The 138,258-nt window shown below is 54.2% G+C and overlaps 6 protein-coding genes across 10 annotated transcripts; 4 read left to right on the top strand and 2 right to left on the bottom strand.

Annotated features, from left to right (window-relative positions):
• Positions 1-37,517: 37,517 nt before the first annotated feature.
• Positions 37,518-45,183, top strand: HOMER3 (homer scaffold protein 3). Of its 3 annotated transcripts, none has more exons than XM_027586890.2 (10): positions 37,518-37,688; positions 39,417-39,498; positions 39,578-39,734; positions 39,981-40,112; positions 41,203-41,310; positions 42,085-42,206; positions 42,671-42,827; positions 43,158-43,268; positions 43,364-43,450; positions 44,712-45,183. In XM_027586890.2, the coding sequence occupies exons 2-10, from the start codon at positions 39,485-39,487 to the stop codon at positions 44,901-44,903; spliced, it is 1,080 nt and encodes a 359-aa protein (XP_027442691.1). In that variant the 5' UTR covers positions 37,518-37,688; positions 39,417-39,484; the 3' UTR covers positions 44,904-45,183. The 3 variants fall into 3 exon arrangements, with proteins under 3 accessions (XP_027442691.1, XP_035579656.1, XP_027442693.1); XM_035723763.1 differs by lacking the exon at positions 37,518-37,688 and adding an exon at positions 37,717-37,735; XM_027586892.2 differs by lacking the exon at positions 37,518-37,688 and adding an exon at positions 38,203-38,355.
• A 617-nt stretch (positions 45,184-45,800) lies between these two features.
• DDX49 (DEAD-box helicase 49) lies at positions 45,801-53,784 on the bottom strand. Its single transcript, XM_027586889.1, has 13 exons — positions 53,547-53,784; positions 51,916-52,039; positions 50,627-50,712; positions 50,416-50,537; positions 49,923-50,110; positions 49,638-49,778; positions 48,839-48,914; positions 48,483-48,559; positions 48,204-48,301; positions 47,413-47,487; positions 46,575-46,663; positions 46,423-46,494; positions 45,801-46,330 (listed from the first exon to the last, which is right to left on the bottom strand). Exons 1-13 carry the CDS (start codon positions 53,659-53,661, stop codon positions 46,142-46,144), a joined length of 1,452 nt encoding a protein of 483 aa, XP_027442690.1. The 5' UTR covers positions 53,662-53,784; the 3' UTR covers positions 45,801-46,141.
• A 203-nt stretch (positions 53,785-53,987) lies between these two features.
• On the top strand, positions 53,988-69,486 carry COPE (COPI coat complex subunit epsilon). Its single transcript, XM_035728753.1, has 10 exons — positions 53,988-54,160; positions 59,404-59,466; positions 60,783-60,883; positions 63,239-63,391; positions 64,605-64,658; positions 64,890-64,971; positions 65,920-66,075; positions 67,921-67,989; positions 69,050-69,124; positions 69,269-69,486. Exons 1-10 carry the CDS (start codon positions 54,035-54,037, stop codon positions 69,314-69,316), a joined length of 927 nt encoding a protein of 308 aa, XP_035584646.1. The 5' UTR covers positions 53,988-54,034; the 3' UTR covers positions 69,317-69,486.
• A 3,375-nt stretch (positions 69,487-72,861) lies between these two features.
• On the top strand, positions 72,862-90,140 carry CERS1 (ceramide synthase 1). The gene is made up of 7 exons (XM_027585152.2): positions 72,862-73,141; positions 75,514-75,673; positions 79,589-79,769; positions 81,372-81,533; positions 81,870-82,017; positions 82,234-82,343; positions 89,789-90,140. The coding sequence occupies exons 1-7, from the start codon at positions 72,893-72,895 to the stop codon at positions 89,829-89,831; spliced, it is 1,053 nt and encodes a 350-aa protein (XP_027440953.1). The 5' UTR covers positions 72,862-72,892; the 3' UTR covers positions 89,832-90,140.
• Positions 90,134-92,031, top strand: GDF1 (growth differentiation factor 1). Its single transcript, XM_027585151.2, has 2 exons — positions 90,134-90,494; positions 91,140-92,031. The coding sequence occupies exons 1-2, from the start codon at positions 90,170-90,172 to the stop codon at positions 91,931-91,933; spliced, it is 1,119 nt and encodes a 372-aa protein (XP_027440952.1). The 5' UTR covers positions 90,134-90,169; the 3' UTR covers positions 91,934-92,031.
• A 274-nt stretch (positions 92,032-92,305) lies between these two features.
• On the bottom strand, positions 92,306-129,620 carry UPF1 (UPF1 RNA helicase and ATPase). 3 transcript variants are annotated; one of them, XM_027583922.1, is made up of 24 exons: positions 129,140-129,620; positions 115,189-115,331; positions 113,462-113,551; positions 111,042-111,209; positions 110,497-110,677; positions 108,646-108,807; positions 107,872-107,989; positions 107,622-107,720; positions 107,029-107,137; positions 106,718-106,877; positions 106,486-106,604; positions 105,835-105,999; positions 105,619-105,733; positions 104,990-105,133; positions 104,129-104,342; positions 100,583-100,700; positions 100,050-100,206; positions 99,232-99,374; positions 97,684-97,858; positions 97,171-97,252; positions 95,620-95,781; positions 95,270-95,487; positions 94,818-94,940; positions 92,306-94,218 (listed from the first exon to the last, which is right to left on the bottom strand). In XM_027583922.1, exons 1-23 carry the CDS (start codon positions 129,368-129,370, stop codon positions 94,821-94,823), a joined length of 3,393 nt encoding a protein of 1,130 aa, XP_027439723.1. In that variant the 5' UTR covers positions 129,371-129,620; the 3' UTR covers positions 92,306-94,218; positions 94,818-94,820. The 3 variants fall into 3 exon arrangements, with proteins under 3 accessions (XP_027439723.1, XP_027439724.1, XP_027439725.1); XM_027583923.1 differs by having other exon boundaries at positions 107,905-107,989; positions 129,140-129,370; XM_027583924.1 differs by lacking the exon at positions 113,462-113,551.
• Between the last annotated feature and the right edge of the window lie 8,638 nt (positions 129,621-138,258).

Raw genomic sequence — 138,258 nt, 5'->3', positions numbered from 1 at the left:
GGTTTTGAAGCTCCCCCCCAACACACACACACGTGCCCATATGCACAGCTGCATATGCACACGTGCATGCACATACCCAAAGACACGTGTGTGCTTGTGCAAGCCAAAGACGTGCACTTATGCAGACATGGGCAGACGTGCACACAGGCACATGTGTACACACCATTTCTATTTCCCACCAAGCCCACGCTCAGGGCCCTGGGAACTTGGACATTCCCAGCAACTGCAGCTCTGCTCTGAACCCGGCACCAGCCACTTCCCTCAGACCCCAGGAGGGGGACCTCATGAGCTGAGCTTTGCTTTGCTCCAGTTTTCTCCAGAGATTTCTCAGGTCGGGTTTGTGGGAGTGCCGCCCTCAGTTCCTGGAGTACCTAGTCTGGTTGTGAGCAGTGAGGTTTCCGCTTCGAGATTTCAACATCTCGGTGACTTGCTTTTTTGCCCGGAGGTAGCTCAGAGCAAAGCGGAACTTGAGATTTGGAATACTCTGTCTTAACATGTCCTCACTGTACTGTGTGACCTGTGGGGAGTGACCCGCCCCTCTGAGCCTCAGTCTCCCCGTTTATAAAATGGGAAAATAGTAGTATCTGCTGCCAGGGCTCTGAGAACCCATGGCAGGACGCTGCGAAGCTCACAGTTGTCAGCTGCACAGGAGGATTGTCCTGAGTCACTGTGGACCTGTCACTGAGCTTTACCATCGGCTCGCTCCTCCTGCTACAGATAAAGGTCCCAAGCCTCTACCTAAACCCTGTGATCTGCTGGAAGGGCCAGAATGGGGGACCTTGGAAAAGTCCCTTCACCCCTTAGTGCCTCAATTTCTTCATTTGTAGAATAAGGATATTCCTCCCATCCTGAGCATCAGCCGAGAAGAGTTTCTGTGTGAAGGATTCAGAGGACAGCAATGCAGGCAGCCAGTCAGTGCCCGAGAAGAAGTGCCCTCCTGCTGACCACAAGCCCAGCTAAATGTTAGAATTGCTAACACCCAGTGCTTGCCTGTGTTGGTGAGGACGACCCCCCCCTCCCTGCTGGCTTCTGTGGGCATCACCCCAATTTTTTGGTTTCTAACTCATGTAAACATAACAAAATTAACCATTTTATTTTATTTTTTAAATTAACCATTTTAAAGGGAACAATTCAGTGGCGGGTAGTACATTCCCCATGTTATGCAACCAGCAGCACTGTCCAGTTCCAGAACATTCCCATCACCCCAAAAGGACACCCTGTGCCCATTACCGTCACTGCCTATTTCTCCTAACCTCTCCAGCCCCTGGCAACCACTAATCTCCTTCCTAAATCTGTGGATTTGCCTGCTCTGGATATTTCATATAGATAGAATCACACACCATGTGGGTTTTTTGTGTCTGGCTTCTTTGAGCATAATGTTTTCAAGGTTTATCCACGTTGTAGTGTGTGTCCGAGTTTCATTCCTTTCTATGGCTGAATAATATTCCACTTCATGGATGGACCACATGTTGTTTATCCACTCATCCATTGATGGACATGTGGGCAGTTTCTACCTTTTGGCGATTGTGAACAGTGCGGCTGTGAACACAGGGTACAAGGATTTGTGTGAACATCTGTTTTCCCTTCTTTGGGGTCTATACCTAGGAGTGGAATTGCTGGATCATGAGGTACCTCTACATTCTGAGCAGGTGCCAAGCTGTTTTCCACAGCAGTGGTACCCTACTCCAGCCAACCCATCTGAGCCGGTGTCTTGAAAAGCTTCGTTCTCCCTCACGAGGGCAAACCCACTGAGGTCAGCCCGGGGCATGAGGCCTATCCACAGAGCTTCCAGGAGCCTTGTTTGGGCTGACGGAATCCTAGGGACAAAGCAAACAGAGGGAAGGAAGGAAAAATGAAGGGAACTTCAGGTGTGAAATGGGATGGAGCATTTAACTGAAAACAGTTAGACCCTGGGAGAGAAAATCCCATTATAAAGTGTGATGTGATTTTTGTAGAAATTTTGCACAATGTGGACAGATCCCCCATATACAAGGAGGCTCAGCTGTGTTTGAGCACAGAGAAGATCAGAACACCGGCCTTCCAACCTGGGAAAATGGGTGAGGGTGGGGCAGGGTCTCTTACTGCTCCCACCCCGACTCCCCTGTCATGCCTGTGCGGTTTGGGAAGAAAATCCATGGAAGAATATTCAAAGGAAGTAAAAATGACGAAGCACGCACTGGCGGTAATTGTGGGTCTTTTTTGTGGAGACAGCTGTGCTTTTCTGAGGAAGAAAAGCACCAGATTTGGATGGAGACAGTCTCTTTCCATGTCAACTGGGTGATAAAGCGTCACTTCCTTTTAGGATCTCTGTCTGCAGGCTGCCATGAACGTCTCTCCAGCTTCTCCCTGGCAGAGTCTCTCCGTTGCCTTCCTCCATCTATCTGTTGATTCACTCATTCATTCATTCATTTGCCACATGTTTGAGGAACACCTAACTGGTGGAACTTTCTACCTAACATCTAAAACCACAATGAAATGACCAACTACAGTCAGTAATTTGAAAGAAACATCCAAGGTACAAAGAAAGGGTAGTAATGGGGCCCAGTCTGGGAGGTGACATTTCATGAGAGATCTGAAGGATGAATAAGAGCATGCTGGGCAGAGGGAATGGCGTGTGCAAAGGCCCTGAGGTATAAATGAGCCTGGCTGTGGGAAGAGGAGGGAGAGGCAGGAGAGAGCCAAGGTTGGGGGTTTTGGGGGTGGGAGACAAGTATATATTTTGTTTTGAGGCAATGGGAAGCCATGGGAGGCTTCAGAACACAGCAGGGGTGGAGCCCTATTTATACTTTTTTTATTGTGGTAAAATTCACATAACGTTAACATTAACCATTCTAAAGTGAACAATCCCATGGCATTTAGGACATTCACAATATTGTACAATCATCACCTCTATGTAGTTCCTGCCCAACATTTTTATCACCCCCAAAGGAACCCCTGTGCCCATGAGCGATAGCTCATCCCTCCTTCCCCAGCCCCTGGCAACCACTAATCTGCCTTCTGTCTCTATGGATTCACCTGTTCTGGATATTTCAGATCAATAGGATCACACACTATGTGACCTTTTGTGTCTGGCTTCCTCAGTTTATACTTTTAAAAGAACAACTTGGAAGGGCAGGAATGGAAGCGGGCACTGTGCTGCCCCATCCCCACTTAACAACAGCCCAGGGAACTCCACTGGATGCGTGGATGCACCCCCTTTCTTAGTCTCCCCTCCCTCCACCGACTTCATAAACTCCCCCCCCCCCGCCCCCGCCCCGCAGTCTGCCTGGGAGTTCTCTTTAGAAATCACTCACCCACACATCCTCTCTCATGCTCTGTGTGAATGGGTGGGAGGGTTGCCCTAGGCTGGAATTGACATCCCCAGGGCAGCCCTGGCCAGTTGGTGTGGGGGTATGAATACCCCAGCTGCCTTCCCCTCAAGCAGGAAGCATTTCCAGACCACCCAGCAGGACAGAGCGGAAGGAACTCCACTGGATGCACCACCTTACTTAGTCTCCCCTCTCTCCACGACTTCACAAACTCCCCGCCCCTGTCTGCCTGGGAGCTTTCTTTCAAAATCACTCACCTGCAAATCCTCTCTCAGGTTCTGCTCCAGGGGCAGGCCACAGGTGCTGGGGGCCAGGGTGGAGGGTGTCATGTCCTCCAGTCCCATGTACAACCACTCCTGCCCCAAAGTGGGCCAAGAGAAACAGAGCCGCAGACCCTGTGTACCGGACAGTTGCTTGGCAAAATGAGCTGGTGCGTTCACCACGAAGGATTTTCCAAGCAGTTCCGTCGGTGCATTGATGCCTCTGTCTCAATGAAGCTGTGTCAGAACAGCCATTGTGTGACCATTGTCCCAGAGCCCAGACCTGAGATGTCCACTCACTCCGTCCTTCTGGTCTTCAGCGTTCTTGGTGGATTATTGCAGTGGGCGGGGATGGCTGGGCTCAACTGTGTCCCTCAGAAAACTTTCCCGTGTCTGAATGAACAGGAGCCTAGTTGAGCTGGGAGTGTTGTTGATGCCATCGGGTGTTTTATAACATCAGGCACAGCACAGGGCGCTCACCACACGTGCTCCTTTCATCTTAGACAATAATAACCTGTTTTACAGATGAGGAAACTGGGGCCCAGAGCGGTTGTTTAACAATCTTTATCACACCACTAATAAGGGTTATATCCATGGGAACTCTTGGCTGCATAAAACCGACAGGGAACTAACTGGTTAATGGAATTGAAAATGATGGCTTCAGGCTCAGCTGGATCAAGGGACTTAACCAACCTCACGGGGCAGCATCTCTCTCCATCTCTTGGCTCTGCTGTCCTTGTGTCAGCTCCATTCACAGGTGAGATGGCAGCCAGCAACTCTGAATTGACCCTTATCCACTCAAGCAACATTGCAAAAGCTCTGTTGTCTGATAGCTTTTGTGGGAGCACCAGGATTACATCTTTTTGACCCAGCCTATGGCATATGACTGTCTCTGAACCGATCACAGTGACCAAAGGGCCACAGTAGGCTGATTGGCAGGGCCTGGGTGACCTAGCTGAGAAGGGAGAAGCCTATACACGCTAACATGTTGACCCCAGAGGGAACAGAACATCCCCTGCGAGTGGGTAGAGCCAGGATCCAAACCCAGGACTTCATTCCTGACAGAGAGTCATCTCAGTTGCTTTTGTCCTGGCACATTCACCCTTGCACACGCGTCCAGCTTCAAAATTGTCATCATCAGGCCTGGGGAGGACCCCGGGACTCCCCCAACACCGAACCCCACTACCAGCTCTCCCCCCTCCTCAGTTTCCTCATCTGCAAAATGGGTCATAGGGAGGAAGCATCTTGCACTCAGTGAACGGTCAAAGGCCACCCTGAGGTTGCAGAAAGCAAAACCCACTTTGAGAGTGCAAGGAAAGGGCTTCTTGGAGTGAGGACAGGATCCACGCTGGGAGAGGTGTCAGGTCCAGGGGTCAGGACTCAGCAGGAAAGCTACAGTTGGGTACCAGGCGCTTGGGAGCAGAGGCGGAGCACGTGGCTGTCGGCTCAGCCCTGGGAGTCCAGCCTCTGAAGGCTGCATTCATCTTCCCGGGAAAGGCACAATTCTTTCTTTCCCCTCGGCCCCTCCCAGCCCCCTCCTCCGCCCTACTTTCTTGTTTACCCATTCAGAGCCACGATTTATTTTCGGACCAGAACGTCTGTCCTCCTCACTGTCTGTGGCCACCTGCCAGAGCCATGCACTGGCCACACCAGGAGAAAGGAGGCCAGAAAGAATCTAGCCTACGCTGAGAGGACGCAGGGTCTTAGGGAAGGTTCTAGGTCAGGCCTGCCTTTGACCTTCTGTTTATCCTCATAGACAGCAAGTAAGCGTGTGGGTGGCCCCAAATTTCTGATTTCGTCACACTCCTAATGAAGGAAGAGATTGAAATGCTGTTTACAGCACTGTCTTTGTGGTGGACATGAAAAACAACATCGGGAATTGGCCTGGATGAGTGAGGGGTGGTTCAGGATGAGTATCAAAATGTCTCAATATATGTACTCCTTCAGTTCGTGTAGACGAATGTGGATGCCCTCATTTTTATTTTCATTGTTTCAATTATATTATTTTATTATCTTTATTAGGTTTGATAAAGCTGAGTTCATGATCAGCCCCCAGCTTCAACTTGGCAAACTCCTATTCATCCTTCAAAACCCAACACACACGTGCCCTCCTCCATCCTTCACATGTCCACACAAATGCTCCATCTTTCCCCTCTCTATGCTGTAAGAGAAGAACTCCCCCCAGCACTGTGGTCATCTGTTTATGACTCTCCCCATCTGAGCCCTTTTCTAGCCCCCAATTCAGTGCCTGGTATAGAGTGGATACTCAGTAAATGTGGGGATTTGGGAGAACATTTTTAAAAACAGCTTCAATGAGATATAATTCATATACCATTCAATTCATCCATTAAAGTATACAATTCAATGGTTTTTAAGCTATTCACAGATTCGATCAACCGCCACCACAGTCAATTTTAGAAAACTAAATTATCCCCGAGACAAACCCTGCCCCTATTAGTGGTCACTTCCCATCTCCCCCCTCCCCCTCCCCCACCCCCTGCCCCTGGCAATCACTAATTTACTTTCTGTCTCCATGGATTTGCCTGTTCTGGGCCTGTCACAGAAATGGGATCCTCCAACAGGGGGCCTCTTGTGTCTGGCTTCTCTCACTCAGCACGATGTTTTCAAGGTTCATCCACAAGGTGGCGTGTGTCCGGGCTTTGTTCCTTTTCACGACCATGTAATATTCCACGCATGGATGGGCCACACTGTGTTCATCTATTCATCTGTTGGTGGACGCTTGGGTTAATTTTCTGGCTATTGTGAATAGTGCTGCTATGACCATGTATGTCCAGGTGTTTGCGGGGGTATTTATTTTCACTCATCTCGGGTGTGGACTGAGATCAGTAAATGTTTACTAGTTATTTTGAACCCTGTTAAACTGTACTCAATTGTCACCTGGGTTGGGTAGAGGAGAGATCCAACCTTGCAGGCTTAGAAATCAGCAAAGTGGGCTGGAATCTGCTCCCACTGATTCATCTGTGAAGGGGACCACGTGGGCCCGAGATTACACCAATCGTAAGGGGCCCGAGGACCCCCTGAGCAGAAAGTTGTCAGCTGCTATAATCACTTCCTCTTGTCTGGATCTCCCCAGAATGAAATTTTTGTTCTTCTAAGTCAATTGGTCTAAGTTTCAGGCCTTTTGGGGTCACAGATGGCCCTTTCCATGGGGCCAGTAATAGCTAGATCTGCAACCCAGATCAGGCCATGGGGTTTTGGGGACGGCTGATCTAAGCACCTTCCCCGGGGTTTATTTTGGTCGAGGGTGGCGGGCTGGGTCAGCACCCTGGGGGCGGCCTCTGCCCGGGACTGTGAAACCTGAGGCCTCTAATGGGTGTCCTTGGCCTGCAGGTGTCTTGGGTAGCATCCGAGGCTGAAAGCCTGGTCTGCGTCCAGCCGGGGAAAGGTCAAGGTAAGCGGCTGAGGTCTGCCTCTGGACGCTCTCAGTTTGTCAGGTGAATCCTGTCTCTGAAAAGCAAGCCCTACCTCCCCCCAGTGCCAGGCACCTGGGTGTCTCCATCAGTCAGGGCTCTCCAGAGTAATGGAATCAACATGATATATGTATATCATACATATGAAGAGGTTCGTTTTAAGGAATTGGTTCATGTGATTGTGGGAGCTAATAAATCTGAAATCTATTTCCAATAAACTGGAAACTCGGGGAGGATTTCTATGTTGCAGTCTTGAAGAGAATGCCTTTTTCCCTAGGAAACCTCCGCTTTTGCTCTTGTGTCCTTCAACTGATTAGATAAGGCCCACCCAGAGTGTGGCGGATAACTTCCTTTCCTTAAGGTCAATTGATCAGATACATTAACTACATCTAGTAAATGTTTTCACAGTAACATCTAGACTAGTGTTTGACCGAACTACTTGGCACCATAGCCTGACCTAGTTGACACATAAATTTTAACCATCAATATGCTGCTCCCCTGTTCCCCACCCCTACACACCTAGAATGCCGTCTCCACTGTGAAGCCTTCTGTGATGTGCCCCACCACAAAGGGGAGAACACGGAGGTGTGTGACTGGGGGCATCTGGGCAGAGGGGGCCAGAAGGAGAGCGGGCAGGGCCGGCATGAGGGATGCCCGTGAGGGAGCAGGGGAAATTTCAGCAGAGGCAAGAGCTCCAAGGCCAGCCAGGGAGCTCAGGTGATGGGGAGCCCTTGCAGGCATCGGTGCAGGGCAGGGGTATAGTTAGAGACACTCACTATCGCAAGACGTTTCACCGGCTATTAGGGGTCTGTTAGCATCCCGAGTTGGGGGTGGGGGAGAGCAGGGGTCAGGGCACCAGTCCAGGCAGGAAATGGCAAGGCCTGGGCCAAGGGCTGTGGGGGGGCAGATTCAAGAGGTTCTGGGGGTAGACTGAGTCAGCCTGGGACGTACTAATACAAGTTGCTAAACCATTATTCTGAGCCCTGAGCTGTGGGCGCAGTGCCCCAAGAAATACCTCCTTGGGCTGCACAAGGTCAAGGACCTGACCCTGAATGTCTGCAGCAGATGCCCCTTGGGCCCTACACTGCAGTACAGTATGCCATCTTTTTCTATAAGGCTTTCTTACATTTCTACTTGGACAAGAGAGTGCAAATTTTTCACCTGCTGCTGCCAAGCACATCCTTCCCTTTTCCAGTGGAAACTAGATTCAAGGTGTTTCCAGATTCTTCTAGGAGTTGTGATTCTTCTCCAGTTTTGTTTGTTTGTTTGTTGCAATTTGTCAACTCTCCCCTAAGGAATGGGAAAAAGCTTAAAAGTCCCACATGGGTGAAGGAGGAGCAACGGGTCGTGTCTTAGACAGTTCAGTCCCTCTTAGGAATGTTCTGCCTTTATGATATTTAGTTGCTCTGTAAGCCTGACGAAAATAGGAAAACCACACCTTCTCGCGAGAGGTTGGACTGATTTAATGGAAGGATCTTGCCTAAGGTGTTGTGCTCCTGAGCCTCTGAGCAGCCTCACTGGGCGCTCATCTTACAGATGAGAAGTTGGAGACTCTGGGAGGCCAGGGGACAACTCGGACACCTCATGATGCTCCCATGAGAGGCATCCTAGCCTGGACTGCCCGGACCCACTGTAGGACACAGGACGTCACTGAGCCTCGCATTTGTCACCTGAGTAAAGGGGACCGTGCTCCCACTTGGTAACAAGATGCCTTGGGAGGTCCGCATCAGGTAGCAAGCAGCGCGCTAGTATTGTGACTACCTTTTAAATTTAAATTTTTTATTTTCTTTATTACTTTTTTCAGGTTTTTGTTTGGTGCTAAAATATACATAGAACATAAAATTCACCACCTTAACCACGTTTAAGTGTACATTTCAGTGGTATTAAGTATGTTCGTGTGGTTGTACAAACCATCACCACCATTCATCCCCAGAACTTTTTTTTAAAGATTTTGTTTATTTGAGAGAGAGAACAAGTGAGAGGCAGAGGGAGAGGGAGAGGGAGAAGCAAACTACTCCCCAAGTAGGGAGCCCAATGAAAGGCTCAATCCCAGGACTGTGGGATCATGACCTGAGCCGAAGGCAGGTGCTTAATTGACTGAGCCACCCAAGCACCCCGCCCCCCGCAAGAACTTTTCCATCTTCCCAAACTGAAACTCTGTTCCCATTGAACACTAACTCCCATTTTCCACCCCCCAGGCCCTGGCACCCACTGTTCCACTTTCTGTCTCTATGAATCTGACCAGTCCAAGGACCTCATATAAGTGGGATCATACAGTATTTGTCCTTTTGTGACTGGTTTATTTCACTCAGCCTAATGTCCTCAAGGGTCATCCATGTTGATTCATCCAAATCAAAAACTTTATTCCTTTCCAAGGCTGATATTCTACTGTATATACACACCACATTTTGTTTATCCATTCATCCATAAATGAACACTTGGGTTGCCTTTACCTTTTGTCTGTTGTAAATAATGCTGCCATGAGCCCAGAGTACAAATCTCTCTTTAAGTCCCTGTTGTCAGTTCGTTTGGGGATACACCCAGAAATGGAGTTGCTGGATCATGCAGCGATTCTACATTTAATTCTTCCAGTAAGCACCAGACAGTTTTCCAGAGCAGCTGCATCATTGTACATTTCACATTCCCACCAGCAGCGCCCGAGGGTTCTGATTTCTCCACATCCTCACTAACGCTTGTTTTCCCTTTGGTTTCATGATAACCATCCTAATGAGTGTGAAGTGATATTTTACTGTGGTTTTGATTTGCATCTCCCCAATGACTAATGATGTGGTGCATCTTTTCTTGGGCTTATTGGCCATTTGTATATCTGCTTTGACAAAGGTGTCTTTGCCCATTTAAAAATTAGGCTGTTTGGGGCGCCTGGGTGGCTCAGTCGGTTGAGCGACTGCCTTCGGCTTGGGTCATGATCCTGGAGTCCCGGGATCGAGTCCCACATCGGTCTTCCTGCTCAGCAGGGAGTCTGCTTCTCCCTCTGACCCTCTTCCCTCTCGTGCTCTCTGTCTCTCATTCTCTCTTTCTCAAATAAATAAATAAAATCTTTAAAAAAAATGGACTGTTTGTCTTGTTTGTTGTTGAATTGTAAGAGTTCTTATATATTCTGGATATTAATCCCTCATCAGATATATAATTGACAAATATTCTCTCTCGTTCTGTGGGTTGCCTTTTTATGCATGATTGTTTCCTATGATGGAAAAAAGGTCTTAGTTTAGGGGTGCCTGGGTGGCTCAGTCGGTTATGCATCTGCCTTCACCTTGGGTCATGATCCCAGGGTCCTTGCTTAGCAGGAAGCCTGCTTCTCCCTCTGCCTGCCGCTCCCCCTGCTTGGGCACACGCTTTCTCTGTGTCAAATGAATAAATAAAATCTTTAAAAAAAAACAAAAAAGGTCTTAGTTTTGATAAATTCCATATATTTATATATACATATATATATATATTTCTTTTATTGTCTGTGCTTTTGGTGTTCATATCCAATGAACCATTGCCAATTCAAAGTTGTGAAGATTTTGCCCTATGTTTTCTGATTTTTATCTCTTATGTTCAGGTCTCTGATCCATTTTGAGTTCATTTTTTTTTCATTTCAAGTTAATTTTTGAACATGGTGTGAGGTAAGGGTTCAACTCCTTCTCCTCCTCCTCCTCCTCCTCCTCCTCCTCCTCCTCCTTCTTCTTCTTCGGTGGGCAGCAAAGTTTATTGAGCCATAATACAAAGCTTCCAAAGAGGGAGGGGAGGGTTGCCCTCTTTTTTTTTTTTTTTTTTTTTTTGCGTGTGGGGATCCAGTTTTCCCAGCACCATTTGTTGGAAAGACTTTTTTCCCCTGAACTGTACAGTCTTGGTATCTCTATCAAAAGTCATTTGAATATATATTTGAAGGTTTATTTCTGGGCTCTCTATTCTAGTCTACCGGTCTACATACCTGTTCTTACGTCAGTACCATACTGTTTTGATTACTAAAACTTTGTAGTAAGTTTTTTTATTTTATTTAAAGATTTTATTTATTTATTTGACAGAGAGACACAGCGAGAGCAGGAACACAAGCAGTGGGAGTGGGAGAGGGAGAAGCAGGCTCCAGCTGAACAGGGAGCCCGACGTGGGACTCGATCCCAGGACCCGGGGACCATGACCTGAGCTGAAGGCAGATGCTTAACGACTGAGCCACCCAGGCGCCCCCCTGTAGTAAGTTTTTAAAAAGATTTTATCAGGGGCGCCTGGGTGGTACAGTTGTTAAGCGTCTGCCTTCGGCTCAGGTCATGATCCTGGGGTCCTGGGATTGAGCCCCGCGTCAGGCTCCCTGCTCCGCGGGGAGTCTGCTTCTCCCTCTCCCTCTCCTCCTGCTTGTGTTCCCTCTCTTGCTGAGTCTCTCTCTGTCAAATAAATAAATAAAATCTTAAAAAAATAAAAGATTTTATTTATTTGACAGAGAGAGAGCATGAACCGGGGTGGGGGGATGAGGGGGGGGAGGGGGAGCGTCAGGCAGAGGGAGACTCCCCGTGGAGCAGGGAGCCCTATGCGGGGCTCAGTCCCAGGACCCGGGGATCATGACCTGAACTGAAGGCAGACGTTTAATGACTGAGCCACCCAGGCGCCCCCCTGTAGTAAGTTTTGAAATCAGGAAGTTTGAGTCCTCCAACTTTGTTCTTCTTTTTGAGTGTTTTGATTATGCAAGGCTCCTTGAGATATATTCCGTATAAGTTTTAGAATGAGTTTTTCTATTTCTGCAAAAAACAAAAATGTCATTTCGATTTTGATAGGGGCGGCATTGAATCTGTAGATCCCTTTGGGTAATATTATCATCTTAATGATATTAAATTTTCCAATCTATGAACTTGGGAGGTCTTTCCATCTATTTATGTCTTCTTTAATTTCTTTCCACAACATTTTGTAGTTTCCAGTGTAGTCTTTCACCTCTGAGGTTCATTCCTAAGTATTTGATTCTTTTGAGGCTATTATAAATAGAATTAGTTTCTTAATTTCCTTTCTGGATTGCCATTGTTAGTGTATAGAAATGCAACTGATTGTTACATGTTGATCTTGTATCCTGCTACTTTGCTGATTCTGTTTATTGGCTCTCCCAGGGTTTTTTGTGGTGAAATCTTTGGAGGTTTCTACATTAAGAGCATGCCATCTGCAAACAGATAATTTTTCTTCTTTTCCAACTCGGATGCCTTTTATTTCTTTTTCTAGCCTAATTGCTCTGGAGAAGCCTTCTAGAACTAAGTTGAATAGAATTGTGGAAAGTGGACAATCTTGTTCTAGACTGAGTGTGTCCCCCCAAAATTCATATGTTGAAATCCTAACCCCCAATAGGACAGTATGAGAAGTTGAGGGCTTTGGGAGATGATGTGGTCATGAGGGTGGGGCCCCAAAGGAGGCTTATAAAAGAGTCCCAGAAGGCTCTCTTGCCCTCTTTCTACCATGTGAGTATATAACGAGAAGGTGGCCGTCCACAGCCCAGAAGAGGGTTGTCACCAGCGCCTGACCGTGCTGGTACCCTGATCTCAGAATTCCAACCTCCAGAACTACCTTTTTTTTTTTTTTCGGGAGAAGTTCAGAACATTCATTTGTTCCAGGCTCAATTTGGAGCCCCGGTGGCTCTTCATTTTGGAGCCCAAGGGGAAAGATTTGAAGGAGAATCAGCCTGCAGACACCGTGCGTGCAGGACTGGCTGTTGGCGACTGCCCCAAGGGAAGGCCAGATGGCGGGGGCATCAAATACCCTCCAACCCCCTGACGCTGTCGTTCTGAGAGAGGCTGCTGAAGCTCTGGATCAGCACTGCCCAGCTCGGCAAAATTTCTAGGACTGAGGGCAACTGGGAGCAGACCCCAACCCCAGCCCAAAGGGCCTGTTTAAGTGAATGTCTCCACGACGGTGACATAGCAAGGGGAGAGTGGGAATCCAAACAGTCCTCACGCAGGGCGCCTGGGTGACTCAGTCGTTAGGTGTCTGCCTTCCGCTCAGGTCATGAGAAATAAATTTCTGGTTTTTATAAGGCACCTAGTCTATGCTACTTTATTTTGCAGCCTGAATGGACTAAGACACTTGTCTTGCTCCTGATCTTAGAGGAAAAGTTTTCTGTCTTTCATCACTGAGTATGATGTGACTTGTGAGTTTTGCCTTGTAGCTTTATCATATTGAGGAAGTCCCCTTCTCTTACTTGTCGATTTTTTTTTTTTTTTACTCTGAATGGGCGTTGGATTTTGTCAAGCACTTTTTCTGCATCAGTTGTGCAATCATGCGATGTTTATCCTTCCTTCTGTTAAGGTGGTGTATCACATTGATTGTTGTACGTGGATTAGTTTGGCCTGGGGTAGAATCTCACATAAGTGGGAGTAGCTTTGAGGCATAATGACCGTGAGGTCCTTCCACATGACTGCGGGCTGGCAGCCAGCTCTTTTCCTGGCTGTGTAGTATCTCACGGCATGCCTGGAGCACAGTATCTCCATCCTCCCGTGGAGGGGTATTTTGGGGGGTCTCTGGTTGGGGTGACTAGTGGTGGTACTGTGGGGCACATTGGTGTCGCATTTCTGGGGGGCATGTCCCAGCAGTGGGGTTGCTGGTGTGGGCATGGCCTCCTATGCATGAGGACTGTTTTTTTTTTTTTTTTTTAAGATTTTATTTATTTATTTGACAGAGTGAGACACAGCGAGAGAGGGAACACAAGCAGGGGGAGTGGGAGAGGGAGAAGCAGGCTCCCTGCCAAGCAGGGAGTCCGATGCGGGGCTTGATCCCAGGACCCCGGGATCATGACCTGAGCGGAAGACAGACACCTAACGACTGAGTCACCCAGGCGCCCTGTGTGAGGACTGTTTGGATTCCCTCTCTCCCCTTGCTATGTCACCGTCGTGGAGACATTCACTTAAACAGGCCCTTTGGGCTGGGGTTGGGGTCTGCTCCCAGTTGTCCTCAGTCCTAGAAATTTTGCCGAGCTGGGCAGTGCTGATCCAGAGCTTCAGCAGCCTCTCCCAGAACGACAGCGTCGGGGGGTCGGGGGGGTATTTGATGCCCCCGCCATCTGGCCTTCCCTTGGGGCAGTCGCCAACAGCCAGTCCTGCACGCACGGTGTCTGCAGGCTGATTCCCCTTCAAATCTTTCCCCTTGGGCTCCAAAATGAAGAGCCACCGGGGCTCCAAATTGAGCCTGGAACAAATGAATGTTCTGAACTTCTCCCGAAAAAAAAAAAAAAAAAGGTAGTTCCGGGGGCACCTGGGTGGTTTAGTCTGCTAAGCGTCTGCCTTCAGCCTGGGTCATGGTCTCTGGGTCCTGGAATGGAGCCCTGTGCAGGGCTCCCTGCTCAGCCCAAAGTCTGCTTCTCCCTCTCCCTCTGCCCCTCCCCTTCCCCCTTGCCTTCCCCTTCCCCCTCCCCTGCCCCACTCTTGCACGCATGCTCTCTCTCTCTCTCTCTCTTTCTCTCAAATAAATAAAATCTTTTAAAAATTAAAAAAAAAGATGGGATGAAGAGGGGCGCCTGGCTGGCTTAGTGGGTGGAGCCTGTCCCTGGATCTCCAGGTTGTGAGTTCAAGCCCCATGTTGGGTGTAGAGATTGCTTAAAAATAGACTCTTAAAAAAATAATACTAAAAAAATGGGATGGGGCGCCTGGGTGGCTCAGTCGTTAAGCAACTGCCTTCGGCTCAGGTTGTGATCCCAAGGTCCTGGGATCAAGTCCCGCATCAGACTCCCTGCTGGACAGGGAAGCCTGCTTCTCCCTCTCCCGCTCCCCCTGCTGTGTTCCCTCTCTCACTGCGTCTCTGTCAAAGAAATAAAACCTTTAAAAAATAATAAAAAAGAAAAAAGAAAAGAAAAGGTAGTTCCAGGAACTGGTGCCACTATGCTCATGTTCACATCATTTGTTTACAAATATTACGGATGCCTCTGCTCTGTGCATGGCCCCAGGGCCCAGTGATTCTGGACCCATGAAAGGCTTCAGTCTTGAAGATTCCCCCCTGGCTGAAGAGCAGAACCAAACCCAGATACTCCCAGCCCCACAGGGTCAGGGCTAGGCTAGAGGGAGGAATTGAGGCTGGGGGATCCCCAGAGTAGGGGGCTGGGCCCTGCCTGGGGGGTTAGACAGGGCTTCCTGGGAAAAAGGTACTGGGTATTAAGGGATGAATAGGAGGTCGGCAGGTGGCAAGGTAGTGGGGGTGACCCTGACAGAGGAAATCTGCAAGAGCATGAGGGCAGGAACATTGAGCAAACATGGGAAGCCATGAGCAGGTGCGCACACCGAGGCCAGGGACGCCGCTCAGGGATCCCTGGTTGCAGAGCAACCTTGGGGGTGGGGGGGGGAGCGGCTCCTGCAGAAACAGTGGCCATGTCTTCCTTGAGGTCTGCCTCTTCTGCTTCATCCTGAGACCAGTTCCCACTTCAATGTCCTGCAAGAGAGAAACTTGCTCTTCCCAGGATCCTTATGCTGCAGCGGTAAGTGGGCACCATCTCTGTGCCTCTGGAGAGCAATAATGTGACACCCACTGCATGCTGGCCACATGTCAGCCTCTTGTTGTCAGAGGCTAAAACAGCCATTCAGGGAGGTTCTTGGTTTTGGATTTGAACCCCAGCCTGCAGGGAGGGGTAACTCTGACCTGCTCCCTGGACCAAGTGGAGACATCCCTCTCCTGGATCCTGCATCACTTCATTTCGTCACCCCAACGCAGGGAGGCGGTGGCGACAAAGAGTCTGATCTCCATGTAGTGAGCCTCCAAAAGAGCATTCCTGCTCCAGGATCCACAGTGCAATTCCAAGGCATTGCAGTGCCTGTGACCCCCGCTTGCACTCATCCGCTCTCAGGAGCTCAAACTGGGCATGGGACCAAGACCCACCCTCAAGACCGGTCCCTGCAAGAGGGTGCACCCAGGGTAACTGCCCCACCCCAGTGACCATTTTCCCCTGATTATAAAAATGTTGGGCAATTTCCTGATAGAGAATCAAAGAAGCAGAAAAGAAAACAAACGAAAAAAGTCACAACCTCTCCCATGATCGCTCAGCACAGAGATAATCTCTGTTGGTATTTTCGTGCACTGCCTTCCAGCCTCTAAAAAATGGTCTCATTATTTTGTTGTCGTTGTTATCCAAGTAATGTGACTCTACTGCAGAAAAAGCAACCGATGAGATAAGCAGAAAGAAAAAATAAACTGAAATTACCTATCATTTCCAAGGCAAGAATTGCTAATACTTTCAAGTATTTATTTTTCTTTGTAGGCAACCCTTCACATCTACTGCAGACGATTTAGGAAATGCAGAATAACCAAAAGCAGAGCAGTTGCTTTTTCATTCCTCCACCCAGAGACAAGTCCAGTTAAACTCTAGTTAGATGGTTTTCCAGACTATGAATGCTCCTGAGATGAAGGATAGCAAGCGGTTTTGAGCAAAGACTCTTGGACCCAGACAGCTCAGGTTCAGATCCCAGCTCCTCCCCCTGGCTGTGTGAGTTTGGACAAGTAGCTTCACCTCTCTGAGCCCTAGTTTCCTTGTCTGTACACCAGGAAGGATGATAATCATGCTGACTGCCTCCAAGGGCACAGTGAAAATTGAGATCATGCAGCCGCTGTACCTAAGACATTTTTTAAAAACTTAATTTTTATAATTCTTTCCTCTGCTTACAAAAATAAGACATGCGTACCACACCCACAATACCTGATGTAGGAAGGGCAAGACTGGTAGTCCCATGCAGCAGAGCCCAGCCTGATCCTAGATGGAGCCAAGGAGCAGGAATAGCCCCCCAAAGTTTGTGTAGCCTTGAGGCGAGGAGCTGGGCTAGTATATCCAAATCTGCCTTCCCAGGGTCTATTATTTCTCTCCATTTTACAGAAGAGGAAACTGAGGCCCAGAAAGGGGTAGGTGACTTGTCCAAGGTCCAGATTTGATCCATGATGTGGATGAAAGAATCAAGTTATAAGGAAAAAAGGTAATTCTTTTTTTAATTAATTAGCTTTATTTATTTGAGAGAGAGAACGAGAGAGAAAGCACCACTAGCAGGGAGAGGGAAAGGGAGAAGGAGACTCCCCGCTGAGCAGGGAGCCCGATGAAGGGCTTGATCCCAGGACCCAGGGATCATGACCTGAGCTGAAGGCAGGTGCTTAACCAACTGAGCCACCCAGATGCCACAAAAGGTAATTCTTCAAACGAAGCTTCCTTTTGTTATTTTATTCTAAATACAAAAATGGGGGGTGGGCAACATGGGTGAAAGTAGTCAAAAAGCATAAACTTCCAGTTATAAATAAAGAAATCCTGGGATGGAATGTCCAGCATGGTGACTAGCGTTAACAACACTGTATTTATTGTATACTTGAAAGTTGCTAAGAGAGTAGATCTTAAGGTTTCTCATCACAAGTAAAAATACTTTGTAACTCTGTGTGGTCATGGATGTTAACTAGACTTGTTAGGGTGATCATTTCACAATATACACAAATATTAAATCATGTGTACATCTGAAACTAATGTAATGTTACATGTCAATTTCATCTCAATAAAAAATGATATATACTCAGTGTGAAAAATTCAAATTTACTGAGTTCTGTGGAATAAAGAGAAAACCTCGACTATGCTCTTTGGAGAGCAGTTTGACATGTATCCTGCCAGGAATAAATACACAGATGCAGAAATGGGTGTGTGTGTATAATTTTAATTTCACCAAAATGTTATTCTACTCTACATATTATCTGCAAATTGTTTGACTCACCAACTCTGTGTCGTGAATGTATGTGCACATCTATCCTCATGGATCTACCTCATTTTTTTCCCTTAAAGGGACCACATAAGCCCCCATTTGCATTTTTTGTAATATTTTTTCAAATTTGTTGTGAAATGCAAATTTATATTTTTCATCTTTTCTCTATTATTACGGTAGGATGTATACCCAGGAACATGCATAAGGTACACTAATCTTAGGTGTGGAGTTTGGTTAATTTTTTATATGGGCACATGTGGGTAACTACCACCCAGGTCAACCTAGAAGTTTCCCTTGGTCCCCTCCCATACATCATCCTGTTTCAAATAGCCGTTTGTGTTCTACTATTTTCACAAAGGTTGTCTCCCACTTTACAAAATAATATTTATTGTTTTCTGTTCTTTTTGATAGGGGATCTTAATCCCTCAGCATTGCAAGTTTTTGCTTGTTTGTTTGTTTGTTTGTTTGTTTTTTGTCTGTCTGTTTGTTTTTGTTTTTTAAGTAAGCTCTATACCCAACATGGGGCTTGAACTCACGACCATGAGATCAAGAGTCTCATGCTCTACCGGCTGAGCCAGCCAGACACATCTCTTTTTTTCCCTTTCATTAAACTTTTTTTTTAAATTAACTTTTATTTTATTTTTTAAGATTTTTTATTTATTTTTTGACAGAGAGAGACACAGTGAGAGCGGGAACACAAGCAGGGGGAGTGGGAGAGGGAGAAGCAGACTTCCCGCCGAGCAGGGAGCCCGATGCAGGGCTCCATCCCAGGACCCTGGGATCATGACCCGAGCCGAAGGCAGACGCTTAACGACTGAGCCACCCAGGTGCCCTTTCATTAAACTTTTTATTTTGAAATAATTCTAGATTCATGTGTAGTTGTAAAAAGTAAGAGAGAGAATTGAAAGCATGTGCTCACATAAAAACTTATAGATGAATATTCATAGTAGTGTTATTTAGAATAGTCAAAAGTAGAAACCATCCAGGGCGCCTGGGTGGCTCAGTTGGTTGCGCGACTGCCTTCGGCTCAGGTCATGATCCTGGAGTCCCGGGATCGAGTCCCACATCGGGCTCCCCGCTCAGCAGGGAGTCTGCTTCTCCCTCTGACCCTCTTCCCTCTCGTGCTCTCTATCTCTCATTGTCTCTCTCTCAAATAAATAAAATCTTAAAAAAAAAAGTAGAAACCATCCAAATGTCTACCAATTGATGAATGGACGCATAAAATGTGAACTCTCTATGCAGCGAAATATTACTCAGCCACAAAAAAGGAATGAAATATTGAAACGTGCTAAACGTGGAGGAATCTTAAACATGACGCCGAGTGAAAGAAGCCAGACATAAAAGACCACATATTATATGAGTCCCTTTCTATGAAAGGTCCAAAATAGACAAATCTATAGAGACAAAAAGTAGATTAGTGGCTAGCATGAGGTGGGGGGGGAGGGGAGAATGAGAAGCGACAGCTAATGGGCATGGAGTTTCTGTGGGTGATGAAAATATTCTGGAATTAGACAGTGGTGATGGTGGTGTAACTTTGTGAATATACTACAAAAAACACTGAATTGAACCCTTTAAAAGAGTGAATTTTATGGTATGTGAGTCATATCTCAATAAAGCTATTTAAAAAAATAAAAAGAAAGAATACAAAGAGGTCTGGGTTACCTTTCACGTCACTTCCCCCGATGCTAACATCCTGCGTGATTCGTATATTATCACAACCAGGAAGTTGATATTCATACAATCAAGAGACCTTATTCAGATTTCTCTTGTTTTATATGTACTCATGTGTGCCTTGTAGAATTTTAAAGAAATAATTAATAATAATAATAATAATAATGGCAGTGGTTGCTTGAGTTCCAACCACACAACAGGCCTACTGGATCCAAGAGCACAACAGCTTTGCAAGGTGGGGACCATCTCCCAGAGGAGACTAAGGTTTGTTTTTTTTTTTTAAAGATTTTATTTATTTATTTGACAGAGAGAGACACAGCGAGAGAGGGAACACAAGCAGGGGGAGTGGGAGAGGGAGAAGCAGGCTCCCCGCGAAGCAGGGAGCCGGATGTGGGGCTCGATCCCAGGACCCCGGGATCATGACCTGAGCCAAAGGCAGACGCTCAACCAGCTGAGCCACCCAGGCACCCCAGGGCTTTGCCTAAGGTTGAAATTTTGTATACGGCACGAGGTAGGGATTGAGGTCTGATTTGTCCCACATGGATATCTGGTTGACCCAGAACAATTTTTTGAAAAGGCCATCCGTGTCTAAGCTCGCACAGGTAACCAGGGAAGGAACAGGGATTCCAAGCCACATCCGTCTGACTCAACGCTCAACTCCACTCTGGAACAGTCTCCGCATTCCCTGGGGGCCTGTCTTAACAGCCAGCAGCTGAGCAAGCTTTGCCCTGTCAGCAAAACGCAATGACTTTCTAGAGCATTGACAAAGGATGCAGGGTGGGGAGGCACAGGCCAGCTCTAACTCGCTTCCTTCCTGCAGGGACGATGAAACATCTCACTCGGCCTCCTGCCTGCTCTGACCCCACCTATTTTTATTTTTTCCCTTTTCCTGCCTTCTTCCAAGGGGAAAGGTGCATGTCTTGGCTGTGTGACCATGCCCCGTGTAGGAGATCCAGCATGTCTTCACCAAGGGGATGTTTAAGATCATGCCCATGTCCAACACCTTCCTTCGTCCATTGGGATTTGTGGATGTGAGGCTCCCAGGCCACCCTCAAACCTGCCCAGTGCCCCCCAAGTCTCCCCAAATCAAGGACAGTCTTCGTCAAACACCCAGACATCCAGGAGTCTCCCTAGACTCCTCTCCTCCCTCACCCTGCTGAACATTCCCCATCCTGGCCAACTTCTCAGGATCGCTCCCTGATCCCCCCCACCCCCCAGGCAGGCTGTCTCTCCCACAGAGGCTGCTCCAGTTCATCTTTGGTCTGGGGATGGTCAGGGAGCCAGGAGGCCAGGGGCCACAGTTGGTGCCAAATCAATGCTGAATGGAACCATAGTTACACTTTATGCCTCCTGCCACCACCCAGTTCCTTCTCCCTACAGCAGGCACAGGGAGCTTTTCAGAACTTGAAGAACACACCGTTACCCCTTAAAAGTCGCCTGTGGCTCCCATCATCCTAGAATGGAACCCCCCTATTCCCTGCAGCCCTGCCAGGAGGCCCAGTCCCTGCCCATCTCCCTGGTCTTCTCTCCCTCCTTCTCCCCCTTGCTCACCCTCCTCCAGCCTCAGCACCCTCCTTGATGCTCCTCAAACACACCCAGCTCTTTTCCTCAAATATGCCCAACTCCTTTCCACCTCAGGACCTTTGCATGTGCTGTCCCTCCAGCTGGGATGCCCTTCCCCCCCATCTCAATGTGTCTGACTCTTTCCCCTCTTTCAGATCTCAGCTCAAAGGTCACTTCCTCAGAACACCCCCCACCATGCTCTCCAGGCCATCTCCCATTTCCTGTGTGATTCCCTTCTCAGTACATAGTGCCATGTGACCTCTCCTTGTTTATATATTTGCCTTTTATGTTTATTATATCCCCACACTCAGCCCAGAACCTGTGACGTAAAGATGCCTTGATACATGTTTGTAGAATGGAAGAGTGAATGGAGGGACAGATACAGTTAAGGGACCAGAAATGACAAGAATCCCCTTCGGAGGCCCAGCTACAGGGTGGACGGCTTATACCTTCCCCAGTTTGGAGATGGGTACCTGGGGAAGCAGCAGGTAGGGGTGGAGGGTGAGGGTGCAGCCCAGAGCCCGCCCCCTCCCCCCCCAACACCCGCCGCTGGATTTAGCCTTGCGCTCACCTGGCGTGGTGCCCTGGGGCAACGCCAGCCGTTCTGAGCCTCAGTTTCCTTCTTGGAAAAACAGGCATAGTAATCACTGTGACCTGTCCCGCCCTCCTCCCTCCTCCTGGTTTGGGCCAGGGCAGGGTCCAGGCACATCAGCTGCTGTCATCAACTGGGATGGTGGGGGGAGCTGGGAGGCCTGGGAGCCATGGTTGGTGCCTAATCAATGCTGAGGGGAGTCATAGTTATACTCCATGCCTCCTTTTGGGTCTTAGTTTGCCGAGCTCCTAGTGCTTCTCTCTGCCTCTCCTCCCCCTGCCCCGGGGCGGGGGGAAGGGAATGCGTGCACGCTGCAGGACGACAGCAAAAGCCACCAAACACTCCTGCTTCCAAATGCTGATGACTGCCAGGCACACACGGGCCCAGGCTGTAGAAACGTGAGATGATTCTGAATATCTCCCATCAGACACCCAGGAAATCCCTCCTTCCCTCCCTGTCTTGTTCCCTCCCTCCCTCCCTCCTTCCTCTAAGCATCCCCCCGAACTCATGGATTTTTATCACATCTGATGTGCTTCAGTCCTAAGGGTCCTTATCTTATTCCTGTTTACTCATCCCGTGGTCAGCTTGCAGGCGCCCGTCAGTGTTTGCTTCTTTGGCAGGACCTTGATGATCTTTAGAAGCTTCCTTGCTTTCTGGTCTCACAATATACTCCTGGCTCTTCTGGCCCTTCTTCCAGGAGCCCTGGCTTCTTTTGTGGGAAGCGAGACCAGAGTGGGCATGAAGGGGCTCATTGCTACAGGTCCGGTTTTTGCTTCCAGGCCTTTTCAGTGGACTGAGCCAAAGCATGCTTTTTCTTTTTAGAAGATAATACATTCTGTGTTCCTACTGATTTTCCCATTCAGTTATCTAGGATAGCAGAATTTTATTTAACTTCCTTGCTTTTATATGTGTACATCTTTCCTGTATCATTGAAAGCCTTGGTTGCTGACATTCACAAAATTACTTATTTGCTTTATCAAAAAAATATAATAGTTTCAGAATAGCAACACCAGTATTATTACTAACACTACGATTGTCAAAAACAGTTTAAACTTTCTTAGTGATTCTGTTTGTCCTTGGAGTAAAGCCCACCAGGGAATGTACTGTGTTCAGATGACTGCATTTTAAAGTCATCTGAAGTAATTCCTATTTGTGGCATTAAACCACCAACTCAAAACCAGAGTTAGTTTCATTTGTCTCATTTTGATTTCAGGGTTTTGTTTTGTTGTTTTTTTTTTTTTCTTTCTCTCTCTCATTTAATTTTTTTTTAAGATTTTACTTATTTATTTGACAGAGAGAGACACAGCGAGAGAGGGAACACAAGCAGGGGGAGTGGGAGAGGGAGAAGCAGACTCCCCGCTGAGCAGGGAGCCCGATGCGGGACTCGATCCCAGGACCCCGGGATCATGACCTGAGCCGAAGGCAAATGATTAACCGACTGAGCCACCCAGGCGCCCTTAATTTTGTTTTATAACCATACAAAACATTGACATGATCCCAAAATTGCATTTAGAAAACAAGGTAAACTCAGAAAAAGCAGATTTTAGACTGTCCCTTTCATCCTGTTTCTTACTCTTAAATTTTGAGGATTAATGAAATCCTCATTTATTTCATTAAATGAATTAATGAATGAAATGAATTAAATAAAAATGGATTTTCCATTTAAAATATAAGCAATAAATGACAGCATATTCTGTGCACTTTTCCCTACTTTGCTCTTTGCACTTTATAACATACTGAATGTTTACTCTGGTTGCTTACAGTTGTGTGTTCCACTGGGTGGACGTATGGGTCGTTCACCCCACCATCCCCTCTAAATTGTTTACAGTCTCTGTTATTACTAAGCATTTCATGTACGTCTCTTTGGGAAAGATCCCTAGAAGTAGAGTTGCTAGTTCAAAGGGTAAATGAACGTGTAGATTTGTTACATACGTTCACATTCCCCTCCATCACCATGCCATTATACTATTTTACATTCCTACCAGCAATGAACGAAAGTACCTGTTTCTCTGCAGCCTCACCAAGGTTGTAGGGTCATACTTCTAACTCCATGTATTTTTCTTCCCCCAAACAAAATGGAAATTTAATTTCTTTCTTGTAAAAATTTAGAAGTAGATGGTCCAGGGCAGGCCTGGCGACTGTTCCACAAAGTCCTCTGAGATTCAGGATCCATCCATCTTGACCTCCATGCCCAATGTCTCTTGGCTCAAGGTGGCTGCTTCAGCTCCAGCCATCATTTGCATTCCAGGTAGCAGGAAGGAGGAGTGGATAGAGAAGTTGCAAAGAAGTGCCCTCCGTGTAATTTTAATTTGCATTTCTCATTAGAGCATGTTTTCAAGGCAATTGCATTTATTTACTGTGATTTCTTGCCCATTTTTTTGATATAGTATAATTGATTTTCTTATTTGTTTTTGGAAAATATATATTAGGAATATTAACTCTTTGTAATATAAGTTGCAAGTATTTTTCCTACTTCATCGTCTATTATATTACATTGATAATGACGTATGGTGACATACAAAACTTTTGTTCTGTTTTACATATTCCTAACACATACATCCTTTCCCTTATTACTTCTGGGCTCTGAATAACCATTAGGAAAGCTCTCTTCATTCCCAAACAGTAAAGGAGTGCGCACACATTGTCTTCTAGTGTTTGTAGGGTGTATGTTTACAAGTACATCTCTGATCCATTAGGAATTATCCTAGTATACCTGGTGAGGTATGGACCCAATTTTATACATTTTTGTATTACTCTCCAGTTGTCTCAACAACCTTCTTCTTCTCATAGATTTGAAACTGGGAGGAGGGAGCTACTTTGGCCAGGGTGGCAGCATTTGAGCTGAGTGACCTGAAGGAACAGCCAGTCAGGAGGAAGAGCTGAGGGGAGGAGCTGCAGGCAGAGGGACCAGCATGTGCAAAGGTCCTGAGGTGGGAATGTTGTTGCCCTGTGCGAGGACCAACAGGGACGCTTGTGGCTAGAGCGGAGCGAATGAGGAAGAGTGGAGGGAAGAGAAGGTGGAGAGGAGAGTGGTCTGACTATTCTGAAGCCCCCGGGGCGCAGAGAAAGGTCCAGCTCTGGTGCACCAAAGGTTCCGTCTGGCTTGGGTATGGCATGGCGTGCTATTTGTCAGATGCGGAGACAGGCTTAGAGCGGCCAGGGGGAATGGAGGGCCGACAGGCGATGAGGATCGCGACCTCATTTTCCTGAAGAGGAGCTTAGGCCAGCGGCCTCCCCCCTCTCCTAGTGCGTGGATCACGTGGGCCGGCAGCCTCGTCTACACTCGCTCCCTGTAGTTGCCAGAGGGGACACCGCAATTCGTGCGCTGCCTCCCGCGACCGGCTCGCCTAATCTGGCCGCCAGTTCATTCCCAACCGCGTAAACTTCCTCCGCCCCGCCCAGACCCCGCCCACCAGGTACGGCTCCACCTAACCCCGCCCACCAAGGGGTAACCCCTCCCCCAGCCCTGTGGCTCCGCCGACCCGACGCGAGTAGCCCTGCACCGCCGGGCGCAACCTCGCCACCCGCGCCCTGGAAATCCAGACACCAAGCTGCGCGCGGCCTCAGCTTAGGTGCGCCACGTCTAGCCCACAGAACCCGCCAGGCGCGTCTGGGTTCAAGTCCATTCCTCGCTGCCTGCCGCTGTGTGGCCTCCGGCACCCCGCTGATCTCTGTGCTTCCACTCCCCTCCCCTCCATGCAGTGAACACGGGACTAGCCTTGCCCACAAAACTGCCCCTGCACGTTCTTGCTTGTGACCCCAGGTATGTCACTTCAGCTCTCCGAACCTCAGCTTACCCTTCTGTACGATGGGTGTGGGTTGAACTCCCTCTTCAAAACTCTGCCCCTGGTTTCCCAGCCGTTTTCGCTTTGGCAAGCACTTAACTGCTTTTTGCCTCGGGTTACTCACCGATAGTGGGCTGCTGGGAGGGCAAACTTCGGGCCTGCAGGTTGGTCGCTCAAAATAGAGCAGGTACTCAATAAATGTTTGAGTTGTTCACTCAGTTGGTCCAGGAGAGGAGATGCGGAAACAGGCTGTGGTTGGAGGGGGCTGGCTGAGGGAGAAGCCAGCAGATTGAGGTCCCAGGGCAACACTGAACCTCAGTTTCTTTATCTGCAAAATGGGCCTGTGAGGTTGTGGTGAGGTCAAAGGGGATTCACCCTTGGGGGCTTGGTGACAGCTTTAGAAATGAGAGTTTTCCCTCTGGTCGTGTCAGTAACAGCCATCCCCAGCTGGTCTACCCTCATTCTAGAAACATTTCTTGTTGGCCACAGCCTCAGGCAGACCTATGGCACTCCAAAGGCCTGGAGGCGGGCATGTGCTTGGCACTTTCAAGGACAAGATTTCTGAGCCTGGCTGGAGTGGGGAGGAGCTGAGAGGGGCAGGAACTGGGCATCTGAAGCCAAGGAGAATCCATCTCCACTCGGGCTTGAGCTGATGGGAGGGGAGAGTGTGACTGACCTGCGTGCAGTTCAATGGGGCCTGTAGCAGAAGAAGGGGCTGAGAAGCCAACTCCAGGTACTGAGTCCTGGCCTGGAGTCGGCCTGGCTCTCCTCACATCTGCCCCTGCACAGACACCTCACCCCCAACTCACATTCCAAGCCCCACACAACCTGGGCCTTTGGGAGGAGTTGGGAGGATGAGGAGGGTCTGGAGTCAGGCCTGTGTTCGAGCTCCAGTGCTACCCCGGCTCCTCCTCCCCCATGGGCCCAGGGCCTGTGCCCATGGCCATCACAGTCCTTGGGCTCAGGTCCTGCATCTGTGGCATGGGGATGATCATGTGAGCTCGGGAGGTTGCAATACCCCAGAGAAGGGGGGGGTGCTGGCTGTGTGTGTGTGTGTGTGTGTGTGTGTGTGTGTGTGCAGGGGCTGGGGAGGGGGTCCTCTTTAAAGGGCTGTAGAAAAAATGAGCAAATCCAGTGCATGTGGCATTCAATTTGGTCACTGTTATCTTAGTTGGGACTCCCGTAAGCTGACCCCAGGAAGCCATGGTGCAGAGTGGGGACATAAGACAGGGAGGGAGGGGGGGAGCCTTGCAGGTGACACTGGGCAATAGGGGCTCAGTCCCACTGAGGACCTCAGGGACATAGCAGAATGGTCCCACCCTAGGGATGACTTGGCACTTCTGGCCAGCCCCACAGGTGGGCAAAGCGGGCTAAGGCCAGAGCAATGGCATTAGGACCTGGGCAGGTCCTAGGGGGACAGAGGACACCCCACCAGCAGTCTCTCTTCACACCTCATCTCAGTGAATCCTCACCTGCCCCTCGAGCCTGGCATCAATGCCCTCTTGTGTAGCTAAAATAACCGAGGCCCAGAGAGGTGTGCACCTGCCCCCATCACACAGCCAGGACAGGGCAGACCCAAGATCTCCCCAGGGTCTGTGTGGGACAGGCAAAGCCTGGAGCACTAGCCCACCTCTGTGTCCTACCCCCAGACAATGGGGACCTGCACAAGACCCATGGCGACTGCCGTGATGGTCAGCAGGGAAGAGGCCCCAGGATTCCCAGGCCGTCGGTTCCATGGAGCCAACTTCCGGAAGGGAAGACCAGCACTTCCTTGGTCATCAGCGTGACCCATAAAGAGTCTCTCCCTCAGTACAACTTATCCCTTCAGCCCCGAAGACATCCTGACGCCACCTACTTTTACCTGGTGCTGCCCCAGTTTCCTCCCAGAAGCCCCCAGCCCTGCCTCTGACCCAGATTCCCTAATTTTGCCAAAGAGGGCTTCTCCAAATCCTGTGATCCTCCAGCCCGATGGAAACAGAACTCAAACTCCCCACCAAGACCTTGCCCCATCTGGCCCCTCCCAACGCCCCCAGCTGCAAATGAACTCAGGCTACTCTTTGCCTCCCTCTGTTCACACTGCCATGTACATCATTCCCACCGCTGGCCCTTTGCATATGCAATGCCCTCTACAGGAACACTTTCTCCTGTATCTGCCCCTTTCCCTGAGTTCCTCCATCCTTGAGCTGTAGCCACCCCTTTTCCAACTCCCCCAGCCCAGATCTGGGTCCCTGATATAAGCTCTCATAGAACAAATTCTTTTCTTTTTTTTTTTTTTAAGATTTTATTTATTTATTTGACAGAGACGCAGCGAGAGAGGGAACACAAGCATGGGGATCAGGAGAGGGAGAAGCAGGCTTCCTGATGAGCAGGGAGCCCGATGCGGGGCTCGATCCCAGGACCGCAGGATCGTGACCTGAGCCGAAGGCAGACGCTTAACGACTGAGCCACCCAGGAGCCCCAGGACAAATTCTTTTCTTTCCAGATAGCTCTGTTCATACTTAGACATTCATTTCTCTGACTGTATCTTCTGCACTGGATCATTGCTCCATGGGGACAGGCCCAGGTCTCTACCTATTCCCAGTAGCATCCCAGGCTCAGCCCAGGGCTGGCACACAGTAGGACTCAATGAATGCTGAATAAACCCCTGCCATCACCTCCCCATCCCCACCCAGGCCAGGACCTCCCTTCTCCATTCTTGCCTCCGGCAAACAGTTATTGATTGTGTGCCCCATGTGATCTACAGGACTGCAGGCCAGGAAAGGACCCAGCATCTCAGCCCTGAAGTTCCCTGAATGTCCCTCTCTCAGTGCCACGTGTCCCCAAAGTAACCCTGGTCTCAGGCCATCCTCCTCACCTACTCCAGGCCCCTGAGCCTGAAACCAGGGGTGTCCCCGATGCTTCTCACTCCCAAACCCACATTCCTTCAGGTCCCTCGTCCTCAGCTTTTCAGCTCATCCCGTTTGCTGTCCCCATGTCTCCCAGGTTCCCACCCAGACCCCACCTGGACTCCTCCCTAGATCCCAGGTCTGGCTCACCCCAGAGGGTCATGCCTGGCCCCCTCCCCTGCTCATACACCTTCATGGCTCCCCAACACCCTCAGGTGCTAGAAGGAGGGCCCCGTTGCTGCCCTGCCGTCCTGGAGGCCCTGCCCTGGTGTTCAGGGCCCACTGGAGGCCAGGAGCCCTGGGACAAAACCAGAGAAGAGGCTACAGATCCCTGTACTTACCCCTTGCCCACTTCACCCAAAGGCTGCCGGGCCACAGAGGGAGCCTGTTTTTGCAGGTCAGAGGCAGCCTGCCGCTCAGCAGCCCCTCAGCCCGTCCCACAACGGCTCCCACTTACAGCCTCACAGAGTTGAGTAGTGTGGCTTCCGCTAATGGCCTGAGGCCACTGCCCGCTCTGCTTTGACCAAGCCCTGGCCTGAGACCCCGCCCTACCGCTCCTGGGCCCCGCCCCTCACCTGCAGCATCCCCCTGGCCCAGCCCCCTGGACACGCAGCCCAACCCGAGTCCTGGCCAGCCCACGGAGGCGGGGACTGAGGGCATCTCTCACTCCCATTTCATAGGAGAGGGAACCACTCTTGTAGAAACCAACGACGACGGTAACCATAATTGATGTGTGGAGCAGCCCCAAAGCAGGCTCAAAACAGTCCTGTTTCAGGAGCAGGCACCACACTTCACCTTGCCAGAATGCTTTCTCCGGGGTGGGTTTTGCTTTTTCTTGCCTGGCCCTGATCCCGCTGTCTGTGGTGTATCGTGCCGGGCCTTTCTTTCTTTCTTTTTTTAAAGAGTTTATTTATTATTTATTTATTTATTTGTCAGAGAGAGAGAGCACAAGCAGGGGGAGAGGCAGAGGGAGAGAGAGAAGCAGGCTTCCCGCTGAGCAGGGAGCCGAACGCGGGACTCGATCCCAAGACCCCGGGATCATGACCCGAGCTGAAAGCAGATGCTTAACCATCCAGGCGCCCTGTGCCTGGCCTTTCTGGTAGACATGACAGCAATAATTGGGTTGTGACAGTTGTTTCATAAACAATCTTGTGTTCAACAAATCTTTACTGAGGACCTACTGTGCGCCCAGCAAGGCTAGTGAATGAGTGAATGCATATATGAATGAAACAATGCCGGGGAGTGATGGGAGTTATGGAGACAGTACGAAGACAAATGGAAAGTGCTAGAGGATGTATGGTGGGGGATTGGGAGTGGTAATAAGGTGAAGCTTCTAGAGGAGGTGGCATTTGAGCAGAGTTTTGAGGACTTTCTGGAAGCCAGGTTGGGGCCTCTGATTTTTTTTTTTTTTTTAATCACAGAAAATAAAACTGTCAACACAAGAGGGTAGATTGGTGTCCAACAGTGTGGAACGTGGTCCTTGACTGGCAAATCATGTGTATATATAACAAAGGAACCCCCCCACCCCCGCCATGGAGTCCTGGTTGATTCCTCAATGAGCTTTGGGCAGAGATCACTGGTCTTCTCCTCAGTACCCACCTCCCACTGGGGTTGCTGGGCTCCCAAGGAGCCTTAGCCCCAGGCCCTCAAAGAGCCCCCAGTCTGGGGAGGCCAAGTCAGACACATTCACTCTCAGCTCCACTGGGTCAGGCATGAACCAAGTGCTCTGTCTGAAGAGAATGGAGGTCTGCATGGAGGAGGGGACACAGAGTTGGGGCTTGAAGAAGGAGTGTGCTAGACTGAGAATAGCTACACAGATGGAGAAGCTGGGGGTAAATCTTGGACGATTCCTGCATCTGTGGGAGGGCAGGCAGATGGGGGGGATGGGTGGGAGGGTGAATGGGTGGGAGGGTGGGTGGTGAATGGCTGAATGGATGGGTGGGTGGGTGGGCAGGTGGACAAAGAGGTATGGGAGTGGAGAGGAGGCACTTCGCCTTGGGCCTCCACACTCTGTAAGCACCCCAGCACCACCTACCTCCCAGAGACCCCAATGTAAAATGTCACAGTGGTGGCAGTCCACAGCACCGCCTGCCCTGCAGCCCCTTCTCCCACCTGGCCCCCACAGGGGGCTCTTGAAGGGCCAGCCCCTTCACTCACGTGACTCCTGGACACCTGCCCTTGAACCAGCCTGATGTTGCTCAACACCACGGAGACCCAGGCTACGCACTATGACTGCCAGTTGGTGGAGGGCGCTGGCGGGTGTCACCTGCAGGTCTCTGTGGCCAGCTGCACCCTGTTTTGGATGAGGGGCTCCACTGCAGTTTCCCAGCTGGGCTAGAGGTGCCCCCAGGAGACAGGCCAGCCCCCGAGGGCAATCCCTGGGAGTGGCCATTCTCCCAGGTCTGTAGGTGCGCGTTTGCCTTCCTGTCCCTCACCCTCCTCACCTAGAGCCTCGTGGGGGATCAATATGCTCCCAGGCGGCCCAGACCCTTGTAGAAGGCCCCTGATTGTAGCCTGGACATAGTGTCTCCCCGTGTATGCAGTTGGTGCCCAGTGTGTGATCTTTTCTCTTCCCTTCAGTGGTTCCCCTCCCCCAGCCCGGGGGCAGCAGGCTCCTCTGTGACCTCCTATGGGGCCGCTCAGGGAAGCAGGTGTTTCCGTCCAGTTGGAGGCCTGGGATCTCAGTGATAAGTCCAGGGCCAGCATCAGGGCTAATGCATGGGTGAGAAAGGAAGGCTGGACAAGGCGGAAAGAGGGTTATTGAGATGGACTTCCTCCCTGAGGCCCTGGGAGGGATATAAACTCAGAGCCTGTGGGCATCCCCAAAGAAATAATGATAGTGTTAATAACAATGTCATTTGTTTGTCAAGCACAGCCCCAGGATACCTTCTCCATCGTGACAATGGTGGAGGAAAGTTTTAAAATCAGTCCATCTGTTAAAAGCCTCCTGTGGTTCTCCATGAAGTCCATACTCTTTGCTGGGGCCCCCTGTGATGCAGCCTATGGGTCTGCCCACCCCTCACCTGTCCCCCCAACTCACCCTGTTCCAGCCACATCCACTTCCTTGATGCTGCTGCTCCAAGGAGCTGAGCGCATCTCCACCTGAGGGCCTTTGCACATGCTATTCCCCTGAATCACTACCACATCAGAGGTCACTGCTTATTGCTTTGCCTGGTTTTCTTTCCTTTGCAAATTGCTGTCAGAAGTCATCCTACCGGGGCACCTGGGTGGCTCAGTTGGTTAAGCAACTTCAGCTCAGGTCATGATCTCACGGTCCTGGGATCGAGCCCCACATCGGGCTCCCTGCTCGGCCAGAAGCCTGCTTCTCTCTCTCCCACTCCCCCTACTTGTGTTCTCTCTCACGCTGTCTCTCTCTCTATCTCTCTGTCAATTAAATAAATAAATAAAATCTTAAAAAAAAAAAAAAAAAAGAAGTCATCCTACCTAGTCTTCTGTTTGTCTTGTTCACCAGATAGCTGAAGCGCCCTAGGTCAGGGCCTTCTGCAGTGCTGACACATAGTAGGTGCTCAATAAACATGAGTTAACAGATGAACCCCCATCTTACAGAGAAGGAAACCCTCAGGGAGGCCTCCACTGCGTCCATGGAGACAGCTGTCAGATCCCTGGAGGCTGAGTCCAGATTGTACCAAATCTGCCTGCAGGCAAGTGAATGCTCCCTGTCCCCTCCTGTGGGTAAATAAGCCTCCAAAAGCTGCAGAGGACAGGGTCTGGTCTCTCAGACCTAGGTTTGAGGCCAGGCTTTTCCACTTTGCCAGCTTTTAATTTGGGAAATTGGCTTAAGCCTCCTGAGCCTCAGTTTCCTTTTCTATAAAAATGGAGCCTGGGTGGCTTAGTTGGTTAAGCATCCAACTCTTGATTTTGGCTCGGGTCATGAGATCAAGCCCTGTGTCAGGCACTGCGCTGGCCGTGGAGCCTGATTGAGATTCTCCCTCTCCCTCTGCCGCTCCCCTGCTCTCTCTCTCTCTCTCTGGGGGGAAAAAAAAGGAATTAAAGGTAGGGCCAAGGAGGTTCCTCATCCCCTAGGGTCCCTTTGTTCCTCCCTGCACGGGGCAACAATAGGGTCCCTGAGAGGCCTTGCCCTGAGCTGGGACTCCAAGGAGCCCCCAGTCTGCAGTGGGAACAGAGCTGGATACAGACACACCCAATCCTGTGTGGTCAGGGTTGGGGCAGTAGAGGGAGTCTGGGAAGGCTTCCTGGAGGAGAAGGTGTCAGAGCTGGCATTTTAGGCCATAGGTGGGGCTAAGGGCAAGGGTTCAGGGATAGGGTTCAGCTGGTAGGACAATAACAATGAGAAGCCAGATTCTCCAGCCTCCAGCAGAGCTATAGAGGGTACCAGAGGAGGGAAGTGAACAATGCATCCAGTTAAGGGGATCCCTGCAGTGGAGGCTGGAGCTGGTTTGGGGGCTACGCAGAGGGGCACATGCTGATTCTCGCCTGTGCCTACAGACCAGGATTGGCCTCCCCTAGCAGACTGAGGGAGGAGGCTGCAGCATCTGAGTCACCCAGTTCCTGTAAGAACATTCGGCACCCAGTGGCCCCATGTGGGCTGTCACCAAGTGGGAACACGGCCCCCGGAGCCCCTCCATGTTGCTTTCCCCATGGCTTCCCGCTCTCTGTTCCCACAGCTGTTCCTTCAAGGCCACAGAAGGAGAGTAGGAGGGGAGGGCAGGCAGAGAGGAGGCCAAGTAGGAATTTAGGAGCTTGGGGGGAAGGGAGCTTCCCTGGCTGAGGGTCCAGTGTGTCCTGGGGCTGTCTGGGCCTCAGAACTCTGTCTCAGATGGGAAAATGGAGAGGCTCGAAGAAAGGGAAGGTCTGCCCCCATTCTGCACATGTACGGATACCTGATTCCTGATTCTCTCTCAAGAACTGAAACCCTGCCCTGGAACTTGCAATGTAAATCTGATCATGTCCCTCCCTCTCTGTCTTCAAACTCTCCCATGGCTCCCCAGTACCCCTGGGACAAAACTCACACATTGCACCACCACTTATGAGATGTCACCTGGCTCCTGTGACCTTCTTAGCCCTCAGTGACCCCTAGTCTCTTCCCATTCACTCCTCTCTGACTCCCCTGGGCCCCCACTGTTTCTCCAACACACTCAGCCCATCCCCCACTCAGGGCCTTTGCATATGCTGTGCCCTCTGCCCAGAGTACTCTTTGTGAATTGTTATCCCCGTCTGACCCCTCAGGAAAGGTGCAAAGAGAGGAGCTCACATGTTCAGTAACATGCATCAAATTGATGGAAGTCGGGATTTGCACCCAGGCCCATCTGACTATCCACCCAAGCCTTCTCCCACCAGTGGTGCCACATTTAAAACAGGCCTCCAGAGCAGTGCACCTTAGAGCTGGATGATTCTCAGTCCCTCCAGGTCTTGCTGCGTCCAGCTGGGTGCCAAAGACTCTGAGGCCTGGGGCCCAAACCCCCCTGCTCAGGGAGCTCCTGGGCCAACCTGACCCCTAAATCTCCTACTACCTTCCTGATGTGGCCACAGTTTTTCTGCCCCACTTTCTGCCCTTCACGCAGAAGGATGGCGGAGCCTTCAAGGACGACACAGCCAAAAATAATCAGTCCCCGACCTACCTCCCCAAAGTGGGGCAGCCCCGCCCAGCCACCTGGTACCGCAGAGGTAATTAGTGCATGTGGCAAATGAGGGTAATTAGGTCTGTGGGAACCAAACCACAGATCCAGGTTTGGAGTTTGGAGGGGGCTCAAGTGCTGCTTAGCCCCACCCCACACCTATCCCTGCTCCTGGGAGCTCAAGTCTATAACCCAGTGTCACTTGCCCTGCCACCCAGCCCCTTCACGCCTTCCTGGGGACTGCTTGTTTAATGAATTAACCCTGGCCTTGTGCAGAATTTGAGTTGGATCTGAATTTAAGGTGGGGTCTCGCAAGTGATGAAAAATCACCAATATTGAGTCATCAAATTCTCCTATGCCATGACCCCCATGTATCCACTCCATGCTGGGAGATGCCAAGTCCAAGAGAAGCTGCAGCCCAGCCCTTGAGGTGCCTTCAGGCTGGGGGAGTGAGGGCTAGACACAGACGCCCCTAGTCCTTGGGATCATGGTTGGGTCAGAAGGAGGGAGGGTATCAGGGAGAGTCGAGAGGGAGACATGGGAGGGCTTCTCAGAGAAGAGGGCATTGGAGGTGGGACTTTGAGGGATGAATAGGATCTTCTCAGGATGCTAAGGTCTGGTGACTGGCCCAACTGGGCATGTCTGGGGGAACATGGAGAAAGAGGAGGAATGTGGCTAGAGGAGCATATAAGGGTCCCCTAGCTAAAGATTTAGAGGTTATCATGCCAAGTTGGACCTATTTCTGTCCTTGAAAGCTCATGTGTAGTTGGGATCCTTCAACCCCTGAAAGAAAATCTTGAGAATTTGGCTCAGGATCAAAACCATATGCCCAGACAGCCAAGAATAAATATAATGTTTATGGCAACCAGCATTTATTAAGCTCTCAGGGTCATGTTCTTTTCACACAAGGACTTGTTGGATCCTTAAAGGAAACTTCAGAAATGGGTACCATTTTTATGCCCATTTTATAGATGGAGTAACTAAGGCACAGAGAGGGAAAAGGCTTCTTTAAGGTCACGCTGCTAGTAAGAGGCAGGGCTGGGAGTCCCTCCCTGGTCATGTGACTCTGGAGACCACCAAGGACCAAGACTGAGGCTTGGAGATCCTCTCCTTCTTGAAACATTTAAAGAGTTCCTGCTGTAGGTCAGGCTTGCTCTAGGTGCAGACCCATGGAAGAGGTGGACAGTAACCAAATCATGTCATAAACAGATCTAAGTGGCCACTGTCATCCACGCCACAGGGTTGGGCATGTGGCTTTGGGAAAGAGTGACAGACTCCTCCTGATCTGGTGGGACAGGAACCCTCCAGGGAAGAGAGACAATTTAGCTTCAGTCCAGAGGTGGGTCAGCTTTAACTAGGCAGAGGCCAGAGTCTAACGCATAAGAGCCACTCTGCAAATGCAGCTTCCCTAGAGCTAAATAAACTGCTCAAGTCTCTGCTCGGTCCCTTCTGTGACAGGAAGTTCGTTTTCTTATATCCTCTTTGAGGCCCAAGGGAAAGTTATCACTTCTTATCAGCCACTCTGGGGTGGTGGCCTCTGTCCACCCTGTAAGGACATCCCTAGGCAGAAGAGGGCTCAGGCTGGGGTGGAGGTGGCAGCTTGGGGCAGCCCCCTACCTGACTCTACCCAGAGGAGGGTGAAGAGCTGCTCATGTTACCTGGATTCTCCTGCCTCCTCCCTCTATCCCCAGCCCTGCAAGCATCAGCCCATTCTCCAGGTGAAAAAAGTGAAGTCCACACTGACAAAGCCACTCCCTCAATTTGTACTTGAGTAACCCAACTTCAGGTCAGGGCTGCTCAAGGCGAGCCCCATCCCAACTCCTCCTAGAGGCCTGAAGGGGGCCCAGGGAAGTGATTCAACTCCCCACTCTCCCTCATGTTGTTGCCTTCTGCCCACACAAGGAGTAAAGTCAGCCTGGGCCCCTCTCCTGGCCACCCCCACAGAATGGCCGCCTGGCCCTGGCTCTGCAGCCGGCCAGCACTCAGCACACCCTGAGTGGCTTCCAGAAGCCTCGGTCCTGTGGGCACCTTTCCCAGTCACTTTTTTTTTATTTAATTATTTTTTTGGTAATAAGGAAAAGTCACTCTTTGCACAGAACAGACGGTATTTTCTTTGTTCCCCATAATGTTCAAAGCGTTTTGTGGCTTCAGGCCTGAAAGCCAAGCCAAATTCTTTCCTTGTGCAGATGCCTTGTGAAGTTGGAAGCAGCTGGGGAAACTGAGCCTGAACCTCAGTTTCCCCAGCAGGGGTGAGCAGTTCCTCTCATACTGGGGCTTGGGGCGCCAGGATGGGCTAGCCCTCCAAAGAGTGCTCAGACCTGGCCGTGAGGGAAGTAATACACAGATAATACATATCAGGGATCCCAGAGAAAGTGATGGGGGCCCAGTGCAGAACATGGCAAGATCCTTTCCATGCTCCAGGTAGTCAGAGAAGCTTCCAGGCAGAGAGGGGCCAGTGGAGCTGAGCCTGGAAGGACAAGGCAGAATTTACGCCTTGTCTGCAGAAAGGGCTTTCCAGGTGGAGGGAAGAACGTGGGCAAAGGTAACTCCATCTTGGCCTGGGAATAAGTCTCCAGAAACGACATGACCTGGAATTCACCTAAAGGTAATTTGAAGATAGCTCCCAGCCCAGATGTGTGATTCTTGTCAGGGGGAAACAGAAAGAAAATAGGGAAAGGAGATGGGACAGAGGAGACGAGAAGCAAAATCTCTGAGGTGGTCGGAAAATTCAAACATGAGGTTCCGAGCGTTAGGGACCTGCAAGCCTTGGTTCCGGGGAGCTGCAGCGCCTCTGTCCGTGAACCCGATGGCCCTGCGTGACTTTGGAGGAGTCCAGAGAAAGGACAGCCACAGATGGACAAGTGGGTTCCACAGGTAGACTCAGGCCTGTGGAGGCTGATCCTGGCTCATCTGGAGAAGGACCCTCTCTTGGCAAGTGTACAAAGGGCTCTCCCTGACCAGAGATGGCAAACCCAGGCCTGAGGACCTCCAGGGGATTCACTCATTTGGTGGGAACTGGGCCCCAACATTCCGTCTTCCTTAGGTTCTTGGGACCCTATAACAGAGCAATACTGATAATTCCACCATGGTTGGCATCCTCCCCTTCGCTCTCTTGGGAGACAAGGTGGGCAGAAGCCCCTCCCCAACTGGGGATCAGAGCCGGGTGGGAAGTCAGGCAGGAAGGATTCTGAACGGGGCACCGCTGATCAAGCCTTATTTAATACCTACTGTTTGCCTCTCTCAGCCTCTTCTAGCTCTCTCCCAGCCCGTGTCTCTTTCATTTCCTGGTAACACCCACGGAGCACCTACTGTGTGCAGGCACCCACCTCTGTGCGGTAGAGGTGCCCCTGCCCCAAATCCCTGTCAGGTGGAGAGGGACTCCCGTCAAAAGCAGGTCATGACCTCAGGCAGTGAGAGCCCGGGCAGCAGTGACGTGGAGGGTCAGGGCCACCCCTGACAGGACGATGAAGCCACATTCTCCACCTGTCTGTCTCCAGTGTCTCTCCCCGATATCTCTGCCTCTGGGTCGGGGTCTCTGTCCCCATCCTTAAGGGGCCCTTAACGCCCTCCCGCCGGTCCTGTCCCGCCCGCCTCCCGGCTTCCGCCCCTCCCTCTCCCCCTCCCCCCCGCGCCGCGGAGGGCCGGCAGGGGGCGCTGCGGGGCGGCCTCGGCGGCCCCGGGAGGCGGGGCGGGCGGCTGCCGCGTCGGGACCGGCCGCGATGGGACCGGAGGCGGCGCGGGCGGCGGCGGAGGCGCAGACAAAGGCGCGGGCGGTGCGGAGGGCGGCGCGGAGGGCGGCGCGGAGGGCGCGGGCCCCGGAGCCAGCAAGCGAGCGGGGCGCCCGGCTGCGGGGAGTCGGCGCCGCGGGGCAGCACCCGACTCGCGCCCGGACACTCGCGGGGCGCCGAGCTCGCAGGGTGAGCCCGGCTGTCCGAGCCTGCGCCGGGGACGCGGGGGGCCCGAGGTGCCAGGGCCAGGGGGAGGGCGCGGGGGTCCCCGAAATTCCGGACAGGGAGGCTGGGGGCGGCTCGGGGAGCCCCGAAATTCCCGGGCTTGAGAGGGCGCAGGGACCCCGAAGTTCCGGAGTCGGGGTCGGAGAGGGCACAGTGCGAGGGGTTCCCAAAGTTCCGGACCGGGCGTTGGAAGAGGCTGCGGTGTCCCCGACGTTCCGGGCCTGGGGTAGGGAGGCGGCACGAGGGGATCCCGAAATTCTGGACCCGGGGCTGGAGAGGTGGCAGGGAGTCCCCGAAATTTAGGAGTCGGAGGTGGCGCGAGGAATCCCCGAAGTTCTGAACCTGGGGTTGGAGGAGGCGGAGAACGTGTCCCTGAAGTTCTGGACCCGGAGTTGGGTCGGAAGTTCCCGGGTCGAGGGTGGCACTTCCCGAAATCGGGGCGCGTATTGGGCGCCCCGCTTCTGACGCGGATGGGAACTCCTTCCTTACCGAATATCAGGCCCCCCGGACTGGGGCGCATGGGGTGGGGCTTCGCCCCCACAGGCGACTGGGGATCCTGGGCACCGGGCGGGGTCGGGGCCTCCTCCGGGAGCCCCGTGGGTCGGCGGCGTCCGAGGCACATGACTAGTTGGTGAGTAACTTTCCCCAAAGCTGCAAGTCGCGGCAGGACCGTCAGGGCCGGAAGGGCCTGAGTTTCTGGGACCCCTGCACCCTGGAACCCTGCTTTGTGCCCCAGGACCTGCTCCCAACCCAGGACAGAGCGGCCGCCCCTCCCCCACACAGGGGCTCCGGTTTCAGACCCTGTGACCCGGGCAGCAGCTGCCCAGGACAGGGTGGGGGGGCATCCCTCCTCTGACCAAGGAGACCGCTCCGCGGGGGACCTCCCTTCCCCCACTTTGCCACCTCCCTTCCCCGGGCCCCTCCTGGTCCCCTACAGATCTCCCGGATTCAGGTTTTGCCGGCACAGAGGTGAGGGTCAGGAATTCTTCAGGGTAGCCATTCCTGGTTTCTGTGGGGTTGTGTCTAGAGGCACCAAGAGGGGCTGGGGAGCCCCCTCTCGCAATCCTTGATGCCACCCAGCCCTGCATGGTACTGGGATTGAGTGGGTATGGGTGATCAGGTAGTGGGTACCAGGATAAACTTGTCTGGCTACATCTTATCTTTTTAACTAGGCTGGGAGCTCCCTGGGGATTTGGACTCTGACTCCAAGGTGTGCCTCTGCCCTAGAGTGGAAGCTGAGGGGTCCCCCTGTGGGTTCTGGAGGGGACTGGCCTCCCAGTAGGCACCTGGTGCTGCCCCACATTTTGTTGGAGATCCTGGTTTGGGGAGTGATGAGTGAATGTGGCAGAAAATACCAAGCAGGGGTTCACCTTAGCCTTCTCTACCTAGCCCCAAGATTGAGGGGGTGTCACTGGGGGTTCAGTAACCAGCATGCTGAGAAGTTTATGCTGGGATATCAGGGGCCACCTGGCTCCTCTCAAGAGAGCCATTTCCTGCTTGGGGTGTGTGGGGGCTTCCACCAGATGGAGAGGGACAGGGTCTTTTTGCTCTGAGTGATCGATCTGCTGATTCCCTTACCTTTTTGATTGGCATTCTGTGAATGGTGTCCTTGGCGGTAGGTCCTGAGTTTGGATCTGCTTGGTTTCCTTAAACCTGTCCTGAGGGACACTCACAAGCCCCGCCTCCCCACAGAGACTGAGCCGGCAGCTCCTGCTATCCCTCTGGCTGCCTCTTGGAGCCCACCCAGCCCAGCCTGACCAATGTCCACAGCCAGGTGAGCCCCTGCCTCCTCAGCTTGGTCCTGAGTCCCCTGGGGGATGCCCAGCCCCACTGAGAACGCTCTCCCCATGCAGGGAGCAGCCCATCTTCAGCACACGGGCACACGTGTTCCAGATTGACCCGGCCACCAAGCGGAACTGGATCCCCGCGGGCAAGCACGCACTCACTGTCTCCTACTTCTATGATGCCACCCGCAATGTCTACCGAATCATCAGCATTGGGGGTGCCAAGGTCCTGGCAGGGCCTGGGTGGGGTGGCAGACTCCTGGGGTCTCAGAGACAGGCCTGGGTCTGGTCATTACCTTGCTGTGTGCCTGGGGGGCTGGGGGTTGGGAGGAGCCCAGAAGCGGTCTCCCTCCTGAAATGGCTCACACCAGGGACCTCCCAGGAGCTAATACGATGTGACACCCTGGGGGTTTCGGGTTCATTATTATCCGTCTCATCAACAATTGAATTTTGTTCCCCCCCCTCTCCCCAGGCCATCATCAACAGCACTGTCACCCCCAACATGACCTTTACCAAAACCTCCCAGAAGTTCGGGCAGTGGGCAGACAGCCGCGCCAACACTGTCTATGGCCTTGGCTTTGCTTCTGAGCAGCATCTGACCCAGGTGGGCTTGCAGGTGGGAGGGACAGGGCTGGGGCTGGGTCTTCTCCCAGGTACACTGGGGCCCCTGGTCAGGTGCTGCAGAACGGGCCTCAGAATTAGACAACCTTCCTGCTTCCCTGGTTCATGTCTCAGCTCTGCTGGCCACCTACTCCAATTTTGGACACACCCTGCCCTTCTCTGGGCGCCTGGCACCGGCTGGGAGTTCCCTCACACACCCTAGCACTACCTTCATCATTGCCTCGCTCCACCCACTGCTGTCTCCAGACTTCAATATTGTCTCATCCCATTGTTTCCCCCGATGGGTAGTGCTTTCTGATTCCTAATGAGATCATGAGGATTCTCTTCGCTTCTAGAAGCTTTCATTTTCCTTTCAGATTTAGGTCTTGAATCAATTTCTGTTGGTGGTAGAAGGCAGGAGTATTTTTTCCCACTGAGTATTCAGTTGCTCTTGGACCCTTTTTTGAGATGATTTCCTCCCCCCATCCCCAATGAAAGGCACTGGCCCCTTTGCCCCGATCAAGGGACTGTCAGTGTGTAAACATTTTCTTTAAAAAATTATTTTCCAACTAAAGAAATCTATTTTAAAATGAAAAACAGTGTATCCTACCCACCCTAATTGGAAAACCGGTATCAGTGGCAAACATTAATACAGTAGGAATGAGAACAGGGCAATTTACGTTCTCACTGGGTACAGGTGTCCTCTCAGAGGCTCTGAGCCAAAGACCTGTTTTCTCTTTGTTATAAAAAGATAGTCACAAGTGTCCCGGGCATTAAAGACAGCAACCACCTGAGGCTCTCCTTGCTGAAATAAGCCTGACCGAGAGGAAAAGCGAGCCCTTTCTCAAGGTGGTTCCATGTAATACACTTCCGTGAACACCCCACCCCCACCAGGATGCTCAGTCTACTCACCAGGACAACATTTTCCAAGCCTTCTGACCACTCTTCCAGTTCATGAGATGAGAGGATATTCATGGCTCCTAAAGCCCCTTCCAAAGTGACAGGGCTGGTGCTGGGTGGGGGTGACCAAGTGGGGCCCTGGGAGAGGGGGCTGGGTTTTCTTTGATTATTTGTTTTGTCCCCCCTCCCCCCAGTTTGCTGAGAAGTTCCAGGAAGTAAAGGAAGCAGCGAGGCTGGCGAGGGAGAAATCTCAGGATGGGGGGGAGCTCACCAGTCCAGCCCTGGGGCTCACTGCCCACCAGGTCAGTACTCCCTGTCCCATGCCTGCCAGTCCCTCAGTTGATACTGAGGGTTGGTGCTGTGCGGGTGCCTAGGACCAAATGCTCACAGATCATGTAAAACTAGACCTACAGCAGGAGCCTTGGAGGGAGCACTTCCTGGGGTCTGGCCTAGCATTGAATCACAAAAGGCCTGGAAACCAGCTTAGTTGGCAGAGTAAAAACCTGGAGGTTGAAATAGCTAAGTAGGGGCCGGGCGGCAGAGTGAAAAACTGTCCTGGGAGCTTTCCCCCATTAATTTATTCAGCATAATTTACTGCCCACCTACTGTGTGCCAGGCCCAGGGCTGGGAAAGAGGGTTACAGAGATGAAAAAGCAGGCTCCTGGTGCAGGCAGTGAATTCAGTCAGCCTGGTAGAGGGCTTCCTGTCTGAATCTTAAAAGCATGTTGAAATTTGGCCCCAGGGAAGGGCATTGCTATGAGGGGATAGCACAGATGTTTCACAGTGCTCCCCTGACCTTTGCAGATTTTGAATATGTCAGTGGGTTTATTTAGACTAGCCTGCATCAGGTGTGCTCCTGGGGGCTTGGTGAGAGCCCAGGCAGGCAAGGTGGGGGTACAGTTCCCGAAACTCTGGCCCAGGGGTCATGGGGAGCCATAGAGGGTGGATGAGGAGAGGAGGGCCTTCGCTCGCATCCCAGCGCTGGAAAGGACAACAGCCCCGACCCCAACCAGGACCTAACCGGTCCTTGACCGAAGCCACCCCCAGTGTGACCCCGATTTTACCCACACCCTTAGGTGCCCCCAAGTCCTCTCGTCAGCGCCAACGGCCCCGGCGACGAAAAACTGTTCCGTAGCCAGAGTGCGGACGTCCCCGGCCCCGCCGAGCGCGAGCGGCTCAAGAAGATGCTGTCCGAGGGGTGAGGGGGGTAGGGCGGGCACAGGGTGTGGCGGGACGGAAGGCGCCGAGAGGACCTTCTCTGAAGCCGGTGCGGCGCGACGGGCCGCGGGATCTGACTGTGTACCCAAGGCCCGGGAAGGCCAGGGGGCTGACTCGGGTCCTGCCCCTTCTGGAGCGGACCTCGCCCCTCGAACGCCCTCCCCCTTTGACCACGCCTTCTAGGGGCGGACCCTGCCTCGACCGCGCCTCCCCGACAAAATTCAAAACCCACCCGGGCCTCCCGGGCCTCCCAACCCTCACCCGGTTCTGAGCCCGCCCCGATGGGCTGACCCCGCCCCCCGGCAAGACCGCGCTCGTCCGGGACGTCCCCACCCATGGCCCCGCCCCCGGCACCGCCCCACCCCCTAGCTCCGCCCCGCCCTGCCCCTGTCCCCTACCCGGTGCGGCCCGGCCTCGCCCCCGCCAACCCCCGCGTCCCTGCAGCTCGGTGGGCGAGGTGCAGTGGGAGGCCGAGTTCTTCGCGCTGCAGGACAGCAACAACAAGTTGGCGGGCGCCCTGCGAGAAGCCAACGCCGCCGCCGCCCAGTGGAGACAGCAGCTGGAGGCCCAGCGGGCCGAGGCCGAGAGGTTGAGGCAGCGGGTGAGGGGACCCCTTCCAGAGACTCCAAGTGGCCCCGGCAGGCAGCTGGGGAGCCCCTGCCTCCGCATGTCCTCTCCGTCCTGGGTTCACTGCCTGGCTGTGTGATCTCTGCAGGTCGTTTCCCTGAGCCTCAGTTTCTTGTTCTGTATTATGGGTCTGAGAGAATGCCAACCTTTGTCAAACCCTAAAGTCCTACCTGCTGCGAGGTGGTAGCCCCAGTCATAGGGGGTGAGTGCCTTGTCATGGGTGTGACGGAGCAAGGGACAGATTCCCCAGGGGTCAGGAGAGTGCAGGCTGGGGTGTCGGGGGCTGACTTTCCTGTGTGCACAGGTAGCTGAGCTGGAGGCCCAGGCAGCCGCCGAGCCCCCCTCAGTCAGTGAGAAGGAAGGGCCAGGTCAGTCGCTGGAGCAGCTGGAGGCATTGGTGCAAACCAAGGACCAGGTGAGCACTGAACATGTGTCCCTGGGCTTCATCTTCCCTGACCTCCCACAGGGGAGCCAGGACCCCCAGAATAGACCCTGGGAACTCTTCTCTAGGAGATCCAGACGCTGAAGAGCCAGACTGGTGGTCCCCGTGAGGCCGTGGAGGCCACCGAGCGCGAGGAGACGCAGCAGAAAGTGCAGGTGTGTGTTGCTGTCACTGGGTGGGGTGACTGCACAGGGGCAGCCAGTCCCTGCTGTGGGACAGACCCGGGATCTTTCCTTCCTGATGGGTCCCGAGCAGCTGTGTGCCTCTCTGAGCCTCAGTTTCTTCCCCTGTAAGTGGGGTCAGAGATTTACCTAAGGTTGTGAAGGATTGGGAGGACCAGGGGTATGGAAAGTCTGAGTTGCAGCCAGTGTTTTGTAAAGGACAGTTGTTATTAGTACAATGTTTCGTATTTTTTGATGCAACAAGAAATTTTTTTTAAGATTTTATTTGTCAGAGAGAGAGAGGGAGAGAGCACAAGCAGGGAGAGGGGCAGGCAGAGAGAGAGGGAAAAGCAGGCTCCCCGCTGAGCAGGGACCCCCCCCCCCCCGACGAGGGACTTGATCCCAGGATCCCGGGATCATGACCTGAGCCGAAGGCAGAGGCTTAACCAACTGAGCCACCCAGGCGTCCCTCAACAAGAAATTTTTAAAAAGATTGTATTTGACATAGAGCATCAGGGGAGAGGAGGGGCAGAGGGAGAGGGAGAAGCATGCTCCCTGCTGAGCAGGGAGCCCAACATGGAGCTCAATCCCAGGACCCTGAGACCAAGGCGGAAGCAGACGCTTAACCAGTTGAGCCACCCAGGCGCCCCTCAACGAGCAATTTTTGAGTCCCTGCTGAATTGCCATGCTTCACCCCATCAAACCCTCAGGTCCAGGAGCCTGCATTTGTACCCAGGTCTGACTGGCCTGGCTTTCACTGAAGACTTTATCTGAGAAATGTTCATGGGGCATGTCCTGTGAGTCCAGCAGGTGAAGAGGGGGATCTGGGGACCCAGAAGAGAGAAGTTGGGGAGATGCTCCCTGTTGTCTCCGGGGCAGAGTGCTCAGCCTGTGCAGAGGCCCTGAGGTGGGGAGAAACTCAACATGTACAAGGATCCACAAGGAAGCCAGCAAGTCCGAGCTGGAATGAATAAGGAAAGGGAGGGAGGGATGTGGATTTTGTTCCCAGCCTGATGGGTCACAGAGGGGTTTTGAGCAGAAGAGGGATGTGATCAGTTCTATTACCTTTAAATTGGCTAAGGGCTTAGGGAGTGTCTTGGGCAGAAGCTGCAGGAAGGATAAGAGATGAAGGGGGCATGGCATGGCCCAGAGTGGGGTCTGATGGGATGGCATTCAGATGCTGGATGCCCCAAGCAGGGCCGGTGACTCTAGAAACTTGCTGGGACTCCAAATCTTGTCTACCCTCTCGCTGCAGGACCTGGAGACCCGCAATGCCGAGCTGGAGCACCAGCTGCGGGCAACGGAGCGCAGCCTGGAGGAGGCGCGGGCCGAGCGGGAACGGGCGCGGGCTGAGGTGGGCCGGGCCGCACAGCTGCTGGACGTCAGGCTGTTTGAGCTGAGCGAGCTGCGAGAGGGCCTTGCCCGCCTGGCAGAGGGCACACCCTGAGCCTGGCTGCAGGGTCTGCGTGGGAGCTGGGGCCTGCAGGAGCTGGTTTTAGACGCATGATTCCCGCCTGGGGCACGAGCCAGGCCGCGGGCGGCACAGTGGGCTGTTCACCCTGGCAGGGACTGGGGGGCCCAACTCGGCCTGGGGAGGGCCTGGCTACAGTGCCCCAGCTGGCCCTGGCCGCTCACAGCTCAGGGGCCGTTCCGGGTCTTTTCATTGTGTAGAATTTCTAGAATCCCAGGGCACGTGCTGGTGCCCAGATTACATTTCTAAGAGTGGCTGTGCATGTGTGTGTTATGTGGACACCCAGGCATCTAACCGCCGTCACTGGGCCCCGCTACCCGCTTTCTCTTCGATGCACCTCAGCTGGTCTGTCTTTGTAGGGCTTACTAAGTCACTTACAGGTGAGAAGATTAAGTTTCAGAGCCTGAGGAGCAGGCCCAGGCCACACAGCCAGGAGCCCAGCTCTGCCCAGCATAGCTGTCCCCACCCCCTTGGGCTCAACTCCTATTGTCTGGACCAGTTTGCCCTTAAGTGGCCCTTGGTTAAGCACCCCTCCCTTTATTCTGGCTCCAAGCCCCAAATTCCACCAGGTAGGCAGGTGGGGAAGCTCCTAGAACATGGTAGGTGTTCATGACACACAAGCATCCTGTCACTGAACTTGATGGCCACGTTTGGAAATTGGTGCCCTTGCTGTGCCCATTTTCCAGATGAGGAAGGGGGCTTCTCAAACCCAAGGTCACCTGGCCAGCACTGTAGTTCAAACCTTTGGCCTGGCCCGACGGGAATGGAGAACTGGCAGTGGGGTGGGGGTGACATGATGTTCTGGGGTCCTTGGGAAGCACCAGCAGCTGAACCCTCCTCCCCTGCCCCCACTCCCGCAGTCAGACCAGGAAGTTGAGAGACCCATTTATTAAGTGACTCCTGCAAGCAACACACCTTTGCTCTGGGGCCCTGTACATCCACTACCCCCCCAGGTGACCCAGGGTCACTGTGTGTGCTGCTGGGCCCAACCTCATAGCCAGTGTTCCTTCCTCGTCCACAGCCTGACCCTTGGCAGGGGCTCTGAGAAGGGCCCAGCCGGGGGCTGCAAGGTGGAAAGCTGTGTGGTGCACAACATGGGTGTCCCTGGGTCGCAAGGACAGCGACTGAGCAGGCCCCGGGGGGAGGGGAGGAGCCCTCCCACCGTCAGTTCTGGGAAGGAATCCCAGGCGGGGCTGGTGGGGGCCACTTGGCACTCAAGCCCGACCCTGGCTGGGTGCCGGGGCTGAGTGTGCTCCAGGTGGGGCCCTGGGTGGACGCCCCCGGCGGCTGGCCCCACCAGCCTTCTGCCGCCGCAGCACCTGCTCCACCTTCTCCTTGAAGTGCCGGTTCTTCTGCTTGATCTTGGCCAGTTCAGCCTTACGTCTGGCCTCCAGGTCAGGGTCCTGGCATGGGAGGACCCGCAGGTGGCCGAGCTGCCCAATCTGCCCCCTGCAAGCCCTCCCCCCGCACCCCCACCTGCCAGCTCAGCCCTCACCTTCCCCTCCAGGATCAGCTGCTTCCGCTTATTGATCTCCTTCTTTTCGTCAAAGTTGGCTGCCTCCAGTTTCTGGGGAGGGAAGGAGAGACCATCATGGGGGCCCTCGTGTCAAAGGGGGCACCCTGGGCCCCGAGGCCTCCAGTACTCACGATTTCACACTCCCTCCGCACCACATTGACCTGCGTGAGGATCTGCAGCACCTTGGCCTCCTCCACGGAGAGCTCCTCCAGCTTCTTCTCTGTAGGGGCAGGGGTCCCAAGGGGCGGGAGAGGGCAGACAAGACAAGGGGAGGGATTCTGGCTTGCGAGTGAGCTCCCCATGCAGTGGGGCATGCAAGAATGGGGTCATATCAGAAAAGGGTCAGGTGGACGAGATCTGGGATTGTAGACCTAAAGGAGATCAGCTGTCCTTTATTCGTTGCTGTTAGCAATACTATGAACTTGACTGGAAGTATTTTTTTTTTTTTTAAACGCTATCCTTTAGGGGAGCCTGGCTGGCTCTGTCAGAACAGTGCAAGACTCTTTGATCTTGGCATCATGAGTTCGAGCCCCACGCTGGGGTACAGAGTACTCAAATACTGTCCTTTGCAGTCCAGAGATTCTGAATTTTAGGGCAGTCTGTACAGTGATTACAGATTTTCCAGTGCTTCTTGGTCTGGGCTAGACATTAAAAACCACCCAAGGGTTTTTAAACACACCCAGACCCTGGCCCTGGGGCCTCTGGCTCTCCACAGGGACCATCCATATATCCCAGGCTGAGAAATCAAAGTCCTTTCCCACTGGATGTGGCTTTTGGCGGCTAAGGGCCACTGTGGGAAGCTTTCTTTGATAAGTGGGCCAAAAACCTTCATTTGGGGTTGCAGAGGATGGAAGGTGCAGTTTAAGTTCTGCTCAGTGAGTAGGCCGGCAGGTGTCTGAGGGGGGTGAGTGGGCATCACACCCAGAGGCATCCGCCTCCCCCCAGCCCCTCTCGCACCCCTCCACTCACTGATCTGCTCCTCGATGGCATGGACAAGGTGGATATCATACTGCGTCACCAGGGTGATGGCCTGTCCTTGCCGCCCTGCGAGGACACACCACAGTTACCTGCTATGAGGGAGGAGCCGACAGACAGGCTGTGACTGCTAGGCAGCTCAGGGCCCCTCTTGGTGGGAACAGAGTGAGGGCTTGGTGAACGGGGTGAGGGCAGGTCCCTCCCAGAGGAGACACAGGACACCACGAGAGGTGGCTCTCCTGCCAGGCTGGCCTTACACTGGGGTGGGTGATGTGGTTGATTTCCCTCTGGGGCACGGCTATCAGAGTTTTGTCAGCAATAAGGCTTGACGGGCCTCAGCACAGAGCTGCGCACACTGGTGTATCCAGCCCCTGTTTCTGGGAGGGTGACGGTGTTGGAACAGCGCTCACAGCTGGTGAGGCCCATGACCCTTGGAGCAGCACCAAACAGGCGTCATTCTTGCTACCTGTCATTTGCTGAGGAGATGGGCCCAGAGAGCTGATGTGACCTGTCCCCAGGCCACAGGACAGGAGAGAAGGGCCAGGCCCAGTCTGGCCACCCCAGAATCCCTGCCTACCCCCACTCCAGGCATGACAGAATCTGAGAAACCAGAGCATTCCTGCCTTTGCTTTCAAAAGGATGATTCCCCGAATTTGTGAACACTGCCTCTCACCTGCGGGCTCTATCCCCACATCTTCTCCCACTGGCTCCTGACTTTGGTTCCTCATGGGGTGGGCAGGCCGGAAGGACGTGGGTCCGAAGACCACCCCGCCCTGTCCACTTACCTGCACGGGCTGTCCGGCCAACACGATGTATGTAGATCTTGGGGAGCCCGGGGGTGTTGTGGTTGATAACCACCTGCACTGTGGGAATGTCCAGGCCCCTGGAAGCAGAGGCCAGGCAGTGCCACCATCCACATGGGGAAACCAAGGCGGGGACTCACCCCAGGTCACTCAGCCATGAAGTCGGGACTGCCCCACTTCTTGCCAGGGTCAGCCCTCTGGTCCCTCTGTGGGGGTGCCACTGGGCCAGCACAGGGGAGGGAGTACACTGGGGCTGCTCACCGGGAGGCCACGTCTGTGGCAATCAGGATCCTGTAGATGCTGGACTTGAATTTGGCCAGGGCAGCAAAGCGTTCTTTCTGTGGCCAAGTCGGGGAGAGAATTGGGAAGAACGGGGGTCAGGTGGCATCTCAGCAAACGTTTGAGCACTTATTGTGTGAGGCCTGGGGACAGGGTGGAGTCCAGGCAAGTCCCACCCTCCCAGGGCTCACCCAAGAGGACAGACCAAGGCAAATGGGGGGCAGGAAGTGTTCTAGGCAGAGGGAAGAGTGTGGGCAAAGGCCCTGAGGCTGGGACAAGTTGCCAGGGATAAGGCTAGGGATGGGGGGGTGGGTCTCTGGGGCAGCCTGGTCCCATACCTGTTTCATCATGGAATGCAGAGCCACAGTGGGGAAGCTGAATTTACGCAGCATCATGCACAGGATCTGGCAGGTCCTGGGGGGGAAGGACACGCTGTCAGCCTCTCCAGAGCCAGGGTCTTGGGAAGGCACTCCGCCCCAGCACACCCCAGGACTGCAAGGAGGTGGCCCCGTACAGCTGGTGAAGGAGAAGCAAGGGTGTGGGGTATCCCGCTTGCTGACATCCTCTCTGCCGACCCCTTCCCTGGCCTAAGCCAATGAGAGTCAGCCCTACATCCAGACTTTCCTCTTCTGGTAGCCAATAAATTCTTGGGGGGCAGCAGCCACTCAGGTCATCTCCTCCATGTGAGGTAGGCTGCCTATCTACTCTGGCTCATGCTACAGCTTCCTAACGACCTCCCCAAGAGCTTCAAAGGATTCTGAAGGCCCCTGGGACTGTAGAGAGGAGGGCCTGGGTTTCGGAGCCGACGTGCTGGGCCTTAGTGACACCCCGACATACAGTGAAGAGGCTGCTTCAAGGCCTTCCCGGCTGCTGCAGAGGGCTTCTGGGGAACAGCCAGAGGACCCTGCACCTTCTGGTTAAGAGCGGGTCTGAGGAACCCCAAATCCTGGTCCTGCCTTCCGGAGGGGTGGCCTCAACAAACTGACCTCTCTGGGTTTCCTTGAGTGAATCCTCTGAAATCTCTGGTCTGAGCAGAGGCCCTGGAGTGCCAAGACCAGCGGTGTGCCTCGTACCTCGGGCCTTTGTAAAGGGCTATGGGAGGGCGTCTGAGGAAGAGAGAGGCAGGGCCATGCTCACTTGCACGTGTTGGTAAAGATGATGATGGACCAGTCCTCGTGCTCGTCCTGGAAGTTCTGAATCAGGTGGACCAGATAGGCATCCTTGACCTTCTCAGGCACCAACAGGTAGCGCTGGTCCAGCTCTTCTACTGTACGTACCCTGGGGATGGTGGGGCCTCAGTTTCCCCTACTGCTGAATGGAGTCAATGCCCCTCACCATCCGAGTGCAGTAACCTCTGTTGGGTGTGGCCCCCCACCCCTTGCCTGCCCTGCCCTGCCCCTTGGGACCTGGCTGTGGACTCACGGGGCCTGAGCCTCCCAGAAGAAGGGCTGGTTGGTGGCCAGGCCCTGAAGCTCTCTGAGCGTGTCAGTCAGTGTGGCGCTGAAGAGCAGGGTCTGCCTGCGAGTGGGCACGGCCGCCAAGATGGCCTCCAGGTCGACAGTGAAGTCGGTGCAGCCCTGCTCCAACAGCCGGTCCGCCTCATCCATCACCTGCAGCACCAGTGGCCGGGGGTAGGGGAACAGGGGTGAGAGTGCTGTCCGAGGCCTGCTTCCCCCACATGCCGCCTTCCCAGCTTTGCACACGGGCCCTGGAGCTTTTTCTCCCTCTAGGTCTCGGATATCTGCTCCCTCAAGCATTTCTGCGCCTCAGAGAGGCCCTGCCCCCCACCACCCTGACTACTACAGGCCACCTCTTGTTGATCCCTCAGCTGTCCTTGTCACCCTTCCTAAGGCTCTGCTGGATGGCCTGCGGGACACGTCCCAAATGGATGAATCCGGGCCCCAGGCCGACTCACCAGGAAACGGATCTTCTTTATGCTAAAAGTGTTGGAGCTACGGAGGTGGTCAGCCAGGCGCCCTGGTGTGGCGATGACCACATGTGGTTTCCGGGAGAGCTCCAGGGCCTGGGCCACCATATCTGCAGGTGGAGTGTGAGAGGTGGGTCTGGGTGGGTGGCCTGAGGCCGCGGGGGGTCCCCTACCCAGAGCCTCCCTGGGCCCTCTGTACCCATGCCGCCGACAATGATGCAGTCTTTCAGGCCCAGAGGCTTCCCCAGGACCCGGAACTGCTCTGCAATCTGGTAGGCCAGCTCCCTGTGGGTGTGAAGGGGCCAGGCTGGGTTAGACAGGGGTTGTATGCCTGCCTCCCATTCCCATGTCCATCCCTCAGACCTCCCGGCTGGCCCTCTCCTGTTTACACACCCACCACAGCTCCCAGGTCCTTCTGGATAAAGGCCCTGATATGGAGCACTGGAGCCCGGTTGCGGCCCCCTTCCACAGCTGGGAGCCAGACATCCCACGGCCCCTCTCCCACCGGTCCCACCCGAACTGGCCTCTCCTCCTCGGCAGTGGCCTCAACACCACAGTCACCAAATCCCAAGACCTAAGCGTCAGGCCCCTCTCCCCTGGGGCTGGTCAGTGTCCATGTCCTTTCTTCCCTACCCCTCAGCCCCAGCTCTGCCCAGGCCTCTCCTTGGCCCATGTGCCCACTTCCTGTCCTCCTGTCTTGCCCTCTCCTGCCGACATGCTCACAGAATTGGTTCTAACTCTCAGACTTCTCTCAAGTTGGCTCTAACCTGCCTGGCCCCAATTACCCCAAGTTCCCTGCCTCTCTCACACCTCTGCTTGAACACACTAGCAGTTCCCTCAGCCTAGAATCTCTTTCCCCAACCTTGTCCCTTTGAGAGACCCCTGTCATCCTTTAAGGCATCCCGAGAATGAAGCCTTCCTCGAATCCCCCCTCCCCAGGCCACACCCTCACAGCATACACACTCTCCTACTGGCATTAGAGGACTTACCATGTCAACTGCCATATTTGTCTGCCCAAGAACATGAGATGTGTCTCTATCTTGGGCTACAAGACTACTGATAACTCCAGGGCGCCTGGGTGGCTCAGTTGGTTAGGCGACTGCCTTCGGCTCAGGTCATGATCCCAGAGTCCCGGGATCGAGTCCCGCATCGGGCTCCCTGCTCAGCAGGGAGTCTGCTTCTCCCTCTGACCCTCCCCCCGCTTGTGCTCTCTCACTCTCTCTCTCTCTCTCTCTCTAAATAAATAAAATCTTTAAAAAAAAAAAAGAAGACTACTGATAACTCCTGTCTAACCAGGGCTTGCCATGAGACAAGCCCTATGCTCAGCACTTCTCACACACTATCCTGGTTAATTCTGTACCTCCCTTAAGAGACAGGAATGATTTCTGTCCCCATTTTGTATGTAGGGAAAGTGTGCTCAGAGAGGTAAAAGTGCTTGCCTAAAAACACAGATGGTTAACTCACCCAGAAAGCCTGTGGGGGACTCACCTGGTGGGTGTCAGGACGAGGCAGAAGATGCCATAGGGATCCTCAGACAGCTTCTGCAAGATGGGCAGGACAAATGCTGCTGTCTTGCCACTGCCTGTCTTGGCACAGCCCAAGCAGTCCCGACCTGAGCAGAGGGCAAAGGAACATCAATATACTCCAGGTATAGACAAGTGTTCTACTGGGCACAGTTTATAATAGCTAACGTTCCATGAGCAGTTACCATTATGTCCAAAACTGGCCTATGTCATTTACATTCTGGGCATACAGACAAATTCTAGGAGGGTGCGACCATTATCGTCTCCACTGAACAGAAAGGGAAATGGAGTCTCAGAGATGTGCCCAGAACACACAACCAGTGAGTAGCAGGCTGGAGTGGAACCCACATCCATCCGACCCAAGATGCTACTACTCACTACTTTTTTTTTTTTTTAAGATTTTATTTATTTATTTGACAGAAAGAGAGTGAGAGAGCACAAGCAGGGGGAGCGGCAGAGGGACAGGGAGAAGCGGGCTCCCTGCCCAGCGTTCGATCCCAGGACGCCAGGATCATGACCTGAGCTGAAGGCAGATGCTTAACGGATGGAGCCATCCAGGCACCCTGCTACCGGTCGCTATCTCATTTTGACTCCCTCACAGAGCATCCCAGCTTAGGGAAACCTGAATGCCCTCCCCCAATTTGCATCCTAGGCTCCCTTGCTGATTTCTTCATCTTTGTTTATTTAATCCCTCAACCCTCAACTTGTTACTTCCTAGGCTTCCTAAGGGCCTCTGTCTCTCTCTTTTTTTTTTTATAGAGAGCGGGAAAGCACGGGGAAGGGGCAGAAGCAAAGGGAGAGGGGGAGAGAGAGAATCCCAAGCAGGCTCCACGCAATGCTGGGCTTGCTCTCGACCCTGACAACATAACCTGAGTGGAAATCAAGAGTCTGACGCTCAACGGACTAAGCCACCCAGGTGCCCCTAAGAGCATCTCTTTAATGGCAAACTGGGTTGGGCCAGAGCGGGTAGCCCAGGATTCATGGGACCAGAGTCCTGCATTTACCAGTAATCTTGACACCTCAGTTCCCATTTGTTGTTGTTGTTGTTTTAAAGATTTTTATTTAGTCATTTGACAGAGAGAGACACAGCGAGAGAGGGAACACAAGCAGGGGGAGGGGGAGAGGGAGAAGCAGGCTTCCCGCGGAGCAGGGAGCCTGATGCGGGGCTCGATTCCAGGACCCTAGGATCACGACACGAGCCGAAGGCAGACGCCCAACGACTGAGCCACCCAGGCGCCCCCTCAGTTTCCATTTGTAAAATTAAGATGGTAATGCAAACTACCAAAGTTTTCCAGTAGTATCGACTAGTCATTCATCCCTGGTAGCTGCCAATGTAGAAGGCATTCTTCACGTCGAACAGCTCGTCCACAGGTCACGAAAGTTCTGGGATTATATCACATGTGTGCGGACACACAGGGAGTCAATTGTGCATTCCAAACGCTAACAATGCCCAGTCTACCTTTGGGACCCAGGCTCGCCCATAACGCCCAAGGGTATCCCTCGCCTCGCAAGAGTGGCGTGGGTAAAGGCTGCGCGAAGGAAAGGGAGCCGACGGCGGGGGGGGGCTTCCTGGGGAAGAGGACGAGCCACACTTACCCTCTAGGATGGCGGGGATGCAGCCGAGCTGTACAGGCGTGGGCTGCTTCAAACCCAGCTGCCGACATTGTTCCACAAGCCACGATGACAGCCCGAGCTCCGCGAAGCCAGCCATCCTGCCCGCCAGACCCGTGCGAGCACCCGTGTGAGCTGTGCTTTCCGGCGCGTACCGATGACGTCACAGAAACCCTCCCGTTTACTGGATCGCTCGCTGCGTGGTCCCACCCACCTCTAGCTCGCTCTGCCATTCCCAGCCTCGACCCCATGCCTACCATGTTTCCCCGATTTCCATTGGCTCGCGCTATAAAATCAAACTACAATTCCCGAATGCCCTGCGAATCGCACTTGCGACTCCCGTCCTTTAATTCCCGTTTGGTTCATCTCCAGGCAGGAACGAGTAAACTACAATACCCAGCGTGCATTGCGGTGACTCTCTGCTTCCGGCCGACGTGTCCCTCCGGAAGAGGAGCAACTGGGACCACAGCGCTATGGCGCCTCCGGCTCCCGGCCCGGCCTCCGGCGGCTCCGGGGAAGTGGACGAGCTGTTCGACGTGAAGAATGCCTTCTACATTGGCAGCTACCAGCAGTGCATTAACGAGGCGCAGCGGGTGAAGGTGCGGCCGCTCGGGGGCGAGGGGATGGTGGGCGAAAGACGCTTCCTGGTGGCCGCTGGTCGCGCTCTGATTTTTTAAAAACTCTTCCTTCTTCTTGCGGCGTTTTCCCCCCAACGTATCTCTTCAGAGCGCTGTGAGGAGTTACCCTTGCCTATGACAAAATTCAAAGCCGTGACAGTTTTTGATATTTCTCACTCTGAGAGCTCGTTCTGCGCCGTGGAAGGCATTTGAGTAAGGGAGGTGTTTATGCCACTATAGTATTAATAATAGTAATTTTCACTTGTGGAGAGCCCACGTGTGCCACCATACCCTCAATACCCGTGAAGTAGGGATTGTTGTTCTCATTTTAGGATGCTAAAGAGAGAAATGGCTTCCTCGACGTTACCCTGCTCCACTAGCTCGGTTATTTCTCCCCAAACTTGCCCATTCATTTCATTCATTCATTCATTCATTCATTCATTTCCTCATTGAGCTTCTCTATGGGTAAGGCAGTGTATTCGTGCTGGGTTCAAAGCAGTGATAAAATAGGTAAAACTCCGTGGTCTCTTGGAAATCTCAAGTTCCTCAGGGAGACAGTAAACGAGTAAATAAACAAGAAGTCAGGGGGTGGTGTGATGGACAGTGATGGGAATGAGGTTGGCCATTTGAGAGCTAGAAAATAGCCCTGCTAGGCAGGGCCCAGCCAGTGGATAACAAGAGGGGGCGGCAGGTCCTTTAGCAGGAACTTTTAGGGAGTGACATGGACGTTACTGACACTTTGTGAAATTTTGGCGATTCTCTAAGAGTGGTGAAATTGACAGGGTCTTGCCGGCCCTCGTTGTTGTTACCCTTAAAAAGAAAACTGGCAGTTATTTTACCAGCAAAATGGGTTTATTGGGGAAATGGATAATTGCAGTTTAGGACGTGTAACCTATGGCAAAACCATAGGCAAATCCAGAGAACAAAGAGGACTGCTCTTTCACAGGGGCAAGGGGGAATTGAGAGGGGCTGTTATAAACAAAAAAATCCATTGGAGTAAACTGGGAGCTCAAAGTCTAGTGGCTTCTCATTGCCTGAGTTGTGACAGTCTCTCCTTGGCTAGGCAGTTGCCAGGCAAGGAGGAAATCTTTCATCCTCCTGTGGGGGTGGTAAAGTGTATGTTTCCTCCTGTGGGGAATGCATGGTACCTCTCTTCTGTTGGGGTCTGCCATTGACCTGGAGTGTCAGGGCTTGAGAGCTCCCCCTTCTGGCCTCCTGACTCTGTTTTCAACTAGTTTTCTTTTTATTAGTTTTCATATAGCCTGGTGTCCTAGAGAGGTTAAACGAGTAAAGAAGCGAGTAAATATGTAATAACTTGAGTGCTTAAGGGGTGAGACAAAAAGTGCTGAGTTGGAGGGGTGTCTGGCTGGCTCAGTCAGAAGAGCATACGACTTTTTTTTTTAAAGATTATATTTATTTATTTGACAGAGAGAGACACAGCGAGAGAGGGAACACAAGCAGGGGGAGTGGGAGAGGGAGAAGCAGGCTTCCCATTGAGCAGGGAGCCCGATACGGGGCTCGATCCCAGGACCCTGGGATCATGACCTGAGCTGAAGGCAGATACTTAATGACTGAGCCAACCAGGCACCCGAGCATATGACTCTTGATCTTGGTTGTGAGTTTGAGTTCGAGCCCCATGTTGGGTGTAGAGATGAGTAAAAAAAAATAAATAAACTTAAAGAAAAAAAAAAAACCAACACATACACCTCTCTTAAAAAAAAGAAGGTTTTGAGTTGGAAAATGGGGGTGAGGAGGCTGCTGACTCTGGGAGTGATCCAGTAAGCACCAGCCTCTCTGACCATCATTTGAACCTGAGACTGAACCTTGAGATGCATCTAACCCCATAAATTGCTGCCAAGGTCCTGAGGCAGAGATGAGCTCCGGGTAGTCCAAGCATAAAAGGTTGGTGTAGCAGAAGTGGGGTGAGTGCAGGCAGGGGGAGGATGGAGAATGAAGTGGGCAGGGCCCTAGGCAGGGCCTCGGGAGCCACAGTCGGGGTTTGGATTTTATTCTGAAGGCGTGGGAGGCCATTGGAGCACCAAGCAGAGGAGCGGAGGACTTCTTCACCGAGGCAGCCAGAGGCTTGGGAGGACTTTGGACTCTGAAATAGAGAAGGCTTGCTTGGTCATGCTTCTGACTTTTGACAGTGTACCTGGTTTCCCTGAGCATCATGGGGATAAAGCCTAAAATGGACTTCAGGTAGCTGTCACACTTGAAATGACACTTGTGCAGTTGTATTTGTTTTCTGATGCTGCTGTGACAAATGACCACAAACGGCAGCTTGTAGCCACACAAGTTCATTATCTCTCAGTTTCTGTAGATGGGAAGTCCTACATGGCTCACATCAGGCTAAAATCAAGGTGTTGGCCAAGCTGTGTCTCTTCTGGAGATTCTAGGGAAGAATATGCTTCCAGGTTGCTAGCTCTGAGCCAGGGGCCAGCCTCAGCTCCTAGAGGCTTCTCTCCAATCCTCAGTCTTATATAGGGTCTCTCCATGTCAGAACCAGCCCCAGGGTGTCGGGTCGAATCCTTCTCACACTTGGGTTCGCTGGGATTTCTCCTGGTGCTGCATTATTTCTGACTATCCTTTGCTATTAAAGTTCTTGCTATTAAGGGCTTCTGAGATTAGGCTGGGCCCTCCCCCATGACTTGGCATACTCTCCCCATTTTTAGGATCCATAACCTTCATCACATCTTTGAGGTCCCTTTGGTGACAGAATGGAAGCTGTTCCCAGGGACTGGCATGGACATCGCAGGGGGGTGTCCTTTATTCGGCTCACCACCACAGTTGTGTGCCTCCTTCCTGGGGCATGTAGACGGTGAGAAGATCAGGAAAGACCTGTGCTCAGACTCTGGCTCTGTTACGTTCTCTCTGCAGCCAGGGCCAAATCCCTGCATTTCTGTGCACCTGTCTCCCGTCTTGTCCAATAGGGACAATGACCCCTGTCTCGCCAGGGTCACTGTGAGATTCAGCGTCACAGTCATGCTCTGCTGTCTGGCTTCTGTTGTGTGTTCTACTTATATCAGCCATACGTTCTTTGCGTCTTCTCCTGTCATAATGTTCAGACTTTCCGTCGCTGCTGAAAGGGAGGACCAGCGTGCTCTGCTATACTTAGAGAGGGACTGGAAACAGTCACGGAAACCGGACTGGTAGTCGCTGTGGGTGGAGGCACACTGCAGCCCAGCCTCTGAGCCAGGGAACTGCTCTCTCTTTGGTGACGTGGGGAACATGCACTGGCCCAAAACCATGCCATTCTCCCTATCCCCACTGAGCCATTCGATGCGATTTAATTCTGGTCCGTGGGCCACCTAAACCTTCTCTTAGGCAGCCTATACTGGGTTGAACGGTGTCCCCTAAAAGATATGTTCACCTGAAACCTGTGAACATGACTTATTTGGCAAAAGGATCATTACAGTTATAATTCCATAAAGGATCTCTGGATGTGATCAGCTGGGATTTCAGATAGGCCCTAAATCCAGTGAGTGGTGCTCTTCTAAGAAAAAGGCAAAGAGAGGTTGGAGGCAGACAGAGAAGTTGGAGGCAGAGTTGGGGGGCGATGGGGCCACAAGCCAAGCCATGCTTGGAGCCCCCAGAAGCTGGAAGAGGCCAGGAAGGATCCTCCTATAGAGCCTTTGATGGGAGCATGGTCCTGCTGACACCTTGATTTTGAGCTGCTAGCCTCCAGGACCATGAGAGAATAATATTCTGTTATTTCCAACCACCTAGTTTATGGTAGTTCATTACAGTGGCCCCAGCAATCTCTGACAGACTTGAGCTGAGGTGGCCCCGCGTGGAACACCCAGGGTGTCATTGCCCTTGATCGGATGTAGTGCTATGTCACCATCGTGACGTTTCCTTGTTTGTCAGACATTCTTAAGTGCCCACAAGATGGTGACGAAGTGTTGGGGACGAAGCAGTGAAGAAAGCCTCAAGGAGCTGAAGGTCCAGTGTGGCCATCCTGACGGTGGCCCCCATCCCATCACTACCCAACCCCCCATGGTACTCACTGTCCTCTGGATTGGCTGCACCTCTGAGCTGTCTGGGGGCAGTCAGGGGCCACTCTGGGGTCGGCTGGCATTGGTGGGTGTGGGCCTCCTGGCTTTGTTCTCAGGTAATTCTGGCGAGCTATCCCCAAGCCGCAAATGGAGAAGCATTTGCTCAGAAACACGCCATTCCTGTTTTCTCAGATCTGGAGATCTGCCTAGCACTCACCACACAGCTTCTGCCCGAGTCCTTACGAGCCTTCTTCCTTTCCTGGCTCTGGTCGGCTCCCCCAGAGCCTCGTGGCCTGGCCAGGGCTCAGGGGCTTCCCCACAGTCCCAGAGTGAGCAGTGTGTGAAGTCTTCTCACCAGGCCTCCCCGGCTGTGCAGCGGTGGGGCTGAGCGGCATGGCCCCAGCTGGACGCGGATGTCCCTGTGCCCGGGCAGCTGGCTGAGCTCTCCTAGAAATGTCCTCTGAGTGAAGCAAACCTTTGTCTCTTCTGTTTTCTGTGTTTAGAAAGTGTTTCGGAACAAAAACAGGACAGGAACAGGCTGCATGGAAATATTTGTTACAAAAAGTAAAGTCCCTTTTGCACATGTCCTGGGTCCCATCGGTTCTTCAGAATCACCCATCCACCTCTGGATGGGAATCCTCCCAGGCCTCTTTTCTCTACCTTTTTTTTTTTTTTAACATATTATTTATTTATTAGAGAGAGGGAGGGAGACCATGAGCCGGGGGAGGGGCAGAGGGAGAAGCGGACTCCCCACTGAGCAGGGAGCCCGATGCGGGGTTTGATCCCAGGACCCTGGGATCACTGCCTGAGCCAAAGGCAGACACTTAACTGGCTGAGTCACCCAGGTGCCTCTGTTTTCTCTACTTTTACAAACCCAGGCACTGGGGCATTTTCCCCCAACATCTCGGACCACCCATACCACTGCGCAGCTTCTGTTTTGATCTGCTGCACCCTGGGGGTGCCTGTCAGTATGAGTGGCCACATGTCCAGTGGTTAAAGGCGTGGGCTCCACCCTGGCTCCTTGCTGTGCTGCTGGAGTGGGTGCCCCACTTTCTTCACCTGGACGGATGTGGGTGAGGATTGAGCCCCCTTCCCAGGGTGGTGGTGGTCTTGGACAAGATCAGGGCTGGGACGTAGGCCCAGTGTCCACTGGGCAGGCTGCCTGCTCCTGGCTTCCATGTGTCTGGCACGTGGCTCCAGGCACCCTGACCTGTCTCTCTCTCTCCGCAGCCCTCAAGCCCGGAGAGAGACGTGGAAAGGGATGTCTTCCTGTACAGAGCATACCTTGCACAGGTGAGTGTGGGCTAGTGACCGCCAAAGCCCTGGGACCACAGAGTAAAGGAACAGAGTGCTGGGCGGGGACGGGGGTGGGGACGACAGACAAGGAAGGGCAGAGTCCAGGACGTTGAGCAGCCGGTGTGGCCTCCACAGGTAGGTGGCCGTGTCCCTGAGGTTGTGGACTCACCAGGCCCAAGGCCCAGTGTAGGGATTTCTCCCTTTTCTTTTTTTAGGTAATCAACAGGTTTTGTTTGTTTAGTACGGTTTTAGGTTTGCGGAATAACCAAGTAGATAGTAAAGAGCCTCCCATGTACCCATCCCCAGCCCACAGGCCGCTTTTCTTACTACTCACGTCTTAGATTGATGGGGTGCTTTCATGGGTGGGTGCACCAGGGTTGACACTGCTGTTAAGTCGAGGCCATAGTGGATTCCAGGCTCTAGGAATGTTGCCCTGGGCGTGCAAACAGTCCAGATGGTGCAGAGAGGACTGAGTTGTGCCCTGTCCCAGTCTCCCCTGCCAGCGCCCACCGGCAGCCGGCCTCCCACCTGCCTCCTCCCCCCGGCCTCAGTCTTGGACTGTGATCTGTCCTGGGCACATGGCTCCGCGGCTGCCCCCACCTCACATCAGGCCCTGCGTGGCTCCCTGGTCCTGTTCATGTCTTTCCCCCTGTGGAGTGTTCTGGAGTCTGATGGGACCTCCCCCCCGCCCGCCCCCTGCCCTTGACAGTATGTGTGGCCTTCGGCAGAGGGGCTGCCATAGTGTCCCTCGGAATCTCCTTGTGATGTATTTGTGCGAAGTGTACACACAGAACACCTGTAGGTGGCAGCAGAAACATCAAAACTACCTAGAGAGGGTTGTAGTGAAAATGGGACCTTGACTCCAGTTCCCCTCCCAGCAGTGACCACTACCACCAGTTCTGTGTGTCAGCAGGGAGGGGGTGTGTGTCCTGACGCCCAGACCCCCTGTCCCTGGGCGATGCATTCCCCCCAGAGCTGGCAGGGCCCTCGCCCTGTCACCTCAGCGCTAGGGGCTGGACAGCGGGGGTCTTCAGCTAGAGTGGTGGGCATCGTGGCCTGACAGGTGACAAGTGATGCCATGCTGGCTTCCAGCAGGTGCTGTAGCAGGGCTGGCCCCTGGCAGGCTGGGCGGCGGGGGGGGGGTGGCGTCCCTGGGGGTGGTGGGCGCTGGTGGCAGCCGCTCGTTCCAGGCATTGGGGCTCTGCCAGGGTGCTGCTAGAGCCCTAAGAAGCTCTCATGTGTTCCTGGAGCTGAGGTCTGAGCCCCACAGCGGAGAGTAGGCCAAGCTGACGGCGTGCTTATCTTGACTGCAGAGGAAGTATGGTGTGGTCCTGGACGAGATCAAGCCCTCCTCGGCCCCTGAGCTCCAGGCCGTGCGCATGTTCGCTGAGTACCTGGCCAACGACAGCCGGAGGTGAGGATGGGAGGGTAGGGGTGGGCTCTCTCTCCCTACCTTCTTACCTCCCCGAGCCTCAGTGAAAGCACATTGCTACCCTGCGGGGGCATTTGTATGAGCCATTCATTCTGTTTCTGGCCAGGATACTTGCCCAGGTGCTTATGGGCTCTGCCTCTGCCTCTGCAGGTGGGAGTCGTGAGACCTTATCTCGCCCGTGCCGTGGGGCACCAGCATGACGTGGCGGGCCCCACGGCTCCTCTGTACCCTTTCCCCCACCCCAGGAATGGCTGGTCGTGAGGCCCCCCTGGGATTAGGAACTTTTATGTTCACATCTGCTCCCCACAGGGTGCCTGGGATAGGGCAACAGCCTAGCCCATGACATGGAGACGCTCTGCTCTGTGGGTCTTCCTCTGCTCCCCTGCGCAGCCCTGAGACCCCACCTCCACCCTGGAGCCTCCCTCTTAGCGGCAAGGAGCCTCACAGAACAGTCTTGCCCAGTCTCTGCCTAGTGGAACTTCCTTAGATCAGGACTTGACCGTGACCTCATTGATACCGTGCTCCTCTTATGGGCCACAGAGGCTGTCTTCGGGTCCCAGGTGTGGGTGAGACCACCTGCTGTGGCCCCTGCCACCGTGCTATGGAGGGCAGCATTATGTGCCCTGGCTCCTGATTGGGCTCCTTCTCCCTTAAAGCTTGAGGCTCGGGGCTTTACTTTGTCAGCAGTGACAGCTGAATGGGGCCCCCCCCGGTTCTGATCCCCAGAACCCACAAATGCAACATCATTGGAAATGAGGTGTTTGCAAATGTAAATAGGTAATAGGATATATGGTGGACCCTGAATCCAGAGGCTGGTGTCCTCATAAGAGGAGAAGACAGAGAAGGGTACAGAGGGAGGCACGTGTGAAGATGCAGAATCGGGGTGACACATGCCAAGGGGTGCCAAGGGCTGTGGGCGGCTAGCTGAAGCCAGGAGAGAGGCTTGGGATAGATTCATCCTCAGAGGCCGCAGAAGGAACCTTTCCTGCTCACACTTGGATATCAGACTCCTGCTTCCTAGAGCGTCTTCTCTCTGAGAGAGTCTATTCCTGTTTGCCTCTTCCCAGTCTGTGGTGCTTTGTGACGGCAGCCCCAGGACACCAAGACAGGCAGGCTCCTGAGGCTATCCTTTCTCCCTCTCCACACTTCATGAGCCAGGGTGACAAGCCCTATTCTCCTTTCGGAAGAGGAAGGGACTCTGGGACCCTCTAGGAGCAGGGGCTGCTGTGGGGCCTGGGGCAGGGGCCCAGGAGGGCAGAGGGGTTCAGGGTGCATCCGTCCTGGCAGCCCAAACTACTGCCCCTTAGCCAGCCCAGCAAGCAGGCTGTGGAGCAAGTCCCGGCACCTGTAGGTGAACAATGACATGTTTGAGTAACAGAGCGCATGACGCTCGCATCACATCAACAATGGCAGGTGGCATGTCTACTCTCAGTAAGTTCCCAGGCAGGGAACATCATGGGGTGGCCGCGAGGGCTCCATGCCAACTCTCTGTCACACCCTGTATGCGGTCCAGGTGTGCAGGGCAGGAAATAGTCTCAGATGTGAAGTCATTTGTCCATCAGGCCCCTTGGTGGTCATGAGGACAGTGACAGGAGTGTCCCCATCCTCCAGGGCCTTAGATGTAGATCCTGACCAGCAGCCCCCCAGCAGCCCACGTGACCTGCATGTGTTTGTGGAGATCTCGTGGACTCTGAACAGCAGCTTTTGTCTGGTGGTGACTCGGAGCCTGGCCCTTCCCTTCTCCTGTCAACTGCTCAGCAGCCTTTTGGAACAAGGGGTTTTGGCTCTGTTTTCTAGTTAAGCAGATCATGGTTCAGATGTTCTATGGCCTTTGGGGGAACTGGCTGATTCTTGGCGGAGCGCTGACTCCAGCCTGGCCCCCAGCCCAGCATGTGGCCTACCTGCCAGGAGCAGCCGGCCTCCTTGGGGAGGCAGCGATGTCACTGGGGTGAGATTCATCTGTGTGGCTTCCTGTCTCCAGAGAGGCGTCCCCGGCGAGTTGGCCCGGCCCTCCACGTCCGGGGCGGTGTGGACACCACAGCCCCCTGGATCTGTAGGCCTAGGCAGTCATCTGCACTGCTCTGTGGACATGGCCCCTCCTGCACCACATCTCCTCACAAGGCCTCCGTTTCTTTGCCTGATGGTGGGAAGTGCCAGGTGGGAAGGCGGTGAAGCTGGCACCCAGTGGGGCTCGACGGAGACAGCTGGGCCCATTCTGCCTGCAGCTGCTGTGTTCCCCTGGGCGCCTGACCCACCCTCTCTGGACCTGTCTGCTCCCATGGGGGCGAGGCTGCTTCCCACCCCTGGCTGCAGGCCCTCAGCAGCCTTGTCTTGCAGGGACTCAATTGTGGCTGAGCTGGACCGGGAGATGAGCAGGAGCGTGGATGTGACCAACACCACCTTCCTGCTGATGGCTGCCTCCATCTACTTTCACGACCAGAACCCAGATGCAGCCCTGCGTGCCCTGCACCAGGGGGACAGCCTGGAGTGGTGAGTGTCCTCCCTGTTCCAGGGGGAAGGCCTGGTGGCCTGAGCGGCCCCTCTGGTCTCCAGGCTGCTCAGTGCCTCATTGGCCGTTGTCATGGGAACAGTGGGGGGCTGCTGGCAGAGACCGGTGGGGCCCAGGCTTCCCATTCAGGCTGCAGCTCCCGTCCTCGGTCCTTTCTGCACGGCTGGGCTGCCGTTCCCAAGGACACGGCTCCCAGGGCTGGAAACCCTCCGTTCCCGGTGGCAGAGGAGAAAGCACCTTTGTTTCTGCCTGTGGTTTCTGTACCCCCACCCCCACCACGGAGCCTTGTGTTCCTGGGCCCGGGCCTTTCCATGTCCTCCCCGCGTTCCCCCAGGCCCTCCCCCGAGGCTGGCCCCCATTCACGGCACTCCAGGGCTTGCGGCGCGCCATAGGCTCTACCCCTCACCCCAGAAGGTGACTCTGGCCAGCGCTGCATCTACGGCGCCATGTCCCGGAGAGTGCGACACCTCTCCCCTGTGAATTCTCTGGGGCCTGCTGTCCCTTGGTTGGTTGGTTACAGGTTCATTTTTGTTTCTTGTTTCTATCCCTGTTCTATCCAGAAAGGGATTTGTGGTGGTTTAGAAATCGGTCTGGCACACAGCTCACAAAGCAGCAGACTCTGTAACTATTTCTCAGACGCCTACAGAGGTTGATCTGGGCGGGAAAATGTGGGAACAAGTGACTACATACATCATCGGTGGTCATAGCTGTCAGGCAGAGAGGGAAGCCACGGGTGCGGGAACCAGAGGGGGTGAGCACCTGCCCCATCCAGCACCTCTGTGACTGGACCCACAGCCTTCCCTGGGCCTGACCCTGGGCGTGGCTGCTCAGCTTGCTCCCTGGGCTCCTGCCACTGGGCGGTGGCCAGTGTCCCCCTCACACCAGGAGTGGGGCGCAGAAAGGATGCCCAGCCTCAGGGTAGTCAGAGTGGGACGATTTGGGACCTCATGAAAGCTCCAGCCCCACGTGTGCTTGGTGAAATGGGGAAGCCAGGGCCCTGGGAAGCGGTGGGAAGCTTGGCCCATTGCACAGTGCCTGGGTCTAAGTCCAGTGTGGCTCAGCATCGCCCTAGGCAAGGCAGGGCTGGTGGCCTAAGCACTCCTAGGAATGTTCTGGAGGTGGCGCCCACACGGGGGAGTCCTGATAGGCAGCAGAGTGGCGAGGGTGCCGGCTGACTGCCTCTCTATCCTGCAGCATGGCCATGACCGTGCAGATCCTGCTGAAGCTGGACCGCCTAGACCTTGCCCGGTACGTCTCTCCCATGCGACCCTCCCCGCAGGGTGTTGCCTGGGACGAGGGATGGTGCCGTCCTTGCCTCAGTTTCCTTCTGTGATGTGGAGGGTGGGACCTGCAGAGTTGGGGTGGGCTTCCCAAGTGTGTAGTGGGGGCGGCCGGGTCGGGGCCGCGAGCCGGCACCAGTGTGTGCCCTTTGAGCAGGAGTGCGGGGGGCTCCCTCCTACCCTCCTGTTCCATCCCCAGGAAGGAGCTGAAGAAAATGCAGGACCAGGACGAGGACGCTACCCTCACCCAGCTGGCCACCGCATGGGTCAATCTGGCTGTGGTGAGCCCCTGGGCCGTGCTGGGGGAACGAGGGAGCATCGGAGAGCTGGGAGGTGGGGGGTGCCCCCTGCATCCCGTGCTGGCCGCTTCTGTGGGGAGGGTGCTGGTACAGGCTGCTGTGGACACATTGGACCTGCTCCTTCCTTTGGGGCCAGGACCCGTCCCCCAGGGGAGCCCCCAGCTCAGTGCGCCCCGGCACATTTTGCACTTGCGCAGCCCCAGCCCCATTCCTGGCTCCTCACAGCTGAGCAGCGTGACCAGAGCCAGAGTGAATGAGCTTGGGGTGCTCTGGAACCAGACTTGATGGCGCGAGTGGGCCTGCCTGGCAGTGCAGCCTCCCAGGGCTCACCCTGGGCTTGGCTCCTGCTCAGCTTGCTCCCTGGGCTCCTGTCACTGGGCAGTGGACAGTGTCCCCCCACACACACACCTTCCCCTGTGCCCAGCCCCTATCTCCCCCCATGCCTGGGCACCCGCTCCCCCTTTCTTGGCAATGGCCCTTTTTCTGGGTTTTGGCACTGGGCTTCCTCTCTAAGCTATGTTTTTTGTTTTTTGTTTTGTATGGGCTGTTTAAAATGTGTTCCCCATCCGCGTGCGCCTGCACTGGCCTTGGGGGACTGAGGCCTCACCCAAGCTGGCTTCCAGTATCTAGTTTAGCGGGGTGAACCCTGCCCACTCTTCACCAGCTCTGCGTTTTTTCACAAGCACGTCTTGGTCTCAGGCTCCCCTCTAAGAGTGATGCTACGTCTTTAGCAGGCAGACAGAACCTTTCATTCAGAACCCGGACTGCCAGTGACAGGGCTCCAGGGACTGCCTGCCGCGCTCTGGCCACGCCGGCATCACCTCAGCAAATTGCTGGCATGCTGGCATCACCCTGCTCTGTGAGGGAGCGGGTGGTGGTAGGGCTGGGAAGCAGGGTGACAAACCGGTGATGTTGGAACTGTCCCTGCAGGGTGGCGAGAAGCTGCAGGATGCCTACTACATCTTTCAGGAAATGGCTGACAAGTGCTCATCCACCCTGCTGCTGCTCAACGGGCAGGCGGCCTGCCACATGGCCCAGGGCCGATGGGAGGCCGCTGAAGGCGTGCTCCAGGAGGCGCTGGACAAGGTACGGCAGGCCCAGCCTGCACCGAGGCTCCCGGTGGGGGCGGCAGGGGATGCGGGGCTTGCTGCAGAGGCAGCCCCATGGGCCTGGCATGTGACCATGTGGGAGTTTATTTTAACACCAAATCAGCTAAGAATCGGATTGCAAATAGAAATGTTGATCGTGGCTTCTCTTAGAAATGGGAAGATCCCATCGGCCTGGGCTTTAGCTGGCCTGAGCTGAGCAAGAGGTCTCCCTGTCACCTTGGCTGCCAGGCCTGGGGGCCTCTTGATGTGACTCCTCACCTGAACCAGTACTTGGAAGAGATGCCTGCCGTTCATTACCAAGGGGAGGGCGGGATGCAGATGGGAGACGTTGCCTGCCCGGGTCTAGAAGAGGGACTGAGAGTGGGGCCCTGGCAGGGCAGCCCTCGCTCTCTTCCCCCGACCAACGCGTGAGGTCTTGTGTGTTACTTTTATAATCAGAGGAAACGTGAAAGTTTTTTCCGTTTTTGGAAAACATTTCGTGATGTAACAAGAAACAGACACCAGTAGGAGGCTTTCTCCCTTTTACCTGTGCGAGGGGTCGAGTTACCATCAGGAAGTTTTTTGCAGACCAGGGATGGGCCAGGGGCCATCAGTCAGGTGCTCCTTGGGCTGCACGCGTGGAGGTGCCTTGCCCCGCCAGGGTGCCCTGTGTCCATGCCGGCCACCGTGCCTTCCTCACAGGCTCTGACCTTAGCTGGACTGTTGGGTGCAGTCAGGCCTCGTCAGGAATGCCTGGCCTGGTGGGGCATCTCTGCCCCAAAACGAGAGGGCAGCGGGGTCCCCAGTTAAATGACACCCATCTGTCCTCATTCTCCGCGACCCCGCCTGGGCTGGCTTACTGCCCCGTGGCCCTGACCCCTCGATGGCCTGAGGCGTGCCATGGCCTGTCGTCCCGGTCCTGTGGGCCACCCCGTGCTTTCCCACTGTCCTTCCCATTCCTTTGGTGTTCCCCTCGTTTTGCTTCTGTGAACACGTGCCATTGTCCCCCATGACAACCGCTGAGGAAACTAAGGTGGGAAGGCGTTGAGTCTCCCCAAAGAAGAGCAGCCATGGAGTGGAGCCGGTCTGTGCAGAGGCTGGGGTCCGTGCGGCCCCTCGAACCTACAACGCCTCGGGTCCAGGTTGCCGTGTCTCTGCTCCAAGTGCCCAGTCAGGGCTCCCTGCAGTGGTCTGACCGTCCTGGCCGAGGTGGTCCAGGGCCCGTTCCCGGGATTCCCTGTGCCTCAGAGCCCCGTGTGGGTGGGTGGGGTGAGGTCCCTCGCTTGGATGTTCTGATAATTTCCCGGCAGCTTCTTGCCAAGGGCCCTGGTGAGCAGGAGGGGCGGACGCAGTGTGCCCCGTGGTCTCAGACCTCATTTTTGCAGCGAGAGGGACAGCTTGCCTGTGATGGTGTTCAGGCTGCCTTGGGCTGGGCTCTGTTCCTTTGCGACTGGTGTGATAAATAACCCCTCCCAAACTGCAACCGGCAAGGGGGCTCTGTCTCATCCTGGCCCGCAGATGAGACAACAGGCTCAGAGGGGAAGAAGCCGCTGCTGGGGAGAGGCAGGGAGGCCAGGAAGGCGGGGTGGGGCTGGGGCCCCCCCTTGCCACCGCACTGCCTCCCAGGCAGAAAGGAGAGCCCTGAGGTCACTGCCTTGCAGAGTGGCCAGTGGGTGGGCTTTGGGTCTCCTAGCCCCACCCCCTGCCCCACCTCTGAGGGTGTGACCTTGTGTGGGTCATGTCTTCACCCTGGGTCAGTGGGAGCACCTGAGATGGGGGTGGGCAGGCCAAGTCGGGGGCCTGGGGGAGCTGACCCTGCTCGCTTATGCCCCTGTGTTTCCAGGACAGTGGCCACCCGGAGACACTGATCAACCTTATTGTCCTGTCACAGCACCTGGGCAAGCCCCCTGAGGTAGGACCCCCCCCCCGGCACAGGGAGGTTTTCTGCTCTCCACGGCGCCAGCCTGAGGTGGGCAGAGGTCTGTGGTGTGGCCCCAGCTCTGAAGTTCAGGGTCTTGGGCACAAAGCCACTCCTTTGGACGGGGTGCAGTCGCCATCAGTGCTAGGGGCCCTGGGAAGGTGGTGTTGTGGGTGCCGAGGCTGTAGGCCAGCTGCTCCCGTGGGCCCCGTGAACTAGTGGCATGTGTCTCAGAGCGTGCCCGGGCCAGGGCCAGCTGAGCCAGGACCCCCACCTGTGCCGCCTCTGGGTGGATGGTGGGCGAAAGAACAGAAGAAGAGGGGCCCGGGGAGCAATCCCTGTGAGCCCACGTTGTCTGAGGGCGGGGAGGGAGGGAGAACTCTGGGGCACCACTGGTTAGGTGGCTGACTGGCCCAGTTGGCTGGGGACCCACCCCCAGGCTTCCTGGCAGTCTGTCACCCATGCCTTATAGAAGGGCCCTGGGCAGCCTCGGGGCTAGTGTAGTACAGACAGGACTACTCTCCCAGTCACCCCACAAACAGCACTGAACCCCTAGTCTCAGGGAGACAGCTGCCCCCGCTCCATGTAGTGGGGGTGGGCCTGGGGAGGTGGGGCGAGTGGCAGCAAGGGCTCTGTCTGGGGTTCAGGTTCTAATACCAAGACCTCTGGGGTTTCTCCATACAGTGTGCCCAGAACAAACCCGCTTCCCCTCCCAGCCCTGTTCCCTCTGACCTGCCCTCTGCTCCTCCTGGCCCTCCGCCCTCTCCTAGGGCCTGGGTCCCTCCCACCCCACTCGCCTGAACCCTGTGGTGCATCCTTCCACTGTGTGCTGAATGTAGGCTCTGTGTCAGCTGCCCCCCTCTTCCCGCCCCAGCCCTGAGGGTCCTGTCATCAGCCAGATTCCAGGGTAGGCTGATGGAGATGATGGAAGATGGGGGCTCTTGCTTGGGGTCAGCTGGGCAGCCCCCACCCCACCCCAGCCCTCCCTTCACCCTGTATGTGAGAGGTGCCTGGGGGCCCCTGTTCAGCCCATCTGGCCTCCTCTCCCCTGCAGGTGACAAACCGCTACCTGTCCCAGCTGAAGGACGCTCACCGGTCCCACCCTTTCATCAAGGAGTACCAGGCCAAGGTGAGCCCAAACTGTTGGGCTGTCCCAGGTCCCCAGACCCCCAGGCGGGGCTGGGGAAGGCCAGTGACGGGGGTCCCGACTCATGTTCTCTTTGTTTCTTCCCCCCCCCCCCCCCCCCCGCGCCATCCACACTCTGTGTTTAAGGAGAATGACTTTGACCGGCTGGTGCTACAGTACGCTCCCAGCGCGTGAGTGCGTGAGGCCGGCTCCAGCCGTGGTTCCCGAGCCACAGGACAGCGACCTGTGCCGCCGTCAAGGCGCCCCTTCTCCTGCTCTCCTGCTTGCTCTGGCCAGAAGTGGAGGCTGGAAGCCCAGCCCAGCCCCGCTCTTGTCAATAAACATCTCCACCGTGGGAAGCCCCACCTGATCCATGTCTGCTCTGGCCGCTTGGGGAGGGACATGTGGGAACCAAGGCTCAGAAGGGAGGGTCCTGGGCACCGTCCTCCAGGGCCTTCACTGGGAGGGGAGCCCTGGAGACCAGGGCCTGTGAGCAGCAGCTGCACCGACTGCCTGCCCCTCAGACAGCCACCCCATGCTGCTGAGCTCTGGGTGGCACAGCCATGTCTCCCAAGCTCCCTTGGCATCCAGGGAGACTGAGGTATAGAGTGGTGATCGCCATCACCTGGGGCATCAGGACTCCGAGCCAGTATCCCAGGGTGGTCTGTAGGTGGCAAGGGAGGTAGGAAGCACTCAGGCCTCAGTTCAGTCACATGGGGAGGGCAAGGAGCAAATGCACGCCCACCCTGCCCCGCCCGACCCGTCCCTGCTCCTCGCTGCTGCCCTGTGGGCAGTCCTTGGCCAAGACTGAGACCTGCCGTGGGGGCCGTGGGCGCAGGAGGGCCACAGTGGCTGAGGCGCTGAGCTCTCTACCTGGAGAAGCCCATGGTGAGCACTCTTCCATAAGAGAAAGCCAGGGCACCAGCTGGCCCCTGTTGTCCAGAGAGGGTGGTAGGCGGGCAGGGGAGAGTTGTTGGCTGGGCTTCTCAGATGAGGTCACCACCCGAACAACTAGAAGGATCTGCCAGTCCAGGTTCTGGGGGGACCAGCATTCATTCAAGGCAGCATGAACAGCCCCTGCAAAGCCCCTGTGGCTGCACTGGGCTCTGTGGGCTGGACAGGGTTTTGTGCCCTTTGTCCCGAGGTCAGTGTCTGGGCCTCTCCCAGGAAGGAGGGAAGACCTGTGTTGCCGGAGTCTGGCCTCATCTGCCTCAGAGGTGGCTGCCTGACCAAGCTGGTGCTTGGTCGCCAGGACAGGGCGTAGAGCTCAGAATTCCCAGGGGCAGGGCCCGCCCCTATCCCCTCCCTGCCTGGTGAGGAGCTCAGCAGGGGAGATAGGTGACAGAGGCATCCCGCAGGGCTGGGGATGGGGGTGCCTGGGGATGAGCTCCCCCCGGGGGAGAGGAGGCCTGCCCTCAGGTGGAACAGGGAAGGGGCGCCAGCCTTGGGACCTTAGCAGCCGCTTGTCAGGTCCCAGGGGCCGGCACCAGGAGCCACCTTCCCTTTCTGCCCTGCATCCACCCACTCACGAGCCCAGCCAACAACTCTCCCCTGCCTGCCTACCACCCTCTCTGGACAACAGGGGCCAGCTGGTGCCCTGGCTTTCTCTTATGGAAGAGTGCTCACCATGGGCTTCTCCAGGTAGAGAGCTCAGCGCCTCAGCCACTGTGGCCCTCCTGCACCCACGGCCCCCACAGCAGCAGGTCTCAGTCTTGGCCGAGGACTGCCCACAGGGCAGCAGCGAGGAGCAGGGACGGGTCAGGCGGGGCAGGGTGGGCGTGCATTTGCTCCTTGCACACACCCCTCCCCATGTGACTGAACTGAGGCCTGAGTGCTTCCTACCTTCCTACCTTCCTCCCAGCTGGCCCCACCAAGATGAAACTCAAGGCAGCTGGGGCTGGGCTGGTGGGCTGGGGCGCCTCTCCCATTACTGATGCTGCCATGGTGACCAGAGAGCGACAGATAGCGCCGGGTGGGAGGGCGGAGGTGGGGGAGTTGGAAGGTCTAGGGCTGAACCACAGGCCCAGCCAGACCTCTGGGGGCATGGCTAGCTAGCTGAGGATCGCCGAGGCCCCCTCTGCCTGCTAGGCAAGCTGCAGCATTAGTCAGGTCTCTGACCCCGGGCTGAGCCTTACTACTTGACCAGGCCAGGCAGGCCTCATACCCCCAACATGCTGGGCCTGTCACTTCCTGGTCTGATGGGCCGGATGGACCCTGGCCCACAGAGAGTGCACGTTCAAGAATAATGAGTAGGAGATAACAGTGAACATATGGTGACAACTGCCAAGAAGACTGATGGGAAAGTCAGGGGTGCACTGAGCAGGTGACACTTATAGGTAAAGTCTGAAGGAAGTGAGGGAAGGTCCCTGCTAGCACCTGGGGGAACAGGATTCTAGGCAGAGGGAACAGCCAGTGCCAAGGCCCTGAGGCAGGACTGTGCCAGGGGTGCTAGAGGAACAGTGAGGTGGCCAGTGTGGCGTATGGGGAGCAAGGTGGAGAGGAGAGCACGATGGTAGGATGTGAGTCACAGTGAGGAGGTGGCCTTTTACTCTGCATGATGGGAGCCATGGGGGCTGTGAACAGAGGAAGGACAGCAAGCAGACTCCTTCTGGCCTCTGTCCAGGGTAAGGAGGAAGCCAGGATACCAGGCAAGAGGCATTAGGGCCTCTTGTGGCCCTAATGTGGCCCAGGGCCACAAGAGGCCATACAGGTGCAGAGAAGTGGCTGAAGTGAACATTTCAGAGGTAGGGCCAACTGAGTGTGTTGCCAGACTGGATGAAGGTTGAGGGGAAGGAGGAGAGATGTTGCCTCCTCAGTCCTGCCTGTTTTCCCCCATGCACCTGAAGGTCAGGTCAGGCCTCCTGCGGGGGCCCACACTGATTTTCACTCTGCATCTTAAAGGCTTTGGGATGACGTCCTTGGTGGGAGGGAAGGAGGAACACAGGAATGTGGGCGTCCTGGGGGGCTGTCAGTGTCAGGGAAGGTGATATTCGCAACAGGTGACTGGTGTCCTTGGTCATGGCCATTGGGGGCTTCAGACACAGGGCCTGGTCACTTACAGTAGAGTATCACCAGGGGTGGTCCCAATGGAGCCAGCGGTCTTGATCCAGTCTCTCAGTCCCAGCAGGTGTGTGTCCACTCCCTCTGCCTCTCCCGCAGGCAGGCCCGTGTTAACCTGCTGCGGGGGAGGGAGGCCTGCCAGGTCTTCAGGGTCAGGCATTGCAGCAGGTGGCCCTGACGGCAGGGAAAGGGAAAGAGTTACCTCTGAAGGGCACTGCCTGTTGGTGCTCACCGTGCCCCACATCGCAGACACCGAGTGGTGGGGTGGGGGAGCCCAGAGTGGGCAGGGGCACTACGGAGCGGGGACGGGGGTGCGGACACGGGGTCCAGGCCAGGCAGGCGCCTGGCAGACACCCTCCCCCCCGTTGCTCCGCGCCTCTGTTTCCTCCACTGGAAAATTGAGCAGGAGCGCAAGCCCGGCTCCAGGACGCGTCGCGACAACGCCGGGTCTTATTTGCCCGTGGTCGCCGCTGCTGTCTCCGGGAGACCGAGCACCCGCGCGCCCTCAGGGTCTCGGACGTCGCGACCAGGCCCCAAGTCCCCGCCGCCCGCGCCCCCGCCGGGGCGGAGCTTACGCCGGCCCCGCCCCCCGGTCCCCAGCTCCGGCCGGCGCGCCCCCGGCCCAGCTGCGGCGCGTGACGCGGGGCGCGCGGCTCCGGCGGCCACCGCGGGCGGGCGCAAAGCGGCGGCGGCGGCCGGCGAGCGGGCGGCATGGCGGCGGCGGGGACAGCGGCGGGGCCGGAGGGGCCCGAGCCCATGCCGAGCTACGCGCAGCTGGTGCAGCGCAGCTGGGGCAGCGCGCTGGCGGCGGCGCGGGGCTGCGCGGACTGCGGCTGGGGGCTGGCGCGCCGCGGCCTGGCCGAGCACGCGCACCTGGCGCCGCCCGAGCTGCTGCTGCTGGCGCTCGGCGCTCTCGGCTGGACGGCGCTGCGCTCCGCGGCCACCGCGCGCCTCTTTCGGGTCAGTGCCGCCGGGGGCCGGGACGTGGGGCCGCGGGCTGGGGGGGGGAGGCGGGGGGGCGGGCTGTTATGGGGGGCGCGGGACCCCGGGCCCTCGCGTACCCCTTTTTGCCTCTACGGGCCGGGTGAGGAACGTGGGGGGCCTCGGGCTGGAGGAGCTCGTCCCTTTCGGGCTGAGAGGGGTGGGGGTGGGGCGGATGCGGGGGTGTGGCCGAGCCGGAGCAAGCCCGGGATGTGGGGACCCCCACACGAACGCGGGGTGTTCGAGATGCGGGGGGAACCGAGGCCGACTTACGCGGGTCGGTGCGGGACGAGGGACGGTGCGGGCAGGGCCGAATCGGGGACGGAGGAGAGGAGGACGCGGGTGGGGTGGGCTCGGGACACAGAAGCCGCCTGCGCCTTGAGCCTCGGGGCCGTGCGGGGCGCTCCCGGAACCGGAGCGGGGCCCGAGGTCCACGCGGCGGCGGAGCGGACTTGTCCTCTGCTCACGGGAAGGAGGCAGGAGCTACCCGGTCGCTACCTCACGCATGTCTGGAGTCAGCGCCACCCTCCGACCCGGGGAAGCAAAGGCCTGGACTCCCCCAGCCACGCCGGTGGTCGCAGTTTTGAGAGGTGGCAAGGCCTGGGTCTTCAGAGCTGAACTGGGCTGCCTCCAAGGTGCTGCGTCCGAATTACCCGGTTTCTAGCGAGTCTGGGGAGGCTACCGCCCCAGGTGGAGAGTGACCCTGTGGGTGACATTGGCGCCAGGCCTCCCTCCCATCCTTAGGGAGGGGTCGCTGCTATGGGAGCTGGTGAGAAGGCATTTGGGCCCCTAGCTTGGCTGCGACTCCCTCATGGACTGACTGGGGTCACCCCGCCCCAATCTGGCTGGAGGTGGCAGGGGCTGCAGGGACAGAGAGCCCGTCGCCAACAAAGGGGCCTTTCTCTGCTGGCTGGGAAGAGGCTGGCCCTTGTTAAGTCAAGGATAGGGCGTTGTTTGGAGACTACTGTCCCCACCACCATCCCCTATCACCCACATGGGGAAGAGCCCCCCCCCCCCTGCCACCACCCTTCTCCAGGCAGGGGGGAGGCAGGCATCAAGGCCCCTCCACGGGTCAGCCTTGGTCCCCATCTGGCTTTGTTGGTCCCCCTGCTTTCCCAGTTTCCAGCTGGGAAGTGGGAGGTCCAGGAGGTTGAGGGTCAGAGCCCAGGAGGGGCATGTGGTCGCTCTGGGACAACCAGAGTGTAGCGGGTGCCCTCCCTGAGGAGGCGGCTTGGCAATGAGGGAGCCTGATGGGGGACAGAAAGAGCATGTGCACCCACCCTTTTGGAATCCCGGGAGCTCTGGCCAGTGCGGCCCGTCCGGGTGGGGCAAGAGCAATTCGAGGCTCGCCCTTCCCAAGAAACGGGTGGAGGGGCTGCCCTTTCCTCCAAAGCTCATCTTCTTGGCAGCCGCCTGGTTGCCAGGGGTGACTGGAACTGGCTCTGGCTGTCTCCATGGCAACCGCTGGTGCTCCGGCCCCCACAAGCCTCTCCTCGCGGAAAGGGGGCGGGCTTGACCCAGCAGCTCTGGAGCCCCGCCCCCAGGGAGCTGGAGGCCGGGGCACCTGGACTCCTGGGGAGCTGCGCCCCTCAAGTTCCTCCATACTTCACAGTTACGTGACCTCTCTTTCTTCCAGTCCTCCCTGGTGTGTCCTTAGGTGACTCAGTTCATGTCCCCTATCTCACTGTACATCCTTTCCCTGCCCTGCCCCCTCTTTCTCTGCCCCATTCTCTCCTTTGTCCCCCTACATTGTCATGCTCCCCCATGTACCCACCCCATCTTCCCCAACCTCTTTTTCTCTCTAGCCTACCCCCAAATTCTCCGAGGTACACCTTCCCCTCAGGTTTCTCCCCGGTGTGGGGATCACTTGGGGCTCCAGCCTCCCCATGTTTTCCCAGATGCCCACATACTCACCTCCATGCTCTCTTCACAGCTTTGCCCCTACAGGCCCCTCCATATCTTCTCTTTAATCTCCCCTCCTCCCTGGTATAGCCGCAGCTCCCTCTGGGAACCCCAAGTCCCCCACCTCCCCTGGGCTGGCCCCATTGGTCTCTCTTGCACTGTACTCACATGTCCCCTTCCTCTCTGCCATGGCCTTCCCTTACGTTTCTTTCAGGTCTCCCCCCACTCCCCTCCCCACACTGCGCCGGACAGCTGGGCACTAAGTTTAGCCCTTGGCTGGCACACGTGGGCTCTGGTTACGCTCCAGGCGGCAGTGGGTACCAGGGCCTGGCCCTCCCCAACACTGCCCAGCCTGGAGAGCACCTGAGCCTGGCTTTCCCCACCCTGGAGGAGTGGTCCCTGGCCCTTGGCACCCAGCACTGATGGCCACCGCCTTCTCACCCATATAGCCCCTGGCCAAGCGGTGTCGCCTCCAGCCTAGAGATGCTGCCAAGATGCCCGAGAGCGCCTGGAAGTTTCTCTTCTATCTGGGCGCCTGGAGCTACAGCGCCTACCTGCTCTTCGGCACCGACTACCCCTTCTTTCACGACCCACCCTCTGTCTTCTACGGTAGGGGCCCTGCTGGACAGAGCAGGGTGGGGAAGGGTTCTGCTTGACATGGGGGAGTTGGACACTCATCACACATTTCATGCTGGATGTCAGCCCCAAGATAGGGCCGCCCCAAGGTAGCCCCAAGACAAGGGTGCCTAGAGGGCTCTGGGGACAGGAAAGGGTTCTGTTTAGGACTTGGTGCTATTAGGGCTCAGGGAGGTGTCCTGAATGAGATGACCCCTTGTGTGGACCCAGGTGGGCATTCCTGGTGTCTGGAACAGCATGTGCAAAGGCCCTGGGGCCTGCCTGAGCTTGGTGCGTGAGGACGAGAGGAGGGTAGGAGGAGTTTGAATTTCATTCTAAATGGGATGGGTTTGTGGATCATAAAAAGCTGCTTCTTCTGGCTGCTATGTGGAGGCAGGAGAGTCTCATATAAGGAAGAAAGGGCCCAGTGGGGAGGTGAGGGACTAATGTGGCTTGGACCAGCTTGGCGAAGAGATAAGGATGGTGAGAAATGGCTGCATCCATTGATTGGATTAGATGTGGGGGTCATCAAGGCCTGAGCTTGGTGGGGTAGGCAGGAAGGTGACTGTAGTGTCGTTTATCGCCTGCAGGCAGGGTGTTCTAGAAAACCCAATCTGTGATGGGGGTGTCGGGATTTCTCTATTCCTGTGCTGACCACTCAGGCTGTGTACCAGGGACACACATGGACGTGTTCCCTGCCACAGGATGTAAACAGTCTCTGAAGCCTCCTGGTGGCACCAAGCCCCACACTCCCATCCAAGGGCTGGGCACAGAGCTTTTGTGTTTCAGTTTCCCGGTGACGAGCTTTGCTGGGCACCTGTCTGTCTTGGTGGGACTGCGTCGCCCACATGGCCACTCTCCCCATGTGCATTGCCCTTGTTATAAACCGCTGGAGGGCAGGTTTTAGCTGTCATTCAATTTCCCTTTGTGTGACTGAACCACCGTAGATCCCTGTCAGTTTCAGGCATGGAGTTGCCTCTGGCTTTTTCTTTTAAATTATGCTGTGATAACATGCTTGCAGGTGAGCTGCTGCTTTGCATGTGCACTTATTGGACACCTACTGTGTACTAGCCACTGTGCTGACAGGGCTGTGAATGTTCCAGAGAAAGTGCCCCCACCTTGATGTCTTGTGGTGACAGTTAAGTACAAAATCTGTTAACAGCTGATGAGAAAACAGGGGGGCGGGGAATGTTCTACAGAGATGGGGATGGCCCCACCAAAAGTGACCTTTGCATGGGGACCTGGAGGTGCCTGGAGCAGATAGGAATGCAAGGGCTACCATGGGACAGGCACACTCCTGGCAGGATGCTCAGAGGCAGAGAGCAGCCCCCCAGGACAGGGGGTAGCTACCGGGGGGGGGCTGTGAGCAGCGGGGGGTACTGACAGGCCCAACTGAGAAGGGGGCTGAGGGCAGGAGCCAGGACACGAGGAGGCTCTGCTCAGGATGGGGCCCAGAATGGGAGAGAAATGGCTGGCTTGAGAAAAGTTTTGAAGGCAGAACTGACAGGATCCCCTGCCGGGCCGGAGGCAGGGGTGAGCAGGGAGGATGGATGGGGATGACACCAGGGACTGGGATTCGGGGTAGGGAGCAGGTTTCAGGGAGAGCAGGAGCTGGGTTTGGGACGCCGCGGCGCTGATCCCAGAGGCCGGGGCGGGGGATGCGGTGGGGGTGACACGAAGCATCCAGAGCAGCAGGTTGGATGTGAATGCGGAGAGCAGGCTGGGGCTCCAGGGCCCCCCGAGTGCGGGGAGGTGCAGGCGGAGTCTGGATGGGGGGGTCCCCTGTGTGTCGCACTCTCCCTACCCCGCCCCAGATCCAGGGCTCGAGGGTGGAGGGGGATGCTCGCCCAATGGTAAAAGTCTTGCCAGTGCGATTGGTGGAAAGTTCGGTGTCCTGTTTCCACAGCGGGCTGGCTCTGTGCACTGAGGCGCCCCTACATCCCTTCCTTCTCAAGGGGGACAGAAGCGCCCGGCAGGTGTGTGTGTTGGGGGGGGCTCCACTGGCTGCAGCATTCCCACAGAGCTCGGAGGGAGGGTCCTGCCAGAAGTGTGCATTTTGCTGTCAGACTTTGAGGAGCCCCTGGACCTGATAAAGTGGTGGGAGGAGATCCATTGTGGGAGGGGGTGCATTTTTTTTTTTAATTAGGTAAAATATACATGACGTAAAGTCAACCATAATTTGCCAGTCGCCGGTACTGTCCGCTTGCATGAGGTCCCTGGAGTAGCCAGATAAGTGGAGATGGAAGCCAGGACTCGGGGAGGGCACGGGGAGCCGGGGTTTAATGGGCACAGAGGTTCAGGTGTGCACCACGAGGAACGTTCTGGAGATGGCCGCGCCGTGGTGTGAACACAGTGGTGCCACGGAAAGGAAAAATGGCTGAGGTGTCAGTGTTCACGTGGTACGTGTCTTACCACAGTTTTTAAATATTCACCATGTTCAGGTGGGCATTTCAGTGGCACACGTAGCACATTCACCGTGTTGTGCCTCCATCCCCCCTGAAGGAGACCCCGTCCCCACGGGCAGGTACTCCCCAGGCCCCCCCCGCCCCCCCCGCAACCACAGATCTGCTTTCTGTCTCTATGGATTTGCCTGTTCTGGACCTTTCCTAGACGTAGAAGGGGATTACGCTCTGTGTGACCTTTTGTGTCTGGCCTCTTTCACTCAGCACCGTGTTTTTGAGGTTCATCGACACCACAGTGGAGCTGGTGCCTCGCAGCTTTGTACGGCCGGGTGGTAGTCCGCTGTGCGCAGGGCCGTTTTGCTCACCCACTCACACGTTGGTGGGCACTTGGGTTCTTCCACCATTTGGTGGCGGCCCGCGGTGCTACTGTGCACTTGCGTGTGCAAGGAGCCCTGGCTTGAGCTCCCTTGAGCACCTTACTAGGAGGGGACTTGCTGGAGCACATGGGGCTCGTGTGTTCACAGCCACTGCAGCCACCATGGGGAGGGTGGACCGTTGGGGACAGGCTCTGGAAGGCCAGGAGGAGCCGGGGCCAAGCTGAGCGGGAGACGGTGCCCGGAGCAGGGTCAGGGTGGCGAGGGCAGGGGAAGTGAGCAGAGGCCTGGACAGAGAGGGGCCCCCGGATGGGGGTCCACGTGGGTGGGTCCCTGTTGCATGAGGAGTCAAGGTGCAGATGAAGAAGTGTCGCTGAGGCGAGGCACTGGGCATGGGGGTTAGGGGACAGCCAGGCTCCAGGTGGCATGAGGGTCTGGCTCCAGGTCTCTGAGGGTGGAGGCAGGAGCCCCTAGCGGGGAGCCCAGGGCAGCTGTTTTGGGGGTGCGAGCAGAGAAGGAGTGGCCAGGGAAGTCCAGGTCGATGCAGGCCGAGGCCTCTTGGTGATGGTCCTGAGAGAGGAAACAGAGAGAGCCAGGGTCAGTGTCACCGGGAGCGGGTGAAGCCTGAGTGTGGGTGGGCACAGGTGCCAGGAGGAATGGGGTGGCCTCAGGAGCAGGTGGAGGGGAGCCACACCCCACTGGGTGGGACAGCCCATCCACAACGGGATTGGCCGGTCAGCTTTCTGCGTCAGCAGTCCCACCTGGCATGGTGAGGCAGGTGGCAGCCTCCATCCCGCAGGGGGATTTGCCGGGTTGGGAGAGCCTGGGACAGGGGCATCGAAGCTGCCTCCAGAGAGCCTGATAAGTAAGAGAAGACAGGAAGTTGAAACCAAGCCAGAGTTGGAAATCCTGGAAGGGACAGATTTCAGGGGTGGGAGCATCTTTTTCTATAAATCTAGAACCACTCCAAAAAAAGAACAACCGTTCGTAAAAAATAACGGGTAGAGAGTGGGAACAGACTACCGGAGACCAGTGTGCCTGCAGAAGGGGGTGGCACGCCCTGGCTTGTGGAGGCCGCACCCCAGCTGGAGGGGTCCTGGAGGCCCCTGACCACACAGGCCTGCTCTCCCCAGACTGGACGCCGGGCATGGCAGTGCCCCGGGACATCGCAGCCGCCTACCTGCTGCAAGGAAGCTTTTACGGCCACTCCATCTATGCCACGCTGTACATGGACGCCTGGCGCAAGGACTCGGTGGTCATGCTCATCCACCATGTGGTCACCCTGGTCCTCATCGTCTCCTCCTATGCCTTCCGGTGAGTCTGGGAACGGGCCGGAGGGCAGAGGGCACAGCATGAGCAGAGAGGGTAGGCTGGCGGGGGCCACAGTGGGTATCCATGGGGGTGGGTTCTGGAGAGAGACTGCAGAGGGATGGGGTATATCAGGTGCAGAGAACCCCCAGCCCGCTCATACCCCATCCGTCCCCCTCTGGCCCCTCCAACCCGGTGGCGGCCTTGGCCGGGTCACTCAGAAGTGCTTCCTGGGCCACCGGCCATGCCAGGCTGCTGCAGGGGGTGCGGCTAGGAACACAGCCAACCCACCCTAGCATTCTAGAGCCCACGGCGGCCACCACACGTGGCCCCTGAGGGCCTCAGACGCGGCCCGTCTGTACCTCAACCTGCCGTACGTGTAAGGTCAAAGACGGTGGAGAGTGAGTATCTCTTGCCAATCCTTTTATTGTATCAGTCGCATGTGAAGATGACAACATTTTGGACTTACCGAGTTAATTAGAATATAGCGTTAAAATTAACTATGTCTTCTTTACCTCTTGTTTAAATGTGGCTGATAGAGAGTCTGAAGTAACATGCACGGTTCACCTGCTGTTCCCGTTGGACGGGCTGCTCCACGCCTCTAGAGCTGCCGGCCACCGGTGCCTATGTCAGCTCGGACTGAACTGAAATAAAGCTGCATGTTCTGTTCTGCAGCCACAGTAGCCACATGTCAGCTGCTTAGTGGTCACGTGTGGCTGCTGCCTCTCCTACTGGACAGTGCAGGTTTAGAACATTCCTATCTTTCTAGAAAGTTCTATTAGGTAGCAATGTTCTAGAGTAGAATGAGATGATAAGACCCAAACAAACAAACACAAGAAAAGAACTAACAGTTTGTTTGAAGGTGATAACTATGGAGAAAAATCAAGTGGGAAGATACGGACCGTGGGGGTGGTGAGGTGTGGGTGGTTGGGTGATAGGTGAGCAAAGTCTGAAAGGTGAAGGAAGGCTCCGTGAACACTGGGGAGGTGCGTGTTAGGCGATGGGAATAGCATGTGCAAAGGGCCTGTGGCACGTGAACTGTCAGGAGGGCAGAGTGAGAGAGGTGCTCAGGCATGTCCAGGCTGAATTCAGGTCCAGTGGCCCAAGCAGCTGTCAGGTGGAATGCTGGGGAGGGACGGGGGGACGCCTTCAGGCTTCTTTAGAGCCTGGTGGGGACTCGGCCTTCCCTAGGCAGGTCTGCAGATTGCAGCAATGGTCAGGTTAAACAAACAGACCTAGGAGGGTCAGCGTGGCAATGATGTTGGAGGTGAGGGACAAACTTGTGGGGGATGCAAAATGGCCCAGGCCACTGAGGGTCAGGGGTCACAGAGACGAGGAGGGGCAGACAAGGAGCTTCCAGGGAGGCTCCTGGGTCCCCTGGGGACAGTGAGGCAGGGAGGGTGAGGGGGTGGGTGGGGCCGCCAAGGCGCAGGCACAGCTTGGGTGCTGCCCCTGACCTGGCCCGGTGAGGAAATGGGCAGGTCACGGAGGCCAGGGAGGGCAGCTTTGAAGGGGCCCACAGGAGGCTTGGTGTGCAGCCTTGGTGCAGGGTAAGGGTCCCCAGTGCGACCCACCCTCTCTCCTGCCCTATCCCACTCCCCTCCCCAGGTACCACAATGTGGGCATCCTCGTGCTCTTCCTGCATGACATTAGCGACGTGCAGCTGGAATTCACCAAGCTCAATGTCTACTTCAAGTCCCGCGGGGGCTCCCATCACAGGCTCCATGCTCTGGCGGCCGACCTGGGCTGCCTCAGCTTCAGCCTCAGCTGGTGAGGGGGCAGGGAAGGGGGTGGGGCTGGTGAGAAGGGGAGGAGGTGGGGCTTGGGAGAAGGGGTGGGGCCTAGCTGGAAGGGGATGGGGCCTGGTGAGGTGGGCAGGGCCTGGCGGGACAGGGGCGAGCCGCAGGCAGGGCAGAAGCAGGGTTGGGCAGGGATGGAGACAGATGGGCAGGGGTTGGGCAAGGAAGGGGCAGGGGGACCGGGATGGGTGGGGGTGTCCAGCGACAGATGGATGAGTCCAGGTGGGTCAGCACAGGGCCCAGGTGGGGCAACCCTCCCCCTCTCCCCGACAGCTTCCCCAACCGCCCCCCCCCCCCCCCGCTTCAGGTTCTGGTTCCGCCTCTACTGGTTCCCGCTCAAGGTTCTGTACGCCACGTGCCACAGCAGCCTGCGCTCCGTGCCTGACATCCCCTTCTACTTCTTCTTCAATGCACTCCTTCTGTTGCTAACCCTCATGAACCTCTACTGGTTCCTGGTGAGTCGGCAACCCACAGCTCCTTGCCCACCCTGTGATTGGTCCCCAAGCAGTGGTCCAGGCACAGGCCCTTCTCAGGCACGCCCAGGGAGGGGCATATTAGGCCCTGGGAACAACATGTGCAAAGGTCCCGTGGCAGGAGCACACAGCCATCGGGAGGGCAGCAGGGTCAGGGAAGTGGCTTTTTCTCACTTGTGCGCCCTCCTCCCCCCACAGTACATCGTGGCTTTTGCTGCCAAGGTGCTGACAGGCCAGGTACGCGAACTGAAGGACGTGCGGGAATACGACGCGGCAGAGGCCCAGAGCCCCAAGCCCAGCAAAGCTGAGTGAGTGTGGAGGGGCCACCGCCCCGGTTCATCCCTTTAGCCATATCTGTCTGGTGCGCACACTCTGGAGGCCGGCCCTGGAGACGAGGCAGCGGATGATGCTGCCACAGATAGCGACAGAGTTAGATGCCATCAGGCCAGACAGGAAGTGGGTAGAGTAGCCTGGGGGTGGGGCAGGGTGGCGAGGGTGGAGAATCCGGGTCTCAGTGGTAGGAGCTAGGAGCATGAGGGCCAAGCTGAGTCGCTGGCCCAGTGGGTGAGCAGCCATGATCCAGGTCAGAGGGAAGCCTCTAAGCAGGTGGCAATGGAGGTGGGGAGGAGGGGGAGCCGTGGTGGCCCAGAGAGCCCACACTCGGTCTGTGTTGACGCTCCCTGGCCTTGAGGCCCAGCAGGGCAGCCCACAGGGCAGTCAAGCAGGAGAGGGGGCTGGGGGCTCAGACCCAGTCTGGCCCAGGCAGAGTCCTAGGGAAGGAGGGTGAAAGGGGCCTCATCAAGCACCACAGAGGTAGGACCCCCGGGATTCGCCAGCCCCAGGTTGTAAGCCAGATGATGTCCACTGCTCCCAGCCTGGAGGGGCCCCAGGAGTGAATGGAGGCAGTTTTGGGTGACCAACAGAGTCTAGGGTATACAACACCCCAAGGTGGGGGGCTGCTGACAGCTCGCAAGGTACCGGGTCGGTGGACCCTGTGATTTGGCTTCTAGGGGGCTCATCAGTGACCGACCTGAGAAAGGGGGTTTCAGGGAAGCAGTGTGCTCAGAGATCGATGAGATGGGTCAGAATGGGCTGTGAGGAGGATGAGAGAAGCAGAGATTTTAAAAATCCCCTTGGAATACATAAGAAGGGGAGCAGAGAACCGGGGGGTTCCAGAGTGGAGAGCTGAGGGCTCTCTGGCCAGTTCACATAAATAAAAGCACTTTGTACCCTCCAAGCATGGAACTACAGGTGGGGGGTGTTAAGGCCAAAAAGCCAGCGCCCAGACCAGAGAGGGACCAGACAGACGAGCAGGGATCACGGACATGAGAGGACTGCACAGCACGTGAGGTCTCCGCAGCTGGATGGTGTGGGGGCCTGTCGGCCAGGGTGACTGATCACCACGTGGCCGTCCCTGTCATCGGGGTGTGCGGGCACAGGGGCCGTCGCCAGGACGAGTGTGGTCAGTTCCCAGCTCTGCTATAGAACCTACCAGACTTGTTTTAGGTGAAACAGAAATAAAAAACAAAAAAAACAAAGACAATCCAAGACTTCCGGCTCGAGCTGCCATTTACTGAGATGGAAGTTGGGGCTGAGTTGGGGTAGGGCTGTGTGCACCGGCCAAGGGGGGGGCTGGGAATCAGGTGTCTAGTTTGGGGGCTGTTTGGTCGTCTGATGTCCAGAGAACGTGAGTTGGGAATTCCACAAAGACATCAGTGAGGTCTCACCAAGGAGTCTGACCAACCCTCAGAGAAAACCCCAGAAAAAGCAACGGCTAAAGCAGCAGGTGGGAGAGGGGAGCACCTGCTTGGCCAAAACGAAAAACTGGAAAGATCTTCCTGCTGTAGACCGGTGAACTCCTGGTGGAGATGTCCAGACCGCCTAGCCCCACTCAGTGCGGCTCCCTAGCCTGTCTGCCCTGGGAACACCCGGCCAGAAGTGGGGTGGGGGCGGGGGCCTGGCACGTGGCCCGCGTGTCCAGTAGGATGAGAGCGTGAACTCCGCACAGAAAGGACAGGGCAGACCAGGGAGCGCACTGCCAGGATCCACCCCCCAGGCGTCACCCGCAGAGCTCAATTCCCCAAGGTTGGCCGGAGTTCGCACAGTCGAGTATAACATGGATAAGAAGCAAGGGGAATGTGGAACATGCTGCCAAAGAGTGGTCAGGGCGCCTCCAAACCCTCAGGTCGTGGAAAACAAGGCAGCTGAGGCGCTGTCCCCGGTCAGAGGCAATGAAGGCACGTTGACTGAACGCAGTGTGGGCTGGTGGGCCAGAAAAAGGACATCCGTGGAAAACCTCGGGAAATCAAATAAGGTCTACGTTTCATTCATAGCACTGTCCCGGCCTTGGTGTCCTCGTGACAAATACACGGTGGAGGTGTGAGATGGTAACGTTCAGGGAAGCCGGGCGAGGGCTACCCCACAGCTCCCTGTCCTGCCTTTGCAACATCTCCACAAACCGACGATTACCCTAAAATAAAAATCTTATTAAAAAAAAAAAATGAAAGACCGTCAAAAATGACATTGGATGTCATAGTGTGTTGCCAGTTCTGTAGTAACAAAGTACCATGAGTTGGGGGGCCTTAGAACAGAAATGTGTCTCTCACAGCCCCGGAGACCGGAAGTCTAACATCGTCAGCAGGGCCGTGCGTGCCCCCTCCGAAGTCTCTTCCAGCTTCCGGGGACTCCACGGGTCCCTTAGCTTGTGGCCGTGTCACTCCAGTGTCCATTCTCTGTCTTCATATGACCTGCTCTCCGGCTCTTCTCTCTTATGAGGACACTTGTCTTCAGACTGAGGGTCCATCCTAAATCCAGTCCAGCCCAGATTCTTTCACCTAATCACATCTGCAGAGAGCTTTTTTCCCTAATAAAGTCACATTCCCAGGTTCTAGAGATTAGGATGTGGGGACCGCCCATCAGCCCACTGTGGATGTTAAGGCTCATAGAATTAGATGCTGCTGGAGACAGAATCAGAAAGTTCAAAGCTGCCAAGAAGTGACCAAGGTCACAGTGACCGCAGCTAGAAACGATGACAGCTAGAATTCTAAGCATGACCCGGCCTCGCTGAGTTCTGATAGGAGACGGACACGACATGAGAAGACACAGTGCTGAGAATTTTCCAGACATAACGATGTAAATCAGAAAGAGGATGAATAAAAAGACATCCATGCTCCCAAACACGTCGTAGCGAAAAATGCAAAACAGCCGCAGGAAAGATGACCTATGCGACCTATGCGACAATGACACAGCGGCGAGGGACGCTGGACGGGTGTGGAGGGGGCTATCCTGTCCAGCGCCGAAAAGAAGGAAGCAGCAACTGGGCGCATTTCTTACACAATTCTGAAAACGTTTGCCTGAGGGAACCTGACTGGCTTTGTCGGTAGAGCACGTGACTCTCGATCTCCGGGTCCTGTGTTCGAGCCCCACGGTGGGTGTAGAGTTTACTTAAAAAAGTAAAATCTTTAAAAATAAAAACAATTCCTCAAGAGACAGGACACCCACAAGAAGAAAGACTAGGAAAGTTTGCCACCCACAGACCTTTTTTTTTTTTTGAAGATTTTATTTATTTATTTGAGAGAGAGAATGAGACAGAGAAAGGGAGCATGAGAGGGGGGAGGGTCAGAGGGAGAAGCAGACTCCCCGCTGAGCAGGGAGCCCGATGCGGGACTCCATCCGGAGACTCCAGGATCATGACCTGAGCCGAAGGCAGTCGCTCAACCAACTGAGCCACCCAGGCGCCCCACCACCCACAGATCTTGAGGGGTGTATTTCAGAACACAGGAAAGCTATCCCAAGAGGTGGATCAGCAGGTGAAATGACACATATCTGGGCAAAAAAATGTAAATGCCTGATTTGAGCTTTAAAAAAATGAGAACTGAAGCAGTAAATACTGAAATGGGATTGGGGCCTTTGCACTTTGCAAGAGGGTGGGGATTAGCTTTAGGCTATATTAAGGACTTCTGGGAATGCTAGTGGGAAGTAGAGGGGAACCCTGGGCAGGCACAACAAAAAAAATGCAAAAAAGGAAGGTTAGTAAAAGCAGGATAAGGGAGGCAAAACCAGAGGGTAGACTCTCAAATATCACTCATCCAAATAAGCATACATGGAATAATCGTGAGGTACAAGGTTTTTAAAGTTTATTTAAAAAAAAAAACTTATTTATTTATTTATTTAGAGAGAGTGCAGCAGGGAGGGGCAGAGGAAGAGAGAGAGAATCTCATGCAGACTCCCTGCTGAATGTGGACCCCCCGACACGGGGCTCAATCCCACGACCCTGAGATCATGACCTGAGCCGAAACCAGGAGTCAGATGCTTAACCCACTGAGCCACCCAGGCGCCCCACAAGATTTTTTTTTTTTTTTTTTTTAAATCCACCTCTTCGCTGGTTAAAGGACTTCAAGTCCAGGGTACATGAAGGTTGCAAGTAAAAGAACAAGACAAGAAATTCAGATGTAATCCTTGATCTGGAACATTCCACGTGACACAACCCTAAAATCTCAGCATGACGGGACCACGGGAGGTAGTCCGAGCTCCTCATTGAGCAGCTCAGAAGCGGAGGGAACAGATGTTCTTTTTAAGCACAGGACACTTCTCAGAATTGACCAAACCCAGCCACAGGGGAAATCTCCAGGCCCCAGAACCAGGTTCCTGCAGGTTGCGTGGATGAAAGTTCAGCGAGGTTTGAGAACTGTGAGGAAATGTTGACTGAGACCCGCAACTCCGGAGCTGGGAAACCGAGCACGTGGCCAGTAAGTAGTCCTGCCCCCTTCCTCGTGGTGCCCGGCTTCATTCATTCCGGCTGCTTCTCGCTTCTCTCTTACTCCCTCTGCCTCCCAGAGCCCCTGCTCCTCTGGCAGACCACCCTCAGGGACCACCAGCACTGCCTCCGCCGTCAGCCCCCTGGAGGGGGCCCCGTGCCCCAGTCCTGACCCAGCCCCTTGGTCTGAAGCCCCCCATTGTCGCTTCAGAGGCTGCTGAGACCAGCAGCCACCAAGGGCCCTCACCCGACTCGGTCTGCTGACCTGCCCTGCAGCACCCACCACTTCCCTGTGGCCTCCCCTCTCACAGCCCCTTCATTTAATTCACCTGACTTCCAAGTTTCTCCCCCAGCTCCCGATGCTCCTCTGCGCGCCCATTCTCTGTCTCCGGGTCCGCCTGACGTTCCCAGCTTCTGTGAAACTATCGGGAATCAGCCCCGCTTCTCTCCCCAAAATACCTTTCCGGAACGTTTGCCCATCGCAGTGGAGGGAAACTCAGGGTGGAAACCGTGCCAAACCCTAGGGAGTCCCCTCGCTCCCTGTCCTCCTTACCTCCAAGGAAATATCCAGAATCTTCCCAAGATGCTGCCTGCTTTCATCTCCCTCCAGTTTCCACCCTTGTTCTGATTCTCTTTTCCCCATAGTGGGGCGATGACACTGAAAAGCGCAAATCTGACATGGTAGAGAAGCTAACCCCCCCTCCCAAGCCCCTTCCCCCACCCCCGCCAAATACTAACACTGGTTTTGAGTGGGGAGGGGTGCTTGGAAGCTTGTACAGAAAAATAAACCAGCATCATCGGGAAAGTTCTGATAAGGTGCATGGCGGGATACCGATCCTTGAACGTATTAAACCTACTATAAAAGTATAGGAACTGAAATAGTGCAGAACAGAGCTGAGGCCGTAAATGGAATAGACTCCAGTCCTAAAGATCACTGGGAGCGAAGAGCTGTCAGAAATACTTGGTAACCATCTGGAGAAAAGAGCAAACTTGTGTATCTCAAAGAAGCCCGAGGCCAGCTTCCGATGGATCAGATGTCGAGGCCGAAGCAGAAGCTGCGAAATGAAACCCGAGCCGGAAAGGGAGATTGTGGCATCTAGCAACTGAGCCATGAGAAGAGTCTAGAAGCCAAGAGCCCCCACCTCTGCTCTGTCTAGAGAACCAACAGGCAAAAATGGACGACAAAGGACAAACCTGAGGGCTTATCTCTGGGAGCTTATCCCTAACCTCACAGATCAAGGGCTCCTGCCGGTGGTAGCAGCCAGAGAAAGGGCAGCAAGCCACGGAAAAGTGGGCAGAGGATGGGATGCGCGCTCCCAGGAAGGGACATGCAGTGGCTCCAGCCCAAGGAAAGAATGAATTAAAGTGACTGAGGTCATCTCGAGGGAAGTAGGTTCCTATGTGAAAGGGTCTCTGAGCTAGAGTGCTCTGCAAGACGAGGGGCTGCCCATGGTGGTAGCGCACGCCGTGAGCCAGGATCTGTGTGAGATACCCGCAAGATGTGTGTGAAATGCTGCACGGAAGCAGGAAACCCAGGTTGATTTCCAGGAGTGGCTCAGGCAAACTGTGAGTTCTCTGTGCTCTCTGATGTCTAGATCGTGAGAATATATAGCAGCTCAAAAAACTTGATACAGGTGTACGTAAGCCGCACCGTAGGACCCACTTCTGCAAAGACACGGATAGACCCATGTGCAGAGGCAGGAGGGGGCTCCCCTTAGTGGGAACAGCAGTAGCCGATGCCATGACCAGCAAGCGGCAGTGAGATGCTGGGTCAGCACCAGCAGGCATTGCCAAAGGCCCCGAGGAGCAAGGGCAGACACCCTTGTCGAATCTGGTCAGGTGGTCGTGGGCAGACCCCGAGGCGGAACCCGAGACCTGCCACTCACGTGGGCAGGGAAAACAGAATTTATGGAGAGCAGTGGAGCGCACAGCAGCAACCTCTGGGTCGACTTCCGGGAACATTGGGGTGCAGGAGACATTTTTTTCATTTTTTTAAGATTATTTATTTGAGAGCAAGAGAGGGAGAAAGAGCACAGAGGGAGAGGGGGAGGGGGAAGCAGACTCCCTGCTGAGCAGGGCTCTATCCCAGGACCCCCGAGATCGGGACCCACGCTGAAGGCAGACGCTTAACGGACTGGGTCACACAGGCGTCCCCCAGAAGACATCTTTATAGTTTGAAATATGCAAACCATACATTATTTAGAAATTAGGGGGCTTGGGGCGCCTGGGTGGCTCAGTCGGTTAAGCGTCTGCCTTCAGATCAAGTCATGATCCCAGGGTTCTGGGATCGAGCCCCACATCGGGCTCCCTGCTCAGCTGGGAGCCTGCTTCTCCCTCTGCCAGCCTCTCCCCCTGCTTGTGTTTCCTCTCTCTCTGTGTGCGTCAAATAAATAAAATCTTTAAAAAAAAAAAAGAAAAGAAATTAGGGGGCTTTCTCTGGACTTAACCTGGACACTTACCATATTGACTGGAGTTTTTAAAACACTGCATAACTTGTTTTCAGAATGTGGAAGGCAACTAGGGGCTGTGTCAGATGGAGACAGAGGCCAGTGGATGGAGAATCACAGGGGCTGTGAGGACTTTCCTTGTTGCGCTGTGAGCCCGCTGGGGCCACCGGAGCCAGGGAGGAGCCCTACTCTGGGCGGAGTGTCAGGGAGCTCTGGCCAGTTTCGCCCACTCACTGGAAGGGGAGGAGGATAAAGTGCAGGGTTTATCCAGACCCAAGTGGAGGGGTTAAATCAGGCGGAGGGCTTTTGCCCTCCAGCGGCAGTGGGTAGCTCCGGAGGGAGGAGAAAGGAGGGTTTAATTGGGAGGAGCAGGGACGCCATGCCCACTAGGCGGAAGGCAAGGTCTTATGGCCGTGTGGGCAGGGAGGAAGGACCCAGGTGGGCCGCCGCCTGGCAGGAAAAAGGGATGTGGAGGGCGATGCGGGCGAGACAGGGCGGTATGCGGGATATGGGGTCCCGGGGCTAACCTGGGCCCGGTTCTGGCCCCCAGGAAGCCGCTGAGGAACGGCCTGGTGAAAGATAAGCGCTTCTGAATTCCTTGATCACCGTCCCACCCCTTAGGACCCAGCCTCGCCCGACCACGCCCCCCGGGGACCGACCACGCCCCTCCTCCGGGACTCTGGCTCCGTCCCTCCCCGCCCCACCTGGGCCCTGGCCACTCCCGGTCTCCTCCCCCTGGACTCCTGCCCCGCCCCCGGGGTCTACCCCCGTCCGGCTTCAGGACCGCGGCCACGTCCCCCGGGACCCTGACCCCGCCCAGCCCCAGGCCTCCGTCCAGGCCCCTCCAGGCACCTCGGCCCCGCCCCCAGCCTGCAAGTCGAGGGTGCCCGGCGGCTCCTGAGCACTCGTCCGGCCGCCGCCAGCGAGGAAGATGCCACCGCCGCGCCGCCGTCCTGGCCACCGCGTCCTTTTCCTCCTCCTGGCCCTGCTGCTGCCCTCACCGCCCCCAACGCGCGCCCCAGCGCCCCCGGGCCCCGCCGCCGCTCTGCTCCAGGCTCTCGGGCTGCCCGACGTGCACCGGGGCGCCCTCACGCCCCGGCCCGTACCCCCCGTCATGTGGCGCCTCTTCCGCCACCGGGACCCCCAGGAGGCCAGGGTGGGCCCGCGGCGGACGCCCCAGGGGACCACCCTGAGACCGTGCCACGTGGAGGAGCTGGGGGTCGCCGGAAACATCGTGCGCCACATCCCGGACCGCGGTGAGTGGGGCCTGCGCTGGGGGCGTGTGTCCGGGAGGCTGGACCCCAATGTGCGCCCAGCCACGAGCCTGAAGCGCCGCGTGGGGGAAGCCAGAGCGGCTCCGAATGTCCCCACCCGTCCCCTCCAGCCCGCGAGCAACCTGGACCCCTGCACTCCATGGGCTCTTTCCCGTGGGCACCTGCGGGGACCGGTTGGAGTGGTCCCACGGCCAGGCTCCCTTGCACGGGGCAAGGCCCCTAGCTTGCGGCTGAAGCCCTGCCCCCACTCTCCCCTCGTTCCCCCCGCTGTTTCACACCATTTGATGCCTTTCCTGCAGATACCACCTCTCCAGCATCGCTTCCCCACCGGCCCCAGGCATGCGTTCATCTCTAGCCCTGCTTGGGTCCCGCTGGCAGGCCGCCCTGCACCGGGCCGGGCCTCCTCTTACTTGCAAGCGATGCCCTGCCCCCACCCCCCCTCCCCGCCCCCCCCCGCCCCCCCCCCGCCCCCGCGCGCCACTTCACACCATTTGACGCCTTCTAACGGTTGGCGCCCCCAGCCCCAGGCGCTCACCTTTCCCGGTCCTCAGCAGAAACCCCCTCGCGGGCAGGCCAGGCAGGCCGCGGGAGCGCAGCGCGAGCCCAGCCCTCTCCCTGCCTCCCCAGGTGCGCCCACCCGGCCCCCGGAGCCCGCACGGGCCGCGGGGCAGTGCCCTGAGTGGACCGTCCTCTTCGATCTATCGGCCGTGGAACCTGCAGAGCGCCCTAGCCGAGCCCGCCTGGAGCTGCGCTTTGCGGCGGCGGAGGCGGCGGAGGCGCCGTTCGGCTGGGAGCTGAGCATAACGCAGGCAGCGGAGGGCGACGGCGCGGGCGCCGGGCCGGTGCTGCTCCGTCAAGCGGTGCCCACCCTGCGAACGCCGGTGCGCGCCGAGCTGCTGGGCGCCGCCTGGCCCCGCAACGCGTCGGCGCCGCGCAGCCTCCGCCTGGCGCTGGCGCTGCGCCCCCGGGCCCCCGCCGCCTGCGCACACCTGGCCGAGGCCTCGCTGCTGCTGGTGACCCTCGACCCGCGCCTGTGCCACCCGCTGGCCCGGCCGCGGCGCGAAGCCGAGCCCGCAGTGGGCGGCAGCCCCGGGGGCGCGTGTCGCACGAGGCGGCTCTACGTGAGCTTCCGCGAGGTGGGCTGGCACCGCTGGGTCATCGCGCCGCGCGGCTTCCTGGCCAACTACTGCCAGGGCCAGTGCGCGCTGCCCGCCGCGCTGTCGGGCCCCGGCGGGACGGCCCCGCTCAACCACGCCGTGCTGCGCGCGCTCATGCACGCGGCTGCCCCCGGCGCCGGCGGCCTGCCCTGCTGCGTGCCCGCGCGCCTGTCGCCCATCTCCGTGCTCTTCTTCGACAACAGCGACAACGTGGTCCTGCGGCACTACGAGGACATGGTGGTGGACGAGTGTGGCTGCCGCTGACGGAGCCAGATGGGGGCCCAGACAATAAACACTGCGTGGTCCGCTCCCCTGTCTCCCGTCTGGTCGCCTGGGGGCGGGAGAGGAAGCAGCCAAGGTGGTGGGACAGTGACACCCCCCCCCGCCGGTGACCCCATCTGCCTAGTTCTCCCAGGGCTGGGTCCCACATCCCAATCTCCAGGTAGCCCAACAGCTAACCTGCCCAAGAGCCTGGGAGCTGCTGCCTAATGTAGGGGCCTTGGTCACCCCCCCACCCCCGCCCCCAGTCCCTGACGTGCTGAACGATCTAGCCATTCTCAGCTTTACCGTCCAGGTGACCCCAAGGCTTCCAAAAAGCCAGGCCCCCGGACCAAGAGCTCTGCCATCTCCCTGCAGTTCATCTGCCCCAGTGTGAACACAAGAGCTGTTTATTAAGATTTTATTGGTGACAACAGAGCTTAAAACAAATCGACCAGAAATCAAAAGTTACATTGCCTTGGTACAGATGCTCCTCAATTTGGAAAACAGTAACTGCTGCTATGAAGGTGGAGAACAAAGCAAACAGCACAAAGCAGAGGCAAAGCATTCCAAGGAATAGAACAGGGCAGGTGGCTGGGCACAGGTGTTGCCCACGGGGTGTCGCACAAGGGGTCATAGCGGAAACCTATCCAAACTCTATGCCTCTATGTGGCCTACCAAAAGAAGGGGAAAACCGAAAGCCCTACAGCAATGGTAATAAATAAGAGGCCTAGCCAGAAGGAAGGTGGCCTGTGTGTCCCCGTCTCCCAAGTACAAGCTGGAATCTGGAGGCTTTGATAAGGGCCAGTGTCAGCCTCACAGGGACGGGGACGCTGGGGGGGCGGGGGTGTGTGTGGTCAGGGTCACCAGGGCCTGGGTAGGCAGGGGATGGTCCCCAAGTAGATGGTTGTCAGGGAGACTACTACCCCCACCGTGGTGTGCAAGGAGCTGGGGGTGGCTCTCCCAGCTACAGTAACTTGAGTTGTGGCCCAGACCCCACCAGATAGAAGCCCCCTCTACTAGCTGATGTGACAAACTGCTCCAAGCCCCTTCGGCATAGAACCAACTTATTTCTGAAACTCCTTTTCCCCAAAAAAGCAGAAATCACCCCACCCCATCACAGCTGTACCCACAGGTAGAAGGTCTCTGAACTTGGAGGGTGGGGTAGAGAACAAGGCAGGTGGGGCGCTCGGCATGTCCAACCAGCCACGGGGACTGTGAGCGCCTCCCGGGGGATGGGTCCTCTTGGAGGCTGTCTTCCACCAAATCCTCAGGAAGGATCCCAGGGAAGAAGCCACTGGCCGGGGAATAGCCACATCCCCACCCTCTGGCCTCACACAGCCAGTTCTGCCCAAGGCCCGTCCCGGGGTGGGTGGGGCACAAGTCCGCCGCGCAGGAAGCACCTGGCTTCTCAGAGTCCAGCGGAGACCGTGGGGCTGCCTGGCCCCGGACGAGACCGTGCTCTCTCACCGCCCTGACGTGCAGGGAGAAGCCGCTGGAAGCTAAAACTGAAAACAAAATTTCTCCTCGCGATCCCGTCACAGGTGTTGATCCTAATCTTGAGATGTGTTGGCTTGTTTAAACTTCGTTTCTGGAAGCTTCTCACATCTCCCAGGTCCACCACTAAGATTTGAGAGACAAACTCAGGAAAGTATATTTTTCAGTACTCATTTGAAAGAATCTTTAAAAAACAAACAGAAAAACCCCAAACACCGTGTTTTCTTCAAATGAAACCCTCTTAGAACACAGGCAGCGTGACCAGAGCCGTTGCAGAGCTGGCGTGGACAGAACCCACACCTCCGCGGGGCTCTCCCGGCACGGCCGCCCCGGCAAGGAGCCTGCTCGGCACAGAAATGCGAAGTTTTTCCTGCTAAAACGTAGTCCCCTTTCAATAAAAGAGAAACAGAAAGAAAAGAACAGAGGAAAGGGCTACTCTGAGATGAGGGTGTGCCTCCCTCCGCCCTGGTCGCAGACCCAGGTGTGCACGCGGCGAGCGCTGGGCCTCCTTGGCGAGCGGGGCAGCCTGGCAGGGCTCGCTGGCGGACGGTCCTCCGCGGCCGCCCGCCTCCCGCTCTCCCTTTCTCCTTCTCCTCGCCGCCGCGGGCCAGCAGTGGGCGCTCGCTCGCTCTCGGGCTCCTCTCTCCCTCGGGTGCTCCTCTCCCTCTCCTGTTGCTCACAGTGGTGCTTCAGTTTTAGCAGTGGAAAACAGGTATCCATTTATTTTTATTTTTTATTACCCAGAATAAGATGCTGATGGACTAAGCCACATAGCTTAGCTCTTCCGCTGCCACCTGCAGGGAGGGAGGAGGGCAGGCGGCCATCAGAGCAGCTCAGGGACCCCCCCCCCCCCGCCCCGAAGGTGCAGGGCTCCTCCCTTCACCCCACTGTGCACTTGTGACATGGAACCTCGGAGGCTGGGCGGATGCCCAGACTAGTGACTCCCCACGCCAAGGAGAAGGAAGCTGGGAGTTAAGGGGCCCTTCTGCCAGTGGCACCAGCACCCCAACTCACCCAGTACACACACAAGGAGGGGACCTGGGCCCAGGCTCACCCAGCTCTGGTCACACCACGTTCAGGGGAACCCTATGTCAGGGTCTTAACGGCACCCTGAAACCCCTCGTGCAGAGGTGCCCCGTGTAGCTGGGACAGGACTCCCACACCCACCCCTTCCTCACGGAGTCCTAGAACTCTCTCAGGAAAGGACCACCACGCAGGGAGCTGTGCATGAAGCTCCTATCCCCGTCACCACAAGCAGATGCACAGGGGCCAAAATGGCCAGCCACAGGACAAGCTGGCCTCTTGGGGACTTGAGACCCCTACCACACATTTCCCTGATTTCCCATCAAGTCCAGATCCTGATGATGAAGACCTCCTGCAGGGGTCAGCTTGCCTTCTAGTACTGGGACAGCCCTGTCACTCCGCCGTGCTGGTATGCCCGCTCCCCTTGGTACGTGGAGTCTTGCGACAGTGCCACATCAATCTGTGACTTAAACTCATCGCCAAGGTAACTGTCCTGAAAAACAAAGTTGGGGAGATAAGCATCCACTTGGAGGATGTGCTCACGTCCTTCCAGTCTCAAGTACCTGCCCCAGAGAAGAATCTGGAAAACCCAGTTCTGAAGCCTAAGTGGCAGGAGACCCACACTGGTTACCCCACCATCGGACACAGGTCACCCAGACCAGCTGCCTAAGACCGCATCGGGAAGGTGATGCTTTAGGCCCCCCAGTCCCCCTGCTGAGAGTGGACCTATGCAGAAGGCCAGGCGGAGCCGTGCTCAGGTCTGCAGGGGTGAGTATGGGGGGGTCAGTCCCGGCTGTCCTGACCTCTCTGGCGCCGGCTCACCTGGGACAGCTCGGGCTGGGAGAGGCCAGGCTGGCTCATCTGGGAGGGCTGGCTCATGGAGATGTAGCCCTGGGTGAGGGCGCCCTGGGAGAATGGCTGGGACGCCACGTCCTGGCTGGCCTGGCTGTTGGGGAGATTCGTCTGGCTGGGTCCAGGGAGCCCAAAGCGGTTCTTCTGGCGCCCCCCACGACCAGTCTTGCCTTTTGGGGTACCCCGGCCTGAAAGACAGCAGTCCACGTTCCTTGAAGGAGATCTGCACACAACCGACAAGCCCAGCTGCCCAAACCCCAGACTTGAACAAACTCCAACGCCAACGTGCTTTTTCCGCCGTGCTGCCGCCTGGTGCTCACCTGCTGCTGGCCCATTCGCTTGTCCAAAATACCCTGGTGGGGGCATGGGGGGCATGACGAGGTTGAAGGGGATGGGAATGTTCATGGCGGCCACATGGCTGGGGCCTGCACTGATCATGCCGATCTGGTCGTGGGTCTGGAAGTACATGTTTGAAGGCCGGCCTGCAAGACACAAGGCGGATGGCTGGCGTCACCGCCACAGCCCAACGAGCCTGCTGCCTGCCCCGCCAATGGCAGCTGGAGTGGCTGGAATGTCACTCGCATCCTGCCACTGCTCCGACTGCCACAGTGTTTCTCAGGGCAGCCCGACAGCAAAGCCACCCGAGTGATACAGAATCTCACCACTCGACCCCCACTCTTGATAGCCTCCCTGGAGCTGGCTCCTGGGAACAAGCCTTTTCTCCCAGGGGATTTGGAGAATCCCTGGCCTACAAGCACCCAAAAGATTGAAGCTACGTTGCATTTCCAATTGAAAAAAAAAAGTTCTTTGTGGAGAAAATTTTATACTCATATTACCTGCAACCCCTCTACCATTACCACCAAAAACAAGAAAACACCTGACTGAACAGACCAGCGGATCCCACTGAAAATGAAGGCCCCCAGGCACCACCCCCCCGCCCCCGGGGCTAGGCATATCCCAATCTGCACAGAGCTGCCCCAGGGCCTGGGAAGTCAAAGGGAGCCAAGGCATGACAAGCACAGCCTTCTGGTCCGCCCCCAACGGCCGAGAGCCTTAGCTGGGCTCATGGTGAGCTCAAGGATGAAAGATGGACCCAGAGCACCCTACACGGCAACTCACTGGATGTGGCAATGAGATCTGTCACTTGAGCCAACAACCAGGAGAATACTGGGCAAGCAAGGAAAGCGGGGGCTTGCTCACTTCACACGTGAGAGGAACTGCCGGGGTGCACCCGGCCCCAGGATGGCCAGTGAGCTCACGAGGGGATGAAGCTCAGTGTAAAATGCGGGCGTGTAGCACCAAGCACCTGGGTGAGCCAGTCACCCTCTGTAGAGGCTGGTGCGGGGAAAGGTCCCAGGAGGCAGGGATCTGGGGGATGAATGGGAACCATCCAGACACTGGCTCAGGCAAGAGGAGGTGTTGCACACAGCAGGGGTAATGTTCAGCTTCAGGACAGAGACCCTACACAGGAGAGCGGTCTGAGAGAGCAAGCAGAAACGGGAAGACCGGCGAAACCAAAACCAAGACTGTGGGCGGCCTGGAGGAGCTGCAGCGGTGCCCCTCCCACTGAGTGGGCAAAGGGCAGGGGGAGGGGAACACCGTGGCCTGGGGCCCAGGAGCAAACAGGCAGAGCTACAGTATTTGCTTGCAACCCTCCATAAGCAGAGCTGTGATATTTTTAAAAAATGCGTATTTAGACACTGGCAAAGACCAATTCTTTGATTTCAGACAAGGGATGGTGAGAAGGAGCTGTCAGGCAAGCTTCTGTGGACTGAGGCATGGGAGTTGACCCCAGGAGTGACAGGGCCAAAAGCTGCAGGCGTGGGAATGATCAACATCCACAGGGCCCACGTGGTCCCCCGCAGACTCACCCTGGCTGCTCCGATCATAGACCGATCCTGGGATAATGGCCTCCCGAGCATCATACATGGCTGTTGTCATGAAGCGGGCTCCCTGCAAAGGGTTCAGACAGGTGAGGAATTTACCACCTCGACACAAGAACGACTCTCTCAAGATCTGAAGGCCAGGCCACGCCTAGGCCGACCCTAAGGCTTGCTGACTGCTGGGCTCTGGGCCTTGCCCGCCCCTCCCCCACGGACCTGGCCTTTGATGCTGCACGAACTCTGTCTTCAGGCTTCACCTCAAGCAGCACCACAGCTTCTAGGTCCCCCAGAGCACCCTGCGTTCACAGGGTTTCCTAGCTGTGTCCAACTCCTGGGCGCCACCCATGACTTTGCATCCCAGAAGGCCAAGTGGAAAAGCTTGGAGATGTGGGGCGGAGGAGCTCTGTGACAACTCAACTCGCACCTGCCGCCACCCACTGGCACACGCCATGAACCGCAGTCAGGCCCTGTGTTCCTGCCACCCCACCCGCCGCCACTCACCGGGTTGATGGTGTTGACCAGCTTCCTGGGCTTGCTGAACTGCATGAGGCTCTCCCGCAGGTTGTTCAGGGGCCCCTCCACCAGCACCTTCTGCTCCTTGTAGTAGTTCAGCAGGTGGTTCCAGAGCGGCTGCTTGGACAGGGCCTTCGGGTTGCCCACAATAATGACCCCATACCTGCAAGGTGTGGGCACGAAAACACGATGTTTGGGGCTCTGCGTGGTGAGTGGAACACCATGTAACACAATGAAGCAAGACTGAACAGAAACTCAAAATCCATATCCAAGGTGACGGGCCATTCTCCTGGCACCCTGTCTGCCTCCCTGCCCAGACGCCCGGCCTGCCCATGACAGCGCCCACCGCTGAATGCCGGGGACAGAAGGGCATACTGCTGGTCACGATGACCTGGCACTGGAGCCCACCACGCAAGCTGCCCACAGTGCACTGGGTATATCTGCAGACAATTTTTTTTTTTAAAGATTTTATTTATTTATTTGACAGAGACAGACACAGCGAGAGCAGGAACACAAGCAGGGGGAGTGGGAGAGGGAGAAAGAAGCAGGCTTCCCGCTGAGCAGGGAGCCTGATGTGGGACTTGATCCCAGGACTCTAGGATCATGACCTGAGCCGAAGGCAGCCACTTAACCGACTGAGCCACCCAGGCGCCCTGCAGACGATTTCTGAGGCGCCCAGACATCAAAACACCTCCCTGAGCAGAGGAGCTCAGACGAGTCTCCTTGTTCGCAGCCACGGGTCGGCCTCCTGGGAGGTCAGCCCCAGCAGGCTCCGCGGCCTCGGGAACCCCGACAAGCCAGGGCACAGACCTCAATGACCAAGCCAGGGACTGGTTTCTCTGGTGGACGCTCACCCCACCGAGCTGTTTCAGGACCCCTGTGGCCCAGTGCTGGCCACCAAACAAGACAGCACCTTAGAAAGGGGGGAGGTGGTAACAGATAACAAGCAACATGTCCTGACAGGGGAAGGAACCAATGTGTGAAGCGAGCCTGACTTCCGGCTGGTATGGGGGCAGCTGTAATCTGGTTTTACTCAAAGGTGACAAAGGGCCACCTTATTCTCTGGGTCCCCTCTGCTATCATTGTTATTTCAAAAAACATTACATTTTAGGGCCAAAAAGGTAGACAAGACCAAATGGTGATTCAGGGATTAAATGTCTCCACGTGGACACAACCTGCACTAGTGGGTTTTTTAGGTCAAAAGGGCCTAGATGACCCTTCCCACAAAACTGAGGCCACACAAACCCACCAGGACATGAAACAGAGGCGTCTCATGCGGAGGCATTCTCTCTAAACTGCTGCTTGGGAGTGCTATGACCTCTGGCGCTGGCGAGGCCTAGTCCTGCCCCAAGTGCAGCCCAAGGTTCAGGTGTGGTGCAAGAAGAACCGGACGAAGAGGCAAACCAGGCAGGAAGCAGCTCTGGGGCGGACCCTCCCAGCTCCAGACTCTAAGGGAAAAGTCCCTCCGAAGAACTCCCATGGCAGGAGGGAGGCACCTGCCACCAGCAAGGCCCAACGGGATGCAGTCCTCTGTACCTCGCTCTGGTCAGGGCCACATTAAGTCGCCTGGGGTCGTTTAAAAATCCGATGCCTTGGTGCTCGTTGGCTCGCACACAGGAAAGGATGATGAAGTCCTTCTCTCGCCCCTGGAACGCGTCCACGCTGGCAATCTCCACCTCCTACAAGGGACACACGGTCACAGCCAGCCAGCTGGCTGCCTTCAAGGACCCTCAGACTGTGAGAACATTGTTGAGGTGCACTGTCCAATCCCAAGGAGCCTGGGACCTGAGGCCTACAGAGCACCCCCATGCCACCCACCTGCTCACTGCACCTCCGGACAGCAAGGACAGAGCCCCTCTGGCTGGGCCTGCTCCCACTGGGCCTTCATGGTCCCCAGCCCCCCTCTCCTGGCCTTCCTGTGCTTCAGCTGCCTTTTTAACTGTGGCAATTTGTTTCCCAATAATAAAAGCATACGTGCTTGCCATAAAAGACCTTAGACTGGACCCAAGTTAACAAAATAGAGACCACCTGTCATCCTCACTCAGTTGCTACTTTGCATTTTGGCTCATTTCCGCAGAGATAAAAAATGTCGTCCCGCACCCTTTCAGCACACATATCCTGGACATTTCATCCAGGCAAGGATACAGGGGTGAATTACATTTTCATGACTACATAACATCCACTTTAAAGCTGCCTCATAACCACACCGTACGGTTCGACTTGGAATTATTTTCAGTTTAGCTCTGAAAACTATCCTGAGAAAAGCCTGAAGGAACACGCGCCCTCCCAGGCCGGTGCCGGCACAGCCGCAGGCCAGGTGGGGGGAGCCGGCAGGCCCAAGTGGGTGCGCGCACCTGGTAGAGCTTGGTGTGCAGGGAGCCGCTGAACTGCATGTACTGCACCAGGTAGGAGCGCTGGCCCTCGTACGGGGTGATGATGCCGATCTGGTCAGGCTTGGCACCTGCCTTCAACAGCTTCGTGGTGATCTTCTCCACGTTGGCAGCTTCCGTCCTAAGAAAACCCACCTTTCAGCTCCTGGGCTGTCCCCGCAGGCCCGAGACCAAGGCTGGAGCCTATGGGAGGTGCAGGGCCAGCTCCACCTCCGGGGCAGCCCTGAGAAGGCCTTACCAGCTGCGCCCACAGCCAGGCTCCCCATCATTTACCAAGGGAGTCACAGGGGATGGGACAGGCTCACACGTGGGCTTAGCACTATCTGCTCAATAGAAGAACCCACACTGAAGATGCAAGGTGGAAATACGCTGTTGGTTTAGGTGTCCACACAGAATGGGGACGAGGAGGGCGAGGAAAAACTTCAGCACCACGGTAGAAAACGTAGTGCCAAGCTGCCACTGAAGCCTGCAGATGCTGAGGGCGAGTCTCTGCTTACCTGTTCAGGTAGGAGGTGCCTGAGCTGGCAATCTCCTCTTGGCCCTGGGTCACGTAGAAGAACATCGGCTTATCAGGTTGGGGCCACTGGAAGTCAAACCCCTTCTTCACTCGGTCCGCTATCACCGGGGAAGGAAAAAAGGCAACACTACCCATTAGAGAAAAAAGCTACAGCCCATCTTGACTGAGTGCTGATGGAGCAACACAGAGACCAGGCCATCACAGGCAGAGGCCTGTGCCAGAGCAGTTAACAGTAGGCTTCGGGCAAGAGACCCTGGTCAACGGGGCCCTGAGGAGGCCACTGGAGCGGGTCCACTGCCCCAGAACGCCTCGGATGAAGGGAAGCTGCACATACCAACACCCAGCTGCCCAGTGCACAAAGCTGGTTCACTCCCTGAACATCTCACCGCTTGATGCTTTCTGTGGCCTGTTTAAGAAATCTCTGCCTACCCCAGGGTCACAAAGATATTCTGTTTTCTTCTAGAAGCTTTACTGTGGTGCCTTAAAGGGCCCGTAAGTCCCTCCAACTGGCTTTTGTGGATGACACTGTTGAGTCAATCTCATCCTGTCACAGGCCAAAGCCTACGGACGGGTGGGCCTGCCTCTGGATTCTACCTTGGGCACCATGCCCACAGTACCCTGGCAGTTGCAGTTCTACAGTACTCAGGACATGTGGTAGTGTAAGCTACCACCTCCACTGGGCTCTTCATGTTCACCTTGGCTATTCTGGGCCCTGTGCATTTATTTCCTTATAATTTAAAAAATTAGCTCGTCCATTCACACGCCCCACTCACCCCTTTGGGAATTTTGGAGCTGCATCTTATCAACAGATCAGCACGAGAAAAATGGCATTTTTGCATCAAAACAGCCTAACATCAATGATCCACTTTATGTCAAGCTGAGAAAGAGGCCACATCCATCTCCATCCTTCTCGCAAGGGCAGTAGCCAACTGGCTAGCTCAGTGGCACACTAGCCCAGGGGCTGCCGGCAAACGTTTGCCCACTGGGGGTGGTGGGGGCAGGGCTGGTCTATAATGCTCCTGCCACAGCTAATGTCAGGCTACCCCAAGAGGGAGTCTGGGTGGGTGCCAGCACTGCCTTGGGCAGGGGCCACCTCGGGGCTCAAGGGGGCTCCTGGGAGCTGGTCAGGCTGTGTTCTGGGTTCAGATACGAATTACACAGATGTGTTCACTTAGAGAAGACTCACCAAGCTGAACACAGGATTTGGGCGCTTCTTTACACTTTAATGAAGAACTTAAAAAATATGTATTCAGGGCACCTAGGTGCCACAGTTAATTAAGTGTCCGACTCCTGGCGTCTGCTCAGGTCATGATCTCAGGGTCAAGAGATCAAGCCCCGTGTTGGGCTCTGTGCTCAGTGTGGAATCTGCTTCAGATTCTCTCTTCCCTCTCCCTGACCCTCCCGCTCATGCTTTCACTCTAAAATAAATAAATTTTTTAATGGAAAAAAAAAATACACATACACATACATATATGCGTATGTACTTACTGGGTGCTGACCACGTGCCGGGCACACAGGACACTGCAGGGAACCACCAGCACTATGGCTCCCTGCCCCCCAGAGTTGCCGCCACGGAGGAAGGCAGAGTAGGGCCAGCAAGGTCCAGAACTGGTGCTAAGCGGTGGCTTTCCCAACTAGTGTCAAATGGCAAACAAGCTCCTTGTGGCCTGGCCTTTCCTCGCCCCACCACCCAATGGACCAGCACTGTTCTAAGTGTCATGGTGATGGTGATGGTAACAGTGCCATCAACCCCCAGGGCTGCATGACACCGCGGCTGCACGGCCGGGCCAGGCGGGCACTCAGCCTCCGTCTCACCCAGACGGCAGGCCGGACAACGCCGACATGGCAGGCTGCTGGCATTACCCAGACATTAAGAACGCCAGTCTCAGGACCCCTTATACACCCTAAAAAGTTGAGGAATCCAAGCAGCTACCATTTACATAGCTTGTATCTACTGACATTTACTGTATTTTAAAACCTAGAAACATAAAATATTTATGAATTCCTTTAAAAATACACATATCAGCCAAAAACATTTTATAAAAAATAACATTTCCCACTAAAATATGTATCTCTTGAGTTTCTGCAAATCAGTTAGCGACATGGCTGACTCTGCTTCTGTGCTCAGGCTCCCATCAGCCCTTGCAGTAGTACTATCGAGCCTCAGAGATGCACGTAGTTGGAAAAGGGAAGAGTGTTTTATAACTGGGCGCCTGGGTGGCTCAGTTGGTTAAGCGACTGCCTTCGGCTCAGGTCATGATCCTGGAGTCCCGGGATCGAGTCCCGCATCAGGCTCCCTGCTCTGCGGGGAGTCTGCTTCTCCCTCTGACCCTCTTCCCTCTCGTGCTCTCTATCTCTCATTCTCTCTCTCTCTCTCTCAAATAAATAATAAAATAAAATCTTTAAAAAAAAAAAAAAGAGTGTTTTATAACTTTCCCCACAACCGTGGGGTTCTGACCAATTCCAGACCAAAGCTGGACAGGAGGTCACCCTGCAGGTTCGTGATGCTGGCTTCTGCCCTGCCCTTGGGATGGCCTCTGACTTTGTAATGCCCTTGCTGGCCATCAGAATGGGAAGTACTTGCTCACCAAGCCAAGCAGAGCTCCCAAAGACTCGCACACCTCACGGACATTTGGCACCACCACAAATCCCACCAGAAAAGCCACTCAGCATTGGAAAGACTTGGTCAGCCCAGATTAGGGACATGAGTTTTCCAAAATCCTGATTTTCATTTTGAATCCTCAGGTTTTATCACTGGAAATAAATACTGTCAATTGTTTTCCTTGAAGCCATGGGCTGACTCACTTTGACCATTTCTGACAAAGCACCTGCTGAACTCAACCCCAGTCTGAATGACCGACCATACTGTGTCCCTGAGTCCCTTTAAAAGCACCTACCACACCCTTCAAGTGTCTTAGAACTCCCTACCTCGTCATGCACAGGGTCATATGGATGGGCACCCAAGGGGTTAGTAAAGTGAGTACTCTCCACTGACGCATTCAGGGTCTTGCCTGCTGCAAGTATGTGGTGCTGACGACACATGGCAGTCTGGCAGCACTGTCCCCATTCATGTCGAGGCACCAGCCAGCCCTCCAGGGTTGCTTCTCTACCCTCAGCATGAGCGTCCGCATGGCAAAAGGGCACATGATCCCTCAGTGTTACTATGAGACTAGTTCTGGCCTCAGTCCTGTGAAGCCCCAGGGCCCGGGTTGTGAGAGCACCAGGGTGAGGAGTGGGAGGCACGGTCAGCTCAACCACCTCCTGTTCTGTCCACCGTGTGATAGGCCCCCAGTGTGAATTCTCATGTAGTGACCCTGCATTTTACAAGGACAAGCTCCCCCTTGACCACAGGCCAAGGACGTCCCACACTCCAGAGTGGACATGCCATCCCGCAGACCACTGTACCTCTCTGAGGTGCCCCCTACACATAAGTGATCACCATGTAAGGCCGCTTAGGCCGTGACAACAGGCTTCATCTCCCCAGGCTGCACTCCCTCCGGGCCCCCCACTCTGGGCTGAGCACTACCTGCAGTGACGCCATTCTGGAGAGAGCCCTCGTAGAAGATGTTGGATGGGAAGGCACTGAGCGCAGGGTGCATCCGATACTGGACCTGCAGGCGGATGGGACGGATGCCCAGCACCACCAGGCGCTCGAAGAGTGATTGAGATAGTCCGGCCTTGGCTGCCTTCTTGCACATCACCACAGGGCCCAGCTGACAGTGGTCACCCACGAGGATGAGCTGTGGCGAGAGGCCCACACAGGTGAGGAGCTCAGGTGTGAAACCGCACAGACGTCCACTCACGTGGTACCAATGGGCCCTGGTGTTATACAACCACCCAGCCACATGAATTCAACCAGGAAGAGGTGACCAGCACAGGACACGGCCCACCACAGAAGCATCCAGCTTTGCTAAATAAGTTCGTGTCATGCCATTGCTCTTTTATGAAAGACCTACGTTAGAGGTTAATGGCTTTTGTCGTAAAAGCAAGAATCCTCTTCAGGTTTCTTTTGGTTGTCAAAAACAGGTACTGATGTACGTCTTTTGTAAAAGCAAAATGGTGTTAATAAGAACTTTCAGAAAGTAGGAATATTCTTCCCTTTATCCCATTTTGGCTTATCAGAGGTTTCAAAGCAGTGTTTCACTTTCAGAAACCTATATATGAAACACACAGACTTGCACTCAGGACCCACAAGAGGTGCTGTGTGTGGCACCCATCCTTCCAAGAACCACTCAATGAGCCCGTTGGGTACCCCTCTCCTCTGCCAGGACATCACATGGCATTACAGAGCATTATCAGAAACGAACCCCCAGCACTGAGAATGACATGGAACTGGAACAAGAGAACACACACTGGTTTTCAAACAGGACGACAGTGAATGGCCCACCTGCTTGGCGCCAAGGACCACAGGGACCATGCACTCTGGTTCGGTGGCCTGGGTGCTCTCATCAATTAAAATGGAACGGAACTGCATCTTGGCGAGCCTCGGGTCCCCTGCACCCACACACGTGCAGCAGATGACATCTGCATTCTGGAGACGAGAGCAGGCAAGGCATCAGGGAACCTGCACGGTAAATGCTACCAGGCCCCAAAGGGCAGGCTGGACAGGACAGTGATTGGCACCCTCCCCGACACCTATGCAAACAGGCCACTGTCCCACCTGGGGGATGCATCTACGTCCAGGCTGTAGTGGCACTACCTTTTGAGACCCTAAGTGATCACGCTTCATCACAAAAACCTCTCAGCACAGATGTGGTTCTGTGCCTCAAGACGGCCTCTGAGAGGCAGTGCTGAGCTGGGGAAACCTTGGTTGGTCTGTTACAAAAGAGCAGAGGAGTGTCCCAGACCCACCTCCAGGCCAAGATGTACAACCACTGAGAAGGCAAATACGGGAGGTATAGAAGTTCTTTCTCAAAAGCAAACTAAACTGATGTAAAGGCTCCATGGCATGCTCCGCATACTGCAAGAGGTCCCACGGCCAAATGGAACCAAACGGCCCAGAGGTTAAGCGCTCACCATGAGCAGCTCCCTCTCGGCGGTGCGCTTCAGGGCCCGGTACCGCTTCTCGTCAGCAGAGGACAGCTCCCCCGTCTCGTCCTTCAGCTGCTGTAGCTTCTGTAGCTCCGGCATGCTGGAAGCATGGCGACACGTCAGCAGGCACGGGAGCCAGGCATCACCAGGGACTGCGCACGGGAGACGCGCTGCACTCGAGGCAGGCTACCCAACACCCACCTATCCATGTTCCTGATCTGGTTGTGCAGGGCCAGGAAGGACACTGGGGAGTCGATGGCCTCGCGGCTCTTGGCGCAGAGCCGCACGACTTTCAGCCCAGTCTGGTGTATCTTCTCAGTCAGCTGATCCACAGCTATGTTACTCGGAGCACAGACGAGCACAGGCCTTCAACACACAAGGTGAACAAAGGTCTCAGAGCTCAGCCAGAGGAAGTTCAGGAAACACTCACTGCCAGGACTGCTGTTCTGAATCCTAGGCAGTGAAGCAGCACCCCCAACTGGTGACCTAAGACTAAAGTCAGTGAACAAAGCTGAAGGAGCTGAAATCCACCTGGTCTGGAGCTTCCTGTTCCCAGCTGGTTTTCACACTTCTCGTGTACAGCAATGCTACTAAGTGAATCCTGCCTCCTCACCCTCCTGGGTCCACACCGTAAAGCCTCTCAAAGCTCTGCGACGGGCACAGGCCCAACACTTGGGATGCACTGACCCACCACTGCCTCTACCAGAGCAGCAGGCTTGCTCGTGAAAAGCAACCACAGAGACCAGATCACACACAGATAATGTAAAACACACAGTGCAAGGTAACGGGGGCCCCCAGGCGTCCCGGCAGACAGGTCTCTCCCTTCCCACCTGGGGCCGTGCTGAGCCCTACCCATTGCCCTGCCGAGCAAGGTGGTAGACGATGGTGGCAGAGGTCACCGTCTTCCCCGTGCCTGGTGGTCCCTGGATCAGGCTCAGCGGTCTCTGCAGTACAGTCTTGACAGCGTAAACCTTTGGATAACAGGCAGTTGTTAGGCTGCAGCCACCCCCGGGGAGCGGGGGGCCACCCACCTAAGCAGGCTCTGCCGGCCAGGCCCCTTCTAGCCCCCAGAAGGGGTGAGAACCTGCGAATGATTGAGGTCAGGGAGCCCCTGTGCCGTGAAGCGCTTCGGCAGCTGGCACTTGATGATCACATCCTCCACCTCGTGCCCGAGCAGCTTGTGGTAGATATAGCCTGAGACAGAGGTCTCATCCACAGCAAACGTTTTCAGCGCACTCTGCATCCTGGAAGGCAAGCTCGGGGTCAGCGGCATACACGCAACTATGGAGCGGTGAAGCCTGCCTCTCGCAGGTGAGGAGAATCATCCAGATGCTGGAGGCAGTGGGGTACCCCAGAGCAGATGCAGTGGCGCGGGCAGGGGCAAGGTGGACGTACCTATCAAACGAGGTTGACTTCCACACGAAATCCACCTGGAAGTTGTGAGTCACCTCCACGGGTGCACCCACACTGCTCCGAAGCTCAATGGCGATCTCATCGCCATAATCTGTGCCGCTGAGTTAAGTTTCATCGTTGTCAAAAGCTGAGTTTACCTTTCTGAGGAGCCTTTACTTGGTTACTGAGGAAAAGGACCCTCCTCTGCACCAAACACAGACTCAGCCGCCCGGCCCATGCTCACTGCCAGACGCCGGCCCGGTGTCAGGGCCCCTGCTGCCAGCTCCCGCGCCCTCCCTGTGAGTGCCCGGGCAGTGCCCAGCATGGAGCACGCCAGCCGGGGTTCGGGCTGAGTCACCAGAGCCCTGGCGCACAGAGCTGGGAGCACCCTGGCCTCAGGATAGGCAGCTCTTTGATCAGTTTGATACACACGGTGCACCTCCGAGTACAACTGAAGAAAGGACTCAGTGGCAAACACCACTCAGAGGGGGCCCCCCAACGTGGCCGCCCACGACACCCTCTCCTCTACCTGCGGCGATCCCCGCACAGGCCGCCCGTGCTCAGGATGAGCTCACCCATCTTTACACAAAGGATACTATCAGGGACCTTGATGACGTGGCCGATCCCTTTCCACAGGGGTGCCAGATCCCCTTTGTACCTCAGGCATATCTCATCCCCCTGCATAAGCCGCATGTCTTACAGAGAAAAGACAGCAAGAAAGTTAGCGCTTTCAACACGTGCCGAGGCTGCCATCATGAAGAGTTCAAATTAAGGGACACTTTACAAGGGTGAAACTAGGAATTTTATGCTACTTATGGTCACAAATATTTTAAAACTTAAAATCACCTCTTAACCAAATTATGACTAAATCCTCATTACCAGAGTCAGTCTTGGGCAAAGTGAAGTAGGCGATTCTCTTCTTGTTAAGGCCCAGGTCCCACCTGACCGTGATGTTATCTTGAGTCTGAGCACATGAAAAATAAGAGCCCTGTTAGCCTGAGACACTGACACGGACCTGGACTCCTCGTGTCTGGGTTTCCACAGGTGTGTGCCCTATGGCGACCTTACGAGCCGTGACGTCAGGGTGCCGTGTGCAGCACCCAACAGCCTGCGACACCAACAAGGGCACATCCGGGAGAAAAGCCATTAGGACCCCCAGAACCCGCTCAAGATGACCAGAAGACCCCCACACGACGTCTGCTCTTGGAGGCGGCTTCTCCGTGAACTGCGGAGGGAGGAGGAGGCTGGCGGCCGACCCTCGGAGCTCCCGCTTCCTCTACGTGTTCTTCACGAGACCAGCACAAGGGGTGCCCTCGGTGTGCCACAGGCTCCTCGGTTCTGACTCTTGTAGCCGTGGGCAAAGGCCGCGACTGTGACTGTGAGGGATTTTTGTTGGCTTTTAAATCAGAAAACACTGAGGCCAGTGTTTGGCGCTGAGAGACCGGGCGTCTGCCCAAGGATCACTCCCTCGCCTGCCCTCTGTCCACCGTTCCGTCTCTCTGGGCGCTGCGCCTCGGCCCGCGGCAGCATCCGCAGTTTGCACAGGAAACCGCCCTCCCCAGACCTTAGGAGAGAGGCTTTGTTACAACGACCGAAACCCTCCTGCACACACCACATCACCTGGGACTCCTTCAGTTTCTTATCGTAGTCGGCCTCCAGCTTGACCAGAGGGCCGAATATGTTCTGGTACTGGTAGGCGTCCTCGTACCGCAGGAGCACGTGCTGAGGCTCCTCATCCACGCCGGGCTTCTCCAGGTCCTCCAAGGTGGCAGAAGGGTTTTCCTAGAAGACAAGCACCGCGCCTGCTCTTCCCCATTTTTGCCTACAAACGAAAGGAACTACACGCGGGATCACTAGTCACTGGAAGAACAAGGCCTATCTGTCACCTCTCAGAACGAGCCAATGCCGGCCTGTCACACAGAGGGCCCCGGTGGTTGGTGGTGTCCACCCCATGAGGAGAGTTCTCGTGTGGGCAAGTGTATGTGGCACAGGGAGGTGGACACTGGCCTGGATCTTTGCGCACCCTTCAGTCGTCGCCCCTAACCCTCCCCTGCCCAGGGCGACACCAGCAGGGTGAATACCGGTGATGGCACCTCAGGGACACAGCCCGACACGCCTATACCATCAAATGGCTACATTCCCCAACCGATGCCTAGCCCCTGAAAACTGAAAGAGAGAATACCTCTTTCGGGCTGCCAGGAAGACCACTAGTTCTCTGCTTGTGTAAACAGAAGGGGAGGCCCTTCTTCCCCCCACCAGCCCCCCAATTTCCTCCTGACCCTGTGCTGCACCGACAGGGGCGACATACTCCTCCCTGGCAGGGACAGAACGGTATCTGGGCTGTGTGGCTATAAACAGGAAAGGTGAAAGAGCTCCGGCCACCCAAAAATCGAAGCAGAGGGCGCCTGGGTGGCTCAGATGGTTAAGCATCTGCCTTCGGCTCAGGTCATGATCCCAGGGTCCTGGGATCGAGTCCCGCATCGGGCTCCCTACTAGGCGGGGAGCCTGCTTCTCCCTCTGCCTCTGCCTCTCTCTCTCTCTCTCTGACTTTCATGAATAAATAAATAAAACATTAAAAAAAAACAAACAAAAATCGAAGCAGAAGGGCATCTTACTAGATGATACTTGAGAAATATTCTGACTTGCACTCAAAGTGAAAATAAACTCACATTTCAGATTTTGGATGATATGGGCACCTAATTAAAATTCATAGCCCGGGGCACCTGGGTGGCTCAGATGGTTAAGCGTCTGCCTTCGGCTCAGGTCATGATCCCAGGGTCCTGGGATCGAGTCCCGCATCGGGCTCCCTGCTCCTTGGGAGCCTACTTCTCCGCCTCTCTCTCTCTCTCTCTGTCTCTCATGAATAAATAAAATCTTTAAAAAAATAAAATTTATAGCCCGATTACCAAAACTTTATCATAAAAGCTGAACGGCCAGAACCAGAGAAGGGCTTCCTGGAGAACTGGGTCTGTCAGGCAGGGCAGGCACCGCACCACCCAACCTGGAAGGCCCTCCCCTTCACTCATCCAGCTGCCAAAGGCCCTGCTTCTCTGACCTTTGTGACCTGGACCCCTTTTCCCCTGGACATTCACCCCTGGCCTAGACACGTCACAAGCCCAACGAGGTCTTACAGCGGCACCCTCACAGTCCTGTCTCCCCAGGCCCGGCCCCTCCTGCCATGTGCACCCTCAGCCGCCTATGGCCAGTTCTGACCTCCCTCCTTCCCACCACCCACCCTCGCCCTTGCCCTCGTCCTCTCCCTCTGCAACAGAAGAAAAATTCCAACAACTGGAGCTGTCCTTTCCTAGAGGCCTGGCAGGAGGTGCCTGTGGGATTCCACCAAAGGGCCATTCCAGGTAGAGACTCTCCCTCGAGTTCCTTCCAGAACCTCCTGTTGTGAAGACACTCCCAGCAGCTCTCCCTGGACAAGAACCGTGCTGAGACAGATTTGCATTCTCAGCAGGCCCTCACCTTCCAGAGCTCCTCCAGCTTGTTGATCTGCTGGGCGGTGATCTGCCGGGCCCGAAGCTGCTCCTGCTCAGAAGGGATCTTGACCAGCCAAGAGAGGAAGCAACGGTCCTGGATCAGGGGCTGCCACTGGGAGCTGTCCCAGTTGATGTCCTTGAGGCTGCTCTGACTGGCGCAGGGCTGCCTACAGAAACACCAAGGGCAGGGAGAGCCCAGGTGAGGATGATGACCTCCGCCCACAAGGCTTTCCTTTCATCCCCAAGTGACGTTCCCTACATTTTACTATGTGATCATATTACCTTTAAATTGTTAGTAATACATTGCCTCTCCCCATGCACTTGAGCTCTGAACTCTTAAAACTCCTAACACTGTTTTTACAGAATTCTTTTTATGATTTAACCAGAACACACCCCAAAAGAGTTACTCAGCATTCCCAGTTCTCTAACTAGCCCCAGCCCCCAAATATCCTCACACCTCTCTAATCGGCAGAACCGGTCCGCTGGGGCTAAATGCGCCGCCCCCGCTGAATGGGGGGCGTCCGCCCTCACCTGCACAGCAGCACCACTACTGAGTCGGCCTTGGCAGGGATGAAGCCGAGGAGGAAGACATTTCGGCAGCCACAGTTGTAACACTCCAGAACTGTCTCCCCCAGGGGCCCATCCTTGTGCAGAGTCACCTCTTTGCATTTTGCCCTCACGAGGTGATTTACAATGTGGCTGAAACCAGGAAATGATAAATAGTTAACACCCAAAGTTTGGCTTTTCACCACTTCCAATTTTCGAGCCCCCCGTTAAAAGTTCCGGTACCGTTCACAGTCCATTAGCAGGGGCGGTCACACCTCATCCATCTGGCGTCCCGGGGGACCAGCCCGCCCCTGAACTGGCTCCCCACTGAGCGCAAAAATCAATCTGACTTGAACAGCCTTTAAGGAAAACGTTCCTAACACGTTTCACATAGTTCTTGCTTCTTTCTTTTAGTTCCTGCTTTCTGAAATCCTACGGACAGGGCCTGAATGAACCTATGGCGAGGCAGACGGCCTGCCCCTTCCACGGCTCCTCTCCACTTGCTGAGGCTCCTCGGCTGCTGCCCCTGCTTTCGAAGTCACCTCTCCGGGCCCCTGTGCCTGTTTCCAGGAGCAACAGCCCCTCCTAATCTGCTGTAGGCCAGGAAACTTGATAACCAACCGTATTAGAAACCTGAGGACAGTAAAAAATATTGAGCAGCGGGGCTCAGGGCTACTTTCAGGAAGCGGAGGGCCGGTTCTGAACAGTCTGAAACCCCACTGTCTCCGCTCTTTCCTTACTGCCGCGTGGCCAGGACTCTGCTATCCCTCCCATTTCCAGGACACAGCTCACTTACACCCAGGGCTTGCAAACGCTGCCCCAAGACAAGCCAGCCTTGCGTGGGGTCCACAGGTGGTGCCTGGCTCTGCCTCAGGATCTCCCAGCTACCTGCAGCCTTACTGCGGCTCTGTCAGACTCCGAGCACGCCTGCCAGGCATCCAGCCTGCCTGGCTGCCGCCCTCCCTGACCTCGGGGAAACCCCTTCTGTTGCAAGCTTCGGCTCAGACGCCACATTCTAACCCTCTCTGGCCCATTCTAACCCATGAGGCCAGTCAGATTATCTAACCAGCTGTCACCACTCTCTGCACCCACAAAGCACCCACTCTTCTGAAGCTGTCACAACTGGGCATTTTACCAGACTCTGACTTCCTCTTGTCTTTCCTACACCCACCTCACCCCATTATACTGGAAGCTCCCTGAAGGCAAGTGGCTGCCCCATCATTTTTACCATCTGGCCTCATACAAACACTCGGTGCTGGCTGATGGGAGTCTGTTTTCTCTTAGAAGCCTTTCACTCACTTCCCTGATCTTGGCTCTGCTGACCGGAAGCTGGGGTTGCCAGCTAAGAAGTTTTATTTAATTGCTTTTCCTGCAGGAGAGGAACTAATGCAAACATAGCAATGCTGAAATTACACAGAACATTCTGAAAATGGGACATGAATCTGGTTACCCTGAAGATGCTTTCCCTTTCAAATCTTTAGAATTAAACATCAGCCCACTTTCTTGCCTCACCCAGAATCCCACAGTTCGCACTGCTAACTTTTAAGATGACACGAGATCTGACCACTGTATCCTCAGGCAGCACGAGATGGTGAGGCCTGGCCTGCAGCTGTGGAAGACACCGGAAGGGTGGGGGCTCTGTGCAAATAAACCTGCCTATGGGGTTTTGTCACTGTATGTCTCCAAAACATGAGCCCCAGGAAGATGCTGCTTTCTCGCTGGCGGCCTGGAGCCCTGTCCCACAAGACCCTGCTCTGCTTCTCCACGACAGTGTCATGAGCTGTCACATACCACGGCAGCTCTGGAAGAGCCACCAGGACTGGATCCTCCCCTGGAATCCAAGCACCAGCACAAAACTGGTCTCACCCCAAACACAAAACACAAAACAAGAGACCCAGTCACAGCTGCTGCTGATCAACAGCAGGAAGGGAAGCCCAGAGACGACGGTCAAGTGAACTTAATTTAATCCGATGATTCAGGATCTGGCCCGTATTAGCCTCAGGACTGCTCCGATGAGCTAAGGCCAGAGGGAGCCTTCTCAGGAAGCGGCTCCCATGGATGCCCATTACTGTCTTGGGAACATCCTCCTCAGGCACCCAGTAATGAAGATGAACGGGCATGCCAGGAGCTCATCTTGCAGAAAAATATAAATAAAAACTGGGAACGAGAATTAAGCCAACCCTACTTGCATAATAAAAAGAACCACAGAGAATAAATCAAGGGTAAATACATTAAGGCATTCACACACCACCATCTGTTTCAAGTTAAACCAGTCACAGAGGAGGGAAAAAACCAGGTTTGTTAGCGTGATTTTACATTGTGCTTTTGCTTCAACATTTCCATAATTTACACACAAATCTGAGCACAGCACTGATTAAAGACACACGCACGGTCTGGTTATCTACCTGCCGGAAGTGTTCCCACGCCCGTTACAGAACCACTTCTTGCTGGTGTTACAGTAAACCACGCAAGCAGGATCGTGTATTCCGCAGTAACTAAAAAAGTCAAAACATCAACAGTTAAAGCTGGAAGGTCTCTCTCTGGTTTTAATTTGGCAGGATGTAAAATTCTTTCCTCTTACAACATTTTTAAATTTTTCATTAAACACATACTCAAACCCAATGATCCCACTAGCAAAATCCCATCAGTTAAACTGCAGAGGCTTCCTGACCCTGCAAATGCAGGGAAAGGGTACAGGGTGCTGTGGGGGTTCCCGAGAGAGGCCCCAGGCAACAGCAAAGCCCCTGCCAGGTGGGGGATGAGAGCTGTGGAAGGTACCAGGGGAACCCAACAACAGAGGTCTGATGCCCCAAAGCAACCCCTAGCCACCCCACTTTGGCCTTAAGTTTCAGAAACCGTGACTTATCAGCAAGGAAATCAGCATCCCTGGCTCTGGGCACACAGAGTCAAGCTGTGACCACGGCGCGTTCACAAGGCGCTCCACTCTCCGGCAGAGGGCGCCATGCTCCCAGGAACGCTCGGGAGCTCGGACCCAGCAGCAGAGGGTCTCTGGGTGCGGGTACAGAGCTCAAGCTTGCAAGGAGCACCTCAAGAGAGCCCCCAGCCTCATTCTTCTGAAAATCAACACATCAAAAACAAAACCCGGCTCACCACAGAGTTCTGAATGTGTATGAAGCCAAGCCTCAGTCTCAAACTAGAATGTGCTTCAGACAAGAACCTTCCCCCAATAACCCCACACCATGGGGACAGCTGGGCAGGTGAGGGGGTGTGCAAACATTAAGCACCTGCAGCTTTACTAGAACCACTTCACCGGCAAATGTGTAGGTAACAGAAACACTAACACATCACTAACACATATGTAAAAAAATTTTAAACAAGTGAGAAAAAAGCCAAAATAAAAGTTAAAAACAGAAAGCCAAAATAAAATTTTTTGTTTTTTGTTTTTTTTAAAAGGGTCTCCCCACAGAGCAGGAAAAGGAGCAGCACTCTGTCCTGTGGCGGGCACAGACTTCAGAGGGGCAGTGTGCCTGGGAGGCCGGCAAGAGAGTGTCATGGCCCAGGCCCAAAGTGGCCCTGACTGGCCAGGTGCCCTGAACAAGATCAAGTCATCTCTTTTGGTTTCAATTTCCTTGTGTACGTGTAACAGAAAAGTAAGAAGTCCAATCTTAAGGGTCCAAATACAAAGGATGGGTCCTGCTCTAGATGAGAATTCCAAATTTGGTCAAAAGCAGTTCTATCCACTGACTATTCAATTCCAATTTTTCGGGAATTTTGAACATATCAGAGAAGCAAATATTTTAAAGTATCCTACAATCATCTCTTTGTAAAAGAAATCTTAGCTGCTGTTTACCCTCTGAACCCAAGTCCTCACCAAATGTGAGTTCGTTTCGAATGAGTGAGTGGGACAGGTACCGGGAACCACCAGAACCTGAGAGAAGGCAGAGAAGGGGAGGCTCTCCCCTACCCTCTGGGTGAATCAGGGGTATCAGAGGGGGCTGATCCCACCCTCCTGCCCAGTAACAAGGACCACGTATACACTGGCCTGGAGAACCTAATTTTGTAACACCACGTCACAGTCCATCATCTTAGATGGGCTTCTAAAGCCAGCAAACCCACTCAAGAATGCAAGAGCTCTGGGAGGTGAGTCTGCACCTCCGCCATCAGCACTTACCTGCAGGCATGCACAGGGAGATCCTTCGTGTAATAGGTATCTTCTTCATCTTCTTCAAAGTTCAACTCAGCCAACAACTGGCTGGTCTTGGCCACGCTGTCATCCACGGCCCCATTCTGCAGAATGCCCTCTGGTCCACCAACCTACAGCAGAATAGCACCATTACCATGCAAGGCTGCAGCTCTCGGGCCTTAGATGAGGCACATCGGTTCTCCCCAAACAAGCAGCCACGGCAACCTTCCCATGAAGCGCTGGCCTGCTCTCTACTTCGAGAGTTCAGCTTCTTCTGATTGGACTTTTCACACTCTCCACCTCCCTCTTAAACCTACCTGGCCAAAAAGAGGGCGCTGGTGGTGTAGGTCATCCACCCTGCCTCCTGCATATCCAGGTCCAACCCCACCTGGTCATGGAGCCATGACCAAACCAGGATGCTGAAGAAGACACTTCGTTCCCAGGACGGGGGGCCACAAGGAGCAAGATGACTTTTTACAAAGCAGTTGCAATCCCCTCTGGGGACAGCTGCACAATGTCGGGCCAGAGGGCCTGGAATCCCACCAGAGTGAAGGTTCCTGCCAAAGCCTAAGCCAAAAGTAAAGGCTGTGTCCACTGGAAATGTGAGCGAGCAGTTCCCTCGTTAGTCAACATACTTCCTTCACTGCCAGTTTCCCTCTCTAGAAGGCAGCCCTTCTTCATTCTGAATTAGAAGTTCAATGTTTAGGATAACCTTCTGAACTCAGGCTATAACCTTACTACATGTATTACCTTTTACATGTTACAACAGCAAAAATATACAAACAGGCAACTTTAACAACAGCCATGAATTTCACAGGCACTTCTGAGCTCACATGTCCATTCAGAGGCACACGGATTCAGCTCGCCAGAGAGTAACAGGCATTCCTAAAGCCGTCCCCAGGAGCCTCGGGCGGCACTCAACAGTCCTTGTCATCTCCCTCCTCCTGTGCAGACGACACATCTCCCACGTGAGGCTCGGTCAGGCAGCAAGGGCCTGGAGTGGTGATGAGGGCAGGGAGGAATGACAGGAGCCCCAGGGCAGGCACCAGGTTTCTCTGAACTGTGAGGGAGCATCAGACACTGACCCCCCCCCCCCAAAGAGCCCCTGCCACCTAGAGCCATGCCATGTGGGGCCAGCTCAGGCCAGTGCAGCTCAAGCCAGCAGTGCCCACAGGACCCTTCCCTCTCCACTGCTCCAGCCAAATCACCTGTAAGATTCTAAAGACAGCAGTTCAGGGACTCCTGCGTGTCTCAGTGGGTTGAGCCTCGGATTCTTGGTTTCAGCTCAGGTCATGATCTCAAGGTTGTGGGATTGAGCTTTACCCCCCACCCCCTGCCTACTCAGCTTGGGATTCTTTTCCTCTTCCTCTCCCTCCCCCTCTGCCCCTCCCCTGCAAACGAACTGCGCTCTAATAAATAAATAAAATCTTTTTTTTTTAAAGATTTTATTTATTTGACAGAGAGAAACACAGCAAGAGCAGGAACACAAGCAGGGGGAGTGGGAGAGGGAGAAACAGACTTCCCACAGAGCAGGGAGCCCGATGTGGGACTCGATCCCAGGACCCTGGGATCATGACCTGAGCCAAAGGCAGACGCTTAACGACCGAGCCACCCAGGCGTCCTAAGTAAATAAAATCTTAAAGAAAAAAAAAGGGGGGTCGCCTGGGTGGCTCAGATGGTCATGATCTCAGGGTCCTGGGATCGAGCCCCGCATCGGGCTCCCTGCTTGGCGGGGAGCCTGCTTCCCCCTCTCCCTCTACTGTTCCCCCTGCTTGTGCTCTCTCGCTCTCTCCCCGTCAAATAAATAAATAAAATCTTAAAAAAAAAAAAAGACAGCAGTTCACTTGGGGGGGGAGGCAGGAATTGTGGGTGCATTGCCCCCTAGGGGACATTCTGGAAATTGCAGTGGTGAATTTGGGTTGTAAAGTAGGGGGTCAGCCCAGACCAGAACACCATTTCACAGCTTCTGCCACTACTTTAACATACTTTTTTCATGTAGGCAACAACCAACTTAAATGCAAGAAAACTGCGCTTTGTTTGGGGGGGAGGGGGGAAGTTCCCCCCCAAGAAAAATCAAAATCAACTTTTGGATTTTAATGCAAAGAAGATGGTGCTATAACATAATTACAAGCACTTCTTTATGAATCCCTGATCTCTTTTTAAAACTGTGGTAAAATACACACAATATAAAATGTACCATTGTAACCATTTTTAAGTGTACAGCTCAGTGGCATTAAGCACATTCATGTTATTTTGCAACAATCACCACCACCCATCTCTAGCACTTTTTCATATTCCCAAACTGAAACTCTGTCCCCATTAAACACCAACTCCTCATTCCCCTCCCCTAGCCCCTGTCACCCACCGTTCTACTTTCTGTCTCTTGTGAATCCAACTACCCTAGAGACACCATAAAAATAGTCTCATAGTATTTGTCTTTTTGTGACTGGCTTATTTCACATAGCATAATGTCCTCAAGGTTCATCCATGCTGTAGTGGGTGTCAGAATTTTTTTTTCTTTAAGATTTTATTTATTTGACAGAGAGAGCGAGCGAGAGCAGGAACACAAGCAGGGGGAGTGGGGGAGGGAGAAGCAGGCTTCCCGCGGAGCAGGGAGCCCGATGCGGGGCTCAATCCCAGGACCCCGGGATCATGACCTGAGCCCTGAGCCGAAGGCAGATGCTTAACGACTGAGCCACCCAGGTGGGCCAGAATTTCCTTTTTGAAGGCTGGGGGCACCTGGGTGGCTCTGTCAGTTAAGCATCTGACTCTCAACTTCAGCTCAGGTCATGATCTCAGGGTTGTGAGATCAAGCCCCACATTGGGCTCCGAGCTGGGGGTGCAGCCTGCCTGAGATTCCCTCTCTCTCCCTTTCCATCTACCCCCCGGCCGCCGCACATACACGCTGTCTCAAAACAAAACAAAACAAAAACTCCTTTTTTAAGGCTGAATAACATTTCACTGTATAGATACACATTTTGTTTAGCCATTTATTCTTCAGTGGGCACCTGGGTTTCTTCCACCTTTTGGCTTCTGTGAACATGGTATACAAATACCAAGTCCCCACTTTCCATTCTTTTGGGGATATGCCCAGAAGTGGGCTTTGCTACATCTTATGGTAATTCTATGTTTAACTTTTTTAAGAAACTGCCATAGGATTTTCCACAGAGGCTACACCATTCTCCATCCCCACCCACAGTGTACAAGGATTCCAACTTCTCCACAGTCTCATAGATACTCATAATCATTTTTGTATGTTTTTAAATAGCCATTCTAATGAATGCGACCTGATACCTCATTGTGGTTCTGACCTGCATTTCTCTGATAGCTAATGAAACCGAGCATCTCTTCATGTGTTTGTTGGCCCCTTGTTTATCTTCTTTGGAAAAATGTCTATTGAAGTCCTTTGCCCATTTTTAATCGACTGTTAGATTTTTTGAGTTGTGCTCTGAAATTCTGATAGTTGACTATCACTTTAAAAAAGTCACCTCTCTGGGGGCGCCTGGGTGGCTCAGTCGTTAAGCATCTGCCTTCGGCTCAGGTCATGATCCCAGGGTCCTGGTATTGAGCCCCACATCGGGCTCCCTGCTGAGCAGGGAGCCTGCTTCTCCCTCTCCTGTGCTCCCCCTGCTTGTGTTCCTGCTCTCGCTGTGTCTCTCTCTGTCAGATAAATAAATAAATCTTAAAAAAAAAAAAAAGTCCCCTCTCTGTTTTACAACGCTTCTCCTGACACCACTCCTGGTGTGACTGTGCCCAGGCACACACACGATGGTTTCCTGAAAGTGTGTAGCCAAGTTAGGGCACCTGGATTTCACCTTACGGCAGCAAAGGAAGTATACATATCACACTACAGAAGGCAGCGATTAGAAATTGACATCTGTGACCCCTTAAACTCAATAAACTGGTTTCTCAAGTATCTGAGGTAACAAAGTTTTTAAGAATAATATGAAACTCCAACTTCTTTTTACTTGATCTGAAACTATTCTTTCCACAGATCTGGTACCCTGAGCTTAGATAAATGGGTATTGACACCTTTTATGACTTAACTTTGATCAGCTTTCATCTTTCCAGAGAGAAATGTGCTACTTTTCCAACCTAATCTAAGCAGAAAAAACACCTTAAAACCCAGGATCACCAGAGGGCTAAGAAGGTAGTCCAGTAGGAATCAGCTCGCGGGCCCCCACCCCCCAAGCTCAGAACGGTACTTACATTTTTGAATGGTTGGATTCTCAATTTTCCTTCTTGTCCCACAAAGTCTAGAATATTTACTATTTAGTCCTTTAAGAAAATGTTTACAGATTTCTCGCCTAGAACAACTCGTATAATTTTTTTATCAGGTTGCATAAGCTTTTACGTATAAATAAATGCCCTTGGTGATTTTACTTTCCTGAAATATCAAAATTAGTACATAGAGTAATATAGAAAAGTACACAACACCCAGCTGCCCTCTTTCAACCCATTCCTGCCTCATCTGGGCCTCAGATCCCACAGTTTACCTCCCATCACCAGGGGGAAGCTTGAACCAGCAGAGGACACATCCTGACCAGCCATGTGGGGACCCTCCCTGCACCACACTTACTCCTTCAGGTTAATAAGGGGCAGGAAATTTAGGTCTGCTCTCAGAACTCTTGGGAGACAGTATGATACAGATACAAGATCAGGTCGACTCTCCGCACCTCCCACCTAAAGCTGGGGAGGCTGGAGAGAAGAGTCCAGATTTCCCAAGGCCCAGTAGCCCCCTAGCCTCCTGGTTGGGAAATGTGTACATGCACCCTCCCTACACCCCCACCCCAACTCCCAGCTCCCACTCAGCCCCACTCCTGCCCAGCTATGATCTGGCCACAACACAAACTGACTTCTATAGCTGGGTTGTTAGTTTCTCCCTCTACTCTCTGGAAAGTTTTAAGATAAACATTAACTTCAAAAATACATTTGACCTTAGAAACCATAATTAAATTAGTTAAAAACAAAGCTCTAGAGAGTGCCCGGCACAGAGAAGGTCCGCAAACCGTGCCAGGTGACATGACGGGAGGACTGAAGGGTCCTTGTCCTTGGCCAGTACAGGATTGAGGTCCTCTGAGGTTATCAACCTCTCACTTCCAGCCAGGACCCCTGGCGCCTGCTAGGCTGAGGGGCAGGACACCCCCCCCCCACCCGGGAATATAGAGCCCACCCCCAGGCACATCACTGGGGAAATGATTCCCTCTTCACCTCTGCTCTGAGTACTATTTGAAATACATCTATGAGCTGCTGAGCTGATCAAGGCCTGCAGACATTCTCTGCCCAGGGAGAGTTTCATACAACTGACTACAGAACTCAGACTGTGCACATCAGAGTAGCAGGAAGAAAGGTCATTTCAGACCCACAGAGGAAAAGCATGTAAATTCAAAAATTACTCCTAAATGTGCTGGTAAGAACTTTCAGACCACAGATTTTTACTCCAAACCTCATAAGCACTGTACCACTCAGGAAGAAATGGACCTTTCACAGTCCCTCAGTCCCTGAGTCTGCCAGTGCCCCAGGGCCTTTGCACTCACTGTCCCCTCGCTTCTGCACAGCTGGCTCTTGGTCCTTTGGGTCTCAGTGCACAGGGCATCTCCCAGGGAGGCCTCCCCTGGCCCTATCTGTGGGGCCCCATAGCAGGAGTCCCTGCTATCACCCCAGCACTTAGAAATGAGCCCACACCCCAGGAGGTCCTCATAGTGTAGGCTAGATCTTCACATCCAAAAACATAAAGACTGGAATGTAAAATAACTCATTAAGTATTCTTTTATCCCAAGGTTTAAATAAAAAGAGTGGGAAATCACCTTTCCCTCAGTGTGGCCCGCGGCAGAGGGGAGTGGCAGAGCCTCTGAGCCTCACCTCAGGAAAAGGCTAACAGAAGTTCTGGCCTCCCCCTAAGCTGAGAAAGTTTCAAAACTACAGAGGGTGAACAACTCACACATCTGTCACCTGTATCCACCTGCCCCTCACATTTTGCCATGCTTGCTCTCCCCCTTTGCGCACACACACGTTTATTTTCCCGATCCATTTCAGAGCCATGGGCCCCAAGACAAGCACTTTCTCCACATAATCACAAGCCTCCCGCTCAGGAAAAATACTGATGAAATTGACAGAATACTGCTATCTAATAAGCACAGTCACAATCCCTCAACATCCTAATAATGTCTTATAGTTTTTTACATTCAAGACCTACATAACACGTTACTTGTGATGTCTCTTTAGCCTTCTTCAATTCATTAGTTTTAACCACATGTAATGGCTGAGATTCAACCATTTCTGACCTACAAAGATGATGTCACATGGTCCCACTCAAGAGAGCGGTCCCCAGGTTCTGGATGAAAAGGATCTTCAGGGATACCTGGGTGGCTCAGTCAGTTAAGCATCTGCCTTCAGCTCAGGTTATGATCCTAGGGTCCTGGGCTCAAGCCCCACGTCAGGCTCCCTGCTGAGCTGGCAGCCTGCTTCTCTCTCTCTCCCTTTGCCCCTCTCCCTGCTTATGTTCAGTCCAACAAATAAACAAATCTTTAAGGAAAAAAAAAAAAGAAAGAAAGAAAGAAAAGGATCTTCACCGGCCTCTCCCTTTACAGTGGACCCTTTTTCTGATCAGCATGCTGAGTCCAGCCCTATGATTCCATTTCAATGCTCAAAGTATCCCTGACGTGTCCAAAGCATCCCCAGCTCGTCCTGGGCTGTCCCTGCCTGCCCAGTCCTGGGATCACCACTCTCAAAGGAGCCCACTCCACACCTGCAGAGAGAAGCCAGGGTGTGACGGCTTTTCTCTCCAAAAACATAAAAGCTGGAATGTGACGGGAGGCTCAATCCAAAAACCAGGATACATCACAGGACAATGACCTAGACTAAACCCCAGCTCAGGGGCATGAAAGGAAGAGGGAGGGGCTGCCCTGGAGAGCAGGACCAGGAGACAAGACAATCACATTAACGCTGGACCTCACAGGGGACCAGACCAAGCCAAGACATTTTCTGACGAGTGAAGAATCTGACTGTGGAGAAAGAGAAGCCCCACGGATTAGACGTTAGACGATCCCAAAAAACTGTTGGTGCTGTTCATGTGACAACAGCAGTACTATGACAGAAAGATGGCTTTTGTTTCTAGAAATGCATACTAAACATGATAAGTCAAAATGACTGGGTATCACTAACTCATATGGCTCAACCTCAGAAGGAAGGGTGAAAATGACAAGTTGGATTTGCTTTAGAACTCTTCGGCAATGAAAAGAAAGGGGGAGAAGAAAATCTTCACAACTGCTGAACTGAGGAGATGGATGGTCAGGGTTTGTTTTATTTACCGAGAATTCATAACCAACATTTTTACACAATACGGATGGACGAAGTGGCCTCCTGGGATCTGGGTTAACTCTGTGGAGCCATGCACTCAAAAAGAGTAATGGAAAACAAGCACAGCTCTGACCAAACACCTTCCAATTCAGGATAAGGAGAGCCACCTCCCCAGATTCACTGGCAGCTGAGTTCTGCAAGGAGCTAAGCAGACAAGAAGGTGCCGTCCTCAGTTGTGACAAATGGCTGCCCACCAAGTTCAGCAAGCAGCCTATGTCTAGAAGCCATCCTGGCAACAGTCTGCAGGGATCCTAAGAAGCCTGGCTTGGCTCGGTAGTCCAGCTCACAAGGTGCTACCAGACCAACATATATATAAATGGCACAACGACCCATGGGGTCCCAGGACCCAGCATCCTGGTGTTTATCAAAGGAAGTAGGGTTCTGCTCTCAAGGAAAGCTCCTCTGGCAAGAAGAGTTCAAAGCCCCCAAGAGCATGACCCTGAGACTTGGAAAGAAACATCGAAGACTCAGCCAGACTCACTGCCCTTTTGCACCTTCCAGGCCACACTCTGTTCTGGGTCCCACTGAGCAGAGCAAGGTGTCATGACCCTTCTCTGTGGTCAGGACTATCACACACCACTGAAAGACCACACTGCCACCCTGCCAGGGCGACAACCCCAACTGCCCCTCAGCTGAGAGCCACTGCCCAGCATCTGCCCCCTCCAGCCTCCGTGCATGCTACTCTGCTGGGGCCTCTTGCCCTTCCCTCTCAGGGCAGGGCCTCCAAAGGCTCTGCTAACCAGCACCACCCCCACCCATACCTCCCATCAGAGGGGAGCCCTGCCTCACCCTTGGGGGATCATTGGCCCTGATGAAAACCACGGACAGGAACGCATGTCTGCTCCAGCCATAATTCCTCTGAGGACTCAGGGCCAACAGGGTATCCAGTGCAGTGAACACATCCCAGGAGGAGTGGCCACTCTGGCCGCCTGGTACTGTGGCAGCTCACACACTCATGGGTACACACACGCACTAGTGCGCACAGGCACATGTCTGAGCACCATGCACTCTGCCTGAACTCCCCTCTGGCCTCGTCCACACTCTGCCAGGTCTACCTGCCATCTAAGGGCCCTTCCTCTCAACTGAGGTCACGGCACCCTCCAGCAGCTCCATGAGGCTCCAGGATCCAGTCCGAGCCCCGTGGCATGGCATACCAGCCTGTGCCTACACCCACTCTCCCTCTACCCCAAGCCAAGTGTAGTGTCCCATGCCCACCCCTCTGCCTAGCAAACATGCCTTCCTGAACAACTCGAGGACCACTACTCACAAAGGCTTTCCCTGTGCAGGACAAACCACTCCCTCTTCTGGGCCCTCATAATCCCTAAGGTCAACTGCAGTTTGGGCAGCACCTGTCATTTCTAACAAAACAGTTACAGATGGTAAAGGATTCACTTTGACCCCCAGCGCTCAGAGAGCACAGCAAGGCAAGGAAGCAGGAATTGCTGAGAGGGCCAAGAGCCAAGGACCAGGCCGAAGAGGTTGGCCTGACAGCCTGTACAGTGGGGACAAAAGGAAACATGAACAGATATATGAGGGCTCCCAGGCTCACCCTGAAGGCAGTGTGGCCAGGCCTCAGTTCCTGACTCTGAACTCAAGTGGAGGGCCCAGCACAAGCGTGGTGAATCTCCCCAACATGTGACCGGGAGTAGCTGAGCATGGGGTCACTCCATTTCCCTACATTAGAGCTGCTGAAGAGACACTACAAAGATTAACAGGAGCAAAAATGAAGGAGAAGGAAAGAAAAAGAAGAGTGAAGGAGAATCAAAGACAATGAACAACTGTGGGACGATCGAACAACTCCCCAAATTTACTATGAAACACTGAATTGCACACATACAAACAAGAGACTCTACAGTATGTGATCATACCTCAATAAAGCTATTAGAAGAAATGCCTCCTTTTCTTTCGTTGTGAGAGCTGGAAAGAGAACTTTTTTAGTTAATACTGGTATTGTACTAGTGTTAACTTTGCCCCCAATCATACTGAATCTGGGTTAAGAAATTAGGGTAAATAAGGTAAGAAGTCATTTCACTTATGTGACCGACACATAAACCCTTTCTCTCCCCTGATTGCCCAGAGAGTCCTAACCATTTGGAAACAAACCCACGAAATCCAATAAGGGGAAAGTGCCGGACAAACACTTGCCAGAGCTCCTGCAAGGTTACCAGCGTCTTATCTCCAATTTTCTCAAGGTGTGCTTATATCACAGCTGAACTGAGTGTTCACAAAACCAGATGGAAAAAGTCCCACTCAAATTTTAAACTCACCACTTTCCAGAACCCCTGGACTGTATCGAACCCATTCCTCCTCTTCATAAGCTACAGGCCAGTAAGCAGAAGATGATCTGTTTACCTGGCTGATCATGAATATGTCAGGACAGACTTCCATGATGAATTCTGAAGGCAGCCAGGACTATGGTTTTGAAGACGAGGTAGTAACTCTTTAGCCAAGTATCTTACTACTAAATAGGAAAAAGAAGCCCAAGTGTATGTACACAAGACTACAACTGATGGGGCCACCAGGCTGGCTCAGTTGGTAGAATAAGCAACTCTTCATCTCAGGGACATGAGTTGAAGCCCCACGCTGGGTATGGAGCCTACTTAAAAAAGACTACAGGGCACCTGGGTGGCTCAGTTGGTTAAGCAACTGCCTTCGGCTCAGGTCATGATCCTGGTCGAGTCCCGCATCCGGCTCCCTGCTCAGCAGGGAGTCTGCTTCTCCCTCTGACCCTATCCCCTCTCATGTGCTCTCTCTCTCTCTCAAATAAGTAAATAAAATCTTAAAAAAAAAAAAAAAGACTACAACTGATGCGGAGCCTCTGTTTATCTGTTTACCTGTTGATGGCCACTGGCATTGTTTCCAGTCTGGGGCTCTCATGAATGAAGCAGCTATAAACGCTCAGAACAGCCTCACGTGGGGAAAACCGCCTTTGTTTCTCTGCTGGGCCACAGTAGTGGGTGTGAACCATTCCATCAGCAAGGTATGAAAGTTCCAAGTGGTTTTCCATCCAGCCTTTTAAAAAATTTGAGCCACTCTTGAGTGGGCAGTGATATCTCTGTGTGGTCTTTCTTTTAAGTTTCACTGGGGTATAACTGACATACAATAAACAGTGCAGGTTTAAAGTGTACAATTTTACAAACTGACATACATCAATATATGTAAACACCCACAATCAAGATAATGAATACATCCATCACCAAGTCTCCTTATGCCCTTTGTCATCCCTTCCTTTTTTTCCTTCCTCCCCCAACCACTGATCTGCTTTCTATTACTATTAGTTAGCTAGCTCTTTCTAGAGCTTTATATGAACAGAATCACAGAGTATATACTCTTTTTTTGTCAGAGTGCTTCTTTTACTCAGCGTAATTATTCTGAGATGCATCCACATCATTGTGTGTATCAACAGTTCATTCCTTTTTTTTTTTTTTTTAAGCCGGGTAGTGTTCCCAACTTAGATTTTTACCATAATTCCCATATTTGAAGAAAACATGACAATAGCGACCATCAAAAGGAAATATTCAACTAGGCAGGCCAGAAGGTTTGTTAACACCAGCTATTATGCAAAGCGCTTCTGAAATTACCTTTCCCTGCCCTTTGAGGGGTGGGGGAATGGCCCAGGAAAGATTCAGATAAGCAAAAGAAAATGGTCCCTTGTAGCTTAAGGACACTTGGCAGGACTATGTCAGCACTTTTCATCCCAGGATCTCAAGGGCTTTAAGAAATACCAGTTTTATTTCATATATAAGAAAACAAATGTTACTTGAACTGACTCAGAGCTCAGCAGGAGTCACCCTTGCCTGCCATTCTCCTACTCTGGCAGGTACATATATTCTGCCTCTAAACAAACTTTCAGGTAAAACCAACTGAACAAAACTGGTATCAAATGTGGTTGCACGTCCGGAAACAGTGTGGCAGCTCCTGGAAGGGCTACACACAGAGCTCCCACACAACCCAGCAATCTCACCTACAGCCACACAGAAACTTGCACACGAATGTTCACAGCAGCATTGTTCATAACAGCTACAAGTGGAAACAACCCAAACATCCACCAACAGACAAGTGGATAAACAAATTGTGGTCTGTCTGTACTGTGAAATATTATTCAGTCACAGAAAGAAAAGGGAGTAGATACATGTTACAACATGGTTGAACCTTGAAAACATGCTCAGTGAAAGAAGCCAGACACAGAAGACCACACATGGTCATTTATATCAAATGTTCACAGTAGGTTAACCTGAGACATTAAGATTAGTGGTTGCCTGGGGTTGGAGAAAGCAGAACCAACAGGCTAAGAGGTGTGCGGTTTCTTTTTAGGGTGAGGAAACTGTCCAAAAATTGATTATGGAGAAGGCTGCACACCTGTGAATATACTAAGAGGTACTGAACTGTACACTCTAAATGGGCAAACCGTACGGTCTATGAATTCTATCTCAAGAAAGCTGTGAAACAGGGGTGGCTGCACAGCATTTGATAAGTCACAGCCACTCACCCAATAAGATAAAATCAAAAGGCATTCAAAATGGGTTTTTTGAGTCTTTCTGAAAGCCCCATCATACAGTTAGCTACACAGCCAACTCCTAAGGACAAATAAGAAAAACCCCAAATGTTGTAGGCAGCCAAAGCCACCACCTGGCCCAGGAGATAATCAACTTTTTTCTACTTCCCAATTCTATTCAGACTTTCCTGCCCCCAAATTCAGGGCCTTCTCTTGCGATACAAAGGATATTACTCCCAATTCCCAAACACAAAACTTAGGCTACAGGTGAGTGGGTCATCAGAGTTAATTAAAGGCAAGGAAGGACAGACCCTTTTGATGTCATCAGAACTCAAGTGAGCTCAACTGCAACATCTACCTTTGGTGGAGAGTTTTAAGGCTCTTATTTTATACAGCTCAGTGTCCAGGTGCAGAAAAATAGATTATTTCAACTTAAAGAGAAGGACACACCCTGCAATTAATTGCAAACGGAATGCAAGGAACAAAACTAGAAGTCAGAGCTGCTGTATTATATTACAGTTTAAAGAGAATTTGCAATAAAACAATCACCTTTCCCAATCCTGAGCTGCCATGAATCATGACACACTGCTCAACTGAGAAATCTTTCTCCTCAGCCTTCTGGACACACTGGACACAAGTTATAGACAGCACTTATCTGATCCATCTGAACATAAGTCCAGATTTCATCTATGTTTAAAAGTAACAAAAATAAAACTCCTTATACCCCCTTTTTACAGCTGTGGAAACAGAGAAGTCTACAGAGTATGGGAAACTACAGGTGTTAATATGAGCCTCCAACAGCTCATTCATTTCTCCAGGCAAACTCTTCCAGTCTCTACCTTCCTCCACCATATGTACACCAAACTGAAAAAACATACATACTTGCGCACCTGTTCTCCCTGATGCTCCGCCCATCAGGCGTCTATTTTTAAGGAATCTGGGGTTAGAATGAGTCAAATGTTTTCTGCTTCTATTAGGGGCTAAAAGAAAATCCAAGTGGGTGGTCTACCCACGGGAGTGACTCAATCAACTAGAATGCAAGCCCTCCTCCCCCAAGGACAGAGTCTGAGCTCACTCTGGCTGAGATGGGGTGGCTCCCCCAGCCCTGACAGTGGGTCCTCATGCCAAGGGACCCCTGTGACAAGGGATCCCAGCCCAAGACCCCAGCCAGTCCTCTCTGCCACTTCAGGGCAGGGACCTAGGTTCAAGAAGTGTGAGCGTGATACTTCCCATAACACAACCCAAACTTAAAATACCTAAGTAGCTTTCCCTAAACATTCACATCATTGAAAACAAAATTTTCCAACGTGGCAGTACCACTTATGTAAAACCCGCTATCACTGCCCCGCTTGAGGAACAAACTCAAACCTAACTTTTCCAAGGCAGAGCTGTGGAATTACATAACACGTCGGTTTCAGCAACAGGCAATGTAAGGAGGAAAAACAAAACGCAACCTGACTCTTGAATAATCTTGTAACAGCCAGCGAGTATGGGATTCTCCACTGGAGGCAAAAATTCCGTTTCTGCTCCGGGAGCTTCGACCCTCCCCTCTCCAGCGTCCCTGGGCCCGGGGAAACTTGAACCCGTGGCTCAGTAGGCATGATTAAGGGGGTGGGGGGGTGGGGCAGGGAGGACGGATCGGCCAGAGGGGGTACCGGGACAGATCACCACCCCGCGAGCTGGCTTGAGCAGGACACGGACCCAGCAGGAGGGAAACTCGGAGACAGGTCACCCCCGACCTGGCTAGGCACGGACCGAGAGCAGGTCACCTCGGACACGCCCGGAAGGGACTTCGGGCAGGTGACCTAAGACGCGGCCTGAGATAGATTCTGAGCAAATCACACAGACCCAACTAGAGCCGGACTCGGAAAAGGTCTCCCCGGGCCCGGCTGGAGACCGAGAACCGAGGCAGGTTACTCCGGACCCGGCCGGAATTGCGGGACCCGGGGAAGGTCAGCCCGGGCCGGGCCTGAGTGGGGAACCAGGGACAGGTTACTCCGAACCCGGCCAGAGTGCGGGACCCGGGGCAGGTTCCCAGGCGCCGAGGCCCGGCCCGGGCTTCCGGCGCCGCCATGTGCCGCTCACCTGCGCGTCCAGCTGTCCGGCCGCAGAGCCCGCGCCCGCGCCAACCGGGCCGCCCGCGCCACCTCCTCCGGGGCCGCCGGGGCCCCCCGGGGGCGTCTGCGTCTGGCTGGGGAGGGTGAAGTCGGTGAACTCGAACTCCGAGCCCTGTGTGTCGGCGCCGAGCAGCTCGGCTTCCTCGGTGTCCAGGAAGGTGAGCGTCTGGGAACTGGGCCCGTATGCCTCCACGCTCATGGTGCCGCCGAGTAGGGCCCTCAGGCCGGCTCCGCGCCGCACTCGAGCCCGCCGCCGCGCTGAGGCCTAGGCCGCAGGCCTCGGGCCGCCGCCGCCGCCGCGCCCACGCTCCTGAACCGGACTGAAACGCCCGCCGCGGCGCGAGCCGGGCCAAGAGCCACGCGTGCCGAGCCGCCGCCGCTGCCACTGAGCCCCTCAGTGCCGCTGCTCCCCTCGGAGCCGCCCGCCGCTCGCAGCCCCCGGCAGGAACCGCCGCCGCCGCCGTGCGCGTGCGCGAGCCCGACGCCGGCGCAGGTGCGCGTGCGCGAGCCCGACCCCGGCGCAGGCGCGCGCGCTCCTCGCGGACGCCTCCAACCGCGCCCGGACGCCCGCAGCCGAGCGGGCCGGTGGAACACTCAGCGCGCACGCGCGGGAGGCGGGGGTTTTAACCGCCGTCGCGGCGGCCGCACGAGGACGTGGTCCCGCCCCAACCGCTGCCCAGTGGCGCCCGGCGGCGTGACCGAGATGGTTGCTTCCGTGGGGGTGGCGAGAGTGCCTCAGGTTAACTGAGCACTATCTGGTTGCTTTACAAAGGTGGTCTCGGTACAACCAGTTGAGAAAGCTGGGCAGGGACGATGTACCTCCATCTCTGGGAGAAGCTCCCTGGGCCTCAATTTCCCCATCTGTAAAATGGGGTTGCCCGGCACAGAACGGGTGCTCCGTATTAATTGGTTGAATAAAGGAATGGGGACAGTCCTTAGCACGGAGTTTGGCACAGGGCAATGGTGATGGCTGCTGCTTTGGACGATAATCATAACAATAATGTTAATTATTAATTATTTCATTAGCTATAATAACGATATATTGTAATTATTAATTACACTAATTATAATCACATAATTTTTAATCTTATTCAGAGGCAGTATATAGCAAAGTGATTGGGAGCACTTGCTCTGGGGTGAAATCCAGACCTGGACACCTGCCAGCTGTGTGACTTTGTACACGTGACTTCACCTCTCAGGGCCTAGAGTTTCCTCTCCTGGGAGAGGGAAATACCATCCATTAATGGGATGAAGAGGGGCCCCTGGCTGGCTCAGTGGGTGGAGCCTGTCACTGGATCTCCAGGTTGTGAGTTCGAGCCCCATGTTGGGTGTAGAGATTGCTTTAAAAAATAATATAAAAAAAAATGGGATGAAGAATACATGAATTACTATTCACTCCCTTAAGTATTTATAAAGGAAAATTCCACATGGACAGAGGTTGGCTTTGTTCACAGCACAGTCTTTCCCAAGGGGAGAATAATGCCCCCACGCAGTAAGTGCTCAGGAAACGTTTGTTCAAGTTCAGCTACTGGTTTATGAACTTAACTCCAAGCCTCAGCTTCCTTTTTTATTTTTTATTTTTATTTTTATTTTTTTTAGATTTTATTTATTTGTTTGACAGAGAGAGACATAGCGAGAGAGGGAACACAAGCAGGGGGAGTGAGAGAGGGAGAAGCAGGCTTCCCCGTGGAGCAGGGAGCCCAATGTGTGGCTCGATTCCAGGACCCTGGGATCACGACCTGAGCTGAAGGCAGACGCTTGACGACTGAGCCACCCAGGCGCCCCTCAGCTTCCTTTTTTATATAGCAACTCAGAGAACCTCCCCACCTCCACTTCCCTTTTTGTCACAATATTCTGGGGCCCTATAAATACTTGAAGTTCACAGGGCTCCTGGTTTGCACGGCTACACTAAAAGTTCCTGATCCTGCATGGTTCCTCATTTTCCAATATTCCTGTCACTACATTGATAAGAGTTTCCTTTTTCTTTCTTTACATCTTTTCTGGCCTCCTACCATGCATTAAAATGTGGGAATATAGAAATTAAATAATTAGGTCCCCAGGAAGACACAGTTTAAGAGGAAATTCCAACAAACCAATAGATGGTTTCAATAAAACACAAAGCGCTCTTTGGAAAATATTCAACTGAACTGATAGAAGCATTTAAAACCAATCTAGTAACACCTATCAGAGTTTTAAACACCTCCTCCTCCTCTCCTTTGACCTAGCCATTCCACTTCTAAGGAGTGCCTCCTTATTTTCTACGTACAGTCACATTTGCAAAATGCCATTTTGGATGATACACTAAAACACTATCTACTTAACACAAAAAAAGTTGGTAATGGAATTGTGGGGAGAAAAGACACAGGCACATAGAAAATAAACAGCAACATGGCAGAAATAAGTCCCTATTCGTAATTACTTAAATGTAAATAGATTAAACTCTTCACTTACAAGGCAGAGATTGTCAGATGGGTTAAAAAAAAAAAATGATCCGACTAGGGGTGCCTGAGTGGCTCAGTCGCTTAAGTGTCTGCCTTTGGCTCAGGTCATGATCTCAGGGTCCCTGCTTCTCCCTTTCCCTCTGCCCCTCCCCCTGCTCATGCTCTCTCTCTCTCTTTCTCTCTCTCTCTCAAATAAAATCTTTTTAAAAAATGATCCGACTGGGGCACCTGGGTGGCTCAGTCGTTAAGCGTCTGCCTTCGGCTCAGGTCATGATCCCGGGGTTCTGGGATCGAGCCCTACATCGGGCTCCCTGCTCCGCGGGAAGCCTGCTTCTCCCTCTCCCACTCCCCCTGCTTGTGTTCCCTCTCTCACTGTGTCTCTCTCTGTCAAAGAAATAAAATCTTAACCAAAAAAAAAAAAAAATGATCCACAAGAGACCCAGTTTAGACTCAAAAACACAAATAGGTTGCAAGCAGAGGGATAGAAAGAGATAGTCCATGCAAACAACAACAAAAAGAGAGCTGGATTGGCTATATTAATATCAGATAAAATAAACGTTAAGACAAAAATTATTACTCAAGACAAAGAACATTATATAATGACAAAAGTTTCAATCTATTAAGAAGATACAATAATTATTGGGATGTCTGGGTGGCTCAGTCGTTAAGCGCCTGCCTTCGGCTCAGGTCATGATCCCGGGGTCCTGGGATCGAGCCCCGCATCGGGCTCCCTGCTCCACGGGAAGCCTGCTTCTCCCTCTCCCACTCACTCTGCTTGTGTTCCCTCTCTTGCTGTGTCTCTCTCTGTCAAATAAATAAAATCTTAAAAAAAAAAAAAGGAAGATACAATGATTATAAACGTGCATGCACCTAACAACAAAGTCCCAAAATACATGAGGCAAAATGGGATAAAACTGAAAGAAGAAATAAACAATTTAATAGTAACTATGGATAACAATAGAGAAAAGAAGTCAAGGACTTGCTTCCAGACTGGAATGTTAGAGTGGATTGTGATTTAAGACCACCCCCAGAGGGTCCAGAGGACACAATTTTTCTCTGTGACTAGGAGAAGTGAATTTGTGGGCGCGGGGGTTGGGGGGAGCCCCAGCATCCTTAAGGTGAGCTCTCTGATCACTCATCTCTGTAGGCCAGAACTTATAGTGGCAACAGTGGCCACTGAATTGGGAAACCTAAATGTAATGAGAGTAATTGGACTCTGGGGAGGTAGGGGCCCAGTGGTGGCCCTCAACCACCAAAGGCAAGGTAGGTGTGGTTACGATAATGGATAGCAGGGTCAAAGGAGCACTCAGAATAGTCTGACCCACAGAACAGTCTGTGGTTTGGGCTAGTTGATCAGGGTACCCCCAGAAGTGAAATAGATGGGAAGCTTACTAAACCCTTATTTGTTCTATTTGTTCTGTATGAGCAGAAGAGTTCTAGATCAAGTGAACGAAAGTCTAACTTGAATCATAAAAACAGAGAGTCACAGCCCCTCAATCAACTTCTGGAGTTGAGCCAGTTCACAAACCCAAGTCCCTCGAATAAAGGGGAGGCCAGGTCACCTTGAGGAAAGACCCTAGTATACTACTGAAAATTTATACTATTAATCTTTCTCTCAGCCTCCCCCCCTCCCCGGGACCTATGGCTGGCCCTTTACCAGGGTGACTGTGCGTTGGGGAAAAGGCAATAATCAGACCTCTCAGGGATTACTGGACACTGGCTCTAAACTGACACTAATTCCAGGAGACCCAAAACATCACTGTTGTCCACCAGTCAGAGTAGGGCCTTCTGGAGATGAGATATGGGTCCAGTGGGTCCCCAACCCCATCCTGTGGTTATTTCCCCAGTTCTGGAATGCACAATTGGAATAGATACACCTGGCAGAATCTTCCTATCGGTTCCCTGACCTGTGGAGTAAGGGCTATTATGGGAGCGAGGGGCATAGCAAAGGGAAAGCCACTAGAACTGCCTCTACCTAATAAAATGGTACACCAAAGCAATACTCTTGGGATTCCAGAGATTAGTGCTACGATTCTCACTCCATTCCCATTCAACGCTCCTATGTGGCTTGTGCAGAGGACAGATGGAGCTGGGAGCATGACGGTGGATTATTGCAAGCGTAACCAGGTGGTAACTCCAATTGCAGCTGTTCAACCAATGTGGTTCCATTGCTTAAGAAAATGAACACACCCCCTGGTACCTGGTGTGCAGCTCTTGGGCAGGCAGATGTCTTTTTCTCTAATCCTGTACCTAAGGGCCGCCAGAAGTTGTTTGCTTTCAGCTGGCAAAGCCAGCAATACAGCTTCATGGTCCTATCTCAGGGGTATATCCACTCTCCAGCCTTATGTCCTAATTTAAGTATCAGGAATCTTGACCATCTTTATCTTTCCCTTCCAGGAGATACTGCTCAAGGCCATTACATCGATAACATTCTGTCGACTGAGCCTAGCGAGGAAAGAGAAAATCCTCTAGACTTATTGGCAAGACATTCTCTTATCAGAAGATGGGAAGTAAATCTGACAAAATTTCAGGGACCATCCAGGTCAGTGAAATTTCTAGACATCCAGCGGTGTGGGGAAATGCTGAGATACCCCTTCTAAGGTAAAGGATAAGTTGTCGCATCCGGCGCCTACCACAACCAAACAAGAAGCATAATGCCTAGTGGGCCTCTTTGTATTTGGAGGCGACAGATTCCTCATTTGGGTGTGCTCCTCTGGCCTTTTTACTGGGTGCCTCAAAAAACTTAGTTTTAAGGAGGGGAGGGGTGGCCAGGACAAGAGAAGGCTCTGCAACTGACCCAGCCTGCCTTGCAAGTCGTTCTGCCACTTGAGCCACGAGATCCAGCAGTTACGATGGTGCTCAAAGTGGCCATGGCTGATAGGGATGCTGTAAGAGAATCACAGCGCAGGCCCTTAGGATTTTGGAGCAAGACCCTGCCCTCCTGTGCAGATAACTACCCTCCTCTTGTGAAACAGCTCTAGGCCTTGGTAATGACTGAATACTGCCCCATGGGCCATGAAGGTACCATGTGACCTGAGCTACCCACCATGAACTTGATATTGTCTGACACATCAACCCGGAAAGGTGGGAAGGCACAGCAGCACTCCACCATCAAAGGGAAGTGGTGTATATACCAGATCTGGACCAAGCAGATCCCAAAGTCACAGGTAAGCCCCATGAAGAAGTGGCCCAAATGCCCGTGGTCCCCACCTGTGCTCTGCTGCCTTACTTCTCCTGTTTCTGTATCTATGGTCCTGTGGAGTTCATTATGATGGGCTCACAGAGGAAACGATCTTAGGCCGGCATTATCCAATACGTAGGCACCACCTAAAGGGGACAGCTGCAACACTAGCATCCCTCTGGGACATCCGGGAAGGGCAACGGGGAAGGGAAGTCTTCCCAGCGGGCAACGCCTCAAGCAATACGCTTAGTTGTTCATTTTGCTTGGAAGGAGAACGGGCCAAACATGCAACTTTATACTGATTTATGGGCTGTTGCGGATGGCTTGTTTGGATGGTCAGAGAATTGGAAGGAATTCTCTGGAATTCCTTCCAATTGGAAAATTCATGACAAAGAAATCTGGGAAAGAGGTATGTGGAATAGACCTCGTGGAATGGGGGGAGGTGTGAAGATATTTATGTCCCGAGTGAATGCTTACCAAAGAGTGACCTCAGCAGAGGAGGATTTTCATAGTCAAGTGATAGGGTAAAACCTGTTCCATGGATTCCAGGCAGCCTCTTTGCCCTGCCACCCCCACCATTGCCCAGTGGGCTCATGAACCATGAGGCCATGTGGCAGGAACGGAGGTTATGCATGGGCTCAGCAATATGGACTTCCATTCACCAATGCCAGTCTGGCTGTGTCCACAGCTGACTGCCCAATCAGCCAGTAGCAGAGACCAACACTGAGCCCCCAATATGGCCCCATTCCCTGAGGTGAGCAGCCAGCCACCTAGTGGTAGGTTGATTACAATGGTTCCATTTTGGGAAGGATCCGCCATCATGGTGTTCCACACAGCGTTCCTCCCTACCAAGGAACTCGTTTCCCCTGTAAATAAAATGCAGTGATGGACCCATTCATGTGGAATTCACTGGTTTTCTCATGGTCCCCGCTGCCTTGAAGCAGCTGGTTTGGTAGAGCAGTCGAATAGCCATTTGAAGACTCAGGTACAGCCCCGGCAAGGTGGTGGCACTGCATTGCAGGGCTGGGGCACGATTCTCCAGGAGGCTGTGTGTACTCCAAATCAGCATCCAATATATGGTGCTGTTTTTTCCTCCAACCAGGATTCAAGGATCCAGGAATCGAGGATCCAGGAGTTATTACCCCCAGTGACCCACTAGCGAAGTTTCGGCTTCCTGTCCCTATGACCTTATGCTCTCCTGGCCTAGCGGCCTTTATGTCAAAGGGAGGAATGCTTAGACCAGGAGAAACAATGATCCCATTGAGCCAGAAGTTAAGACGACCACCTGGCCACTCCGGGTTCCTCACGCCTTGGAATTAACAGGCAAAGAAGGGAGTTACTGTGCTGATGGGGGTGATTGATCCTGACCACCAAGGAGAATCGGCCAGCGACTCTGCAGTGCAGGTAAGGAAGAGCATATCTGCTCTGGAATATTGGAGATCCTGAAGTTATCTCTTGGTATTCCCATGCGCTTAGTGTTATCATTAAGGTCAATGGAAAATTACAACACAATTAGGCCAGGACCACTCATGGCCCAGACCCTTCGGGAATGAAGATTTGGCTCGCCCCTCGAAGTAAAGAACCATGAGCACTCAGGTGCTTGCTGAGGGCAAAGGGAATATGGAATGGGTGGTAGAAGAAGCTAGTTAAGACCAGCCATGCCCACAGGGCCAGCTACAGGGGTGAGGACTGTAACTGTTATGCGTATTTCTTCCTTCCTCTGTTATGAATGTGTGCGCGTATAATGTAGATAGCAAATATCTTTGTTTTCTTCCTTCTCTTCTCCCCTTCTCATGTGACACGATGTATTGACTTTATATCATAGCATTTAAGCGTTGTCAACTTCACATCATAGTATTTAACCTACAGGATATCAGGGTCAAGAATAAACAACACCCGCGGACTTTGCCTTCTTTCTGGAGAAAGGACTAGTGCATTTCCAGTTGTTCTCCGGAGAGTTGCATCATGTTAGGTGAAATTATGACCTTGTTAGTGTCTTTACAGAACATTAAGTATGATTTAAGGACATGTGTATGATTGTCCAGTTGAGAAGAGGTGGACTTATGATGGTTAATTTTCTGCATCAACTTCACTAGACCACAGTACCCTGATGTTTGGTCAAACATTATTTTAGATGTTTCCATGAAGGTATTTTTCAGGTGAGATGAACAATTAAATCAGCAGACTTTGAGTAAAGCAGATTCCTCTCCATAGCATGGGTGGGTCTTATCCAATCAGTTGAAGGCCTTAATAGAAAAAGACTGACCTTCTCAAGAAAAAAGGAATTTTGCCAGGAAACTGCCCTTGGACTCAAAGTGCAACCTTTCCTGGGTCTCTGGCCTGGTGGCCTACCGAGGAGATGTTGACTCGGCCAAGTTTCCATAATCATGTGAGCCAGCTGTCTGAAATAAATTCTCAATCTCCTCCCCCTCTCCCTCATCCCCCCTCCCTCTCCCACTTTCCCTCTCTCTCACTTTCTGTTCTGTTGGTTCTATTTTTATGGAGAATTTTGACTCATGCACCATGCAATGGGGAAAAGCATTCTTTTTAACAAATGATGCTGGGACAAGTGGACATCCACAGGCAAAAGAGAGAGAGAGGTAGAATTCAGAACCCTACATCACATCATATACAAAAATTAACTCACAATGGATCCAAGATCTAAATCCATCAAACTCTTAGAAGAAAACACAAGGGATAATCTTTGTGATCTTGACATAGACAAAGGTTTCTTAGACATTGACAGTAAAAGCGTCAGCAGCCAAAGAAAAACTAGACCAACTGGACTTGATGAAAATTGTGCAAACCTTTCTGTACCAAAGGACACCATGAAGAAAGGGAAAAGATAATTGACAGAATGGGTTGAACCCCTAACCCCCAATGCGATGGTATTAGGAAGTGGGGCCTTTGGGAGGAAATGAGGGGTAGGCGAGGTCATGAGGGTGGGGCCCTTATGACAGGATCCGTGCCCTCATAAGAAGAGACACCAGAGAGTTTCATCCCCCCTCCTGCCAGGCAAGGACACAGCAAGACAGTGGCCATGTATAAGCCCCAAAGAACCCTCACCAGGAACCTCAACCCAAGGCTGGCACCGTGGGCTTGGACTTCCAGCCTCCAGAACAGTGAGAGATGAATGTCTGTTGCTCAAGCCCCCCAGTCTACAGGATTATAGCGGCCCAAGCAGACTAAGATAGCACCCTTCTTGAAAATCAACTGATTGCGGACGTCAGGCTTTACTTCTTGATTCCCAGTTCCATTGCATTAATATGTCTATCCTCATGCTAGTACCACTCTGTCTTGATTACTGCGGTTTGGAGTGATTTCCAAAATCAGGAAGTATGAGTCCTCTGATTTTGTTCTATTTTTTTTTTTTTAAGGTTGTTTTCTGGAGGAGAACTGCCTTTTTGAGTCCTCTGTCCCCTTTTATTTTTTTAAATTTATTTTTAAAGATTTTATTTATTTGAC

This window comes from Zalophus californianus, chromosome 1 (assembly GCF_009762305.2).
Source record: "Zalophus californianus isolate mZalCal1 chromosome 1, mZalCal1.pri.v2, whole genome shotgun sequence".
NCBI lineage: Eukaryota > Metazoa > Chordata > Mammalia > Carnivora > Otariidae > Zalophus > Zalophus californianus.
The sequence above is the reverse complement of the archived record's forward strand: the minus strand, read 5'-3'. Positions and strand labels throughout refer to the sequence as shown.

Excerpts from the sequence above, each read along its gene's own strand:
- HOMER3 (XM_027586890.2), top strand. Across the intron at positions 40,113-41,202 it reads CTGAGCAGCATCTGACCCAG|TTTGCTGAGAAGTTCCAGGA; the intron begins GTGGGCTTGCAG and ends CCCTCCCCCCAG. Across the intron at positions 43,269-43,363 it reads TGGTGCAAACCAAGGACCAG|GAGATCCAGACGCTGAAGAG; the intron begins GTGAGCACTGAA and ends ACTCTTCTCTAG.
- DDX49 (XM_027586889.1), bottom strand. The coding sequence starts at position 53,661 with ATGGCTGGCTTCGCGGAGCTCGGGCTGTCATCGTGGCTTGTGGAACAA. Across the intron at positions 48,302-48,482 it reads GCCACAGACGTGGCCTCCCG|GGGCCTGGACATTCCCACAG; the intron begins GTGAGCAGCCCC and ends CTCTGCTTCCAG. Across the intron at positions 46,664-47,412 it reads TGCCATCGAGGAGCAGATCA|AGAAGAAGCTGGAGGAGCTC; the intron begins GTGAGTGGAGGG and ends CTGCCCCTACAG.
- COPE (XM_035728753.1), top strand. The coding sequence starts at position 54,035 with ATGGCGCCTCCGGCTCCCGGCCCGGCCTCCGGCGGCTCCGGGGAAGTG. Across the intron at positions 54,161-59,403 it reads ACGAGGCGCAGCGGGTGAAG|CCCTCAAGCCCGGAGAGAGA; the intron begins GTGCGGCCGCTC and ends CTCTCTCCGCAG. Across the intron at positions 63,392-64,604 it reads CAGGGGGACAGCCTGGAGTG|CATGGCCATGACCGTGCAGA; the intron begins GTGAGTGTCCTC and ends TCTATCCTGCAG.
- CERS1 (XM_027585152.2), top strand. The coding sequence starts at position 72,893 with ATGGCGGCGGCGGGGACAGCGGCGGGGCCGGAGGGGCCCGAGCCCATG. Across the intron at positions 79,770-81,371 it reads GTCTCCTCCTATGCCTTCCG|GTACCACAATGTGGGCATCC; the intron begins GTGAGTCTGGGA and ends TCCCCTCCCCAG. Across the intron at positions 81,534-81,869 it reads CTCAGCTTCAGCCTCAGCTG|GTTCTGGTTCCGCCTCTACT; the intron begins GTGAGGGGGCAG and ends CCCCCGCTTCAG.
- GDF1 (XM_027585151.2), top strand. The coding sequence starts at position 90,170 with ATGCCACCGCCGCGCCGCCGTCCTGGCCACCGCGTCCTTTTCCTCCTC. Across the intron at positions 90,495-91,139 it reads GCGCCACATCCCGGACCGCG|GTGCGCCCACCCGGCCCCCG; the intron begins GTGAGTGGGGCC and ends CTGCCTCCCCAG.
- UPF1 (XM_027583922.1), bottom strand. The coding sequence starts at position 129,370 with ATGAGCGTGGAGGCATACGGGCCCAGTTCCCAGACGCTCACCTTCCTG. Across the intron at positions 108,808-110,496 it reads AGCTGGAGGAGCTCTGGAAG|GAAAACCCTTCTGCCACCTT; the intron begins GTGAGGGCCTGC and ends CTTGTCTTCTAG. Across the intron at positions 106,000-106,485 it reads CTTGCTCGGCAGGGCAATGG|GCCTGTGCTCGTCTGTGCTC; the intron begins GTAGGGCTCAGC and ends TGTGTGTTGAAG.